Genomic DNA, 144,179 nt, shown 5'->3' with positions numbered 1-144,179 from the left:
GAAGGGGGCCCCTCAGCCTTGAGTAGGTGAAGGGGGCCCCTCCGCTCCTCGGTGGAGATCAGATCTGTGCGTGAGAGGCTCTGAAGCAGGTGCAGGCTGTCTGCAGCCTGCTCCGAGTCCCTCCGCTCTGACCCAGGACTGAAGAGAAACAATGTTTCAACTTACATTGTTCCTCTTCAGTCAGAGTCAGAGCCACGAGCTGGAAAGAGGTAGCGGTGGGGGCGCGGAGGGGTGGGGGGGGTGGGGGGGGGTGGCGGGGGGAGGGGCAGAGACAGCATTCTCCGGCAATGCTCAAGGGAGAAGGGGCGAGGCAGCAACATGGTGCCCTCAGGTAAGAGCACACTTGTTAGAAGCCACACTACTTTGTGTCTGCCCTCAGTCAGGCGTGTTTAGTAATTGAACTCAGTATGCCAAGTTGTGTTTGTGTTGCTCTGGTTGCAGAGGAGAGGCGGGGACATTATAGTGTGAAGGTGGCTGACTGTTCTGGATGCCTAGGGTCGGGCTGAAGACGTCTTGGGTCTTGATTGTCTTATTTGGACTTATTAAAAGTAATGTGCCATGGTAGAGCAATACACCTTGTTTGCTGTCCCAACAGACAGTGGAGAGAGAGAGAGTGGAGAGAGAGTGGACAGCTTGGAGAGAGAGAGTGGAGGAAGTGAATGGAAAGAGAGAGAGAGTGGAGACAGAGAGTGGTCAGAGAGTGGAAAGAGAGAGTGGAGAGAGTGAAGAAATTGGAGAGAGAGAGTGGAGAGAGAGTGGAGAGAGAGAGTGGAAAGAGTGGAGAGATTAGAGAGAGAGTGGAGAGAGAGAGTGAGTGGAGGGAGAGAGTGGAAAGAGAGAGTGGAGAGAGAGTGGCAAGAGAGTGGCAAGAGAGTGGAGGGAGAGTGGCAAGAGAGTGGAGAGAGAGTGGAGGGAGACAGTGGAGAGAGAGTGAAAAGAGTAGAGAGATTGGAAAGAGAGAGTGAGTGGAGAGCGAGAGTGGAGAGAGCGAGAGTGAAGAGAGCGAGAGTGAAGAGAGCGAGAGTGGAGAGAGCGAGAGTGGAGAGAGAGAGAGAGAGTGGAGCGAGAGAGTGGAAAGAGAGAGTGGCGAGAGAGTGGAGAGCAAAAGAGTGGAGAGCGAGAGAGTGGACAGCAAGAGAGTGGAGAGAGAGAGTGGAGACAGACAGTGGAGAGCGAGAGAGTGGGGAGAGAGAGTGGAGCCAGAGAGTGGAGAGAGAGTGGAGAGGTTGGAGAGAGAGGTGGAAAGAGGGAGAGACAGTGGAGAGAGAGTGGAGAGATTGGAGAGAGAGAGTGGATGGAGAGTGGAGACAGAGAGCGTGGCGACAGAGTGAAGAGAGAGAGTGGAGAGAGACAGTGGAGAGAGAAAGTGGAGAGAGAGAGAGGAGAGAGAGAGGGGAGAGAGAGTGGAGTGAGAGAATGGAGAGAGAGAGTGGAGAGAGAGAATGGAGGGAGACAGTAAAGACTTTGGAAAGAGAGAGTGGAGAGCGAGAGAGTGGAGAGCGAGACAATGGAGAGAGAGAGTGGAGAGAGAGAGAGTAGAGAGAGAGAGAGCGGAGACAGAGAGTGGAGAGAGAGTGGAGAGGTTGGAGAGAGAGAGAGTGGAAAGAGGGAGAGACAGTAGAGAGAGAGTGGAGAGGTTGGGGAGAGATTGGAAAGAGAGAGAGAGACAGTGGAGAGAGAGTGGAGAGGTTGGGGAGAGAGAGTGGAGAGAGAGAGTGAGTGGAGAGAGAGAGTGGAAAGAGAGAGTGGTTAGAGAGTGGAGAGAGAGTGGGGAGAGAGTGGAGAGAGAGTGGAGACAGAGAGTGGAGAGAAAGTAGAGGGAGACAGTGGAGAGAGAGAGAGTTAAAAGAGTAGAGAGATTGGAGATAGAGAGTGAGTGGAGAGAGCAAGTGGAGAGGGAGAGTGGAGAGAGGGAGAGTGGAGAGAAGGAGAGTGGAGAGAGGGAGAGTGGAGATAGATAGTGGAGAGAGAGAGTGGCGAGAGAGTGGAGAGCGAGAGAGTGGAGAGCGAGAGAGTGGAGAGCGAGAGAGTGGAGACAGAGAGTGGAGAGCAAGAGAGTGGGGAGAGAGAGTGGAGAGAGTGGAGACAGAGTGGCGGGAGAGTGGAGACAGAGTGGAGAGAGAGAGGGGATAGAGAGTGGAGGGAGAGAGTGGAGAGATTGGAGAGAGAGAGTGAAGGGAGAGAGAGTGGAGACAGAGAGAGTGGCGACAGAGTGGAGAGAGAGAGTGGAGAGAGAAAGTGGAGAGTGAGAGAGGAGAGAGAGTAGAGAGAGAGAATGGAGAGAGAGTGGGGAGACAGAATGGAGGGAGACAGTAGAGAGATTGGAAAGAGAGAGTGGAGAGCTTGAGAGTGGAGAGCGAGAGAGTGGAGAGAGAGAGAGAGTGGAGAGAGAGAGAGTGGAGAGAGAGAGAGTGGAGAGAGAGAGAGTCAAGAGAGAGAGTCGAGACAGAGAGTGGAGAGAGAGAGTGGAGGGAGTGAGTGGAGAGGTTGGAGAGAGAGAGTGGAAACAGAGAGAGACAGTGGAGAGAGAGTGGAGAGAGAGACAGTGGAGAGAGTAAGACAGTGGAGATAGAGAGGACAGAGTAGAGAGATAGAGAGTGGAGAGAGAGTGGAGAGAGAGTAGAGAGACTGACTGACTGACTCAGAGACTGAATACTGTCTGACTGAGAGACTGACTGGCTGGCTGAGAGACTGACAGAGAGAGAGAGAGAGAGAGAGAGAGAGACTGGCTGACTGAGAGAGAGAGACTGCCTTACTGACAGAGACTGACTGGCTGAGGTAGAGAGATACTGACTGAGAGAGAGAGACTGACTGACAGAGAGAGAGAGGCTGACAGAGAGAGGCAGAGGCTGACTGACTGAGATACAGAGAGACTGGGTGACTGACAGAGAAAGAGAGCCTGATCGACAGAGAGAGACTGACTGAGAGAGAGAGTCTGACTGAGAGAGACTGACGGAGAGAGACTGACGGAGAGAGACTGACTGACAGAGAGAGAGAGACTGACAGAGAGAGTCACTGACTGAGAGAGAGAGAGACTCACTGAGAGAGACTGGCTGACTGCGCGAGAGAGAGAATGACTGACTGAGAGAGACTGACAGAGGGAGAGAGAGAGACTGTCTTGAAGACTGACTGAGGGAGAGGGAATGACTGACTAAGAAAGACTGACTGACTCAGAGAGAGAGACTAGGAGAGAGAGAGACTGAGAGACTGACTGACTAGGAGACTGACTGACTAGGAGACTGACTGACTGAGAGAGAGACTGCCAGAGAGAGAGAGACTGACTGAGAGAGAGACTGACTGACAGAGAGACTGGGAGACTGACAGAGAAAGAGAGACTGACCGACAGAGAGAGAGAGAGACTTACCAACAGAGAGAGAGAGAGACTGACTGAGAGAAAGAGAGACTGACAGAGAGAGACTGACTGACAGAGAGAGTCACTGACTGGGAGAGAGAGAGAGAGACTCACTGAGAGAGACTGGATGACTGTGAGAGAGAGAGAATGACTGACTGAGAGAGACTGACCGAGGAGAGAGAGAGAGAGAGAGAGAGAGACTGTTTGGAAGACTGACAGAGAGAGTGACTGAGAGAGAGAGACTGACAGAGAGAGAGAGAGACTGACAGAGAGAGAGAGACTGACTGACTGAGAGAGAGATTGAAAGAGAGAGACTGAGAGAGACTGACAGAGAGAGGGACTGACAGAGAGAGACTTACTGACTGAGAGAGAGACTGACAGAGAGAGGGAGACTGACTGACAGGGAGAGGGAGACTGACTGACAGAGAGAGAGACAGACTGTGAGAGAGAGACTGGCTGACAGAGAGAGAGACTGACTGACTCGATAGACTGGCAGAGAGAAACTGTCTGAGAGACTGACTCACAGAAAGACAGAGACTGACAGAGATAGACTGACTGACTGAGAGAGACTGACTGACCGAGAGAGAGAGAGAGAGACTAAAAACAGAGAGACTGACAGAGAGAGACTGACTGACTGACAGAGAGAGGCTGACTGACAGAAAGAGAGAGAGATAGAGAGACTGACAGAGAGAGAGAGAGACTGACTGACTAAGAGAGACTGAATGACAGAGAGAGATAGACTGACTGACTGACTGACTGACAGAGAGAGAGATAGACTGAGAGACTGTGATGGAATTTGGGTCAAAGAGTGTATGAAGCTATGCAATGGCTCTTAAGATTGCTATTGTCTACTAATAAAAATGTATTATCAAAATGTGCTCTTTGTAGTTACATCTGGTTTTGAAATACTGCATTGTCGCTTTGTCTAATGTTTTAAAACAGAAACAAGAAGGAGCAGTGGATGCACTTTTGTCAAAACTGAACTATGAGTGGTCCAGATGTTGTATATCATGACAGGAGTCTGCATCAGGAAACCCACCTAACATTGAGCAAACTTCCCTGGCGTACTGATGGCAGGGGCCCTGTAATGAACGGACCGCCACCTATGATAGCCTGCCGGCAGACTACGCCCAACCTTTAACTCCACCATCCAGTGTTACTTATAACTGCTGGATTGGTGACAGTGGCATAACAATAGCCCGCATCCCCTGCAGTATGGCGGGTCGCTGACCTGAGAGCTCTAGACTGGCACGGAGGATGGGAGGGGGCCCCCTCCATGTAGTTTGCAGGGGGGCCCCCTCAAGTTTCGTTACGCCACTGAGTTACAAATGCGTGCTCCCACAATTATTCAGTTGGAAACTATTATCAGCATGACTGCTTTGTCCTAAAATAACCTAAGGCATTTAAAAAAGAATTTACAGTAGCTCCATTGGTTCTACCTTAACTGTGTGAACTATAATCATGTCTGTTCTAGAAAAGGCCTGCCAAATAAATGTCATTGTGTCTCCGAGTCCTGTTCACATACAGAATAGGACTACAGAGTGCTATTTTCTAATAGCCTTTCTGACCTACCGTACAATATACTCCTAATAAGCTTTCTCAAGTAGGCATGTATTAACTCCGTCATACATGGAGGAGTAAATTGCCCAAGTTACAAATGCTAAATTAATTATGCTATTTTACAGTGAAGAGAAAGCCGTCTTTATAATAGATTTCTTCGCTGGACTGTAAAGTGGTTGAGCGAGTACTTATTTTAAATTAAAACGCCTCAAAACCTTTGTAGTCATAAAAATTCATATTGACTTTTATCAGTTTCATTTTAGAAAGTATACTATATTTAAAACAAAATTTCTAAATGGTTGTTAATCATTTCGTTCCCAAGTCTTATTAGTATCAGTAACGTAATGGAGGTTTCTCCATTTGTATCACATAGGTATGAGAACTATCTTCAGTTTAAAAAAATAACCACTAACCAAAATGTGTATTTCTGAATTATTTTGATACATAATTCTGTATTACCATATTAAAAGAATATGTAGGTTTTGAGAATTGATCTCCGATTATCCATCCCATCATTATATCAGTTTCCCCAAACACTCTAGTTTGTAGGTTGATAGGTTATTGGTAATATTTGTAGATATTTGTACTTATATATACATTTTATGTTTATGTGCTTCTATTGCACAAAGTGCAGTGGAATAAAAATCCCCTTTTCCATAGGAAGCTGGGGAGAGAGGTGGCATAGTGGCTAAAGCTGCTTACTTTGGAACCTGGGAACCCAAATTTGAAGCCGGCCTCAGCATGTTTTAATCAACATTTTGAGATTCTGGACAAATCACTTAGGGTCGGATTATGATAGTGGTGCGACCGTCACCGACAGGCCATTGGTTGCTGTTCCATCGAAATCCAGCCCATTGGTCTGACTGCCGCATTAGGATGCAGGCGGTCGGAGCTTGGCTGTCAGGGGAAAGACTGCCACGTCCGACAGGATCAAGGATCCCATCGGGGTGGTCCTATCCCTACAAAGAGGGCGGTACCTGCACAGGCCGTGGGGATTAGGATGTCCCTTTCCGACAACCTGTTCATGGTGGTCTGACTGCCAAGGACAGTCTGTCAGAAAAGGACTTTGAGGCCCCCAAGCAGGGTGACCGTCACCCGTGGGCCCCTGTACAGAGGCCCATGGGTTACCTATGGTAGGCCCATGTACATCGATGTACCATGTGCCAGGTAAAACATGGTGCCTGGCACACTGTGCATGGATGTGCACAATCTTCCTTTTTGTCAACAACCCCTTTTCTGGGCCGCAACACAAGCTGATGTTGAAAAAGGCCTTTTCGGACCACCTGCATGGTCCTGCCGAAAACTATGAAAGTCGGATGCTCGTCCAACTGCCATTGTAATCAGGCCCTTAACCCAGGCCCTGGGTCTCTGTGTGTCTTTTGTTTGTGTGCCTTCCGTTTCAGCATGCTGAAGGAGACTGAGCACAACCTGAAAGCAAACAGGTGATATTATTTCAATTTATTGCAGTAGCGATTTATATCTAGGTCCTGACGAAAGCAGTGGCGTATCTATAGCCACTTATGCTGAAACATGTTGACCCTACTAGCTTGCGGATATTTTGTTAAATCTGCTAGTTCTTTCTCTTGGTTTTAATGTTGGGAGATCTGAGAGAGCCTATTAAAATTGTATTTTTTCTACTCATTTTCTACCCAATTTTATATACTTTATTTTTCACATCACATTTTATGCACTGCAATTCAGTTACTCTGATATACTTACTTGGTCCTACCTTTCACATATTTCACTACTCACTTTGGGTTGGTTGTCTATCATGAGAACAACCAGTGATATACTACACACTCTCTCCTGGAAAAAGGAGAGCCCAAATGATGAATAGGGCGGTACCATGTGGGAACTGATGGGCACCTTTTCCAAATTTAGGAATTGTGTGTTGTTGGGTACACTTCCTGCACCTTTTCGCTTAGTCACTTGCTGTTTTGGCTAGGCTACATGCAAGTTACCACAGTTGAACCTCTTTTTCTGTTTGACCTACAGACATTCTTTGTTGTTACATTGACACAGGGGACCCACGGGGACACGTGCAGGGTAAGAACACAGCCGCGAGCTCCGTACAATCCTACGGGAAAATCGCTGTTGGAATTTTAAAGAATAAGGACACTTAAGAGAGGACTTTGAGCAAACCCTTCCAAACTTAGAAGGTTCTAAGGCCAGCACCAGAGTACTAGTGTTACCTAACCCAGGGAAGCCGGGTGCATAGGTGTCAACTGGTGTCGGGAATCCTCGTTGTTTTTTAATGTCATAATGCTGCAAAGTGCTGCTGCTGTGAAGACGAATAGTGTTCGGTGTGATCCAAACCTGGATCAGATCTGTGAAAAACCTGAAAGCAGAGGGGACAGAGTCTGGGTCACTTGTCAGTGACCAGGGCCTCAGTAGACGAATGCCAATGATGTCGGCTGTTTCAGGTGCGAAGAGGTGAAGCTTGACTCTGCTGCCACGGGGATCAGGAGACGTCGATGACAACCGAAGTCCACAGGCAAGCTGTCCCACAAAGGATGTCGAGTGCTGGGGGGTCAGTGTCTGGATTGAAAACCAACAAGCCTTGGCAACTGCAACCCACGTTTGAGAGAAAAGATGCTTTGGTAAGGACCAGCAAGGTTCTGGGGACTCCCCAAGCTATGGAGAGTCAAGGCACGTCTGGAGCAACCATGAAAGCCCACGGAAAGTCAGAGTTACCTTCACAGGGACCCACAGGTCGATAGACCAGGGATCACGAAGGAACCTTGAGAGGAATCACAAAATACCAGCCCATGGAACACTCCTGTAGTGTAGGCCAGTAATCTTTGGTGCAAACACTGCTCGGGCGTGGACTACAAGTAGCCCAAAGCACAGCCTCAGGGATCGCCAAAACGCATATGCTGCTGCAAATGGGCACGGTGCCCAGGGGTTCGGGTTGCACAGTCCCCACAAGGGCTGCGGGTCTTAGGTTTGCTGAGAGCACTGGTCGGCCTTTGGGAAGCTTAGGAACCCACCTCCTGTGTTGCAAATCTTCAGAGTCCTTCAGGAGCTGTGTAGATGCAAACCGGTCAGATGCGTTGAGGTGCCTGCCTTGCAGAGGAGTAACTCCTTTACTCCAACTGAGATTCTTTAGTCGTCCAGCAAAACGTATATCATTAAAGGATACTAGGTTTCTGTAGCAGGGTTTAATCCAGGTAAAATCTAAAGTCTTGTAGTCAGGGGTTCCTACTTTAAACCCAAGGAAGGGGTGGGACAAACTTTGGGGACCCACCTATGAGAGGGTCAGGACAGAGGGGTGGCTACACCCATATCCTTTGTCCAGTTTCACGCCAGAGCAGGGGCTGATAGCTCCTGCAACCGGTTTGAGCTGGACCATCAGGGGCAACAAATGTGCCCCCAGTGCAGACATCAAAGCACTTTTGGAGTGCACCCACCCAGCCCCAATACACTAAAACCTGTCTGGGAGGTGGTTACACCTCCCTGTGACAAGAAACCTATTGTCAAGTCTTCCGCTGCCAAAGTTTTGTCAAGCAGCAGGAGGACAGACTTGTGTCTGTGGCTTGCAGCATCCATCTTGTGATGCCAGGGTTGGGAAAACTGGTACCAGGTGTACTGGTGTTGTCATATTTCTCCCTCTAGGAGGTTTTAATCATTAAGTATGGGCTGAAAATCGGATCACTGAAATAATATCGACTGACAAAATATCGACTTGCCAAAATATCGTGGACAAAATATCGACAGTCAAAATATCGAGTTTGTATCTACAAACAGGTAAGTACAAAAATATCGAGTACAAAATATCGTTAACAAAAATATAGATGTAAAAAATATCGACTTTATTAAAAACAGTGTTAAATTAAATTAATATTAAATTTTAATTACTAAAATATACTTAAAACGACTTAAATTAAATTATAATAATAAAATAATAAATGAAAATAATAAAAATATTTTTTTTAAATTTTATTTGTTGACCCTGAACCCTAAAAATACCCCTTTACCCAAAAACCCAAAACTGACCCTGAACCCTAAAAATACCCCTTTACCCAAAAACCCAAAACTGACCCTGAACCCTAAAAATACCCCTTTACCCATGACCTGAAAACTGACCCTGAACCCTAAAAATACCCCTTTACCCATGACCTGAAAACTGACCCTGAACCCTAAAAATACCCCTTTACCCATGACCTGAAAACTGACCTTGAACCCTAAAAATACCCCTTTACCCATGAACTGAAAACTGACCCTGAACCCTAAAAATACCCCTTTACCCATGACCTGAAAACTGACCCTGAACCCTAAAAATACCCCTTTACCCATGAACTGAAAACTGACCCTGAACCCTAAAAATACCCCTTTACCCATGAACTGAAAACTGACCCTGAACCCTAAAAATACCCCTTTACCCATGAACTGAAAACTGACCCTGAACCCTAAAAATGCTCCTTTACCCAAAATTTATCAATATTATTTAATTACCAATTAATTATTAAGTAACAATAACAATAAAGTAAATATATTAGAACATTAGGTGTAATTATTTTAATAATTAATATTATTTTTCCAAAATTAATTACTTAAAAATAACACAAAATTATATATATGAAAAATGTACTCTAATTAATGTAATTAACTAATTACAATTAATTAATTAACAATTATTTACTAATACAAAATATATTCAAAATTATAATAATTAATTAACTAATTAATATTAATTAATTATCAATTAATTATTAATTAAAAATATTAACAAACATATATTAATTAATTAATTATTATTAAATTACTTCCCACCCTATTCCCCTATAAACCCACAACCCGCTACAGAATTACATTACGCAATTATTATCAAAACAAAATTCATGTAATAAAATATTTTATAACATTAATACACACTATTCACACATATTATTACATAAAAATGCACTATAAAATATTATATATTATTAAAAAATCGATATTTTTGCTATCTATATTTTATACAGTCGATATTACTTCACTTACCTGAAAAACGATATTTTTGTAGTCGATATTATGTCCAGTCGATATTTTGTCCAGTCTATATTTAAAACTCGATATTATGTCCAGTCGATATTTTGGAGTCGATATTTTGTCTCTATACCCTGAAAATCCATTCCGCTCGTGGAATTTGTGAATTTTTGGCAATTTCGCAGTCCGCGAATCGCACAAAATTGTCAAAAAATTCGCGATTCGCAAGCTGGCGGATTTTTTTGCTTGGTCGCGCTTCAAAAATACAATCTTGCGCGCGCTCGTTGACTCACCGTGATTCTGAGTTCGCCGAGTTTTTTTTCCTCCCGGTTTGCGTGCACTGCACCATTTTGGATCTGGCTGCGTGAGACTTTTTGACCGCGAGTACGTCATAGCGGCCCGCCATCTTGCACTGCGAGAGTTTCGAACGCGAGTACGTCATAAGGGCCCACGATTACGCACCACGCGAGAAAACTATTGCGAACACGTAGATGCGCAGCGCAGCTGACAACTGGGGGGAGATTTGAACAGCTCGCTTTCCCGAACTTGCAAAAATTGCAATACTGCACAAGAAATCTACTGCAGGCAGCATAAACCTTCGGAAAAGGATGATTTGGATCAGAATAACTCATCAGATTGACACTTTTTTGTGCAAGGAGTCCATTTTTGGGGGAGTGGGAGGAAGGAATTGCCCCAGAGTCTCCAACTTCCTGTTCCTGTCCAGCAGGCTCCTCCCAGTGCTTTGTCCATGTCCTGGTCACTTTTCATTTGAATCTGGAGCTGGAAGGATTACTTTTTGTGGCTGCTGCTGGATATTTGTATTTGAGGACTTTTTGTTTGGATCAATTTTGGATTTCTTTTGGATTTGAGATTTTACAAGTAAGTTGGTGTTGTTTGTTTGGGGCATTGCTGTTGCTGCAACTACAATGTTTTAACTTTTTCACAACTTTAAAAACAGATATATGGTGGGTAGGCACAGTATCCAGTAGGCCCAGGGTTAGTCATGGGTGCATGATATAACTGTTTCTGTGAGTTTTGTTGAACTTAAATATCATTTATGTCATGGAATTGAATAGCTCACTGTTCTATGTGGATTTTTTTTTAAATTTTGGGGTTGCTTGTAAAGCCACACTAGCCAGTAGGCCCAGGGGGTAGTCAGTTGTGTGTGGACCTAGGCTTTCTGTACGGTGTCTTGAATTTAAACATAATTTAGGGCATGGTTAGCATTGGATTGTGGTTATTTTTGTGTGTTTTTCGATTTTTTGGGGTGTTGTTAAGGCCTGGCCATGTAGGTGGGGGCCATTTTGCGGCCTGGTCCAGGCAGGGCCTGGCCATGTGGGTGGGGGTCAAGGGGCCATTTTGAAGCCAGGTAGTGTGCTTTGTGCCATAGGGCTGTACCCAGTCTGCCTTGCTTTCATCCATTATGTCCAGGGGTACTCAGTGGTGCATGGACCAAGTCTTTCTGTTGGGTGTCTTGAATTTAAACATCATTTAGGGCATGGATGGCATTGGATTGGGGTGATTTTTGTGTGTTTTCGCTTTTTTGGGGTGTTGTGGGGGCCTGGCCATGTGGGTGGGGGCCATTTGTAGGCCTGGTCCAGGCAGGGCCTGGCCATGTGGATGGGGGTCAAGTGAACATTTTGAAGCCGGCAGTGTGCTTTGTGCCATAGGCCTGCATCCAGTCTGCCTTGCTTTCATCCATTATGCCCAGGGATACTCAGTGGTGCATAGAACAAGGCTTTCTGTGGGGTCTCTTGAATTGAAACATCATTTAGGGCATGGGTGGCATTGGATTGTGGTGATTTTTGTGTGTTTTTCGATTTTTTGGGGTGTTGTTGGGGCCTGGCCATGTGGGTGGAGGCCATTTTGAGGCCTGGTCCAGGCAGGGCCTGGCAATGTGGGTGGGGGTCAAGGGGCCATTTTGAAGCCAGGCAGTGTGCTTTGTGCCATAGGCCTGCACCCAGTCTGCCTTGCTTTCATCCATTATGCCCAGGGAAACTCAGTGGTGCACGGACCAAGGCTTTCTTTGGGGTCTCTTGAATTTAAACATCATTTAGGGCATGCACAGCATTGGATTGGGGTGATTATTGTGTGTTTTTTGCTTTTTTGGGATGTTGTTGGGGCCTGGCCATGTGGGTGGGGGGCCATTTTGTGGCCTGGGCCAGGCAGGGCCTGGCCATGTGGGTGGGGGTCAAGTGAACATTTTGAAGCCGGCAGTGTGCTTTGTGCCGTAGGCCTGCACCCAGTCTGCCTTGCTTTCATCCATTATGCCCAGGGAAACTCAGTGGTGCACGGACCAAGGCTTTCTTTGGGGTCTCTTGAATTTAAACATCATTTAGGGCATGCACAGCATTGGATTGGGGTGATTATTGTGTGTTTTTTGCTTTTTTGGGATGTTGTTGGGGCCTGGCCATGTGGGTGGGGGCCATTTTGTGGCCTGAGCCAGGCAGGGCCTGGCCATGTGGGTGGGGGTCAAGGGGCCATTTTGAAGCCAGGCAGTGTGCTCTGTACCATAGGGCTGCACCCAATCTGCCTTGCTTTCATCCGTTAGAACCACAAATCATCCTCATCCTTCATCATCATTGCCAGGAAGAAGTCCTGCTGCTGTGTGTGCAGCACAACGTCACGTGACGTCACTTGTGGCCACAGACAACTCTGAAACTCGTGCAACTGCGGCCTACTGTTCTGAAATCTGAAGAAGATGGGTCCAAAGAAAGTTGGCCGTAGCTTCTCTACAAAGCAATTTGCCAGTAAGAAGGAGCAGAAGAAGCAAGTGGTGCCACTTACCAAGGAGACTGGTGTGCCCACAGATACTTTTTTTGTGAAAAAAAACTACGCCTGCAGCAGCGGTGTCCGCCGGGGACCAAGCTGGGAGCAGCACCTCAGCTTCATTGGTCTAAGTGCCACTATGCCAAGTTAGGCCCAAGGCCATGAGTGCCGCAGAGACAGCCACTTTAATTGCTCAATCACCATCGACCAGTGATGTTGGCGTTGACTCATCGCAAGAAAGTAGCATCCAATCAACGCAGGGTGTAACTCATCTGACAACCCAGAGGACTGCACTCAGTGCCTAGAGCTATTGCTGAATAGGAGTTTTGTTTAACACCTTTTGCCAACTGTGCAAGCTTAGCTAGCTACACAGACAGATTAATAATAATCTAGTAGTAGCACAGACAGTCATAGTAGAGGCAGGATAAGAATTTAGAAACAGTCTAAAAGAAGATCAAAGACGATTTTGGAAAAAATAGAATTATGAGGAACGTTTTAAATAAATAGGTGCTGTAAAAGATAGTGAAGTATAAATAATAATATTAACAGCAAAAATTACTGGGGCCAGCAGAGGAGCCCTCGGCGGACCTATCCTGGCCTTGCAGTTCCTACTCCGCCGGCGCTGCTACCTCCTCCTCTGTCCTCTTGCCCGTGGGGCAGGACATCAAAGAAAGACACAAACATGGATGATTGTTGTCAGCCAAATCAAGCATTTAAAAAAAACAATGACAAAATATTTTGACCTATATGATGTGGTCTACTAGGATATTAGTATTGCTGGATTCGATGACCGTCTACTTGGAAAGTTATGTAACTCACTAAACCAACTACAAAAAGGTTCTACTAGGACTGGCAGGCAGCACTACGCAGCACAGGAAGTGACAGACACAGTCCATCATGATTGCGGACCACTAAAAAGTTTCCTACTATATAGTAAATAACCAGTCATAATATACTCAACCTATCAATCCACCACCACTATCTCTTCTTAGTGGCAGGAGTACAAAGGAAGGACTGGACTTGAGTCTCTAGTGTCTAGCATTACGCACTTCTGTAGAGTACACTCATACATAATCACTCAGGCCAACTGAGCACAAAATTGAAAACAAGTAAGCATAGTAACACCGCCAGTGAGCAGGCGAGCAGCCGAGCACCTGCAATCACAGAAGCTTTTGAAACATAATTTACCTGCAATGTAATCGGCAGCATTCTTGCTCTTTAGAAAAAACAAATATTTGCAATATCATAACACAGAGCAGAAGAAAACAAAGTAGTGATTAAATAGCTACTACTACTCACCAGGCCCCGGGATCTCCAAGCCAAGCAGGTCGAGCAGGTCGTGTTCCCGGTCCAGGATGTCAGCCCACCGGTGCGTCGCCTGGTTGTGGGTGCGCCGGACCCCAGACTCCCGATACATGGCCCGGCACACCTTTCCCCATAGCTGGCGACACTCCCGGAGCCCGTACCAGGCACCGGGCCTGCCGCGACGGTCTTGGGGAGGTGGCGCTGGACGAAGAAAACCAGTGCGGCCACCTCCACCGTGCTAAAGATCTCCTGGGCAATTACATCCTCCCCCCTTAAGTGCCCGCAAAGGAGCTGGCCACAGGGTGCGGGACCCTTTCCCTTAGACTTGCTGGCTCCCTTTGCCATGGTCCTGGGTGAAAGAAGAAAAGAATAGGGAAAAAAGTAAGTAAAAGAAAAGAGAGAGCTAAACAAAAAAAGTATTTATTAAAGTAACAAAAAGTTGAAAAAAACACAAAATATAGATGTAGAACCATGAGAGGGATAGATAATAGGTAAAAAAGATCAAAAAAAAGTTCAAACTAACAAAGGATTGCAAAAATTAAAGCAGGATAGAAAAAAGCATGCCCAGAACCATAGCAATGAATGAAAAACAAAATGGCTGCGCCCATTGCGACCACATGGGTAAGTTTGCATGATATTTTCCCCGCGAGCACGCAAAAACGGACGCGAACATGTAATTGCGCCCCGCACGTAGTAAATGCCCAACGCGAGCATGCAACTTGTGCCTGGAACCGAAAATACGCAACGCGAACACTGAAAACAAGATGGCCCATGTACAACCGCATGGGTAACTTTGCGGTAGCTGCGCTGAAAAAAAACACTGCGAACACGCAAAAATAACAAATACGCAAATTCACAAATTTTTCGGACTGAGAGTACGTATTCGCACAAATTAGTGTACCGTGAATTTGCAAATTTCGCCCATACTTAGGAATCATACCTCCTCCGCCAGTACTGGCAGGGAGGTATGATTCCAAGGTGTTTGATACCAAACACAACATGTTTCCTTGCAGCCATTTTAAAGTTCGCATTTACCGCAAGGTTATAATGCACTTAAGAGTATATGGTTGGCTACATCACTGAAGAACCCCAGAGAATAGATTCCGAAGGCTGCAGAGGTGCTCTGCTCATGCATGGGCACCCTCTCACACAAAACCCAGCACCCTGCCTCCAGGATTGATAAGGGCTTCCATAGGGGTGACTGATAGGTTTATATGTGCAGTGAAATAAGGTAGATATATTGAACCTATATCTAAGTAAGGGATGCATGCACCACCTTACAAAGGCTGCAGTAGCAGACCTGTTGTGTCATTTTCAATGGTCTCCCAGGGGTGGCATAATACCTGCTGCAGCCCCTGAGAGGTGTCTGGGGTACATATGCCCTGGGTATATAGTATACCATATACTAGGGACTTACAAGGGTACCCTAGAATCCAATCTGGAGTGTACCTAAAGTACATGCAATCAATTTATAGGAGAAAGCAGCTAGGCTGGGATCCTGGATAGCAGGAACCCAGCCAGGCTCAGTCGAAAATAGTGAAACATCAGCAAAAAGTGGGGATAACTAAAAGAGGCAGATCCTACTCTCCTACAATGATCACAACATTTTACTTTCTTAAGGCAATTTTGATTGAACATATATTACAAAAGAGACAAATGGAAAGATGAAAGTACAAATGAAGTCATTCAGATTTCCATAGAGTTATTTCACCATGTCACTCTGAGATTTCTGTGAACCCACTATCTCAACAGAAGCCTATACAGTCTTTAGTATTAGAGACCCTTTGACTGAGAGTGAGCACTGGCATAATGCAGTTTCACATTTATGTTGTGGAGATGCTGGATGTATGATGTAGGTCTTTCCTAAATTGGCTGTGAGGAATGCTGGAAGCTTGCAATAGTCCTCCTTGGAGAAGCTGGAAGTGCACTGGCTCCCTTATGTTGGATCCTATGTGAATAATGCTGATAATCTTTGGTTCCTCCTATAGACTGTAGTGAGAAGAGGAGGAAACAATTTTAATATATCTATTTGTTGGATAGTGATGCCTTTGGTATGTTTGTAATCAAGATAGACGACAAAGGCTAACATTTCTACAAAACTTAAGAAGAATCCTGAAATGATTACAACCACATTCTCACCATGAACTAGGTTATGTATATGATTTGTCTTCCCTATTGCAAGTCTGTTTTGGCAATCATTCAGAGATGTCGTCCTTTGTCCATTGCCCCTTCAAATGATGCTGTCATTTTTGGAAATCGTTGAGTAAAGAGGCATAATCCACATATCAATTCGAAAAACGTCTGTCATCACAGTTTTTCCATGGCGATTGTTATGCCTCTAAAATGTATTTGTCACTGACTGAGGAAAGGGGAAATGCCATAGCTAAATCAATAGTAGCTACCCTAACTTCAGTGCTATTGAAGTAGCATGCTTTTTCTCTGAGTGTACAGAACCTGACATTTGTTCACTTCCTCCTCACAGGGAATATGCTTGTGCAATTCCATTCAACCTTAATACCATTGTTCATTTTCAATGTATTTATTTCAAGACTGAGGAAATTCTAAAACCTTATTTCAGGGGAAATTTACAGAATGGGCTCATTGTGTTGTCTTCATCACCTGCTCTTGCACCTATGTTTTTTTGCACCAAAGAAGGAGTAAGATCTTTGATCTTCTATTGATTGTACAGGTTTACACAATATCACAATCACCAATAGTATTTGTATCTCATAAAGATATTTGGTGTTAGTCCGTGGAACACAAGATTGTATTACACTAGATTTATAAGGGCTCATAATATGTTGTGTACCAAAGAAAGCGATGAGCAAAAGAAGGTGTTTCAGAACGCTTCTGGGCATTTTGGAAAACATGTGCAGCTTTTCAGGTTGTGTAATGTTCCCACTCTTTTCTTTTTTTATATAAAGTAATTGTTTACTGATTTTCTCAAATTACATATCTTGCTTGTTAGATTTGGGGGTCCCAAGTTGGCAGAGGTCAATACCTTTGTCTAAATAGGGACCCTTGTGTCTAGTCAGGGTAAGGGGGTACAATCCTAAAATAAACCCTGCTCCCCCCCTTGGTAGCTTGGCACGAGCAAGACAGGCTTATCTCAGAGGCAGTGTGTAAAGCATTTGTGAACACATACAGTAACCCAGTGACAACACTACAGATGGACACAACACAAGTTGTATAAAAATAAGGGCCAGATGTAGGAGCCCTAATACCGGTCGGTAACAGCCGAATTCGGCCGTTACCGACCGGTATTAGGGTTTTTAGATGTAGGGGGCCTATATTTTACTGATTCTGTAAATTTACCGAATCCTAAGAGTGCCACAGGCCCTTAAAAATCGGTATTTTACCACCCAATCCTATTGGTAAAATACCGAATTCAGGTGTGCATGCACATCGGTGCATGCACACCTGTGCAATGTGACAAACAGATATGCCCCTAGGGCATGTCGGTGTGCCACATGGCACACAAGTCCGGAATTGGGGTGCTAGAGGGTGTCAAAGTGACACCCCCTGCAACCTTGCCTATTGATTCCTATGGGCTTCAAGGCCCATAGGAATCAATGGGCAATACCGATTCGGTAATTCTGAAATTTGAATTACCTACATCTGCCCTCTTCCTATTTACTGACTCTTAAATACCGAATCGGTAAAATTCGGTATCTAAGAGTCGGTAAATAGGAATTACCTACATCTGGCCCTATGTATTTTTATATAGACTTAACTCAAGACCACAAACGACAAAAATCCACAATACTGTACTTTAAAATGGTAGAAATAGCTTAGTTCTCTTTAGATGTATAATGCAACACTTTAAGTTCAATGTACCTTTGGATGTGCAACACTATACGAGGAAAGTGTTGCAGGGAAGGTGATGCATTAGTTTCTTACACGCAAGAATGGTGATGCGTCAGGTCCATACTGATGCGTAGGGGATGCATCAGTTCTTCCAAAACACAGGAGGAAGTAGAGAGGTGTTGATAGAATCACCCTCCAATCAGATATGCACAAACAAAAGGATTCTATCAATGTGTGTTCGCTAGAGATTTATTTTTATTTTTATATTGTGGTTCTGTGAATAGTAGGATGATTGACTCTCTCTTAGGGTGGTAAAGATGAGAGCACAATGTGCTTGTTAAAATACCCCTCACACACTAAAAAAATCCAATAGTGTCATGCTTCATCATTGGGGTCTTCCCGTCCCTCTACGGGGCGGGGCGTGCTACGACCTGACGAACTACGCGGGAGCACTAGTGATGTGACAAGGCTATGTGATAGTGCAGGGTGGTAAGTGTCAGTGAAGTGTAGGGACCTAATGATATGTGAGATAAAAGCAAAAGCTAAAAATCCTCTGGCTAGTGGAAAAAAACCAATTTATTCACTTCCCTAGCTGGGGACGTTAAAAAGGGGGTTTTGGGGTAGAGCGATTAGCTACTACCTGGTCAACATGTTTCGTAAGCAGTCCCCTACTGCTTACTCATCAGGACCTTCTAGTGGCCCCTACAAAGAATTAGCTCAGTTGCTAAGTATAGTAAGCCTGTTGTCCTAAAAACTAGCAGTAAAAATCAACTGTTAGTTTTATGCTTCAGGGCATGAGCTGGCCCAGGGGAAGCGTAAAAACTCAAAATTGATGACCTAAATAGGTCTCTGTAAGGAAAAAGGGGGAAAAAAAGAGAGCACAAATTTTACCATTGTAACTGTGATTCATCTATAGACACGACATATAAGTAGCGCCACAAGTCCCACGGGTCATTCACATTATGCCCATTTCATAAAGAATGTAATTAAAGCTTTATGGACAGAGTGATGGTTCAATCTGCCATCCCCTGCATGTTCGTTTGTGTTCCGAACATATTATTGCCCCATAAAATTAAGGGCGGATTCATAGTAAGACACATGCACATTCATAACTCGATGCACCCATCGGCACATGCAAGGAGCTTCAGCAACGCTGCAACAGCTGCAGGGGCGACAACGCCGGAGACACGCTTCTCCGATGATGCAGCGGCATCTGTTGCGACATCGATCCTCTTCACCGGTGATGCGAGGCGCTTTCATGTTGTGAAGCGACAGCTGTAGTTCAGCGACACGCTTCTTCTTCGTGCGTCACGTTTCCAGCTCCTTGCGAAACACAGTCTCTCAGAAAACCCAACACAACTGCAGACACTTCCAGATTACTCTTGGGGAGCTGGTGGGTAAAGTATGTTGTCCCTGAGTATTCAGCAGACGTCAAGCTCTATCTCAAGCTTCACAAGTTGAATGAAAGTAGCATAAAGTCCTTTCTCCTCTCTTTGGCAGTCAGGCAACCACTGCAGGCCAATCTCTCACACTTAGGGATAGTCTCTCCTCAGTCTCTCTGGTTCTTCTCCTCAGCAAAGGTTTTTTCTTGTTTCCCAGAAGTGATCTAAAGTTCTTGGGTCTAGGTCCCATTATTTATACTTATTTTCCCTTTGTTCTCCGAAGGCAGAGAGGCCTTTGCATAGTCTAAACCAGTTCTGGTTAGTCCTGAAGCACTTTATAGACAAGACTCCTTATTTACTTTCACAGTGTAGGCCAGGGACATCAGACGCACCACAGGAGGTGGAGCCAGCATTTTGGAGGGTCCAAGGAGAAACTCCTCCCTCCCATCTGCAGGCAGTCCTCTCTATTCAGCCTAGTGCTGACTCACCCTGTCTCCTGGAATGCCCCTGTCACTCAAACTCCAGACAAGGAATAGACAACCTAGAAGAGGTTTGCTTGGATAGTTAGACAAGAAAATACCTACTTTCTAAAAGTGGTATTTTCAAACACAGAAAGTTAAAACCAGCTTCACTAAAAGATGTATTTTATCACTCTGAGTTCAGGCATTGTAAACTCAAATTTCTACCTAGTTCCCTGAGTCAGTTAGGATTATAGATGTAATAATCAAACTGCCCATTCAGGCCTATGGGGAATAGGTAGCCTAGCAATAGTGAAAACGGCGGTATTTTACTATTAGGACTTGCCAAACACACCAGGGCATGTCCTACCTTTTACCTACAATGCCCCCTGCCCTTGGGCCTACCATAGGGGTGACTAGCATGCAGAAAACGGAAGGTTTAGGGACTGGCAAGTGGGTGCACTTGCCCAGTCAGCATGGCAGTACCAGACTGCACACTGGCTCTGCAATGGCAGACCTGAGACACACTTTTACAGGCTGCTTCTGTGAGTGGCAAAACCAGTGCTGCAAGCCCACAAGCAGCATTTGGTTTACAAGCCCCGGGCACACTAAGTGCACTGTACTAGGGTCTGACAAGTAAACCAAACCAACCAATCATGTAATCACTAATCCATACATCAATTTACTGTTGGGAGCACTTGCACTGTGGCACTAGACAGCAGTGGCACATTGCCCAAAGCATCTATAACCAGCAAAAGCATATGCGGCAACAGCAAAAATGGAAGGAGACCCACACCAAGGTGCCAGGTCTAACATTGTTCCATATATGAAACACAGAAATAGTAATGTTTGCAAACCTAGTTCACAGTTCCACGTTAAGAATAAGGAATTTTCCAGCAGTGAAAAAAGAGAAAAGGAATATCAGTTGAAATAAGAATGAACATAGGACCCCTATGAGGGCAATAATAGCGATTCCAATTAGAGTTAAGCAGTGGAGGTGAATAACGTCTTAGACCATATTATGCCTGATGACCTTTTGAATGAGTATCCCCTCTTCTTGCCGCTAACCCCTCGGCTAACACTGCCCACCCCATTGCAAGGTCATGGTCGTACTGTGGATCCTGTGATACACAACCCAAGGTTTTCATATGGTGGCAATGGCAGCTTTCATCTCAGAGACAAATATAATAATATTGATACCAAACCAGGAAGGAATTAATTATGTGGTACCCACAATACTGAAGCCTTATGACCGCAATGAACGGTCTCAACAGCCATGGTGGTATGTAAGCCGGGACTCCCTGTCATGTGATTGTAGTGTGTGTCAGCACCCAGCCAATCACAAGTGTTTATAGGTGTAAGAATGTACCCCATATATCCTCAAATTTCTGCCTTTTATCATTGAATTTATATATAATCTTTTCATAAGTGGTCATCTGTCTATATCTGAGAACCATGTTTTATATGAGGGTGGTGTTGCACTTCCCAGTACTGTAATATCGCCACTTTTGCTGCTGTCAACGCTAAGGAGAGCCATAGTTTAGCATAGTGGGGTAGGGATGGTATGGCAGAGGTGTCATGCAGTAAAGCCAGTTGACTTGGCAGTGGTGACAACACCCTAATTTTGCCATTTGCAAGGTCCCAGGCCAATCTTCATAATGCAAATGGTTTGTACATTCCCATAGGATGTGCACTAAATCGCAGTCTGAAATATAACATTTCCAATACCTTCAGTCTGATTGCATTTGTGCTTCCTGGATCTTGATGGGGGTCCAGTACCACTGATGAATGACCTTATACTATCAATGGAGGTTGTGTGTGTTTGACTGTGAAAGGAAATGTCTGTCAGTGTGGTGTAAAGCCCAGACGTGGCCCCTTAGTAATCTTTTTATGTTATATTATAGTGTAGTAATGGATAAGCCACAAATGCATATGGCAAAGGTTTCCGTAGACTGTTAGGAAGCTGAAGCTATTTCCATTATTGTGAGTGTGGGAACCCATACTTATATGTGAGGGGTTGTAGCGAGGTTAGTTCACCATTGTGTATCAAGTCTGCTAGGTACTTTATTCCTCTGCCTTTCTACAGGGACATCAAGCTCTACTGTTATGTTCCTATTTCTTTAGACGGGGTTTGTAGGTGGACAGTGTCTGAAGATGTATGGGCCTATCTCCAGATAAATTGTTAGGTTTGTAGTACAGAGTTACCATTAGACTCTGATAGTGCACAAACATGAAAAGGACTGTTAGGTCTGCTTTAATTTGAGTATGTGTTTTTCCATTTGTACCAAAGTAGGAATTTCTTTGTGAGTCTTCAACATGTATAGAGTATGTGCTGATTTGGAAGCCAACTAATAGGATTCTGTATGTGGGAAACATAGTCCCCTGCAATGATTTTGGCATAGAGTTTGGCAACATTAACTAGACCTGTTTTCAAATATACGCTGAGATATTTGATATAGCTGTATAGGACTGGAATCCTAGAGTCTAGACTTCTAGATACAAGGAACCGCCCTCTACATCTTTCATTCCTTCTGGAAGCTGAGTTTGGTGTCTTCGGGGTTCTTCGTGGGGGAGAGAGGATGAGCTGGGTGTCGTCGGTGTTGGATACTATGCTAAGCCCATGCTGTCTGATGATGGCGGCGAGGGGGGCCATGTAGATGTTGAAGAGTGTGGGGCTGAGCAAGGATCCTTGGGTACACCGCAGTTGATCTCTGTAGGTTCAGAGAGGAAGCGAGGGAGTCTGACCCTTTGGGTTCTGCCAGAGAGAAAGGAGCAGATCCAGTCGAGGGCAGTTCCTCGTATCTACACACACTCTCTGCGATGTTGTTTTGCCTGCGCTGCTCCGCCGCCGTTCCGCCGCCCCGCAGGTTGTACGGTGCAATCCCTTGCTGGCCTAGTCACTGCGTGGTGTACCAGGGTCTGGTGTAACAGAGTGTGCCTCTCTTCACCTCCAGTGGTGACAAGCTGTACCTCCGGTGTGCGTTGTTTCAACTCCCCAGTCGCTTCTAACACCTCCGCCCGTCCGGATTTTGGCACCACTGGAGTCCCGCGGTATACAGGATGTCACCCCACTCCTTTGTCGCTCAATATGTGGACAATGTGGCGGATTATTGTTGGATTATGCGTGTCGGTCAGTGGGAACCTCACACCATGGCGGCCATTCCACACGTGCGCCACCTAGCGCCCCCCAACAAGTAAGCTTGCATTACATATTAGCAACTATCAGGACTGCTCATTAGGTGCTCCTAACTGATATGTGTGAAATTCTAAAGGAATTCATTCACTTTTATGAGCCTTTCTATTCATCGAGAGCGCATGATGCTTCGTAGGTAGAAATGGAGTACATGGGAAAGCTCAATCTACCAATGCTTACAAATGATCTTACCACTACTATTGGGACGTCATTAATGATAAGGAAGCGGTGCAAACATTCAGCACTATGGCAAATGATAATGTGCTGTAGGATGACGGGCTCCCCAAAAAGTTTTATAAAATAACTAAACCTCTAATAATGCTTCTATTTGGCAACATCTTCCAAGAAATATCTACTGATGCTACTCCCTAACTTGAATTTAACAAGGCTAGGATCTCGCTGATACCCAACCCTGGCAGGGCTTATTCTACTGTGGCAGTTATTGGCTGATACCCCTCATAAACACAGACATGAAAATCCAGGCAAAGGATCCTATGTTCGGCCACACAGCTAAAGACTTAAATACCTTTCGTAATACATCCCTCGCAGGTAAGGTTTGTGCCCATTTGCTTCTTAGAAATTAACTTGAGAACAATTTCCCAATTTTTGAGACAAGTTAGACATGACAGGGATGAGAAGATTCTCATCTTCCATGATGGCAAAAAGGTATTTGCTCATGTGAAATGGCTGTACTTATTCGGTGGTGGCAGCCCTAAGTTTGGGAATTCATTCATTGATAAAGTCTGCTAGTTACACAGCTCATTCACCGCTTCTGTGACTTGCAGGAGCTTCTCTGGCCATTTCTTTGACATACTCCAGGAAAAAAGAGAAGTCTGCCTCCTCTTCCCCCCTGTTAATATGGGCAATAGGGAAGAAGTTGGCGCAAACACCTCATACTTACCTGGTGGGGAGTGAAGAGTGAAGGTGGGGGCGAGGCGTGCCACTACTCCTCTCGGCTGCTGTGCAGAGGTGGGACACAGTAGGGAGAGTGGTGAATCTTCCAACAACAGAGAAGCAGCATTGCAGTGGGGACTGGTTGTGGAGGTGCCGATACACTAGTGTCTTGCACCATAGTACTGTGCAGGTGGTGGGGACGGCCAGGGCTCAAGCTGACCCTGCAGACTTGCAGTGGAGCCGATACTCCAGACCACCCTGAGTGTTGCGGATGTGTCTTCAGGACTGGGTGTGTGGCTTATCTGCGGTGGGTGGCGGACAATCACCTGAGCGACAGACTGGTGCTGCAATGGGGAGACTCGACGCCCAGCAGCCGGGCCTGACATTTGAGGGACACAAAAAAACTGGCAAGCAACAAAATGCGGAGGAGGTCACTGGTGAGGGTACCCCACAAAAAGAGTCTCAGCAGAAGCCCGGAGAAGATCTTAAATTGCTTCTTAACGAAGTCAGACAGGGCTTCGCAACTATGGCAGATAAGATCGATTCGGTCTCAACATGGATGGACGCCATGTTCCGGACAATAGTAGGGCACGAAACACGGCTTAAAGAGGCAGAGCAAAGCGTATTTGATGTGGAGGCCACCACTGCCCACTTGAAAAAGGCGTCAGCACAAATGGACAAGCTCCTTAAGGTCATTGCGGCAAAGAGTGAGGACATCGAGGCACGAAGCAGAAGGAACAATGTAAGGATCTTAGGTATACCAGAGAGCACAAACACTGGAAAGATGGAGGAGTACGTAGAGCGTTTACTGGTGGGTACAGAACTATTATCCTCTCAGTTCGTGGTTGAGCAGGCACATCGGTCCTTGGGACCGCGACTAGCCCCTGGTAGCACCCCTTGGCCTATAATAGCTCGCCTATAAGCATGGGCAAAATTTGCGAATTCGCGTTCCGTGAATTCACGGATTTCCCCGCGAAATTGCAGATTTTTTTGCGATTTGCCCTGGAGTACTTTCTACTGGCTAATCCAGTAAGTGCTCCCTCATTGGGTAAATGTATAGTGCTTTTACTACACTGCAGCTGCGTAAAGGGCCAGAAGATGTGTTGCCAGTGACCATGTGTGCCTCTAACACAGGCACAGGCACACATGGTCACTGGAGACACATCTTCTGGCCCTTTCCGCAGCTACAGTGTAGTAAAAGCACTATGGGGCAGATTTGCAAGCCGCTTGCACCTCTTTTGCGCCGCAGTTACGTCACTTTTGTGACGCAGCGGCAGCACAAAAGATGCGCCATGGTGCTAGGTATTAACAAAGTGACGCATCTGAGAGATGCGTCACGTTGTAAAGCCCTGCGCCATCAGGAGGCGTTCCGGCGCAGGAGAGGGCGTTCCTGCACAGGAACTCCTCCTAAAAGTGACTGAGTGAAATCTACAACATTTCACTCAGTCACTTTAAGGCCAATGCTGCGTCAAAACCCTGCGCCTGCCTATAGCAGGCGCAAGGCTTGACGCAGCATTGAGGAGATAGGGCTCCTCAGAGCATTGCGGGAGCTGTGTCGCGCTTGCGACGCAGCTCCAGCAATGAGCTGCTTTTAAGGCACATATGCGTGACGCATCTGTGCCGTTTTTGCCACATGGTGCGCCGCATTGTAAATGTGGTGGGCCATGGGTGACGGAGCTGCGGCGCACAATAACTGGCGCATCTCTGGGGATGCACCAGTTATTGTAAATCTGCCCCTATACATTTAGACAACAAGGGGGCACTTACTGATTAGACATTAGAAAGTACTCCTGTTTAGTAGAGGTATTGCACAAAACGGTGGCATCTTCGTGGGCAAACACGCAGGGCGGGATTCATTCTGCCCCCTGTTAGACTCGGTTTTTGTTCTCTTCTGCCCTCTGTTAGACTCGTTTTTCCCTTGTTTTTCTGCCCTTCTGCCCTCTGTTAGACTTGTTTTTCCCTTGTTTTTCTGCCCTTCTGCCCCCTGTTAGACTCGTTTTATGTGCCCTTCTGCCCTCTGTTAGACTAATTTTTCCCTTGTTTTTCTGCCCTTCTGCCCTCTGTTAGACTCGATTTTTGTGCCCTTCTGCTGTTGAAAATGCAACCATATTCCTATCGATGCCCAGGCTGCTGGCGCAAACCGCCTCTTAGTTCCCATGTTGAGTAATTACCAAAATAAAGAGACGGGTGCTGGAAGCAGGAATCAAGAACAGAGTTTATTACTCATGAGGAGAGCCAGTCATTTCGGACACGAAACACAGTGTCTTTCGGGAGGTGCTCTAACAAGTGAGCTGAGACTCTGGCTTTTTATACTTTACAGAACACAGGATAACACAATCAGGACGGTGTGACGCAAAAGGAAAGACATCCCTATAATCCTCGTGGTGATCCTACCCATATACATTCACAATGGGGACCCTTGACCTGCTGATAAGAGGGGAGGGCAATCACGCAACTGAGTGTTTTGTAGGATGTGTACGCCTGATCATAGCCCAAGGGGTGGGGTGGCTAAGACCAATAGAGGATCCTTTGAAGAGGAGTGACTTCATACAATAAGGGCAGTAAATGGTATCTCCTGGCTCAGGCGATGGCCTCGGACATGTGTGGTCAGCTGGACTCGGGGGGGGGGAAGGGTCATCAGAGGAGTGGTATTAATGCCGCGTGGACAATTGAGTGCGGAGGGAAGGCTTGTCAACAGAGGGGCATTCATGAAAGGGAAGGAGGTGCTGGTCAGGCGCGGCCGTGACCCTCAAGGACAGGGCTTTGCGTAAGAAGAGGGTTTATGACTTGTTCATGTGAGGAGAAAGAGGGGGTCAGGGTGCGTGCAGGGCCGGGGTCGCGCAGAGAGAGAGAGAGGTCTTATGACCCGTACATGAGAGAACAGGGGCAGTCAGATACAGCTGGGGGGGGGCTATGTCAGCTGAGGCGAAGGATGCTTCTTCAAGAGGGAAATGGGGGGGGGGTGCCTGGGTCAAGCAGGAGGGTTGCCTTTCATAGCAGGGTCGCGCAGAGTGCTGGGTTTCATGGTCTATGCATGTGAGAGTGGGAGGGGGGGGTGCTCAAATGCACGCAGGAGGGAAGCCGGGGATTTTATAAAAACGGACAGAGAGGCCATGGCCTAAAATGGCTGTCATGTACATATGGGCACGGGCTTTCATTGGCAGAATGATGCGGTCAACATTTCAGGGTATACGTGGTGCCTACAGGGAGGGGGACGGGAGAGGGCAAATGAACGCCGCTTAGGTACATTAATTTTGCTAATTTCCACAGTCGCCGCTTTTAACATAAGCGAGTTCATTTTCCTATCCTTCCTAGTTACGGGGCGTACATATAAACATGTCGTTGATGAAATAGCATTTGTCAATACTAACATATTGCATAAAAATCATGAACAGTTGATGTGATGGGCAGAATGCAGCACATAGGAAATTGCATTTGTCGAATTCCTATCATTTCAAAAGCACTACATAGCATAAATGTTTCTGACTTAAAAAATGTGACCAATGAACATCTTGACCAAGTAGGTGAGGGCGGAATTCAGTTCAATATACAAGATTTCTTCGTCCCAGTGTCTTTTTGTCAGTGAGCCATCACTGGTAGGCTCTAGTCCGAGTACTTTCGTTGGCGCTGTTGAGCACCGGCGGTGGAGCTATAGGTCCGGCTCTGTTCTATCCTTTCGCGTTGCAGGGTGCGGTCAGTCCTCTGCTGTTAGACCACAGTCCTGTTTCCTAAACAATCCGGTTGGTGGCGCCTTATGCTCGGCACCCATAGTTCTATGGCAGCACCCTATTCCCAGTGGAATGCAGTTCGTTCCTTTGGCAAAAAGTCACGTGGAGAAGAGGGTGAGTGAAGTTCAAAATAGTCGATAGGGGAGAGGGAGGAGTTGGGTCAGAGTTCCTGGGACACGCAAAAGGGACCAAGGGAGCAAAGGATAACAAGCAGGCAGGCCCATCCATCGGGCTCAAGGAAGGGGGACGGAGACTCCAGGCACACGTGGGTTTAGCAGGCGAGTGGCTTCGAGGTGGCTCGCCCTTTTTCATTTTCCACGCTGAAGTTGCGGTCTCGTCCCGTATCCTCCTGTTGCTCTGCGGCTCCATCTTCGGTCGAGGTCACACGAGTCCCAAGATCCGCAGCCAGGCTGTACGCCACTTCTGACCCATCTCCTTCGGTGATCGCGAATCTTTGAATAGGTACAAGACAAAGTTTCAGTGAAATGGCAAAAGAAGATATCTATGCATGTGAATTCCTCCCTTAATTCTACGCATTTGGGAGATACGCTCATTGGTCACAGTCAGATGTTCATTGCCAAGTAGTGCACGTGTCAGCATTCCTACTGAGTTTATGGCAGGTACATTCATCGGCCCATTTATGATTCGAGTGATTACAAGATAATATTTCCATCAACTGTTCATTACATCATTTTCAACATTAGCGCAGCATTTCCCTCCAGAACTTGTTAACATTTTCAGACAGGGCGGGGGCGCTATCGTCGAGAGTCGGGCAAAACAAGATTTCCTCAAGGGTCAGCAGCTACCCATGATCATTACGTTTATACCTGGGATAACAGGAGTGGTTCTATCAAAAAAAAAAATGGGGTGGGGATTGCTTCGGGCGCTTGTGCTTGGGTGCAAAGGGGTGGGGCAATCTGGGTATTGGATGTCAGTCTAGACGTTGGCGTTCGTCTCTGAAGAACAGACATAGGATGCCATTGACATACAGTTCCCCTATAAATGGCCAGATTTGGGGGACTTTAGTCGTCTTACCTGTCCTTTCCTTCTCAGCCAATTCAAGTTCATTCATTTTACGGAAAGGAGAGGCAGTAACGTGGCGAGATACAGTCATTTTAGTTTCGGTCAATTTCGCTGAACACCTTCGCGTTCAAACGTGTATCAAATCAGACTGGTGCCGGTGAGGCACAATTTTGCCAATAAGAGGGAGAAAAAATAGGGAGACTCTCATAGAGAGTGAGAGTCGTCCGCAATCTAAACGAGCCATTCGGTACACGTATGACATGTAAGGAGAGAGAGTGAGAGTGAGAGAGAGAGAGAGAGAGAGAGAGAGAGGGAGAGGGAAAGAGAGAGAGAGAGACGTGTACAAAAATAGGTCATTTAGTGCGCTCACAACACAGAACAGCAAAGGTTAGATAACATGCAGATACGGACAGAGGGAAGACATAAATTCGTACATTTACACACACAAACTCAGACAGGGAAGACGGCGCATATATTATACGTATACAAGACATTCACGTCAAGACAGGAAACAATTGTTAGTTTACAAGATCTATTTATACATATATATCCTACGTATCTTTACTATCCTATTTATCTACGTGCTTAGCTCTTTCTACCCTTCCCCCCTTTCCCTTCTCGCTTGTCACGCCTGCGAACGTTCCCAATTACCAATACTCACACCTCGGCTGGTCGATCAGTAATTAACCTGGTCGTGCTAGTTACCCATGGTTGGATGTTAAGCCATTTTTCTGTTCCCTCCTGTGATGGGAAGTTCTCCAGGCTGAGGCAACGGCAAGTATTGATCGGGAGAACAGTCGGACAGCTTGGCTATATCTATAAGAGTGTGAGAAAGGTTGTAGTGCATTTTGAACATCACCAATATTTCTAACTTCCTAGACGGGTGGTGCCGTGGCAACCCTTACCTGTATAATTTTTCTTTGTCCTTTCCCTACCTAGTCAAACGTCCAGTTACATTATTTAATACGTCATTTCTAGTCAATTTTTTTTCGTCATTCAGTACCTGTCCAGTTTCTGTGTCAGTCTATCCTCTCAGTCGCTATGTCCTAAGGAGGAATAGTCATGTTAAGTCTACGTCTTTTCTTTTAAAAACCTATCGTTATAACGACCACACACATATTCCCTCTTTTCCTGTTTAGTCGGTGATCCGACCGTCGCTCTTCCACACTTCAGCCGACGTTCTGACGTGACCTGCAGAAGGGAGGAAAAGAAGGGGTGGGGGGGGCAGCATTCAAAGCACATCATCATGCAGTAGTTCGAAAATGTTTTTACCTACCATATACTCGCCCTATCTCCTCGTACCGCATTCCCTTGCCCTTTCGGCATTTCAGCCCAGAGGGACCAGTGGTGTCATATAGATAATCATTGACGATCTGAGTATCTACATGAGCTACTTGGTCGTAACCGTCTTTATCGGGTGCAAGGGTGACGGTCAGAAGGCATTTTCTGTGGTGTCATTTTTAAGGGTATCTGAAACACTTTTCCGGTTGCTTGTGGCACATAAGGTAGCTGCCAAATATCTGATCCCTCTTGATCTACATCCTTCATCATACTTACTCTTCGCTCGCAGTAGTAAGGCATTACAAAACTCATTAATGCAACTGCAACGACCATGCTTTCTTCTTCAAAATACTTTTAATAAACGGAATTGGTAGCAGTTCATTGCATAAAGTGCAGCAGTGCAAATAAAATCGCATTGAAATTACCTTACAGAGCAAACATGATGCATGTCAAAAATTCATTTTTAATCAATTCATAATTCATTATCCAATACTCATTCTTTATCTAATTTACACCAATTCATTTTCCAACTCCTAATCAGTACCCACCCTAAGTCAATTCATTGTCCAAGCACATGCTCAATATCCTTCATATCTACTTTCATTATCCAAAACGTTATATATATATATCTCGGGGTAAAAAGTTGCATGGTCATGGTACAATAAAGTTCATTCAAAAAGTCTCATTTTGTGTCGGCGCCATTTTGGGTGGGGTCAGGCGAGTTCCAGCACAGTCAGGATGTCTCTAGTCTTGCATGGTTGGCCCAGAGCCTTCCGTTGGGAATTCAAAAAGTTTCGTGCTATAAAGTTAACAGTCTAACAATATGGACCATGAGTCAAAGAGTGGGAAGGGCGGCAACAATTTTCCTACCGGGTCATCCTGGTGTTCCTCCGGAACTGAACAAGTCTGTGCCGTGGCTGCATTTTAGCCATTTCTAATCCGAGGCTGGTGCCGGCAGGAGTTGCACCGATGTCGTGGTTCCCGGTGAAGGGGGCGGGGGCACCCATGCAGGGGGTCGGGGGCCCCCCGGCTCTTATAGAATCTTCAAGGTCGAGGAGAGGCGATATGGAGCGAGTGCCCGTCCTGGGCAGAAGACCGCTTTATGATGTTGACCCTCTTTAAGTAAGAGCATTGGGGTGTCGCTGGAAGCCTCCACCTGGAGGGAGGTGGGGGAGGGTCGTTCGCGCCGCCTCCCCCTTCCAGCGACCCCGCGCCGTTCCTCGGCTCCGTCGTCTTCGATATCGGCCATGCCAGCCATTGATGATGGGGGGGGGGGGTGGTCGGCGGCTGAGGCAAGACAGCCCCCCCTTTCCCTTGACACGTGGCGGGACTACCTGTGCCTATACAGGCGGCGGCATGCGGTGAATTTGGCATCTGGCAGGACTACTTGATTTGCCGCCGTTTTCGCCTTGGCTTCGGCCTTTGGCAAGCAGGCGATGGCATGCGGCGAATTTGAAATGTGGCGGGACTACTTGATTCGCCGCCGTTCTCGCCTTCGGCTTCTGCCTTCTTCGTGGGTCGGACCAGGCGAGAGACAGAAGGGGGGGGGTGGTCGGTGGCTGAGGCAAGACAGCCCCCCCCCCCGTGGCCTGCAGGGCAGCGGAAGAGGAGAGAAGGAGAGGACTCTGCCATTCTTTGGACCGCCTGCCCAACATCATCTCCTCCCAACCGTGGTCAGGCGGGCCCCTCGTACCTCGAGGCCTCGCCTTCCGGATGGGCGTAACTGCGGACCTGTTGCACTTCGGGAGTTTCCGGAATGGGGGTAGGTACCTATTTGATTGTTTCTATTTCATGTGACCGTTATTTGGGCGTGGCGGGCAATGAGGCAGGCATGTTGGGAGCAGGAACAGGCAGTGAAACCTAGCTACCTCGTGGCTATTTTTGCTGTCAAACTTTTCGCCATTTTATATTTCTTGTTACGAACTATTTCTAATGTTTCTTATTTTTAGTGAAGTCAAAAGCTCATCAGGGGGTTACTGACTTAGCCTGATTTCCTTTTATTTTTCTTTCTCTTCCTTAGCGTGTTTCGAGCTAAAGCTTTCTGTTAGTAGGGAACGGTGATCACTTCATATTTTTATGTGTCCTTTTCACTGGGGGGGGGGGGTGGTACATCTGGACGGACCAGACGAGTCCCCTCCAATAAATGGTCCGGGGTGGAACGAGATTATCGATCAAAAGGGGAACATATATTCCTTCATTAGGGTATCATCCTGGACGGACCGAGCGATGTACTTCCATTTACCAGGGTAGCCTCCTGGGCGGACCAGTCGGTCTATTTCTACTAAATGGCCCATGAGTAGAGAGCATATGTCCTCCATAAGAGTAGTCTCCTGGGCGGACCATGCGAGCTACCCCACAATAACCAACCAGTGGGGAGTGGGTAGGACTGACGAATTCACAAAGGGGCATAACCTACCCTTTTCTGCTTGCAAAGACTAGATAGAATATCTCTATTCCACGTTGTTTGCAGGCGGAAAATACCTCAAACGAAACAATGCCTGGAACAACAATGTCCAGGTTTTCAATCAATCAGTGGGGAGAAAAACAGGCATGACGGATTACAACGGGGACAAAAGTCTGCATTACCTGCCCTTCGCTATCCAAAAAGGAAGACAGAATATTTCTACTCGTCTCAGTTTGTAGACAGGGAAGATCTCAAAAGAACAACCATCGACTATCAACCGACTTCAAACAATTCCCAAAGGACAACAATCGGTTATCAATCGACTTCAAACAATTCAGTGGGGAGAAAGGTAGGCATGACGGCTTAATACCGGGGACAAAAGTCTACATTACCTACCCTTCTCTATCTGCAAAGAGGGACGACGTTCCTATTCGCCGCTGTTTGCAAACAGAGAATGTCTCGTTCTCAAAAGAGAACCAATATGTCAAGTAGCCCTCAGAGCTAAATGAACCAATACCAACAATGCCAGTATACAAATACCGGTTTTCAATACAAACAATCAATCAATCAGGTGGACAGAGCCACCCTACCAATCAGGCGTAAAAACACCCTACTTAATCTTACCCGGACCGGACCATACGGATAGTTCTTCGACTTCCTCCTCCAGCGCCCGATCGTTCTCTTACTCCATGTAGCATTCCTGTGGGATTCCAGTCAGGACAATAGGTCACTGAAGAGAGGTCCGTTCAGAATTGGTGAAGTTCTGCTGATCGGCCGCCGGGCGAGGGCCCTCTCAAGGCAGGCATGCCCCGATCATTTAGACGTTCACTTCTTCGTCTGGATCTCTCTTACCGAACCCTATGTCACTGATGGGCCCCACATTGGGCGCCAATTGTTGAAAATGCAACCATATTCCTATCGATGCCCAGGCTGCTGGCGCAAACCGCCTCTTAGTTCCCATGTTGAGTAATTACCAAAATAAAGAGACGGGTGCTGGAAGCAGGAATCAAGAACAGAGTTTATTACTCATGAGGAGAGCCAGTCATTTCGGACACGAAACACAGTGTCTTTCGGGAGGTGCCTAAAATGGCTGTCATGTACATATGGGCACGGGCTTTCATTGGCAGAATGATGCGGTCAACATTTCAGGGTATACGTGGTGCCTACAGGGAGGGGGACGGGAGAGGGCAAATGAACGCCGCTTAGGTACATTAATTTTGCTAATTTCCACATCTGCCCCCTGTTATTCCCTTGTTTTTCTGCCCTTCTGCCCTCTGTTAGACTCGTTTTTTGTGCCCTTCTGCCCTCTGTTAGACTCGTTTTTGTGCCTTTCTGCCCCCTGTTAGACTCGTTTTTTGTGCCCTTCTGCCCTCTGTTAGACTCGTTTTTCCCTTGTTTTTCTGTACTTCTGTCCTCTGTTAGACTGATTTTTTTTGTGCCCTTCTGCCCTCTGTTAGACTCGTTTTTCCCTTGTTTTCCTGCCCTTCTGCCCTTTGTTAGACTGCTTTTTGTGCCTTTCTGCCCACTGCATCACTACATCATCACTCAGCGCTATCCCAGCATCACTCAGCACCACCACATTATTACTCAGCACCACCACAGCAGCACTCAGCACCACCACAGCATCACTCAGCGCCACCACATTATCACTCAACACCACCACAGCACCACTAAGCACCACCATAGCATCACTCAGCACCACCACAGTATCACTCAGCACCACCACAGCACCACTCAGCACTACCACAGCACCACTCAGCGTCACCACAGCATCACTCAGCACCACACCGCATCACTCGGCACCACAAGATTATCACTCAGCACCACCACAGCACCACTCAGCACCACCACAGCATCACTCAGCACCACCACAGCATCACTCAGCACCACTACAGCACCACTCAGCACCACTCTAGCATCACTCAGCACCATCACAGCACCACTTAGCATCACCACAGCACCACTCAGCACCACCACAGCACCACTCAGCGCAACCCCAGCATCAATCTGCGCAACCATTCAACAACAACTGGTTCAAATATGTTCTCTCAATGTTTCAAGCTTTATTACAAATGTCACACAAAGATGTTATTATTTCACTTATGTTCTTGGATTTTCGTCACAATAAAATACACTGAACATAATCTTCACAAAAGTTATTTACAAAAGTTAAAGCTATTGCCATTATAAATTAAAATCACTTTTATTTAAGTATTAATTATTTAAAAAAATTAAAAGCCATTGTAATTTGTAATATCAATACATCTAAGTCACGTAAATACAAAACATGGTGCATTACAAATGCTATAGGTGTCACATTTGCGAAAGTTATAACTATTGGCATTGTAAATAACAAAGCTATTAATTTAGCTATTTTCAAAACCAACACATGAATAAAAACAATTGTCCTTTACAAGACCAATAGCTCAAACTTTCCTAATACGAGACCTACTGCAATGCAAATGCTTGTTTTTATATCTGTCAGTGCTTCCTGTTGAGGTTTAATTTTCTTGACAGGCGCCTCATTGCCTACTTGTAACTATTCTCTGACCCTGCTTCAAGGGTCAGAGCAGGGTCAGAGAATAGTTGCAAGTATGCAACGAGGCGCCAGGAAGCACTTACAGGCTTACAGCAGCAGGTGCCCAAGTTGAAGTTAATTTCTTTATAACCCTTTTGTAAAAGGTTACAAAAAATTAGCTTCAACTTTTGAACTTGCTGCTGTAACCCTGTAAGTGCTTGGCTGAAAATTTGTCCCGCTGATTCGCGGATTTTACCGCGATTTTGCGAGATTCGCGGATCGCAAATTCCACGAGCAGAACGAATTTTCAGCCCATGCTTACTCACCTGCTGAACTATAGAGATAGGGATGTTGCCCTACGAGTTGCCAGGGAGAAAAAACAGCTGACGTACGATGGCATCCCGTTCACCATGTACCCGGATTTGACGCTTCAGGTGCAAGAAGAACCGGCGTAAGTTTCTGAGAGTAAAACAAAAAACTCAGACAAGCTCAAATAGATTATGCGCTGCTCTACCCTGCCCGCCTTTGGGTCACCCACCAGGGGTCACCAAATTTTTTCACTAATCCACAGCAGGTGGAAGATTATCTTAAGCAACTCAAGCGGCAGAATAGATCTCAACAGGACCCAGAGGCCTCTTCCAGATCGCAGTCACCAGAGGAAGTATGAGCACTAAGTTGCATGAATCTATTGACCTATAGATCTGCACCTCATGCTTCACAAATATGGTCAGTGCACGGACTTCATCAGGGGAGCGCGGGATAAGACACTGAGTGGGACTCCATTATGACCATTGTACTGTTGATAATCTAAGGGACGTGAGGTAACAATGTACTGTCGGTCACCCTCGAGTCGGTCAAGGCCCTGACATATACTTATGGTGGGTGTGCTGACGAGAGGCATTTCGTGTGCTACCTAAGCGCATTTCCCGAATGGGAGAACCCCACTTTTCTCTTTGCTACTGAGTTGTTGATGGTTTCCAAGCATCTCCATGTAGAGTTGCGAGGGGATGGGTTAGACCCAGTTGGTCTTCTTGCACAGATGGGAGTTGTTAGGGAGGGGGGCAGGGCAGCTTATTTATGGCATGATTGGGATGCTTCAGTTGGGGGGAGGAAGGGAAGGGAAGTTTGATTGTCACAGTGAGATAAGTACACAAATCTTCCTTATCAGTAATGTAAGGTTAACCACACAGATGTTGGATCGCTTGTCGGTCCAGCTCATGGGTCAGGTAGAAGATGCATGGTTAAATGGCACAGGAGGATAGTCACACCTTAAGAGTACTATCCTGGAACGTCCGGTTCTCGGAGACCCGAGGAAGCGGAGGTAGGTACTTGCCTATCTGGATAGGGAACAGGTCCAAGTGGCACTATTGCAAGAAATGCACATATCACCGAGCACCACCATCACCTTTGCAAGTCGCTGGGTGAATTGCTGTGTCTTTTCATCCTACTCCTCTTATGCCCGAGGAACGGCCATACTTTTCAATAAACATACAAGATTTGAGAAGATGGGAGGCCTAGAGGACTCACAGGGAAGGTATCTCATTTTATGGGGTCGTCTTGGCCGGGACACGGTCACAATTGCTAACTGTTATGGGCCCAATGTAGATTGTCCAGAATACTTCACAAATTTATGGGGTAAGATATTGGCGGTGGGTTCGACACACATTATCTGGGGGGGGAGGGATTTTAATGTTGCGCTTCATCCACATGTGGATAGGTCAAATGCAGGCACCCAACATTACACAAAAATACAGGAAGCATTGCTGGGCATCCTAGCGGAAGGTGGGCTGGTGGATAGTTGGAGACATATGCACCCCCTCCAACCAGAAGGCACACACTTAACATCCCATAGAGGGACCTGGGCGCTCATAGATTATTTCTTGCTAACAAGAGGATTATGCCCGACCATTGGAAATGTTGTACATCTGGCTCGGACCTTCTCTGACCATTGACCGGTTAAGATCTCCCTCTCACCTCCGGGGTACGATAAACCTAGTCCGACTTGGCACTTACAACCCATGGCACTGTTTGATATGGTCTTCCGCACAGAGTTAGGAGACGAAATAAAATACTTTTTGTGCGGAATAAACAATCGGTGGATAATATCAAAACGATATGGGAAGCATTCAAAGTCACAATTCGTGGGTACTGTATGTCTAAGAGCTTTGGGGTTCTGTGGGATTTAAAAAACACGATATGGAGGTTGTAACGTGACTTGAAAGAGATGGAGAGGCGCATGGAGTGAGGGGAGGTGGGACAAGTGCAGAAGGAGTTCCGTGCCTCTTTAACAGAATATGAGGATGCTGCGCATAGGGGGACGAAATTCCGGAGCAAATACTGGACAGCGCGGGCATATGTGGAGGGTAAGAGGCCGGGAAGGTGCTGGCTGCCATCACTAGGCAACCTCGCTGTAGTGCGCATGTTATAGAAATTCAGGAACCAGGTAGGCCGCCGTATCGAGATTCGCAGAGTATTCTGGAGGCATTCATTGCACATTACACTACGTTATACACTTCTCAGAGAAGGGGTGGCATAGATCTAGAGGAGTTCCTGGGGGATGTAGCCCTTGGGTGGCTTGGAGATACCCAGCAAAGATTTTTAAGTATCCCATTCGAACTTGACGAGATTAGAGAGGCTATTATGCAGCTCCAGAAAGGAAAGGCACCGGGGTCAGACGGCCTCCCGGCTGAATTCTACAAGACATACATTGATATCATGGCTCCGGTGCTGAAAGAGGTGTATGAAGAATCTCTAGAAGTGGACATATTACCATCCTCAATGAGAGAGGCGATAGTCACGTCCCTGTTGAAACCAGGGAAATCTCCTGAATTGTGCGATTCGTATAGACCGTTGTCTCTAATGAATTGTGACACAAAAATACTATTGAAGGTCGTGGCCAATCGCCTGTCCCTGTTGCTAGATAAGCTGGTGCTGCCTGACCAGTCAGGATTTGTGCCTTGTAGGGCCACATCTCACAATCTCAGGACTCTTTTCTCGCTTATTCAGAATGTGGCGCCTGACTTTCCGCTTGCCGCAGTCTTTTTAGATGCCACAAAGGCGTTTGACTCGGTAGAGTGGGCCTATTTGTTTGGTGTGCTGCGGCGATGGAGGCGGATGGGCTTCCCTGAGTTATATATATCCTGGCTTGAGTTGTATTGCCTCCCCATTGCCAAAGTGTTAATTAATGGATACTTGTCACATCCTCTTGTGATATCTAGAGGCACTAGACAGGGGTGCCCATTGTCCCCGCTTCTTTTTGCCCTGGGAGTCGAGCCTTTGGCTTGTAGGCTGCTTCAGTTGCACCAGGATAAAGCGTTTCACTGTTGCCTGCAACCACTATTGGTGTCCATGTATGCGGACGATATAACGCTTTAAGTAAGAAATCCACAACAAAATATTAATACTATTTTGCGTGACTTTGTGCGATTTGGTTATCTGTCCGGAATAGGCATTAATTGGGGGAAATCCCAGGTTTTCCCGCTTACGCCAGCGGTGTCTCGCTTCCCGCTGGATTTCCCAATAGAGTGGTGTGAGTCAGAGCTGTGGTACCTTGGGATTCAAGGCACGAGAGATAGAGAAACTATAAGTGCCAACTATGGTACAGCCATAACACGCCTAATTGCCAATGTCACACGCTGGATATCGCTGCCTCTCTCACTTGCTGGTAAAGCATCACTGATCAAGATGGTGGTGCTCCCTCAGTTCCTTTACTTGTTCCTTAATATACTCTATGCCCCGGGGCATTTTTTTCTTTAAGACATTGTGAACTGAGCTACTCAGACTGCTGTGGGGGGAAGACAAGCGAGGATTCAGTGGTCGATACTGACGAGGCTCTATGATCTGGGAGGCTTCGATATCCCAGATTTTGAGGCATACTTTCCGAGTGCGCAAGCGCACTATGCATACTATTGGGTGAACCCCCCTAGATATATGCCGCAAATAGCCATGGCAGATTGGTTGGCTGAACCAATACCGCTTACTGGAGTGATGCAAGGCCCTCTTAGCGCGCGGGTGGCATCTCCCATAGGAAACTTTTGTCGCAGCCAGAATCCGAACTGCTGAACGGAATTACACCAAATTTGGCAGAAAGGAAACTCTTGGTCCAGAGTGCACTCTTTGCTTTAAATGGTGTAAATCTGTTCCCTAGGTCCTGAGAGAAATGTTGTACCTGGTGACCGCTGTGGAGGCGCTGAGAGTGACTCAGATTGGTTGCCAACACTTCAAACCAGGAAGTGTTGGTAGCCATCTTGTGACTCGGTTCAACCGAGTCACAAAAAAAAACAGTAAAACTACAAGACAAGAGGGATGGGTAGACCCCTTAGGCCTGCTCAAAGGGTCTCACAGGGACCCCGAGGGACAAAAAAAAGCATTTTTTTCCAAAAGAATTCAGCGGGATTCGCGTAGGGTGTACAAATCCTGCTGAAAAAAAAAATTGCAAAAAACACAGTTGATGGACAGAATGCAGAACAATGTCTTACATTCACCCCAGTACAAAGATCTGGACCTAAACCAATCGTTTTTTTGCACTCCACATCACCCTAGGTCAGACACTGGCTATATGCAAATCAGCCTTGACCCTGTGTCTCACGGGAACAGTCCAGCCCGAACTACCAAGCCATGTCTTTCCTAGACCGGAATCAAGCATCCAAGGACCGGTTTCTGGCTATCAGCCTTCTTCAGCCTGGATAGCTTGACTCCAGTGATGTGGAGAGCCTGGGACTCACGTCTGAGCATACCCAGTCCTCTCGGGGTGAAAATTGCAAAGAACACAGTTGATGGACAGAATGCAGAACAATGTCTTACATTCACCCCAGTACAAAGATCTGGACCTAAATCCATTGTTTTTTGCACTCCACACCACCCTAGGTCAGACACTGGCTATATGCAAATCAGCCTTGACCCTGTGCCTCACGGGAACAGTCCAGCCCGAACTACCAAGCCATGTCCTTCCTAGACCGGAATCAAGCATCCAAGGACCGGTTTCTGGCTTGTAGTGTAGTTCCTATTTTCCCAATAGGCCCTGCGCATTGGAATAACATAAACAGTAGTATCGACGTAGAAGTGCGGATCTTCCAGGCCTCCACTGATTATGTTAAACTTAATTGGGGTTGTTACCAACTAGCTCAGAGGTCACTGGAAACTTTCTTGACTGAATAGGAAGTGATCAGCTTCCCTGGCACAGCCAAGAAGGGATTCAGTTTTCCAACAACCGTGCAACATGATAACTTTGCTCCTCAGATCAAGAGTCAATCTCTAGGGTCGTGTGAAACAATAGACAGTTATTTTACTCAGTTAGTGGTTGTGCAGTTTACTTTCACAATATGTAGAGAATAGAGAGACGGGCGTTTGTCAATAAAGGGTAACATTTATTGAACAGTCTTTCTTATCGTACAAGAGAAATGAATTGCCACAATTGCAAGACTTGTTATTAAAAAAAGTACGTACAGTAAGATGAGTATTGCGAAATAATACTGTAAAACCATTGATATGGTTTCTTAGCCATACAATGGTTTAAAATGAATAAAACATATATACATTCATATATACATTAGCTTAAAATACTCAACTGGTGCTTCTAACTACGCCTACCCCAGTGTACCTGACCTAAGCCTAATACTTGGGAGGGGAGTAAGTAAGTAGCTTTAGTTTAAGTTGGTTTTGCCAAGGTTTGCTTCAAGAATTCTCTCTAAGGGTTTAGTCAACACCATACCTCTGGAATAGAATGATGGAGGTCTGGTATCTCCTTCAGGGGGTCGATATCCCAGTCACCCGCAAGGGTAGACTAGAAACGCCGGAGCTGGATTTCTCTGCAGGAGAAAGACAGCGTCTCTTCTCAGCGCGTCGAGGAGGAGGAGGAGGGGCAGCGTCCGCGGGCAGCTTGCATCTGCTGGGCTCTTGCAGGGGGACGGCTTTTCAGCTCCTAAGTTCACCACACCATCGTTCGCTAGTTAGCAGCGATAGCAGTAGCGATAGCAGCTATGGTATCATCAGTATGACAGCTTCTTTAGCAGCAGCGAGATAGCTGGCAGCATCAGCTTCAGCGAAACAGCAACGAGACAGCAGCGTTTGCTTAAGGCAACGTTGGTAATATTTATACCTGAAAGGTGCCTTGTTTGACGTAAGTTTTTGGACATAAGACGTCAATAAAGATGTCACTAGGAAGTGATCGTCTATCAGTGCTCATTAGAGTTCTATTACTAATCAAAACACAGCAAGCGGGGATTTCCAGGTTTGCTGAGTTTTTATCTTGTTGAAGAACTCGGAGTGTTAATCTAGGAATCTCAGATAGTAACTTCTGCTATGTCATTGCACTAATTGGTTGCAAAGGAAGTGGCAGAGAAATCTATTCTGAAATGTGGCTCTGTTCTTGTGAGGCCAGAGACGAGTTTCTGAATATTGCACTTGAACGGTTATGCCAATATAGGGAATAAATGGATTTATAGCCGAATAGGGGCATAAGGTCACAGTATCGATCAGGGTCCTAGATTAGAACGCTACAGGCTATCAGCCTTCTTCAGCCTGGATAGCTTGACTCCAGTGATGTGGAGAGCCTGGGACTCACGTCTGAGCATACCCAGCCCTCTCGGGGTGAAAATTGCAAAAAACACAGTTGATGGACACACTTAACATGGAAACAAAAATGCCAGACGATGGAGAAGGAATGGATCAAGTTATTTGACTTATGCAAACGCAACAAACAGAAGGAATTTTTGGAGTATAGGAGAGCAAAAACAGACCCAAAAAACTATAGAATCATTGCCTTGTTGGTCACTGAAGCTAAAGCATATGCCAGTACTATGCTACATGAACTAACAGTCTGGATCGAGGCCAATGAAATACTTCCTTTTTACCAAACTGGATTCGGAAAAGGCTGATCTACTATAGATAACATAATGGCTCTCTCGTTCCTGGCACTACAGGCAAATTCCAGTAACAATCTGCCAGTATTTGTATGCTTTGTAGACTCTTTAGCAGTCTTTGAAGGGGTAAACTGAAGCAAGCTATGGCACAAACTGTCCAGCTGGAAGATCCCAGGTAAACTACTAAAGGCAATTATGTCATTGTGCACCAACACTTGGGTGAGAATCAAACTGACGGGGGACACGGTCACACACAAGCTGTCAACTGACTGAGCCGTAGCAGGGCTGCGTTTTAGCACCAACACTCTTCAATCTTTACACGGCAGACTTGGGGAAAGCCCTACAAGAAGCAAGCTTGCCAACCCCAAAAATCGGACAGCAGTGACTACACGTGCTCCAGTATGCCAATGATCTGGTGAGTCTAGATCACACCAGAGTAGATTTACAAAGAGGTATGAATGCATTAAACATCTACAACCAGGAAAATTAGCTTGTGTCTAACTCCGGCAAAACGAAAGTCATGGTGTTTGGTAAATACTTGAAGAAAACATGCTTAAAGTGGAGACTGGGCAGTAATAAAATAGTCACAGAAAGAGTATACCACTACCTAGGACCGTGGTTGAACGATAAAGGCAAGGCAACCTTACACCAGGCTAAGATGCAAGCCAAAATACAAGTTACCATGTACACACTGTGCAAACTACAAGGTAAATTACACAGCCCTACCACGAAACGTATTAAGAGAGTAACAAAATCTAAACTGCTTGCTGTTGCTGGGTATGCATGACACACCTTCATGGTAATTTGCGAAAAGTTTCAAAAATGCAAATAAATGCATTTTTGAAACTTACATTTTACACACACACACATGCCCTTGGGACATGTGTGTGAGTAAAATGTACTTACGTGACATTTCAGGGGTGCAGGGGAGGGTCCTTTGGACCCCCCCCTGCACCCTCGAAATTGCATTCTCATTTTGCGATTCCTTAATTGCGAATTCGCAAAATGAGAATGCCTTCCCATTGATGCCTCTAGGCCCATAGGAATCAATGTAAAGTGATTCCTTATTTGCGATTCGCAATTAAGGAATCGCAAATAAGGAAAATGAAGAAATCGCAAAAACTTTTGCGATTTCTTGATGCATAGGAATTTGCGATTCCTAAATTGCGATTCCTTAATTTTCGCAATTTAGGAATCGCAAATTCCTACAATGATGCATGTGGCTGTAAGTGACTTTTTTTCTCAAGGACTAAACGTAATTTTAAACCAATGTATTTTAGGGTAAAACCCACATTTTACAAATGGTCCGTGACCGGTGTTCAAATGATATCATTTTATTTTGATATACGATTTAATACATGTATTATAACGGTGTGAGATACAAATTTATACGATAATTTTGATATAATACTGCAACTTTGCAATGATTTTAAGTAACTATGCAAATGAAATAACAATTTATTCATTCATTTAATTCACAAGAGCTCAACTGTCATCCTAAACCAGCTGTAGATTCTACAGACAGAGGCACAGAATGGTTAAGCAAGAAAATGTCCACTTTCTAAAAGTGGCCTTTTCAAAAAAATAATTTAAGAAACAAATTCACCAAAAGATATATTTTAAAATTGAGAGTTCAGAGATCCCAAACTCCAAATCTCCAACTGCTCCCAATGGGAAATTACACTTAACATTTTTTCCAGGCAACCCCCATGTTACCTTATAAGGGAGATAGTCCTTGAAATAGTGAAAAACAAAATTTGCGGTATTTCACTATTAGGACATGTTAAACACACCAGTACATGTCTGACCTTTTAAACACACTGCACCCTGCCCATGGGGCTGCCTTGGGCCTACATTAGGGGTGACTTACATGTAGCAAAAGGAAAGGTTTGGGCCTGGTGAGTGGACGCACTTACCAAGTTGACATGGCAGTTTAAAACTGCAAACACGGACACTGCAGTGCAGGTCTGAGACTTGTTTGCATGGCTACTTCTGTAGGTGGCACAATCAGTGCTGCAGGCCGACAAGTCAAAGAACACCTATGGGTTTGGCTCTAATCTGTAGGGCTAACCCCTTTAACAACAAAAACACAGAAAATGCCAATACTGGTCTTTTTTTCAAGTAAATTCACACTGTACATGAACACTTATCAATACCAGCCGGAATTACCCAATAGTTTTTATTTTAGAAAAATAATTTGATTTGAATTGTTTCTTTTAGTATATATAAATCACATTTTTTTCGTACAACAATATGAAGACACAACCAAATCTCTTAAGAAAATATACAACAGTGACTGGCCGCCGTCTGGGCTGATCTAACTACTCTCATTCCCGAATATTCAAATATCCAACAGACATCACTCAAAAACTGATTGCACACCACACTGACTCCACTCACACACTACTTCCTTGGTTATGTACCACCATTTTCCTTTTTTCTTAAACCAAGGAACCAAGCCAAACAACATGCAACTCAACACAATAAAATTTTCTGTGCACTACAACAAATAATAACAACATTTCAGTGTCAGCACAAAATAATTTTCAACAGTGCACACATAGACGCTTTTTTTGAAAATGTTCGTTTGGCATTCATAAACACGAGGTCGACGCCTTTTGAACCCTCTTCATTATAGGGTTCTCTTCTGAACCAAACTGTACATTTCTTTGAGTGCAAGATCCACAAATCACAACTGAATTACAGATGTAAAATTTCTACAACAACAATATAACAACAAGGGGGGCTCAGTGAAGGTGTAACCCAAATTAAAAAACTATTTCTGTCTCTGCGCTGTCGATTGAGAAAAAAGTGAGTAGAACTCACTGGGTTGCTGTAATCAAAACAGTTGGTTGTGTCACAAAATACGGGTTTAACAAATCCGAGCAGCTGGTTCGCTCGGATTGCGTGGTCGAGGTGCCAATGCTCCTGCTCCTCTATACTGCCCTTTCTTTTTATTCGGAACAGCGTGTGGTAACTAAAAAAGTAAAGAGGTTTGATTTAGCATGCACACTAAAATGAGGATGGATAGTTCTCAAATTTAAACATTTGAAGTAGGCACCTCAATCATTAGGCATCGCTCCTTGTCCGTATCGGCACATGTCTTTTCTGGCTAACTCTTTGGCAATCTAGAAATTAACGACCAAAATCAATAGTTAAGGTAAAGGTCAGAGGGTTCCTTGACTAGTGGCATATGCCGCCCCTATACTCATTTGTCCAAAACCAGACACGTGCAGTTGTGAAACAAATGCATACCTGATAATTACTTCAATGGTACCTTTACGGGACCAGCCCAACAGTGTTTGTTGTAACACCAGAAGTGGTATTTACTGCAGATGTCAGCCTAGACCCCAAGGCATTGTGGGGCCATCCGCTAATAATTCTGGGAAAAGTAGTGTTTGACTAATGCACGGGTAGAAACTCACCTTGAGCGGATTTTATGAAAGAATTATTTGCTATTCTTGACGCAAAATACACAATTGTGCAAATACTAAAGTAAGACCTCACATACAAGTCCTGTATGAAATGGTATTTTAAATACTCTTTGAAGAGTTAAAAACATGGTAGTGACTGTTCCAAAAGTATGTGCAAGGAAACACTTATGGATAAGTGGACACTACATGTTGGTCCAAAAATTGTTCTTAATTGTAGCCAAAACAAACTGTGTTTGCATGGTCACAAGAGACTTGAAAAACAGAGATGAAAGAATTACAGTTTATACATTTCTGACAATTCATTTAATCCATTAATCACAGTATTAAATTTGACAATAAGCATTGCCTCACATTGGATTAATTTCAAATCAATGTTCCCTCCTCTTGGATCATGCTTAACTTTTTAGATTTTTGTCCAATGTAAGTCGTTTTACGTGTGGGCCTTATTTCTCCAATGGTACACCAATGGTGCTGTTTCTACATTTCTCCTTATTCTGGGCTTGTGTTGCAAAGTTTTCTGCCGTACCTCATGATTTGTTTTTCCAATGTACAGCATTGGACATGGACATAATATTCCATAGAATACAAATTTAGATTTGCAGTTCATAAAAGACTCATGTTTCCAGTGGATACCGTTATGAAAAAACAATAAACCTTCAATTGTCGACAAGGACAAGGCTAATAACATCCACATGTTTTGGCAATGTCCGGAAATTCAACTCTTTTGGCAAGAAGTGGGTAAGACACTGTCCACCCTATTGAAAAGAAGAATTAAGGTAAGCTTACCACTTATTGTCTTTGGGGCTCTAGAAGATAATGACCTTGAGGGGAGAGCCAGGAAACTCCAAGAGCAACTTTTACTTACACTGATAATTAAAGCACGTAGAGAAATCTATATTAAGTTTGGTCTCAAAACTACCTCCGACCTGTGCTGAATGGTTAGCAACTCCAGACCGCATCAATAATTTTGATCGGCTTAGTGGCTCATCAAATAGAACCAAAACCTGGGAGCCACAAGCTATATATATAAGCACACACATAGTTGTGATAAGATCTGGGTCCAATGATTAAGACACTCGCCTCTGGAGCGATCCTGGCCGAGTGACCCTTATATCTCTCGCAATGGAGTAGAAGGTACATAAGGAGTAAATTTGTCTGGCATCCTGCGGGCATGGGGCATTGGTACCACTTAACACCTGATCACATACCTTTTCAAAATGTCGCATATGAGGACCAAAAAAAAAGAATTAAACAACAAAAATCCAACATACACAAATCAAGATATCACTTTAATAAAGATGACTGTAAAAATATAGCTCTTAGAAAATATCACCATCCGAGGCTATCTCGATGTTGTGACAGGAATTATTCCAACAGATAGGTGCTGAATAAGGAGTGTGGGGCGGCATCGGATTCACACGGACCCCAAAGTAACAGTACCTCTAAAGCAATGCAAACAAAGACTTTGCACAGTGTCAGGGAGGTGGTGCGGTGCCTGTGCCACAGGGGAGGTGAAGCATGGGTTCCTTCATGCACAGGGGAGGTGAAGTAGCATTGGTGCATCAGTTCCTTACGACAGAGCGGTATTGATGAGTTCAGGATGTCACCCATGTAGGTTATTGACTCTACGATGATGGGGTTGAGGCACTGGCATCGACAGGCTTCAGGGTTGCAATGTAAGTCGGGCAGTGCGTCATGCTCTTCACAAAATGTACCCTCTGCTCTGGTGCAGCCAACGGCTTTAAAGATGGAGTCAATGTTGCTTTTCTTGGGTTGCAGCACCAGCCACACGATTCCTAGGCCCCAAAGGAATTGCCACTACTTTGCAATCAAGACCCCCAGCAGAGAAGTCCAGGTGCTGTTAGCAAGAAGTAGATGTAGTCTTTGTAGGGGGGAACTTTGTATTTCGGACACCTGAGCCTACCCGTGGGGAGCCGCAGCTGGGACGCTGCTCCCCCTGTATCCTGGACAGGAGTCACTTCGCCACATCTGCGCGGTGTGTAACGCCGCCCGGGGCCATCGCCTTGTTGAATTGCTGCACTGCTTGGGGAGAGAGAGGTGAGAGGGAATCAGGGGTGGAGCGCTGCAGGGACTCGCATTCCCAGGAGTCCCTGCTTGACCTTTGTCATCTGGTCTGCGCCCCCTGATGGCCCCGCCTCCCGGACGGCAAACTTTTCAAAAACCACTCGGCATCCCATGCACTGGGGGGAACTTTGTATTTCGGACACCTGAGCCTACCCGTGGGGAACCGCAGCTGGGACGCTGCTCCCCCTGTATCCTGGACAGGAGCCACTTCGCCACATCTGCGCGGTGTGTAACGCCGCCCGGGGCCATCGCCTTGTTGAATTGCTGCACTGCTTGGGGAGAGAGAGGTGAGAGGGAATCAGGGGTGGAGCGCTGCAGGGACTCGCATTCCCAGGAGTCCCTGCTTGACCTTTGTCATCTGGTCTGCGCCCCCTGACGGCCCCGCCTCCCGGACGGCAAACTTTTCAAAAACCACTCGGCATCCCATGCACTGGGGGGAACTTTGTATTTCGGACACCTGAGCCTACCCGTGGGGAACCGCAGCTGGGACGCTGCTCCCCCTGTATCCTGGACAGGAGCCACTTCGCCACATCTGCGCGGTGTGTAACGCCGCCCGGGGCCATCGCCTTGTTGAATTGCTGCACTGCTTGGGGAGAGAGAGGTGAGAGGGAATCAGGGGTGGAGCGCTGCAGGGACTCGCATTCCCAGGAGTCCCTGCTTGACCTTTGTCATCTGGTCTGCGCCCCCTGACGGCCCCGCCTCCCGGTCGCCATTTACCACCTATATTACAAGATCCTGGCCACGCAGCGCGGGAGCGCGCGGGAGCGCCGGGCTAAGCCCGGGCAAAGGGCGGGCCCTCTGTGGCCCTCAGAGGCACGTGGAGGCCGGGTCGGGCCACCCCTCTTGGCCTCCTATGAGGAGGTAAAATCACTTATTGTCCACTCCACTGTCTATTACAACTGGCCTGATACTGTTACCCATACCCATATGGGAGTTGGCCCCTGCTATATCCCCCTGGTTGAACTTAAACCCCAAGACACAAGACGGGCATATTATTGTCATGGTGGTTCGATTGAACAAATAGTTCAGTTGTTTGTCTTGTTATTCTAATATTGTTCACCTTACACTTTCCCCTATCAGCATGGATCCCCCTTCTGAAACGTCTAATACAGCGTCCAATCCTACCTGGTTAGAGGATCTAAACAGTATGTGCAACATCAGGTATACCTTAGTTACCCCACCCCATCTGGTAGCTAACGTCAGCTCGCTAGCCCACATTCGCAGCACACAGGGGCTACTTTCGACTCCCATAAAAGTAATTGTAAAAAGTACTACACCCGTTATGGTTACTTCTGGTAAAAGGATACATGACGGGGTTGGAGAAAGTGGGTCCCCAAACAAAACTACTAAACTTCAAAGGGCATCATCAGTTTTTAACCCGCCTGTTTTCATGGATCTGTTAACTCCTGAGCTGGGCAAAAAAGTAGATGATCCCGCATCCTCTCCCCAATTGGTCTTACTGACCATGATTGAACAGCTGATCAAAACCATCATTCACCCTTTGATCGACAAAATTAACACCTTGGGGGACAGACTGACGGGGATTGAGGAAATTGTCAAACTTAACCAGGCAAACACAGCAACCTCTAAGTGTTTATCACAGGGAGGTCTTCCTGAGTTGCCCAAACAAACTACGCAAAACCCAGTTCCCCTACCACCGGAAACTGTCTCCACCACTGTGTATCCATCTGTCCCTGTCCCTAAAGCTCCATCTATCCCTGCCTCAGAACGTATTGTTGAGCCTAGATTCAAAAGTATTAAGACTCCTCGTATCAATCTTCCCCCAGTGGCCGCTCCATTCGTGTCCATTCTTTCGGGGGTTCCTCCCCTGAAACATGGGAAATCTGAGAGATCGACTGATTTGCTTAATAAAGTCAAGTTCTGGCTATCAAAGAACAGACCCCTACCCCACAACCTCGATGGCAGGATAGTCAGTGTGAGGAGAGTGGGTTGGTTGGGTCCCCTACGTAAAGATATTGGTGGGGATCTGGTTTTAATCAGATTCAGAAGCAGGCTAGTTGTCCCATATCTTCAGTCTTGGCAGCCCCAGGAAGGTGACGGTCCTATAAAAACTTGGGACCTACATGACTTTTATCCAAGTGACTCATTTATCCCCTCCCGGAAACAAAATGTTGATCCCAACATTAAGCAGGGTTATAGATTCTGTCCATCAAATGAGCACATTTTCCCCTTTCTTAATTTTTATCCACAATGCATTTTGAAGCATAGCAAGCTACCTTTATCCAACCTTTACCCGCCATTTAACAACTGTCAATACTAGGCGGGTGCTTACCATGTAATCTTCTGAGTCATTAACTACTACTGGATCAGCTCATTTTACTGGACCTAATGAAATTTTGTTGCTTCTAAAAATGTATGTTGGTTGTTAAATTATGTGTATCTTTTTTATATTGTATGCTTTTATGGTTGAAACAAAACCGAATAAAGCTTAATGAAATGTAGTCTTTGTTGGCCCTGACACTTCTTAACAGGAGGCAAGCACTCACAAGCCCGTGGAGAAACTTGGAAATAGGATTCAGAGAGCAAAGTCCAGTCCATTCTCTCTCAGGCCAGAAGAAGCAAGCAGCAGGCCAGCCCAGCAAAATAACAGGCAGAGTGGCAGTCCCTCCTACTGTATTCAGTACTTCTTCCAGCAGAATGTCTTTAGCCCAGAAGTGTTCTGATTTGTGAGTGTCAGAGGTCCAATACCTATACCCCTTTCTGCCTTTGAAGTCCGCAGACTTCAAAGGGAAGTCTGTGTAGTGCACAAGACTCTGCCTTTGCTTGCCCTGGCTCCAGGCACACTACAGAGAGATGGAGACGGCATTGTGACACAGCAGGCACAGCTCTATTTGGGTGGCAGTGACAACTCCTCCTTCAATCCTAGCTCAGGAAGGCCCATCAGCCTGGTGATGGCCAATCAGGATATGCAAAACATAGTTCCCTTTGTGTGACTTTCTAGAGTGAATGCACAAGAGCCAAACTGCCATCTTAACCCAGGTGTGGATTCTACAGACAGGAGAGGCACAGAATGGTTAAGCAAGAAAATGTCCACTTTCTAAACGTGGCATTTTCAAACATGCACATTAAAAAACAACTTCACCAATGGATGCATTTTTAAATTGTGAGTTTAGAGACCCCCAAACTCTAAATCTCTATCTGCTTCCAATTGTAAATTACACTTAAAAGATATTTCAAAGCAACCCCATGTTACCAAATAGGAGATAGTACATGTAAAATGTTGTAATGTACATATGCTTGTTTCTCTTCCTCATGTTATGACATGGTCGTGTTCTTTTCCACCTCATTTGGTTCCACTGCTTGCCATTCCAAGAGCATTGGAGCTTTGGAGTCTGGAGCAGTTGGATGTGCCTTGAAGAGCTGTTGGTGATGTTTCTACTAATAAACCTGACCTACTATCAAACCAGTGTCAGACCGTCTTTTTAACACTGGCGACGTTTGGCTGCTTGGAAGGGACAAGCCACATCACCACTCAACCCTGAACCCACTCTTTTGGATTTTCCGTGGATCTTTGGTTCTGGCTTTGCCTTGTCCTGCTCACTGTTTGTGACTTTGTGGATTTTGGTTCTTAAAACTTTGGATTTTCTCAACCCTTGGATTTGGTCTTCCTGGATTTATCACCTTGGATTTTATATCGTGCACTTCGTAGATTATCACCCTGGATTTGTGCTCTCTGGACTTATTGCCTCACGATTTTGACTTTTTGGATTTATTTCTACATTTGGGAAGTCTCCTGCTTTCCCTTGTTTTCTTCGAGCGCTACTTTTCCCTGTTTTATTGCCTAAAAGTGATCTCCGTGTTACTTGTTTACCTTCAAGTTCAAACTGCCTTACCTGCCTTTGTCCGCGCTCCGGCCAATGCCTCGAGAGTTCCCTCGTTCTCTCTATTCGGCCATCATCGACGCTGGAGTGCTGCTGGCATTCGCGACTGCGCATCGTCTCACAACAGAGCTCCGTCATCGAGTTCTGCCTTTCCCTGCAATCCCGGCTTGCCTTGCGCGGCGTCCAAACGCGTTTGACGTCATCGCGCATACGTGACGTGCCGCCATCTTTGTTGACCTGTTGCTTTGTCTTTCGTTACTTAGCAACCAAGTAAAGGAAAATTGCGCTTTCACAGACGATCGACTCCTCCGCCTCTCTGTTTTCTTCAGCAGCGCTTCCACCTTCAGTCTTCCAGCGACTTTTGACTCTATTTATCTCCCTTTTCAGGTTTTTGGTCTTTTTACTTCGTTTTGACTGTGTACCTTCTGTGATACACACACACTGACTTTTACAGTTTTATTTTGTTCTTTTAATTGTTTTTCTTCACACAGCATGGCTTCTTCTTCCTCTATGACCCAACCCCCTGCTTTCTTATGTGAAAAAGGTGAACCTATTCTCCCATGGAAAAGATGGAAGAATCTTTTTGATTCCTACCTTCTGGCCATAGGTGGTGAAAAATTTTCTGCTGTTAGAAAACAAGCAATATTGCTACATAACCTTGGTGTAGAGGGTCGTAATATTTATGACAGTATTGATGAAATTCCCATCAATGATGGTTCTGGTGATTCTCCTACAGATGTTTTCCACATGTCTTTAAAAATGTTAGAGGACTATTTTGGTCCCAGAATTAATGTGGTTTTAGAACGTCATAAGTTCTTTGCTAGAGTACAGGAGCCTAAAGAAAAAGTTGGCTTGTATGTTGCTTCACTAAAGACCCTGGCTCGTACTTGTGAGTTTGGTGAACTCAACGATTCCTTGATTCGTGACCAGTTGGTAAGATGTAGAAATAATCCCAGAGTACAGGAGAAACTCCTGTCTAAAAATCCTTCTCTCAGAGAAGCCTTAGCTATTGTTGAGGGTATTGAGAATACTTCTGGTTGGGCCAAAGAGATGAAAGAACATAAAATTTCGCCAGATTGTTCTTCTGCTTCCAGTAGAATCCATCAAATTGCTCAACCACTCAATTCCGCTCAACCTACTGTTCCTGAAGATTCTATTTGTAAAGTTATGCAAAACACCAAACCTAAACCTGTTTTTGATCGTTCTAAAATCAAATGTTATAGATGTGGCAGCCCTAATCACTCTTCTTCCTTTCCTAATTGCTATGCTAAATCCTCCACTTGCATTAAATGTGGTATTAAGGGGCATTATGCCAGAGTATGTAAATCATCCACCAAAGTACACTCTGTTGAATGTTCCTTGCCTTCCTCAGATTCTCCTCGACTTGTTGTTTCCAGTGTTACAAGTGATGGAAGTATTGATGCTGATCCTATCGTCATGCCTGAGTGTAATGTGATTATTGGTGGCAAAGATTTTATCCTTTTAGCTGACTCTGGTTCTCCCTTTACGCTAATAGGAAATGACAATTGGAACAAAGTTTTTCCTAAAATTGACTTGTTCAAACCTGATATTAATGCAGTAAGTTATAATGGTTCTCATATTCAAGTCTCTGGTTACACTGTCATGAGGATCCATTTCAAATGTCGTGAAACTGTGGGAAAAATTTATGTTGCCTGTAGAGGTGACAATCTTTTAGGGTGGAGACATCAGAGAGATTTGGGAATCATCCTTAATCCCAATGCCCTTAAACCCACTGACCAAGTCATGTTGATTGACCAAATCTCTATCTCCAACGTCTTCTTTCATGATTTCCCACATGTTTTCTCTGACAAATTGGGTTTATTGAAGGGTTTTCAACACCGAATTATTTTAAAGAAAAATGGTGTTCCGTGTGTGTTTAAAGTTAGGAAAGTTCCTAACATGATGCTTGCTCCTCTTAAATTAGAACTCGCTAGACTCATGGATTTGAATATTATTGAGGAAATTGAATGTTCAGAGTGGTTGGCCCCAGTAGTTTTGGCCCCCAAGGATGGTGGGAAGAACATTCGCATGTGTGTGGACCTCAGAGGTTTGAACAAGTGCATTTGGGTAGACCGACAACCCCTGCCCAATATCCCTGAGTCCATAACTATGCTTGCTGGGGCTAAAATATTCTCTGTTCTTGATTTGTCCTCAGCATACCACCAAGTTCCACTTCATGAAGATTCCAAGCATTTCACCTCTTTTGTTACCCCCCTTGGTGCTTATCGTTTTGTTAGGATGCCTTTTGGGTTGGCGTCCGCTGCTGCGTGCTTTCAGAGAATTATGAAAATGGTTGTGGGGGATGTCTCCAATGTCATATTTTTCCAAGATGACATCTTGGTTTTTGGCAAGGATAATAAGGAACATGAAGAAGTTCTGAGAGCAGTTCTTGTCAGGTTGGCTGACAAAGGTTTAACGGTTAACAAGGCCAAATGTAGGATTGGGGTAACTTCTGTTACTTACCTTGGTCATGTAATCTCTGGCGAAGGTATACAACCCAAACTGGAATTAGCCAAAAGTATTGCTGAGGCTCCCACTCCCTCTGATAAAGACCAAGTTAGGTCATTTCTTGGTCTAGCTGAATTTTATTCCAATTTTGTCAAGAATTTTGCATGTATTGTTGAACCCATCAGGAACCTTCTAAAAAAGGGTGTCCATTTTGACTGGAGTGTCGATTGCAATAATGCTTTTGTGGTTGTGAAGAATACCATCAGTCAGTTACCTAGTTTAGGTCACTTTGATACCAGGAAGAAGACTATTCTTTCCACTGATGCCTGTCTTTCTGGATTGGGGGCTGTTCTTTCTCAGCTGGACAATGGCGATGAAAGAGTTGTGGCATTTGCCTCCAGGGCTCTAAAAAAGGCTGAACAACATTACTCTTGTATTGAAAGGGAAGCTCTTGCTGTGGTTTGGGCTATCAAACATTTTAAGTTTTATTTGTGGGGCATTCCTTTTATTGTGAAATCTGACCACAAACCCTTAATTCAAGTTTTCTCTTGTATGGAGAGTGAGAGACTAACTCCCAGGCTCAAACGTTGGAGCGAGGGGTTAGAAGAGTTCAACTTCATTGTACAATATGTTCCTGGTTCATTGAATAAGACTGCTGACTGCCTCTCACGTTTACCCTTGCAAAATCTGGATGAGGATTTGGATTTAGGTGCGGTCAAGGTGGCTTGGGTTTGCGAGAGTGCTGTTTCCCTGGATGATTGGGTCGTTGCTCAGTCCAATGACTCAGTTTTGCCTTTGGTCAAGGACCTGGTAGTTAAAGGTTGGCCTAGTAACAGCAGAGACATCTGTAGTGACCTTTTGCCTTTTTGGTCGGTTAAACATGAACTTACCATTGTTGATGACATTGTTATGCGTGGTGAAAGATTGATCCCTCCTGTCGTGATGCGTTCGAAACTCATCAATCTTGCCCATGATGGACACATGGGCAGGAGTTTTACTAAATCTCGCCTGAGAGAAAGGTATTGGTGGCCTAATATGGACAGTGATGTCGAACTTGTTGTCAAAGATTGTTATCAGTGTGCCACTAATGACAAGTCCAAGTTAGTTAGTAAAGCTCCTCTTTCTCCTGTGTCGGTCCCTGACCAACCTTGGTCCAAATTGGGTTTGGACATCATGGGACCTTTTGATCTACTTACTCCCTCTGAAAGATTTGTAATTTTGCTTGTTGACTACATGTCAAAATGGGTTTCCACCAGGTGTGTACCCACTGTCACTTCTAGGGTGGTTATTGATTTCTTACGTGATGAATTTGCCTCTGAAGGTGTTCCGAAGTGCATCATTACGGATAATGGTGTCCAGTTCATTTCCACTGATATGGAGTTTTTTTTAAATGACCACGGCATTTCCCATCTTAAAACTGCTCTCTATTCGCCTCAGGCTAATGGTCTTGCTGAACGAATGAATCGTGTGGTCAAGGGTTGTGTGCAAAGAGCTATTGAAATGAAATGTTCTCTCAAAGATGTTTTGCGTGATACTTGGTGGGCACATCGCACCACCATCAATTACATTTCTAAGTCTTCTCCTTTCTTTCTGCTACGTGGTAGACAAGCCTCTTCCAAATTGAATCCCACTTGGCTTCCCTTTCAATCTTCTCCTTCCTTGGATAGGGGAAGTGTGGGAAATAGGATTCTTTCTTACCAACAGAGATATAAAGAGCGCTATGATTTAAAGAATTCTACCAAACCCGTGTTGTGGAGTGTGGGAGATTGGGTCCTTGTTAAAAAACCTAGATTTTCTAAAAAAGGTTCTTCAGAGTTTATGGGTCCTTTTAAAATTACCAAGATTCACAACAATGTAGTTACCTTGCAAAATGGTTGTAAATGGAGCATGTCTAGACTTGTTAAGTTTTCCCCTGGAGTTTCTCCCTCATCTTCCCTGGTCGATCCTACCTGTCCCTGTACCCCTCCTAATGTCCATGATGCTGCTTCCTCTAGAAGGTTTCCACAGAGAACTCATCATGCTCCTGCTCGTTTCAGTGACTATGTTTAATTTGCCTTGCTCTTGTGTTTCCTTTTCAGGTCCCTTCTTCATGCTACTACAAGTTGTTTCATTTTTCACTTTTGTTTTTCCTTGTTTCTTTCTATAGTAATGGGGATGTGTTGTAATGTACATATGCTTGTTTCTCCTCCTCATGTTATGACATGGTCGTGTTCTTTTCCACCTCATTTGGTTCCACTGCTTGCCATTCCAAGAGCATTGGAGCTTTGGAGTCTGGAGCAGTTGGATGTGCCTTGAAGAGCTGTTGGTGATGTTTCTACTAATAAACCTGACCTACTATCAAACCAGTGTCAGACCGTCTTTTTAACATAAAACACACCAGCACATGTTTTACCTTTCAAAAACACCACACCCTGCCCACGGGGATGCCTTGTGCCCACCTCAGGGATTACTTACATGTAGCAAAAGGGAATGTTTGGGCCTGGCAAGTGAATGCAATTGCAAGGTCAAAATTACAATTTAAAACTGCAAACACACACACACTGCAGTGGCAGGTCTGAGACCTGTTTGTAGGGCCACTTGTGGATGACACAATCAGTGGGGCAGGTCCACTAGTAGCATTTAATTTATAGGCCCTGGGCACACCTGGTGCACTTTACTAAGGACTTACTTGTAAATCAGATATGCCATTCATGAATAAACCACTCACCAATACAATTTATTGGTTCTGTATCTTACTGCTGTGTGCTCATCACATTACCGGCATCTTGCCAACGAACTCCTGAGGCGAAAAGCCGGGAGCGCTGTGTTTTACCTGTTTTTTAATTCTGTATCTTACTGCTGTGTGCTCATCACATTACCGGCATCTTGCTAACACGCTTGCCTGCTTTGGAGGTCCCAGACTGCCGATTTGAGGGCTGCCGTGGGAAATCCTCCCTCGCTGCTGCCCCCACCGCGAGCGAGTAAGCTCCGCCCACCTCGCAGGCCACGCCCCCTTCTTGTGTTCAAAAGGGCGCGCTGAATTCTAGCGTGACCTGCTAACGAACTCCTGAGGCGAAAAGCCGGGAGCGCTGTGTTTTACCTGTTTTTTAATTCTGTATCTTACTGCTGTGTGCTCATCACATTACCGGCATCTTGCTAACGCGCTTGCCTGCTTTGGAGGTCCCAGACTGCCGATTTGAGGGCTGCCGTGGGAAATCCTCCCTCGCTGCTGCCCCCACCACGGGCGAGTAAGCTCCGCCCACCTCGCAGGCCACGCCCCCTTGTGTTCAAAAGGGCGCGCTGAATTCTAGCGCGACCTGCTAACGAACTCCTGAGGCGAAAAGCTGGGAGCGCTGTGTTTTACCTGTTTTTTAATTCTGTATCTTACTGCTGTGTGCTCATCACATTACCGGCATCTTGCTAACACGCTTGCCTGCTTTGGAGGTCCCAGACTGCCGATTTGAGGGCTGCCGTGGGAAATCCTCCCTCGCTGCTGCCCCCACCGCGAGCGAGTAAGCTCCGCCCACCTCGCAGGCCACGCCCCCCTTCTTCTCCTTTTCCCTCTGATTCCTGCATAAAAGGATGTGCATGGGCCGGAGGCGCAGCGGACGGGCGCAGTGGGCGCGACGATTGCGCGCCGAAGGCGCGCCTAAGGCAAGCCCGTCTGCGCCCGTCCGCGACTGCCCGGGGCTAGGGGCATGTCACTCTGCCCCTCTTATCACCTATACCCCCGACCAACTTAGCTGCCTCCAGGGACCCTGGCCCATCGTTGCTTCCGTCCACTCCCACATCACCTCTCTTGGTCTTTCCCTTGCTGCTCCCCCTCACATTCTCTCCTCTGCTGCTGGCCTCCCACTCTCGCCTGGAGACAACGTTTCCCCGACAAGCCCCAAAGCCCTCACGGCACTTTATCTCAACACCCGGTCTGCAGTCTCCCACGCGCATGAACTCTCAGTCTTACTGGACCTTCATGCCCCAGATCTTCTGTTTCTAACGGAGACCTGGTTCCGCGACGACTCCCTCCCCGCCCTCTTAGCCACCTTACCGGCTCAATATTATGCCCTTCGAGCAGATCGCTCTACAGGCAGACCGGGGGCGGTGTAGCGGTCATCGCACGAACTGACCTTCCCTTCCAAACCCTGTCCTTACCAGGCATCGCGACCACCGAGTACCTGGTCATCCGCACTACCTCTACTACTCCCCCTCTGACCTGCTTTCTTACTTACCGTCCTCCTCAATCTCCGTTACAGTTTCTCCCCGACTTCTTGGAAGTCCTGGCTACTACTACAGTCAACAATTCCTCTATTTTACTTCTCGGTGACTTTAATTTCTGGCCCTCTGATCCTGCCGAATGTTTATCTTCTAAGGAATTTTCTGAAACCCTGCAATCTCTCAGTTTCATTCCCCATGTCCACTCCCCCACCCATATTAAAGGTCACACACTTGACCAGATCTGGTCCCTGAACTGTCCTGTGGAATCCCTCTTAATTTCGCCTTGCACTTGGTTCGACCACCATATTATTTCATTCTCCCTACCTATCCACCCCCCAGTTAAACCCCCTCGCCCTAAAAACATCTGGGTTCGAGCCTGGGGCCGTGCAAACCTGGAAGATTTTTCTTCCTTTCTCACCACCTCCCTCCCCCTCCTTGCAGGGCCTTTCCACCCTCTCCCAGGTCATGGCCATGGAACAGTGGCTTTCCTCAGGCTGCAATTCTGTTGCCCCGCTTAAACGTATCACCTCTAAGCGTGAGAAGGACGCCAATCGGTGGTTTAACGAAGAGCTTAAGGCCACCAAATTGGCAGTACGTCGCCCAGAGCGGGTCTGGAGGAGAAACTATTGCCCCACTTCACGACTGGAGTATACCAACATTCTTACCCAGTATAAAAAAGACATCGTGGAGGCCAAAGCCACCTATTTCTCCTCCAAAATCCTGGCTGCAGAAAACCAATCGAAGGAAATATTTGCTATTGTTCATAACCTGGCGTTCTCTGACAGATCTACCCTTAAGCCCGCCCCGTCCGAAGAACTTTGTCACTCTCTCAACAACTATTTTTTTCACAAAATTGCGAACATCAAAGCTAATATTCCTCTCCCCTCTCCTTCCTTTGTTGATCCCCAATGTCCCCCTCCTAAGGGAGAACTCACTTCCCTCCCCCTAATATCTAAGGAATCCCTGACCGCCTTAGTACCTCTGGTCAAATCTGGCTCTCCTCTGGATCCCTGTCCCGCCCACATTCTCCGTCATATTTTTGTCACCTGCCCAGACCCTCCCCTTCATCTCCTCAATAGCTCACTCGCCCAAGGCGTGGTACTGAACCCTTTCAAATCTGCGGTTATCGTGCCTATCTTGAAAAAACCCGGTGCGGATCCTTCTATTCCTGCTAATTTCCGCCCCATCTCCCTCTTGCCATTTTTGGCAAAGGTGCTTGAGCGCCCCGTCACCTGCGCCCTCAGCTCCTTTGCGGAGATGCATGGAGCTCTTGCCCCCCGCCAGGCTGGCTTTCGCCCCGCACACTCTACGGAGTCCGTTGTCATCTCGGTCTTGGACAACCTCAGGGAGGGTATGGATACTGACCAACGCCAGGCCCTGGTGCTCCTCGATCTCTCAGCCGCTTTTGACACGGTGGATCATACCATCCTACTTTCCCGTGTCAGGGCGGCGGGGATCGGGGGGACCGCTTTGGTCTGGCTATCCTCCTTCCTGAGTGACCGCACCCAGGCTGTTCGCCTGGGTGATTTTACAGCGGATGTCCGGAAAGTTCAGTGCGGGGTTCCCCAAGGTTCTTCTCTCTTCCCCCTTTTATTTAATCTTTATATTGCCCCCCTCATCTTTTCCTTGCAACAAATGGAGGTCACCGTGTTTAATTACGCAGACGATCTCCAGCTTGTTTTTAACCTGTCTTCTTCTCCTTCTTCTGTTCTCAATTTTCAATCTATCATGCTACACATCCGGGACTGGATGAACCACAACCACTTAAAACTCAACCCCGATAAGACCGAGTTGGTGCTGATGGGTGGTTCATCCAGCCCCTGGTCCCCTCTCTTCTGGCCCCCCTCTCTCGGTCCTCCTCCTGTCCCCTCTACTTCAGTTAAAACTCTTGGCATAAAAATTAATTCTCAACTTTCCCTTCACTCCCAGGTTAGCTCTGTGGTTTCTTCTTCTTTCCTTTCACTGCGCACCATACGCAGGGTGTCCCGTTTTTTTACTTTTACTGCTCTTAAACTTATTATCCTGGCCATGGTGGTGTCCCGCCTGGATTATGGCAACGCCTTATATGCAGGTATTCCTGCATATAGCTTACGGCGTCTGCAACTGATACAAAACCAGGCGGCCCGCCTGGTCTTCAAACTTCCGAAATACCACCACTCTACTCCCCTCTTGAAGTCTCTACACTGGCTCCCTGTGCGAGCCCGGGTCCAATTCAAGATCGCCTCCATTACCTTCTTGGCTCGCCTTGGTCTAGCCCCAGCATTCATCTCTTCTGAGATTACCCCTTACGTCCCCACTAGAGAACTACGTTCGTCTTCCCAGTCCCTCCTTACCATTCCACGCTTCCGGAGGAAAAAGTGGGGAGGCTCGAAATTTGCCACCCTTGCCCCGTCCCTATGGAACTCTCTTCCCTTGGAACTCCGATCCCTTACTCTCTACTCACAATTTCGAAAACATCTCAAAGCCCACCTATTCATGAAGTCCTTTGATTAATTCCTTTGCAGTCTCCCCTGATTTTTGGCCTTGGATATTTGTTAGCTGTAGCGCCAAGAAACCGCTGGTGTATGCGCGCTTTTACAAATAATTTTAAACTCAAACTCAAACTCAAACTCGATTTACACAGGGAGCACTTTCACTTTAGCACTGATCATCAGTGGAAAGTGTCCAGAGTCCTAAAACCAGCAAAACCAGAGTCAGAAAAATATAGGAGGAAGGCAAGAAGCCTGGAGGTAACCCTACAAAAAGGGTCAGGTCCAACACCTATTGTACCACAGTGTGTGGTTCGCCTCTGCTTCTGAACACTCGCTACAATAACACACCAACTTGCATCACTGAATTGTACATCAGTGGTCTATCAGGCATTGAACTTGTTGCTCTCATCAAGAACAAGGTTGTAGCCTTATGACTAGTGTGCTCAACCTTGATGCTGGGGAACAGCATTTGAGTCTCGGCAACAACATTCAACATCCTGTGATTCTGGGAAAATCACTTACAGCCTGATTCATCATACTCCCGTTTTGCGAGCCCATAATAGCGATTCATAGCGAATCGCAATGAAGGACTCGCAAAACGGGATTCATGTAGGAATATGCAAAAAAAATGCGATTCCTAAAAATTTCTTATTTGCGATTAGCAAATTGCTAATCGCAAATAAGGAATAACTCCCCATTCATTCCTATAGCGATTGAAAGGGTGCCAGGGGTGTCCAAAGGACACCCTGTAGCACCCCTTAAATGCTAATATGAACAGGGGTTGCGCACACACATGTCCAAAGGACATGTGTGTGTGCAACATGCAACTCAGAAAAATGCTTTTAAAAGCATTTTTCTGAGTTATCGCTATTTACCACGAGGTTTGACTTCGCGGTAAATAGCGGCCCGAAATTGCGATTTCGCAATTTTTAATTGGATGATGAATTGCATTTAAGGAATCTCAAATAGAGATTCCTTAAATGTAATCCATCGCAAATTTGCGAAAACGCAATTACCGATTTTTGCATTTGGGATGATGAATCCCAAATGCAAAAATCTCACTCGCAAAGGGCCAGATTCTCAGAATCTGGCCCTTTGCGAGCCGAATCGGGCTTCATGAATTAGGCTGTTAATCTCCCGTGCCTAACAAGAATAAATGTGTCCATCTGTAACGAAACTGGTGCTCATGTAAAGCGCTCTGATACCCGATGTCTCAGTCTAGTTCGCACTACATAAAGCTCTATAAACAATTTTAAAACACCCTCACTTTTGCTCTGGTGCTCATAACCCACCGTTCCCATTAGGCACAGCACTGGTGCAACAGCAGTGCTTCATTTGAGCAGGTGGTTGCCACAGGGGGACACAGAAATTATTTATGGGGGCCGGCACCTTTTTTTTGGGGGCTCTCACTTATTTTTTTGCATCAGGCGTTTACTGCGAGCTAAAGACACATTTAAGACCGAAGAAGTGGAAGATGTAAAAGTGTCACAGAGGGAGAAAGCTGCACGAGTGAGCTGAAGGGGCAGGGGAGTGGTAGTAAATGGATTTAAGAGGCCCGAGATGATTTTTAGGATTACACTGCCCATGCATTCTGTTCTGCCTCATTTAATTGCAGTAGCTGCGTGTTTCAGAGGAGAGGAGAGCTTTGGGCACTGGAACGTTTTTTATTTGGAGATTAAGGACTATCTACTCTCATTCACTTAATTGTGTGCGTCTTTGATGCTCTTCACACTTCGAACCTGTGAGTGCTGCTGCAGCCCACTATGTCCACACTGCACATCATATTATGATATTGTGCTGTACGTAATCTTTTGCTCCGTTTGTACGCTTTGTTATGTGCCGCCAGCTGTAGGTCTACGAGGTGGATACTTTTCTGCTAGACTGTGTGAAAATGGGTGTCTGCGGGTGTGCTGATGTCTCATTTTGTCCCCAGAATATTGTCATTGCCAGTTCATGCGAAAAGAGGATAATGCAGCCAACAGACCAGTGGGGAGTATCTCCTGTGCTCCAACTACCACTAGTGCAGGGAGGGAGCCTTTTCTAATTTCATTTCTCAGAGATGTCCTGGCAAAAGATAATACTAGGTATTAGGAGCGTGAGCCCGTCCAATTTTAAAATAAAATCAGTCCCAGTTAGTACACCAGCAATACAAACAGGAATCATTTCAACTGTAGCCTTTCAAAGAGAATATAAAATATGCCTCGACTGACCCTCTATCGCTAATGACACTTATTTAGAAGGACATTTCGTTCTTGCCAGATGTCGTGTTTTTGAGAGTAGCATTTATAGAAATAACATTTTCAGGGAAAATGTCAAACTAGAGGATTTTTGCTTTGAATTAGTTCCTTGTGCTTAAAAACTAGTTTCTGAAGTAACTTGAAATGTATTTCTTAAATAAAGCCATTTGTTTTAGGATTTTTCATTTCGAGCTAAGGGTGTTGGTTTCTTTGACAAAAATGGTTCATGAAGCTACTTTGCCCTTCTCTTTCCTTCTCTGACTAACCTAAGTGTCAAACATATACTTCCGTCGAGGTGGGAACAACTACCAAACCTGACCCATCTCAGCTTCAAAACAAGTTTTACCGTACTAATATATTGACAAGCTCATGCATTCAAGAAAGCAACTATCAAATAAAAACATGCAGGGCTGTGGTAAGCAGAAAAGAAATGTCTCTAAGAGCTCCTTGTTACCAAGCCTCCCCCCCCCCCCCCCCGCCCCCCCCCCCCCCCCCGCTCCCGCCGCCGCATATACTCAAAACAAGCCTCGATAATTATCTGCATCACTGTAATTGAAGGTTGTAAAAATGAGAAATCCCAGGTGGAGCCTAATAAAAAAATGTCTGATCCTGTACGAACGAGAGGGGGCACCTCAGTGGCAGAATGGCCTTAAAACCGAGATCTCTTTCTTCTCTGGAATGACTCCCTCTTATGGTTCACATCCATCACATGTAATGAGAGCTGTCCGGAATATTTAGCTGAGAAATAGCTACTTGATATGCAAACGACGGACTCTTAGCGAATTCATTTTGGTCAGGTTGCCTTGCCTGGCATTAATGTTTTTGATAATATAATGAATGAAATATATTATGAAAGCGAAGCTAGAGCGAGTGACACTCCACCACAGCTTTAATTTATATGTTTCTAAATATGTCCCCTAAAATCATACTATGCCTGTTATGTATGGCTTACATTGCTGAGGAAGTAAACAATACAAAACAAGGTGACAGTACAAGCAGTTTGGTTTTCCAATCACTCCTTTATAAATAATGTAGTGCTGTGTATCACGGTAAAAGCGTCCATACTTAATGATAAGCCAATAAAGACTGGTGTTACTGGTGAAGTGGAATGTGATAGATAAATCAAAATAATGGCTAAAAATAGTTAAAAATAGCATTTAACTGGAAGGAAAGCGCAACTCTTTGACGAGAAGTTAGATTGTGAAAGCTTTGATGAATTCAAAAGTCACGATAAGAAAATAATGCATGACAGCTCGAATTCTGCTGCCGACGTGAAGAAATGTGCGAAAACAAAACATGCCCTGGAATACCATACATCAATTTCTAGTTTGATCTGTTTTGTTAAGACTGTTTCCTTGTACAGATTTTTCTTAGCGTTCTGACACATCTCATAGTGTGCAGTCGGTGCAGAAGTACATCTCACGATGATAAGAGTAAGCCGCCTGTCTGAAGGCAGATTTTGATACACTCTTGATTATGCAACAGATATGTGAGCATTTTACATTTGAAATTCTGCCAACGGAAAGTTACCTTTTATTTTATTGCGAAAGTTTGAAGCATATTTCATAACATGCTGTAGTGGCGATAAATGAATATACATTACGCACAGGACCGGGCCATCTTGTAAAAACAGACCAGAATTTTTAAAAAAATAACGTTGTTCTAGGGGGTGTGCGAAAGCTCGCATCATTCCTGGTCTGGCAAGAGGGGTATTTCCACTTTAAAATCGTGACTTTCGTTACACGAGTGTTATTTAGGTTGAGTCGCTCGTGAGAAAAAGCTAAACGATGTATGCTCTTGAATACAAAATGCTCCCTAGTTACCAGCGCAACCCAGTTTCAAATTATTGGCAAGAAAAAGCTAAGCAAGCTGTACACTTGCATACAACATTCTTGTAAATTACAGGCATGCTGTGATTCCAGAATACTCACAAGAAAAAGCTTAGTGAGGAATGCGCTGTTATAAAATACCTATGAGTTATCAGCACCAATGATGAAAGTATGCAAGTTGGAAGGACTTGGAAAAGCATTACTCCTCAGCATCTACAGATAGGCCAATAATCAATGTGAGGAAGTGTGTTCTGCCCCACTTAACACACCCAGGTTTGTTGATGTTGAAATCCCAAGATTTTGGTTCTCAACCATGAGTGGGACCCCTCCTCCTTTCTCCCCCCCCCCCATTCCCCACACACACACAATGGAGTCTCACTCAGTGTAAGCTTTTGTAAAAATAGTCTTGAGGGTTAACCACCAGTACTTACTTTTCATATTAAGTAGGGGTGTGCAACATTTGTGTAATTTCCTTTCATCAAAATTTTGACAAAACGGCACGTAATTACGCAAAGTGCAACTCTTTTATTTTGTACTATATTTTATCATGAAATGCGTCCTCGCTTAAATTTATGAGATGATGCATTTAAACAATAGCACTGTGAACAACTGCTCACATTCTACTGTTGCAGTGCATTGGTAGTCAATTTATAGTGAGAAATGTATGTTAACTGTAAATCTGTACAGTGAATAGCATGCAATTCTATGAAGTGATGGCGTAATTTCGGCAATTTTATATGACACGAATAATGCGAAATTCACAACATTTCACAGGAGCTTAATAATAAGAGCTGCTGCTATGCAGCCATGGTAAGAGTTCCTACACTATTGCACTGGTACACACGAGCAAGGAAGAAAGTTGTCTGACCCAGTTTGGTATCTGTGCACAGGTAACCTGTTGCAGATGGGACTTAGAATAAACTGGCTATGACCTGTGTAGGCCTTAATATTTAATCTTGAATCTAAAATGAAATATCACATTTATGTTTTACTTAAGTTTCCATCAATTGAGCTTTGCTGTAATTACAGTTTGGGCGATAAACTGTGCAAAATACAATTTCGTATTGTCTCAGCATAGAAAAGTGTCTGAATCGACTTTTCCTATGTTTAAAAGAGTACCAAGCAAATATAAACCATTAATCTGGCCACATGTGTGCTCCATGAGGTACCTTGGCATTTATGATGTTTCTCAGGGCCATCCCTAATGAGACTTGGCTTTTGCATTATCTGCGGGGCCAAGTTAATTACTTTGCTATCAAGCTGCCAGTTCAAGGTCTCTAAATAGACAATAGGCTCTTTTGGGTTTTTTAGTCTCTTCTTGGAAGAGGAATGGGCAGACATGATGAGAAATCTGTGTAGGATGATTAGCTGACAAAACCCACCTTCTATCCTGAAGAAAAAGAATATCAGCCATTACTCTTCTCCCTGCTGTAGCTATTAATCTTTAAAGTCTTTTGGCAGCCAATTGTCCTCTTATTTTGAAATGTATTCAGTACTTTGTCGTGTTTATATCTAGGACCCTAATTCGATATTCCCGATGTATGCCCTTGTGAGGTTATAATCAATAATATCCTGATAAAAGCATAAGAATCAGATCCATATTCAGTTATAGCCCATGCAGTCCAAAGCACAGCATGGCTACTCCCATCGACTTCTAGAAAGCACAACGCGTTCTTTAAACAAACCAAGCCTCCAGCAGCCCGGGAAATCCCCCCTGCTTTTGTTTTGATTTGAACAAGAACTCCTGAAGTCCAGAAAGAACTGTTAGTTCCTAGTGACGTCTTATGTCCAACCTTACGTTAAACCCGGCACCTTCCAGGTATAAAATACCAACAGTTGCCTTAAGCAAACACACAGTGGTTTGGAGCAGAGTGGCCATCTACTTGCCCGAGTGCCCAGCTAATGCGAAAGCCCACGGAAGCCGCCCCTCCTGTTTGACGCACTGAGAGAGACGCTGTCTTTTTCTCCAGCCGAGAAAATCCAGCTCCGGTGTTTCCAGCCTACCATTGCGGGTTGCTGGGATATCGAGTCCTGAGGAAAGAGATACCAGACCTCCCACATTCTATCACCAAGGTTCGGAGCTGACTAAACCCTTGAGAGAATTCTTGATGCAGATTCTTGGCAAAACAAATCTTAACCAACTTAACTTAAACTGCTACTTACGCATCCCTTCCCAAGTATTAGGCTTAGGTCAGGTACACAGGGGTAGGCTTAGTTAGAAGCACCAGTTGAGTTCGTTAGTCAATGTATTTATGTATGTATATATTTTATCTATTTTAAAGTGTCATATGGCTAAGAAACCATATCAATGCTTTTACAGTATTATTTCCTAATACTACTTTTACTGTACGCACTTTACTTTACTTTAAGAACTGCAATTGTGGCAATTCATTTCTCTTGCATGAGGAAGAAGACTGCTCAATAAATAACACCTTTTATTGAAAACGCCCGTCTCTCTATTTCTCTGCATTCTGGTGAAACTAAGTATGCTCTGCTGACTGAGTGAAATAGCTGTCTATTGTTTTCACACAACTCTAGAGATAAACTCTTATTCTGAGGGAGCAAAGATGTCACGTTTATGCGGTTGTCGGAAACTGAATCCCTTCTTGTCTGAGCCCGGGAAGTTCATCCCTCCCTATTCATTCAAGAAAGTTTCCAGTGACCTCTGAGCTAGCTGGCGCAAACCTAAATTAAGTTTAACATAGTCAGTAGAGACCTAGATGACCTCAGTCCTACATCTACACTGCTGTTTCTGTTAATCCAATGCCCAGAGCCTATTGGGAAAATAGGAACTACACTACATGGCGCCCAACATGGATATCGATAATCTAATGCAATACACTAGAGTAATTCAGTCGTGCTTTTTCACACAGACCCCTTTTTCCTGTAAAAACTCCAATAGACGTCTGGAGTGGGTGAAAGGTTAATATCCGCCGGAACTTAGTAGGATGAGAATCCTATGTATTCATTTTTGGTTTGATCAACGTTGAAGGATACAGTGTTCCAAAATATTGTGCACCTAATCTTTGTTTCCTTGAAACTCGATCTGCAACAGAAAACTTTCAGTCAGTAAAATGTCAGAAAGTGACGAAGAGAGAGAAAGAGAAGCCTTAGCAGTTCGACTCTTTGAGGAAGGCAGAACCCTCCAAGACAATGACCCGAGTGTTATAATCATTTCGGTCAATACAAGAAGAACTATAACTCTTAAACTTATAGAAAACGGACTGACACCACTAGGTGGTACAGTCATATTCGTGGTAGGGGCACATGAATATCGGCAGACAGAGGTATTCTATTCATGGATAAATTTTCCAGCAGCACACGCTACGACAAAAGACTTCCACTATTTTAAAATAGAGGAACCTCCGGATGAATACACTCCTTTCGAGGACGTTGTAATCCCACTAAATTACCAAGAGCACCTGCTCTGGTTTAATGGCGCCCTAAAACATAATAATCACATCACCAGGCTTGGTCCACTAGGTAGACCAGAAGCAATGGGGCCGGTCCTATGCAACTATGCAACACACCCAGACTACGAAATAAAGTCAAGCGAAGAACTCCTCGTTAAACTAAAATAATTAACAAAGGCATATAGAGAATTAGTTCAATTGGCAAGGGATGATATAGAGAACCTCCAAAAATTGAAGGAAACAGATATAGCAGACCAACCATTTGAACTCACCAGAATCATAGAAAAATCCTATCAAGAGCTAGGAAGAGATAGTTTGGGTGGGAAACCGGTAAACTCAAACTAACTGAAAATCCTGAAAAAACATTTATTAAAAATAATTTAAAAAGAGTTGGGATGGTAATAGACAGTCCACTCTCAGGGAAAAGCATTTCCAGTCCAGAGGAAGGTCTCCTTAGCGTAGAGAGAGATCTCCAGGCCGAGAAGACAAGTCTCCCCAAAGGGATCCCTTTGAAAAAAGATATAACCTTAGAGATAGGGATAAAATAAGAAAACCAGACAGATATCAAGATGTTGATAAACGTCCCTCTTGATCCTTCTCACTCAATCTTTCTCGATCTTCCTCACAGAAATCGGAAAGAAGAGGACGGTCAGAACACAGAGAAGAGCACGTCAAGTCCAAAGACAAGGAACCTGCTCATCAAAGTAAAAAATTACAATTTCCCAGAAAGAAGGTAGCAAGTATTAAGATTAAACATGCAGAGAATTCTGAGGACACAACTGAAAAACGGAGAGTGGGCACAGACAATGCTAGACAGCGCAGCAGAAGTGACCATAGCTCGTAAGATCTTGATGAATCTTCTGGAGACAGTGGACACGAATGAGTACATTCAGGTGGAAACTGCAGACACACGGGTTAGTGTGCCCCATAAACTATATGAAATAACATTACGTATAGAGGGAGATAAAACTAGGAAAATAAAAGGTCTCTTTTGGGAAAAACGTTCAAAAGGCTATGACATTCTGTTAGCTGAGAACGACTGGCCACCAGAGTTTGTCAGGGAGTGCCCACATGGCGAAGAAATGATTATGCCTGCCTTCTCGAATAATATCCGGATTCATAAAACATACACATTGGCAAGAAAATGGGCAGTGGCCCAAGTTCCTGCTTTATACAAAAATCATGCAGGATGGGATGAGGAATCACCTCACCACAAAATCCAGTTAAAACATCAGCCCACTGCACAAAGGCAGTACCCAGTTAAACAAGAAGCTAAAAAGCAAGTCAGGGAGATCTTAGATCAACTTGAATATCAAGGGGTGATCAAAACATGCACCTCTCAAATGAACAATCCTTTGTTTCCTGTCTCCAAGCCAGACAATTCATATCGTCTAGTTTTGGACTACAGACACCTTAACTCCTGTAGTAAAACATTTGCAGTACAAAACTCACATAGTGCAGCACTAATGAATAACATTGTGCGAAAAAAATATAAAACAACATTAGATATCTCTAATGGATTCTTCTGTCGAAATATTGCACCTGAAAGCAGGTATTTGACCGCTTTCTCAATAATTGGATCGCAAAAACAATTTTGCAGACTCCCACAGGGATTCAAGAATAGCCCAGGATTATTCTCAGCAAGGGTAACAGAGTTACTACAAATATATGATGATGAGGCATTATTCTATGTCGATGACATCTATCTCACAGATGATGACCTGGAGACTCACTTAAAAAGGGTGAACACCATAATACTTGGGTTCGCATCAGAGGGGTACAAATTCAACTTTAAAAAGTCACGAATTGCCCATCTAACTGTCCTATTTTTAGGATATGAATTATCAAGTGGAGGCAAAAGCCTGGCAGACAATTTCTTAGAGAAATGTGCTGTACTCCAAGCACCAAAAACGCTGAAGAATTTACAATCAATACTAGGTTTCCTGAATTTCGGAAGAACATACATTCTAAATTATGCAGAAAGGGTTAAACCTCTCTATGAATTGATAAGAACAGATTTCAAACAAACCAATTGGACTCAGAAACACACAGAAATTTTGAGATCTTTGCAAACAGACATGTTAGCTAAAACAAAATTACTGACTCGCGAAAACATACGCAATCTTGTAATCCGAGTCATCCCAGGAAGATGCAGATTCACATACCTGACCTCTAATGAGGGAGAAACAGTACCTATAGCTTACAAATCACATTTGTACACTGAAGCTGAAATGAAATTCAGCTCTACAGAAAAAATTGTGACTGCGGTACAAACTGCTGTAGCAAAAGAAAGAGCCCTAGCCCAAGGCAGAAGAATAGCTGTTTTCTCATCAGAACCAGTCCTTGAGGCGTTAACAAGTCCACGTAATCTGATTAAAGTGGCCTTAGATCCAAAATGGATAGAATGGGAAAATTCTTTTGCTACAGAAGACGTGAAATACTATTTTGACCCAAAACTGAAAAAACTAGATGATCTAGTATATGAACGAGAATATCCTCTGCCAGCTGAAATTCTGCCTCTAGAACAATATACCTGCATAATCTATATGGATAGATTCGCACAACACTACGATGTAGAAAAGAAATCCTATGATGCAGCGTGCACGATTGTTAAAGGTCGCTGGCGCTCTGGTAAATTCAAACCAATGATTACCAAAACTGAATCACTCAGGAAATGTTCATCTCAGCGAGCTGAAATTAGAACTTTAAAGATGGCGCTTGAAAATGCAGATCGCGAATTCCCCATACTAATATTGTGCGATTCGTATTTCTGCGTCAAATCATACAACAGTGACATGCAGACATGGATCAAAAATGGTTACAAAGATGACACAGGTGCCACAATAAAGCATAAAAAGCTTTGGGAACAAGTAGTTCCTGTAAAGAAAGAACCATGAAAGACTCACGTGATACACACACTGAGTCATCGACGTGATGGCGTTCACGTTGCAGGGAATTAATTGGCTAATACAGCCACAGCGGAAGCGGTTCAACCGGCTTCTGTAGCCACGGAAAAGCGTTCAGAAAAACAAATAGATGGAGAAACCATGCTGGCAGTAAAAGCCTCATTAAAAGGCGATTATGCAGCATTACCTCTCAACTATCCACTCAGTAATACATTCATAATTGATGCAAACTCCGTTCCGTTTGCTCGATTCCCTGGAGTGGGGGATAGGGTAATTCCAAACACGAACCGGAGAATCTTCTTACTACAAGAAGCACATATGGGGTTGGGTCTGAGGCACCAAGAGATCCTGAAATCTCTGATGGAACTACAATCGAGTACTGGTGGCCGGGAATGAGCGTAGATATCTACTATTTTGCAAAAAATTGCAAAGACTGCAACAGAGATCGCAGTTGTGAACCGGACCAGCCTGTAGCCCAGATACCACTATTAGATAGAATCAGGCTATCTATAGTGCAGAAATCCAGTCGGAGAAATGCGTCCCATAATTATTAAAGACTTAATTCACTTAAAAATGTGACCCCAGCACTCGGCTGACGCCAGAACTGTTATAAAAGATTTGCGAGTCTATATTGGCACATACGCAATTGGCATGCTACATTCTGATTAGGGTCCTGCGTTTAGCTCTCGAGCTTACAAAGAGCCCATGAACAGCATGGGCATCGCATTGCTGTACTCTTCTCCCTTCTATCCTGAGAGAAATGCTGTTGTGGAAAGAAAAAACCGGGACATAAAGCAATCTATAACCGCGAGGGTATTAGATCCGGGTGATGGGTGGGTCAAACATTTAACAAGTGTCCGACATAGTCTTAATAATCTGCCAAGAAATTCTCTAAAAGGTCTCACTCCATACGAACTATTTTTCGGAACTAGAATGCTTATTCAGGATCTTGATAGTGACACTTCAGTGGTAGAAGATAAATCCTTTGATATCAAAGATCGTTTGGCTGTTTTACAGGACTTAAATGAAACAAGAAAAAACCTGAGTAATATAAAGTTGAAACAACAGCCGACAACCACTGAAGAAAAACCACCTGTGCCAGCAAAACCTGTCTGGATTCCAAAGATTGGGGATCTGGTCAGAGAAAAGATTGCGGTAAAGAAGGAATTTGGGCCTTCTTACAGAAAAGCAGTACCTGTCTTAGCTGTCAGCGGAACAAGATCAGTTGTTCTACCGCCCCTTGCTGGTAAAAGGGAGAACAGAGTTGTATCCATCGACCTGGTAAAACCAAAATCATGTGGCCAATAATAAGTAGTCGGCCAAGTGGACTCCCAAGAAATAGCAGAATACCGACATTTGCTAAAATCCAAGAGGCTCATGCTGAGAGACTAATCAAATTTGATAAACCTGCAGTGAATAAAAAAGGACTATGCAGTAATGCCATGGAACTTGTGCCTCTTGAAACCCAAATAGTAACAGTTCGTCAAGAAACACCAGTCTACAATGATGTAGCTTCTGACAATGCTAATGAAACAAAGAAAAATGCAAAAGAAAATTAAAATCCGGAAAAAACTCCAACAATTGACAGAACTGCATCTGGCTACTTCATCAATTTCGACGACTTCTCTGAAGATCCAAGCGAGCATGAAGAAATGCCTCCAACAAAAACTCTCAAACACAAAGTAATTTAACTTTTTCACCAACTAAAAGAAACATATCTGATTTCACCATGGATTGAATTTTGGATTGTGTTAGGTGTACTTACTCTCCTGCTTTGGCTCATCATGGTTCTATGTTTGGGAAAATTCATTGATGGAAAATATAGTACAATGGACACAGCAAGTCAGAACATCAACTTGGTCCTAAAGCCTCACACATCCCCTCACATCGAGAAAAGAGAACTGACATCTGTAACCATCTCAGCCAACCTAATACGCGATGGGGTAGCATGGGACAGAACTGATTATGACATTTTTGGCCCGGTTGAGCCCTTGAAGTCTCCACACCAGTTCAAGGTTTCATTAATCGACTTTGTGACACCAAGAACCTTCTCTGATGACTGGGACTTTGAAAACATTAATAATATGATGTTAGATTTAGTAATGTCAGCCAAATTTACAGAACATGATTACTTACAGGGTTCATCGAATTATGAAGAGTTATACTGTTACAACCATTATGGTGATCACTATTTGCATAAAACGTCTCAGCCTAGAAATGTTTTATCTTATAACCAGTGGTTACACTGTCCAACTCCACCAAAAGGCAGTTCAAAAACATTTTATGAGAAATTCCAGTACTTCTCAGGGTTTAATAACAGTGATCCAGAAACATTTTATTTCAAAATGTTAAGTAGGACAGGAATGAAAACAATGTTGACAAATACTAAACTGATTTATTCTGAAAAATTTTATGACAAAATGTCTACATTTGGTTTCGAAATTTGGAAAAACATCATTGAAACAAAAACGATCTGGGGTTCCAAAGATTGGCAAGTACAAGGCCTAGAAGCATTATTTAGGGCCTGCATGATCCCAGAAAAAATGATATTCTTGAATGACACAATTCAACAAACTACTTGTCTTGGCCTAGCTAAGATAAAAGATTTAAATACACCGTCTATTCCAAAACCCATAACTGATAGTGACAGCACTACAGATGTGGAGATAGACTTATCCCATATTTTACACCAAAACAGAACACATCCTGATTGGAAAAAGTGGTTGATCTGGCCAACAGACACGAATAACTGTCAAGATAGATTCCTGAACAAAACACAGGGGTTCAAAATGACCAGACCAGACCCTAGATACTCCCAGAGACAACATCCAGGGATAGTTACAACATACAGTGTAGGGAAACTATGCCTAGAGTGGCTAGAGAAATCCACACTGGCTGAAATTAAGCAACACTTGACTTTACTTAAAGACGGTGCTGACTTGTGTGATTTCATAATGGGACCACGCAAACAGCGTCAAAAACATTTCATAGCGGCCGGTATATACGCTGCGTACAACGAAGCATGGAAAGTAATGCAAATTGAGAAAGCAGAAAAAATACGAGAAATTGATCGTATAAATTTGGAAAAATCACTTTCTGTTGTGGACAATGGGTTAACGACTCTGTCCTCCAGAATATATTCACTGGACAGCAATATATCATCTGCTTTGATATGATAGAGCAGGACTTACTAATGTTACAACATGGTCAGTCTCAATTACGTTCTATTGTACAGCTTGGTTGGACGTTGCAAAATCTGCGTTCAGGCTACGTACCATGGCGTATAATCAACACAACGTCATTATTCGGTATCTTTAACCTTACTGATAAACAAATCAGTTTGGCACAAAAAGGAGCAGACTATACGATTCTGAGCATTGAAAAACTCGAGAGATTACCATTGACAATGTCAGAGAGACCTGTCAATGAATGGATAATACATGGAACGATTACAATTCCGATAACAACTTTCCAGTTTAAATACTGTCAAGAGTATATACCTATAGGCCAGTATGAAAGGTTGGGTAAAGAATACATCAAATCAACCTGGGATTTACCCTATACACACAGATGTTATAGTGAAGGGAACAAGGAGGTATTTCTTAGTGGTAAAAATTGTAAAAAATCACTAAGCGGTACACTTCTGTGTCAAGGTATTAATTTGCATGGATCCTGCGAAGGGTCTTCAAATAACCTTTCATGTCACCTGCATGGCACGCCTGCAAAACGGATAGAGCCATTTTTTAGACCACTTTCTAACAGCAGGTACATTTTAATAAGTGACACAGCTGTTGTGGCATGCTGCCAGGAAAAGCCTATCTGACAACTGTAACTTCCAGGGCCATTTGTTGTATGCAAGTATTGTATCCACACAGCAATCCAGATATGGGGGCTGCATTATGGCCTCGGTTGAATATCTCTTCTATTTGAATTGATACTTTAAGCAGAATGAAGTCTATTCTTTTACAGACAACTGTGCCTTTAACGTCATCAAAAGAAATGTATGATCGGTAGAGATACATTCCCTTTTATCGACAAATTGCCCCGTACATTTCATAGAAATACTAAGCCAAATCTTAAACATGTCTGATACCAGTGGCATCGCACATGTATTTAAGACAATTTTTTCGGGACTGTTAGCACCCTTTGAAACAGTTCTGGGCATCTTCCTGAATTTTGTCCATTCTGTCTTTGGCGGCCTACCCTTAATCTTGGGACTCGTGGCAGGAATTTTATTTTTGCTCCTTCTGCACTGATATGGCAAGCCAATCCACAGACAAGACTCTAGCAACGATGGAAGAAACGATCCTAGCAATACGATACCGAGACCGTATCACTATGGTCCTCGGATTGGCCCGGCTAAGAGATCTGAGTACAACCTGGTTTCTTTCATTCAGACCGATCTGGCAAGATTGCATCATACCTGTGCTTCGATGTCTGCTATGCGGAGAAGAATGTGTGTTGGACGTCTGTCTTACACTACAATCAGATGTACCAATGGATATCGAGACTTTGCGAGAGTCCTGTAACGACTCATGCATCTTGTTGTCCCCAGCGGCTACCGATTATGATGACAGCATTCGTTGAGACTTCACCACTAGAATAGGTGGCAGTGAGGTACGAGAGGAAAGCAGCACCAAACAGGTACAGCCTTCAGTGAGCATTGCTGATCCAACCATCGATGATAGCAATCACGCAGTGAACTGCACAGTTGCAGTATTTTCGAACTTGGTCGAACTTTCACCTGATGTGGTAGACCAATTTTTTGTGGGTCTGTCTGAAATAATGTTCTCTCCAATCAACGAGAATAACTCTTAATAAAAACAATGAGCACCCAGCGCGCCCTGAACTCTGAATTCGGCCTTCGGTTTTGAAAACAAAGCTACAGAAAATATTTGGAACTATTTTTCCCCTGAAAGCGAAATTATTTTTTTCCCATTTTTCGAAAATATTTACCTTTATATTTTGGCACATGGTACTCTGCTTAAAGTAGAACTATTCTTAGAGAACAGAGCTTCTATTTTTAGGATATTAGAGACAATATTTTACCTCAGCCTCTAGCACATATACTGCATTTTTTTATAAATATGTGATGAAATGGTCTAGACCTTCTTTTCTGTATTCAGAGCCATTTCATATGTAATTTTCGCAATTCATTCAGCTGATACATATGCATTTATCTAAATGATGACACTGCTTGAAAAGCGTACAGTACCAACACTCATTTTCGTGTATTTACCTTATACCATTTCAAATGCGAAATTTGTATTTTGGGGTGGGTCGGAAAACACACATGCATCGTTGAATGTTAACTATTGCTTAGTTTTTTAGTAATGATGGACATCAATCCGTGGAGTGGGTGTTGTGTTTATATCTAGGACCCAAATTCGATATTCCCGATTTATGCCCTTGTGAGGTTATAATCAATAATATCCTGATAAAGGCATAAGAATAAGATCCATATTCAGTAATAGCCCATGCAGTCCAAAGCACAGCACGGCTACTCCCATCGACTCCTAGAAAGAACAACGCGTTCTTTAAACAAACCAAGCCTCTAGCAGCCCGGGAAATCCCCCCAGCTTTTGTTTTGATTTGAACAAGAACTCCTGAAGTCCAGAAAGAACTGTTAGTTCCTAGTGACGTCTTATGTCCAACCTTACGTCAAACCTGGCACCTTCCAGGTATAAAATACCAACAGTTGCCTTAAGCAAACACACAGTGGTTTGGAGCAGAGTGGCCATCTACTTGCCCGAGTGCCCAGCTGATGCGAAAGCCCACGGAAGCCGCCCCTCCTCTTTGACGCACTGAGAGAGACACTGTCTTTTTCTCCAGCCGAGAAAATCCAGCTCCGGTGTTTCCAGCCTACCCTTGCGGGTTGCTGGGATATTGAGTCCTGAGGAAAGAGATACCAGACCTCCCACATTCTATTACCAAGGTACGGAGCTGACTAAACCCTTGAGAGAATTCTTTATGCAGATTCTTGGCAAAACAAATCTTAACCAACTTAACTTAGACTGCTACTTACTCATCCCTTCCCAAGTATTAGGCTTCGGTCAGGTACACAGGGGTAGGCTTAGTTAGAAGCAGTAGTTGAGTATGTTAGTCAATGTATTTATGTCTGTATATATTTTATCTATTTTAAAGTGTCATATGGCTAAGAAACCATATCAATGCTTTTACAGTATTATTTCCTAATACTACTTTTACTGTACGCACTTTACTTTACTTTAAGTACTGCAATTGTGGCAATTCATTTCTCTTGCATGAGGAAGAAGACTGCTCAATAAATACCACCTTTTATTGAAAATGCCCGTCTCTCTATTTCTCTGCATTCTGGTGAAACTAAGTATGCACTGCTGACTGAGTGAAATAGCTGTCTATTTTTTCACACGACTCTAGAGATACACTCTTATTCTGAGGGAGCAAAGTTGTCATGTTGATGCGGTTGTCGGAAACTGAATCCCTTCTATCTGAGCCAGGGAAGTTCATCCCTCCCTATTCATTCAAGAAAGTTTCCAGTGACCTCTGAGCTAGCTGGTACAAACCTAAATTAAGTTTAACATAGTCAGTAGAGACCTAGATGACCTCAGTCCTACGTCTACACTGCTGTTTATGTTATTCCAATGCGCTGAGCCTATTGGGAACATAGGAACTACACTACAACTTGAGCATTCTCAAGTCAGAACACAACCTAACGGTATATTGAATCTGCTCTATCAGCAGTTTTAAAAATGTTATAATGGCTGTAGAGTGTAATTCTGTGAGTGCGTTAAGGGTTAACAGAGAGCTGGGCAGCAACATGGCTGTCACTGTCATTTGCTGAATCCGTGCCATTGGTCAACCGATGGGCTAAATTACTTGCTGAATATACTTCCTGTGGGACGAGCTTATCAATCAGCTGTTTACTGCCTGCTGAGACAGTGAACGGGAAGGCAGTGACAATTGCAGCCTATGTCTGGGGCTTGGCAGACGACCCTAGACCTGTGTGGTTTGCCTTGGAGGAGAATGGAAGACCCAGGCTGGGCAGCACTGGCCGACCAGGATACTTGTTTCTGCTCCAGGGAGGACCTGGCTTGGCATTTCAAGCAGGACTGTTCCCATGAGGAGCAGGTCAAGACTGATTTGCATGTGACTGGGTCCAAACTGGGGTGGCATAGTGAGCATTAGAATGATGGATTAAACCCAGATCTCTTGGCTTGGGATGAGTGGTTGAACATTTTCAGCACTTTGTCCATCATCTTGTTCTGTTTGCTTTATTTGATCTACCACTATTTTCAGCAAAATCCTTGAATGAGGCACACACCACCATGGGCAGCATAGACAGTCATTAAAGAAGCTACCTTGATCCCCCTGTTGCATGTCTTTTGGCTTTACCTACTCAAGGTACTTGGCAACCTGTGTTATTACAGAGCTAGGGTGACCACCTGTACTACTATTTTCTGAGTCTTTTAAGGAAAGGATATTTCTTCACTTGGTTGGGAGTTTTGAAATGAGATGGGCATTTGCTGTTTGTATGTATGTCCTAACCTTAAGCTGTGCAACATGTTTGGGGTCACTCTGTGCTACTCATAATTTTATGGTGCCGAGGCATGGGCCCTGCTCAGGCCCAAGCTTGTATATAATTCTTGGGATACTTTACCATGCAATGGGAGATGAGGAGGACAACACAGATACCTTGGAACATAAGGGGACTAATGACTCAAGATGGGTGAGACAGGCCTTTGCATATTTCTGGTGGCACAATGTTGACATTGGCCAGCAGTAAGAAGTTCACCTCATGGAACACACTAAGGGAAGACTACGGATGCAGTGGATCGGAGAGGTGCATATATCCACGTACTTGCATATGTAAACAAAGGTTGCAGTGCTGAACATTCAACTCCTTTAGTGATAAATATTGATCATTTCCTATTGTGCGACCCTTGACCTTACTGGTAGGTCGCTCCCCCTCCGCGGCAGCGCCACCCCTGCCAGTGCCATCCTTGCTGATTCTTGCTGACCCACGCTCCTGGTGCCCCTGCACCTGACTACTCTCCTGCGCCGTTGCTGCCGCTTCCCCGGAGCTGCTGTGTGCCTGTGCCCCTGCCCTGCTTTTTCCTTTCTCTATCCAGTGTGCCTGTGCCCCGCCAGTTTATATCCTTCTGTACCCTGTGCGCCTGTGCCCCTGCCCATTGCTGCTGCTGTGTGTCTGTGTGTTCTCTACCATGTTTAGGCTTTCTCTCCTTTCCGCCGTATAGTTTTTTCCCGCCGCTGCCCCCCCTGCGGCCCCACCCCATGCCCATTCAGTGCCCTCCAACCCGCCACCCAGATGATCCTCCCTCCCCACCTCACCTTAAATGACGGCCGCTGCGCGGTGAGAAGAGCGACCCTTGACCTTCCTCGTAGGTCGCTCCCCCTCCACTGCAGCGCCACCCCTGCCAGTGCCATCCTTGCTGATTCTTGCTGACTCACGCTCCTGGTGCCCCTGCACCTGACTACTCTCCTGCGCTGTTGCCGCCGCTTCCCCGGAGCTGCTGTGTGACTGTCCCTGCCCTGCTTTTTCCTTTCTGTATCCAGTGTGCCTGTGCCCCCGCCCGCTTCTATCCTTCTGTAACCTGAGCGCCTGTGCCCCTTACTGTTGCTGCTGCTGTGTGCCTGTTCGTTCTCTACGCTGTTTAGGGTTTCTCTCCTTTCCGCCGTATAGTTTTTTCATGCCACTGCCCCCCTCGTGGCCCTGCCCCGTGCCCATTCGGTGCCCTCCAACCCGCCTCCCGCCTCCCAGCTGATCCTCCCTCCCCACCTCACCTTAAATGGCGGCCGTTGTGCGATCGAGCAGCGGACGCGCACAGCGGGCGCGCCTAAGGCAAACCCATCTGCGCCCATCCGCGCCTGGACCGAGCCTAGCGCCAGAACCCCTGGCCCTCACGCCACCCGTGACGTCCGCTACCAATACAACGCCACCACCCTCAGTGCTATCAACCACGAACCGACCATCAAATGCTACAGGGACTCCCCCAAGCGCACCCACGGCCCCTTCACCTGCCAGAACTTCAACTTCTCCTGCAACAGCGACACCAAGGCAATCACAACAACGGAACCTAACCGACTGCTATGCATCCTGCTTAACACCCGCTCCGCACGCAAGCACTCCGTCAAGCTCTGAGACCTACTCACCACCACATCACCTGACGTCGCCTTCTAGACCGAGAGCTGGATGAACGAAGCCTCCGCCCCGGACATCGCAGTGGCCATCCCCACCGGATACATGATCTCCCGCAGAGACTGCACCAACGGAGTCGGAGGAGGCATCGCCATAATCCACAAGAACACCTTCAAGGTCTCCACAAACACCGACGACACCCTCACCACAGCCGAACACTTGCACTTCAAGATCCACATGGACCCCAAGACCACCCTCAGAGGCACCCTCGTCTACAGACCACCCGGCCCACGTTCTCAATTCTGCAACTCCATCACCGACTTCATCAGCACACACGCACTGACCTCCACCAACGGCATCCTGCTCGGCGACCTGAACTACCATCTGGAAAACAACGACAGCTACTCCTCCACCCTGATCGACAACCTCGCCACCTTCGGACTGAAACAGATCATCACAGCCCCGACCCACACCGCCCACCACACGCTCAATGCCATCTTCTCCCCAGCCCACACGTTGCCTTCAGCCACACCTCCGAGCTCACCTGGACTGACCACCACTGCGTCCACTTCACCTTCCAGAAACCCGTCACACTCCACCGCACCCCACAGATCCCCCACCGACGCTGGGGCAAAGTCACCAAGGAACTACTAGAAACACACCTCGCACTCGACCCACCGACCAGACCCACCGACCCCGAGGATGGGGCCCGCTCCCTCAGACTCTGGATGGAAGACTGCGCCAACACCGTAGCATCAGTGAGACAACCCACCACCAGAGACACCAGCCATAGAGCCAGCTGGTTCACCCCGTAGCTCCTAGCCTCCAAGTGCACCTGCCGGAAACTCAAAAACATCTGGCTCCACGATAAAACACCTGCAAACCGCGCAGCCCACAAAGACGCCATTCGCAACCATCATCACCTCATCAGGACTGCCTAAAGAGCCTCGTTTAAAGACCGCCTCGACAACAACGCCCACAACAGCAAAGAGCTCTTCAACATCGTGAAGGAACTCTCCAATACCATTTCCTGCACCAACAACATCCCGCCGTCGCAAGCCCTGTGCGACACACTCGCCGCCTTCTTCCACCACAAAATCACCGACATCCACAACAGCTTCAACCCCCGGATGAACCCGTTGGACCCCGCCGCGTCGAACACACCGAACCCCACTGACCTCGACCTTCTGACCACATGGATCAACGTGAGCACCGAGGACATAATCGAGACCATGAGCACCATCCACTCAGGCTCCCCGTCTGACCCTCTTCCCCACCACATCGCCAACAAAGCCGACAGCCTCATCGCACCCCACCTGCGGAACATCATCAACCTCTCCTTCAAAACCGCTACATTTCCTGACAGCTGGAAGCATGCCGAGATCAACCGCCCTACTACAGAAACCCAAGGTGGACCCGAGCATTCTCAAGAACTTCCGGCCCGAAAAGATCGTCAACACCCAGCTCACCCGATACCTAGAAGACAACAGCATCCTTGACCACTCCCAGTCCTTCTCCCCCCGTTCCAATCCGGAACCACCAAAACCATCTGCACGTCCCGCAGGGATCCTCCCTCAGTCTGACGCTGTTCAACGTCTAAATGGCTCCCCTCGCTCGCATCACCAGACTACATGACCTCAACATAATCTCCTACGCCGATGACACCCAGCTCATCCTTTCCCTCACCAAGGACCCCCTCACCGCCAAATCCAACCTACACCAGGGCATGAAGGCCGTCGCCGATTGGATGGAGGCAAGCCGGCTCAAGCTGAACACGGACAAGACAGAGATCCTCATCCTCGGGCCCAACCCCTTGTAGTGGGACGACTCCTGGTGTCCAGCATCTCTGGGAACCACCCCAGCACCAACCAACCACGCACGCAACCTAGGGGTCATCCTCGACTCCAAGCTCAGCATGACCAACCAAGTCAACACAGTCTCCTCCTCCTGCTTCCACACCCTCTGTATGCTCCGCAAGATCTACAGATGGATCCCGGCGGACACACGGAAAACCGCCGCCCACGCCCTCGTCAGCAGCCGACTCGACTATGGAAACGCCCTCTACGCCGGAGCCCCGTCCAAACTCATCAAAGGCTCCAAAGAATCCAGTACGCCTCCGCACGCCTGATCCTAAACGTCCCACACCGGGACCACATCGCCCCGCATCTGAGAGACCTACACTGGCTCCCAGTCGACAAAAGAATCACATTCAAACTCCTGATCCACGCACACAAAGCACTCCACAAGACCGGCCCAGCCTATCTGAACTACAGACTCTCCTTGTACGCACACAACAGGAAACTCAGCTCCACCAACCTGTCCCTGGCCGCCGTACCGCGCATCCACAGAACCACTTCCGGGGGAAGATCCTTCTCCCACCGCGCCGCCAAGACTTGGAACGCCCTCCCCCTCCTCCTACGATGGACCACAAATCTCCCTGCCTTCAGAAGACTGCTCAAGACCACTCGGAACCCTTGGTCAGCGACTCTCACTGCGGCAAAGGAATCCCTTAGCTTAGCCACGGAGAACTGGGGCTCTGAGCAAGTCAACTACTCTGCTATTAAAAATGCAATTAAAAAACAAGTCCGCCTCCGCTCTCGTGCACTGGACTTGGAGTCCCTGGCAAAAAGAGGTTTCCATGAGACCCAAATCCTGCCACACATGGCGTACAATGCTAAACAACATCTTACGCAGGCAGTGGGCCGCCCAACTCTATATAAAATTCTAGCCTACAGATGACACCCCCTGCCCCTCAAAGAATTATGTCCCACTGAACGAACAGGCTTGGGGAACAAGGAATGCAGGCTCTGTAACTACAAACGGGAGTCCCTGAGCCACCTCCAATTTTGTTGCCCAGCCCTGCGCACAGCCCGTTGCCTCTACCTCAGGCCCATCATCTTACAACTGGGGACGCGAACCACAAAGGAGGCGGTCTATCAATTGTACACACTGAACTCAGTTAAACAGATGGCCTCATTTGGCAAATTCATTCAACAGACTTGTTCCAAGTTGATGGCCATCACAAGCTAAACGTCCAGAGCCTTACCCGATGCATGTCATTCCGCAAGAAAATAGACTCTAACCCTCTTTGTTTACTAGCACCCAGATCTTGAGCATACAGCCTTGTTTTAAAGAAGATGATTTCTCTGATCCTTTTTTAACTTTTGTAGCTTTGTACTTTGGTTTTAATATAATGGTTTTGAGTAACCACACAATAAATATTCATTCATTCATTCACTAGCTGCAGCTCCTGCCCCCCACCCAGCGCCTTGAGACCCTAGCGGGTAAGTGGTGCGCTTTACAAATCCCTTGATTGATTGATTGATTGATTATTGTGCATGATGCTCTTGGGGGCAAAAAGGTCACTATAGCTTGCATGTATGGGCACAATACTGATACCTGACCGGTTTTCAACTATATAGGATAAAATCCTTAGCACATGGAACTCTACAATTATGTGATGAGAGGGTAACGGTGGGGATTTAAGGTGGTGTTATACCCAGACCTACACATATGCTACTCTGATTGGTGACCCCATCCCTACGTGGCTATGCAGTTGCACTCTTCTTTGACTGACCATAGTCTAATTGATATTTGTTGAGAACAACACCCGCTGCAGAAGGCATTTGTGCCACTACCTCATTAGCGCCTGGTTGTGTATTGATTACTGGCTGAATACTTGAGATATTGCTGCGAGGGCTGGAGATGTCGGTAACCTCATTCGGATGCTGTCTGATCATGTACCTATAGTGCTGACGCTATTGTTGCCTTAAGCAACAGAATATGCTTTCTCATGGAGGCTTCCTCCGAATGCACGCTATGGGAAGCTTTCAAAGCCTATATCCGCAGTACTTGCAATTCGAAACAACTGGGGGTCCTTTGAGCCTTAAGCACATGACTAAATGCTCCGTAGCACTAGCTGCACACACTTGAGCTTCAGTACTTTGACACTGGAGAGATGCAATATCTGACTCAGCTCCGCTGTACACTGTCAGAATACACGGAAACTACTGTAAGGGAAACCCATTGCCTAGATATAGAAGCCACTGCATGACAATTTGGCGAGTGAGACAGAACAGAAAATCCCATGTTCACTCCTTTAAAAACAAATTGGAGCACCTCTTTTATTACTGTGATGGTAGCAAGAAAGGCGAGACTTGCCCTTACACATCAGATGTGTGTAGACAATATTACAGTTCTATTCTAGCCCCTATCAATGCATCGTTGACATTCATCAGGACAGATTTGATGAGTATTTCTACTCCATTCAGTTTCTCTGGCTGGGGAATGCCCACCGACAATATTTAGATGTTCCATTTGAGGAAGACACCATATTCATGTCATACACAGTATACTAGGAGATAAGGGCACTGGCCTTGATGGACATACTACACAATTTTCTAAGGATGACCCTAAGGAACTGACCTCACATCTACTTGCTATATATGAGGAAGCTAGAAGTACTCCCTCCCTGGCCTTAAAAGCTGTGGGCCACAGTGGACAGGATCCATTCACGTAGTACCACTGACTGTGTCCCATTTGCATGACCCTTCCAAGAAAATAATGCATCTAGTAAGATACTTAATGCACCATTGAGAGTAGCTTATGCGCTTACCAGCAACAGACTAATTCCAAGGCCATAAGTTGGGGAATGGACAATCATGCGGGACTCAGTCATTTGAACAAAATATTTTATGCATGCAAATGATGCAACCAAATACAGCCCAGATCTTAGCATTAGCTTTTAACTTTAGCTTTTTAAGTATCTATTCCTTTTTATATACAAGAAATTGTTTCATTGTTGACTTTACTGTAATGATTTTTATTAATAATACAGTCAATAAAAAATTGAAAAGCGTGTACTCCCTCCCTATAATTATATGAGATGCCTTAATTGTCCCCATCCTCATGCCTAACAAGCCTTCAAATTTGTGTGATTCATTCCGGCCCTAATCTTTGGTCAACACTGATAATACAATCTTGGCCAGTCTCTTCCAATACTCCCTGACATTGTGGGACTGATTAATCAGGATTTGTGCCAGGACCAGCAGCAGCACGTGCAGGTAAGAGAAGTGGGCCTAGTTGGGGGGGAGGATTTTGACGGACGATGATGAGGGAAAATTAATTATTACCTTTTCCATCATCATAGTCCGTCTCCACCCCCCACCAGACCCCACCGCCTCACCTCTTTTTTCTGCACAGGCTGTGGCTGGCCAGGACGCTTAACCTCTCATCTCCAGACATTGTCTTTGCTTCAGACGATACTGCCAGAACTTCAGGTGGGGACACGTTTTTGTTAGATGTAAGGAAGGCCTTTGATTCACTGGACTGGCAATGCCTGTTTGCCCTATGTCAAACCTGGCATCCGTGGTGCGGTTATCCCCTAACCTTTTGCCTTCAACCCTCCTGTTTTTATGCCTTAGGTTTTGCTGCCTTTTGACTCTGCATACTTTACTACTGCTAACCAGTGAGAAGTGGTTGTGCTACCTCCTTATAACATGGTAGAACTGACTTACACCCATTTGGCCTATTTAATTAACTTATAAGTCCCTAGTAAAGTGGTACTACATGTTCCCAGGGCCTGTAAATTGAATGCTACTAGTGGGCCTGCAGCACGTATTGTGCCACCCACTTAAGTAGCCCTTTAAACATTTAAACCACTCATTGCAGCCTGTGTGGGCAGTTTTATATTGCCATTTTGACATGGCAAAATAAACCTTTTCCTGGGCCAAACAACCTTTTTATTGTATATGTCACCGTTATGATAGGCCCTGAACAGAGAAGAGGGCATGGTGAAGTGTATTTAAAAAGTAGGACATGTACTTCTGAGCTTTACATGTCCTGGAAGTGAAAAACTCCCACATTCTTTTTCACTACTGCAAGGCTACCTCTCTAATAGGATAACATTGACGTTACCTAAATACATTTAATAAACTGTAACCTCCAATTGGGGGAAGGTGGGCAGGTCGAGTTTGGTGTCTAAACATTTCCATTGGAAACCTTCTATAATACTAAAGTCAGATTTGTAATCAAACGGATCACTGAAATAATATCGACTACCAAAATATCGACTACCCAAAATATCGAGGAAAAAATATCTACAACCAAAATATCGAGTTTGTATGTACAAACAGGTAAGTACAAAAATATCGAGTACAAAATATCGTTTACAAAAATATCGTTGTAAAAAATATCGACTTTACTAAAAACAATGTTTAATTACATTAATATAAAACATTAATTACTAAAATATAATTAACAATACTTAAAATAACTTTTAATAATTAAATAATTAATGAAAGTAAAAAAATAATATTTTTTTAATCATATTTCTTAAAACATATATATATATATATATATATAGTAACAAAATTTAATTAAATAATAGGCAATATTGTATATGTACCCCAAAAACCCAAAAATGACCCTGAACCCTAAAAATACCCCTTTACCCAAAAACTAAAAACTGACCCTGAACCCTAAAAATACCCCTTTACCCAAAAACTGAAAACTGACCCTGAACCCTAAAAATAGCCCTTTACCCAAAAACTAAAAACTGACCCTGAACCCTAAAAATACCCCTTTACCCAAAAACTAAAAACTGACCCTGAACCCTAAAAATACCCCTTTACCCAAAAACTGAAAACTGACCCTGAACCCTAAAAATACCCCTTTACCCAAAAACTAAAAACTGACCCTGAACCCTAAAAATACCCCTTTAATTTAACATAATTAGCAATTAATCAATTAAATTAAATTAATTACCAATTACATTTTAATTAAATACCATATATTATTTAATTACCAATTAATTAATTATTACTACCAATTAATAAATTTACATATTTAATTAATTATAATTAAATTACTTCCCACCCTATTCCCCTATAAACCCACAACCCGCTACAGAAAATACATTATTTTAATTTACATATTTAGAAATTAATCAATTAAATTAAATTAATTACCAATTAAATTTTAAATAATTAACATATATTATTTAATTACCAATTAATTAATTATTACTACCAATTAATGAATTTACATATTTAATTAATTATAATTAAATTACTTCCCACCCTATTCCCCTATAAACCCACAACCCGCTACATAATAAAATTACACAATAATTAAAAAAATCATTAATTAAAAATAATTATAAAATAAAATGACCCTTTTCACACATATTATTACATAAAAACACTATAAATAATTAAATAATATTTAAAAAACTATATTTTTTACTATCTAGATTATATACTTGGATATTTTCACTGTCTATATTATTTACAGTCGATATTACTTCACTTACCTTAAAAACGATATTTTGGCTGTCGATATTCTGTCTAGTCGATATTTTGTCCAAACGATATTTAAAACTCGATATTCTGTCCAAACGATATTTTGGAGTCGATATTATGTCTGTGCACCTAATCAAACGTCTGATAATGCCACTTTTAGAAAGTTGCCAAAATATAGGGGGTTGCCCTTATGATCCCATCAGAACCTAGGCTCAAGGTATAGAAAACAGAAAAACTGGTAACCTGTGGGAACAAATTATTTCAAAACTATGCCTGTGAAAATATTAATTGATCACTGATCTGATATACAAGATTACACAATGTTGTTTATTCTAACCTTGTAACAAGCGAAAACCAAAACTCCTGATTAATAGAGAGTATAAGAGTGTGTATACATACAGCAATCAAATAAAAACACTGACATCACAATGAAAAACATATTGGTTTACACATAACACAAAAACACGTAATCGCTGTCCATCAAATCAATTAATATATCATCTCTCTTCCGAGTGTTTTATACCAGCATATGGCAGTGATTTCTGTTTATCAAGCACAGTCCATATAAGAGGTAGTCCATTAGGGAGACACACATGAGGGAAAGTCCAGCCCTCTGGAGCTTTGCTGTGTGTCCCATGAGGTTTGAATTCATTTATATTTTAGATCGGACTTCTCCATTCATAGAAGTTGCCGTGTTTCGGCCTGTATAGGTGAGCCCCTTCTGGACATAGGAAAACAAGAAAACAAAGAATCACCAAAATTATTCTTTGATACTAAGCATGATCCTGTCACGATTCTCCTGTCCCTTTCTATGGAAGCCTGCAAAATGCTCATCAGTCATGTACATCCAGTACATAACTTTATTTTTTCCCATCTGAAAAAACCCACCCCTGTCCCGTGCACCAGCACCTCTTTATGTATTTGTGTATTTGTGTTAGGATTTGAGATACGTTTTACAAGAGAAATGGCAATGGATGTTGTTGTCATACAATTCCTATGTTCTTTGACATTGTGACCTTGGTTTAGGCATTTTCATGATTTATCTTGGGTATTTCTCGTTGTTTAACTTAGCTGTCAGAAAGCCTTCTACACGCGGAAAGCCGAAGGCAAATAAACGCGTGTGCGTTTACTTTTGCCGTCTGGAAGCCTTCTGCACACGTTGCACGCGGAAGGCCGAAGGCTGTTAAAACGTGCAAGCGCACGTTGTCTCTGGGTGCGGTCGGTATTTAAACCGCACCCAGACCTCGGAAACTCGCTTTGCCTCTGGTTTTCAAGAAGGCAACAATGCGAGTTCCTGTCAGCGGATTCCCTGCTTCAGCGCTCCACCGGAGGACTTCGTTTGAGCATCGCCTAAACCCTTTTGAACAGCTTGTCAGCGCGAGGAAAGAAGAACTTTGCTAACAGCTCTACAATCATCACGATCAGCACAAGTAGACTTAAAAGCTAAGTTTTGTTACTTCCAAGGCGCCCAACGCAAGAAAGAAAGTTATTTTAGATTGGCTTTGACTAGACATTTTTTGATTGGTGTCTTTAGGGGGTTATGTGAATTTCTGTGAACTCTTTAAAGCCTGTTATTTCACAATAGGATTATTGTGAGTTACTGTGAGCACAAATCTGTTTTCTGTTTTAGGAGTATTCACAAGAAAGTCATTGTGAGTTACATTTTTTTTTTAGGAGTAATCACAAGAAGGTCATTGTGAGTTACATTTCTGTCTAGGAGTATTCACAAGAAGGTCATTGTGAATTACATATGCACGAGTTGTCGCTTTTCTTGGTGTATTTCATTTTCTTAGGGAAGATACACAAGAACTCATCTGAACCCACCGTTAACTCTTGAATGAAGTTGATTTTCAAGTAAGTTTAGGTAACAGGGGAGGGAGAACGAGGAGAAAGTGAACTTTAGGGAAAGACTTGTTTTTTAATAGTTATTTATTTATTCACAGACGTCACAGATCTCTAATCGGAAAAGTTCCAAGTCAACTATAAAAGACAACTCAAGACTCCATTCCTGACAAGACAAGAAATACTGGACGGTGAATAGAACCAGACTGTTCGCAGGTAGGACTCAGCTCAGGGGATTTTAGCTCTTTAAATAGGGAAGAGGGTGGACCAGCTTTAAGTAGGAAAACTGTAAAGCTAGAATTGGATAGTAAGTTTTATGTTCTTGTTAATCCACAGGTCGACAGTCAAACGCACAACACTCCAGTCAACGTACAGTACCGGCCCTCCTCCCGAAAGTTCTAGTTAATGCTTAGCTGTAAATCTAGTCAGCGAGTTTTAGTTAGAGTTTTTGGGAAGTTGGTCCCTTGCGTCTCTGCGAAAACCGCTACGCTGTCTACAGGATTTCCTGTCATCTCTAAGGTAAGAGACAGCGTACTTAGGTCTTGACAGATCCAGAACTAATCGCACCACTTGTGGCAAGTCAATGCCCATCAAGCGTTGAAGAAGAATGGTTGTGGTGATTACCATATGGATATCGGTGTCGATGACCGTTGTATTCAGTCACTCGTGAGGAATGCAAAATGCTTATCTTACTTCCCTTCAGTCGTCCTTACTCAGACATGGTACTGTCCCTGTTGGGAAACACGTTTTGATTGTGCTCTAGGGGTTTGTTAAGTTACTCCTTGCTACAGGTCATCAGTTTGGCTAAATCGGCTAAAAATCATTCAATTAGAAAGTTGGCATTTTCTTGCCTAAACCATTTGATGCCTTCAGCATGATCCTGGGTCATGTGACTAGGTGTCGCTGGCAGTTGTTTTTTTGTATATTGTTCCCAGTGAGAAACAGAAGATTGGTGTTGCAGGATGGGATATTCTGAGTTCACAAGGGGGGGGGAGCTGTTACCTACCACACTTGCATATTACAAAGGTCCAGCCTGACCACTCTCACAAAGGACTTGTCTCCAGTCTTTTGTGACAACAGTCACCCTAGGGCCAGAACCTGAAGCAAGGGGGTACCTTGGTGCTGAAAACAGATGTTGATTTGTTCCCAACTCAAAGGCACTCATTTTATCGACCTCAGAAACATGAAAGGCTGAGTGGACCCACCAGGGATTCAAACCTGTGATGATGAGGTCAAACAAAGGCCCTTACAGTAGATTAATAAGCCACTGAGCCACCAGACCCCCTGAGGCAGTATCCCAATTTCTTACACACAACTTCACTGGATCAGGCTTCATCCTTCTTTTCATCAGTGGATCTGATTGCTGTATGTACTACCCATTGTCACACTCTGTGTGAATGGTGTAGTCTTTACCTCCTTTATAATCAGTAGAGGCACCCAGCACGGGTGCATACTATCCTCAATTTTGTACTCTCTAAGGAGCCACTCACAACCTAAATCTGACAACATTGTGGTGAGCGCTGTCTAAACTAGATATCTCAGATTCCTGTAATATTGATTTGCACAGATAATGTGACTATATACCTGAAGGAGCCAAACACAGCCTGGTGCAAATTCCTTAAATTCACAAAGTCAGTGATCTTTCCTCTGATTTCTACCACAACCCTCTTTGAAACCAAGTTTCCCTTGAGATATGCTAGCTTGTCTGTTTAGTGCTTGAGAATATTGGTCAGCAAATATCATGCAAATATGCAGGACAATTATGGCAGAGGAATTGTTTGGCTGGAGGAGCAGTTACCAGCCTGGTTAAGATTGCCTCTATCTCTCACTAGAAGGATTGCTATCACAAAAATGATGCTATTCCCAAAATTCCATTACCTTAGATCCCTTCTGGTTGCTTTAAATGTTGACCGGTAAACATCCACAACTTTCTTGGGAGGTGCAAACTCTACTGCTTGCACATGGTGGACTCTGCTCCACATACATGAAATTATACTATTATTGTGCACAGGTCTACTGCATACACCATTGGATGCACTCTATGTCATTCCAGTCATATATTGCAGTGGAGGTGTACAACTCTGCCCTCTGAGGAATGGCTGCACTGGTATGTACCCCCTTTTGTGCCCTAGGGGTGAGATCAACACTATCAAATGTGTAGTGTGTGCCTGAGACTGGCTACACCAGAAAGCCCAATTGGATTGCCTCACTCTGCTGAGGCAGGATAAGAATCTGACATTGGACCCCTCAATGGAGATAGGATGGGCCAGCAACAACTAGGGCAAATACAGTAAGATATAATGGGTTACCCTGCTGACAATTTCATTACTCTAGAGGACATCCAGGACTGCGTAGTTTGCACACTGGTGGACATTTCTTTTTATTATTGACTATGCACCACTTGTAGAATGATACTTAGGGGCTGATTAGGATGACTTGGAAACCACAGTCTCCCTGTCATCCTAAGCAGCTTTTCCGCCCGCCAGATTTTTATGGTGGGCGGTAAGTCCAACCGCCACCCATCCGACCGGCTCCTTGAGCCCACCAATGAGGTGGAGGTCCTCCCAATCTCTAAAAGGGATTAGGATGCTCCATCCCCACCAGCCTTTCCATGCGAGTTAACCCACCATGAAAAAGCTGGCTGGGATGGATATTGGGGGCTTGTAGCGCATCCCCCTTCAACCCCGGCCATTTTCTTTTGGTCTGGTGGGGCACCTACGGTGCCCCCCACATATCCCTGTACAAAGTGACAGCCACGTAGTACATATATATATAAAACATCCCTTTTTTTTAAATTGTGGCAAGTGCTGCAGCCTGCAGCGCTCACTGCAATGTTAAGGGTGAGTGATGCGACCGCCACAGTGGCGGTCGCATCCTAATTCCTATTGTGGGATTGCCGCCTTGTTGGTGGGTGGTCCCAAATAGGAGATGGTGGCAGATGGTCTGGCGTCTGTCCACCATCGTAATCAGGGCCTTAATGCCTTTCCTGCTGGCACAAGACAACATAATAAACTTGCCTTCCCCAAAGAGACTAATCAAGGGATTATACACATGCAAGATAGATTCCCAGCAGTTAAAATTAGAATGAAGGCAGAGTGGCTAACAGATGTGGAAGATGAACTTAGAGATGAAGACTGGTGATACTGCTGCACTCAGAAATGTATGTTATCACCTATCTACAGACATGCACATAGTACAAATCAGATTTCTGTACAGGCTTCATAATACACCTTCCAAGCTGCACAAAATATTGTTAACCACAGATTTACAATGTCTATGGTACGCATGATGATGATTTTTTTCACCTGGCTCAATGGTGCAAAAGCATGGCAATATGCTAGACCTCAATTTACGTTTGTTTAGGTGGCGTGGCCTGTGACACTGTGCCGAGATTACCCTTGGTGGGTTTATTGGGATATCTCAAGGACATTCTGGCAGATTTTTGCAGACTTACTACCGCAATGTTACTACGGGCCAAGAGAAGAATAGCAATACACCAGGATCAAAGAGCCACCTCGAAAGTAAATTGCTGGCTGAAAGGCATGACTTACTGCCAGGAACAACTTGAAGAATACTGATCACTATTGCCAGCTGTCTGTCCCCGAAAATACATCTGGGGCCCAATTGACATATATCTGGCAATGGAGGATGGGGACAATGGACAGACCACCTTGCTTGGATATGACTGGTTATGCAATGTATATTTGTAAAGAATAATACCACCAACAAGGTTATCCTGTTGCTGAGTAGCCAGCATTGCCAATGGAAGGTTGAATAATTGAAAATCTAGGTATTCAGTTACTTGTAGAATTCAAGGAGAGAGGAGGATGCTCTGATATGGAGTTAGAGGACATTCCATGCTTTAGGTGAAACATAAGAGAACACCTCTTCTCCTGATCTGATTCTGTGTATAAGTGGTATGTTTGACTAGGAGTTCTGCAGAGAGGAGGTGCCTGGGTGGTTGGTGGAAGGAGATACAACTGTTCAGGTAGGTGGGGCCTAATTTGTGTAGTACCTTTAATGTGCATGTGAGGAGTTTGAAATTAGCAAGTTTTTGTATCGGGAGCCAGTGGAGCTCCCTAAGGTGCAGTGTGAGTTCTGTGTGGGAGGTTGAGGATGAGTCTGGCTGCTGAGTTCTGGATGGTTTGTAGTCTTCTAATGAGTGGCGTTGAGATCACGGCATAGAGGGTGTTCCCTTAGTCCAACAACAGTTTTTCTAGTGTTGCTTGGGAGCCATTTGAAATTCTTCCTCAGCATCTTTAGGCTGTGGAAGCTGGATGTGGTGTTGACGTCGACTTGTACTGTCATGTCCAGTTTACTTTTGCTGATTATACAGAGGTTCCTTGCATGGTTGCTGGGTGTATGTACTCGTTTGGTCGGCCACCTGTTGGAGTTCCATGGCAGGGAGTTCTTTCCCAAGATCACTGCTTTTGTCGTGTCAGTGTTGAGCTTGAGACGATCATAAAGAGTAACCACTGACATAGATTTTATTATAAATAGGAATACTGTCTGTCTTACTGGCATTCAATTTTAGGAAACTGATCTGCACCCACGCCTGAGTGGTTCTTTAAACAAGAGGTAAATGATCATGATTGATGATCCTACCTAATCACTGCTAATCATTTCACAAGGATGGAATGGTCAATGAGGTCAAAAGCAGCAGCAGTGAAGTTGAGAAGTAGCAGACCTCCACCATCTTTCTCAAATCATACACAACTGAAATTACTGCCAGTTCTAAGCCTCATTTGAACCTAATCCCCAATTCAGCATTCTGAAGACAGTAATATCCTTCTGCAAAATCCTGGAGTTGTAATAATGTGGCATATTTTCCTATAAATGTAATAATAAAATGGAAATAGGGATATTGGCCTGAAAACTTTGAACATATTAGGGTCCAATGAGGTTTTTTTTTAAGAGGGGACAATTACTTGCTTGATTGGGAAAGGAACCTGTGATATGCAATGTATTTTTAATTTCAGTGAGGGTAAGGGTCAGTTTACTGATATTGTTTTCAAATGGAGCAGGGAATAGGGTTCAAAGGTGACCCAGATGGTCTACTATTTTCAAAATGTAAAATGCACTCTTCTAATAAAATGGGATTGAAAAAACTCAGGAACATATTTACAAGAACTTAACGCTGCCATAGCGTACATTTTTTGATGATACAGCAGATTTTGATCACCGTATTTACAAGCTGCTGCTAACTCCACTTAGTGGCAATTTTCCAGCATAAACGTGAATTTTCAAGATCGCCACTTTTGTTAGCGGGACTTACGAAAATGAGTTGCAAGGTAGGCTTTCCTGTGAAAATAACTGGCGCTAAACACACAACACAACGTTTACAAAGAAATCTAGAAACATCGATAAGCCCCAAAATCTGCAGCTAAATCCAATTGGAGGAAGATTTTTAGGCCACAAAATAACTGGTTTTAATTTGGTGCAATTACTTGGGCCCACATATAAGATGTCTGGGTGCTGGACAGCTCTGCAAGGAATATTACTGTGCTGCCCTGCGTCAAAAGAAAAGGACAGGAATGCACCCTATCAATAAGATAGGATGCATTCCTGGGCCCCATTCATGACACTTTTCACTGTGCCATCCTTGCGACACCATGTCTGCGCCGTATTTACTGTATGGTGCTACATGTCGCAATCAATGACAGATATGTCTGGAATCCTGATATATCTGTTGGAGCTAAAGTCATGCATTGCTGCAGTTGTGTGGCAAGCTTGATGCAACTCCAGCAATGCATGGGGCCAGCCTATCGCTATGGCACTGCCATGAGGCAGGCGTAAGGTTTTGACGCAGTGGTGTCCTAGAATTGTCGCAGTGAAATCTGATAGATTTTACTGTACCACTCCTGTGAGGCTTTGTTGTGTGGAAACGCCCACCCTGCATACATCATACCTGACACAGGTATAATTTGGCACAGGGCCTTACAAGGTCAGGCATATGCCTAGATGCGTCACTTTAAAAATACGGTGCATTGTGGTGTGAAATTGACACTGCAAGTAAGTCTCCCTGACTTTTCCCCTATGTTTACGCATAATGGCTGCCATGTGCTTACGCAGGCACCCTTACGCCATGGTGCAAGGAAGACTTTGTTGCAGAGTTGGTTGATGTTGTGCAGGGTATTTCCTCTTTCTCTCTGTGCTGCAGAATGCTGCACACATAGAAAAAAATGAAGCAAAGATGAGAAATTAAAACATTTATCCTCGTAGCTACTCTCAAATGCCACCTATGCGGTGGTATTAGATTCTGACGCATTCTGAAGGTTTATGCTTTGTCGTAAACCTGGGAATGCTTCAGATGCAATTGATTTGGCATGGGAATGCACACAGCAAAACCCATTGAGCACTCCTTTCACACTGTTTAATGTATGAAAGGGGTACATATTTACAAGTCTATGAAAAGCCATGTGAAGTTTCTCTGTGTGGCCTTGTAAACATGCTGTGGCACATTGCGCAAACTGAACATCAAGCACGTGATGTCACGTTGCAAGAGTGCCACTAGGGCTTCACAAGGCCTTTGGATAATAGAAGAACTACCAAAACTCATACTTGGCAAGGTCAACAACTCCATGAACCTCCTGCCATTGCAGTTCAGAGCATCAAGGAGACCACTACCTCTGACATGCATCGCTCACCTGAACAACTGCTTGGTTCCCTTTGGGTGACAACTGGACCTGATCACCTCTAAGTGCTGACCTACGTACACCAGAACTTCAGCAACAGGAAGCTGAAGACCAGGAACCGCAGAAAATCAGAGAGCTGTCTGTAACCAGGAAAGAAGGAAAGGCGCACGACCAGTCAACATTATATGAGGTTATCTGCCATCTGAGGAGTCTCATCCGGGTGCTGCACGGACTCCGCACCAGATGACCACGTCGCAGTGGAGCCCACATCACTGGGGGAGCCTTCAGTGGAAGTGTTTGGAACCTGTCTCTGAGTGCCATTGCACAGCATCGCCGACGCATGTAGCGCCTTCCGCCTGTCTTGTATACCCTGCTGCAGATTGGGGGTGGCTTGTAGTTGTGGCGGGGAAACATAATCCTCCTGCACCACCCAGTATGACTGGCTCCACGAATGATAGCTTTTCGCAGGCCTCTCACTCCCTGTCTCCAGAACCTGGCGACACGTAGATTGCAGCCAAGTCCAGACCTGTGCAGTGGTGTCAATGATTTGCATGTCAACATTTGAGATCACTTGTAGCTTTTATGGGTAGATGAGGGAGAATTTGATGCCCAACTCTCAGAGGCATTGCTTAACCATTAGAGACAAGCCCCTCTGCACCCCGGTGGCGTAGTCAGGTAAGAAAATAACAGTGGCGTTATCTACTTGCACCTCCCCCAGCTTGCGTAGCTTCCTCAGGACAGAATCACAATCCCTGTAGGAGGAGGAAGAGAAAGGGTCTAGAACCTGTCCCCGGCAGTGGCCAGCTCACCAGCACTCAATGCACCTACTCCACAACAAAGAATGGGGAGAGTGCACCTGCTGGCAGTAAGTCACGCAACCATGTATCAGTATATGGGAAAAGAGAAGACAACCCGAACGGGGTAACAAATTGCCACCTGCCAATGACTTATGTAAAAACGGAATTAACTCACTGCAACGGATTCAACCAAGACTGGCATGAATTGGAATTCAAAAACATATACATGTGTTCATATTATTAGTGCTTTTTCCAATTTATTAGATCATTGAAATATCATATCAAAAATAAAATATATAATATATATATAATAAAAAGTTAATATAATTGTAAGTGTGCCAAAAAATATATATCACAATCCTTCTTTTTTCTTTTCTTTTTCTTTTTTCTCTTTCACCCTTTAATATTCCCTCTTTCACCCCACAACATTCATGCTCAATCACTCAAACTTCAATCAACACATTCATTCATCCCACATCTATATTCAAATCACTTAAGGGGAAAGTTTATACGTACATCAGTATAGACAACAAGAATAAGGGCAGAAATGACACATATGGCTGTAGCACATTCACATTAAGGAATATATTTCCATCAGTCCATAAAGACAGAACTCATATATACTTTGTCTCGAGGCAGTTAGCTATAGTAAGAAAAACACTGTTTTATGTATTTGTTTATATGTTAATGAGGCATCTTCTTCATGCTTGATTCCTTAGGAAAGTTACAAATATTCCTGTTGCACCATGACCTAGTGTCGACAAAACTTTCTTCAGGACACAATGATGTCTTTTGATTATGTATGTACGGAGGTAAGCAGACAACCAATGAAGGCACACTAAATAGTTTTCCTTGGGTAGTCCTACAAGCACAAAAATACAGACAATAAAAATGTCTTGATCCGTTGCCAAACAAAAGGTACTCCTATACATTACCTAAATAAAGGAACATGCTCAAAAGAGCATCCAGAGAGAGATGAGAAAATAGTAAAAGTGTGTCAGCCTCGAAAGGGGAATTTACACACTCACACCACCTGTGGTAGATTTTCAAGAACACAAATTCAAGGACCCAGTGTTAATGTGCGGGTGGTAAGAAAATGAGAATTAGAGAATGGAAGAAATAAATGTATCACGAGGGAATAGATGGAACCAATCTTCTAGACCCCAAGTTAGAAAGAAATCAAGGAAGATCCAAACAACCAGCAAATTTACTCACAGGTCTCCTCAAGTTATTGAATTTTAGGAACCCATTAGCTCAAGTTTTAAAGCCCATTGTACGGTTCTGAATCTAAACAACTGTGGAGGTACCATGTGTTGATAAATATTCAGAAACAATGGGATTCTCTCTCTTTGTATAAACTACTTTACGGTGTTTTTCATAGCATTATTTTTGCCCCCTGATGGGCCTCCTGGTGTCCCAGAATTTCCGATATCACACCTTCGGCTCCTTTTTCCTGAAATTCACTTGAGGAGAGCTGTGAGTAAATTCACCGGTTGTTTGGATATCCTTGACTAATAATATGGCCAAATATATATTTGGGGGAATTCACAATCCATGCAAGTGTTGGTTGAATCCATCAAATTGTAGTGAGATAATTACATTTTTACATAAGTCATTGGCAGGTGACAATTTGTTTCCCCTTTTGGGTTGTCTTCTCTTTTCCCTGATATTCCCGGCCATCCTGCTGTTATCCACTCTTTTCTTTATTAAATGTATCAGTATATGTCACAACCCCCTTCTGCTCCATCATGCAGACCCAACACCCTCACATTGTTACGCTAGGAGCAGCCCTCCGCATTCTTCGCTGTTCTTGTCAATGACTTCACATGTGCCAGTAGCTGCTAAACCACCAACGCTGCACTCAGGATACTTGAGGAGACTTTGGCTAGTTCTTGTTGAATGTTGTGCACCTTGTAAATCAGCTTGTGATGATCTGCGTGCTCCTGGATGAAGTCGACTGTGATTTTGTTTATGGGGCCCTCAAAGGAAGTGCCCGTTTGTTCAAGGAAGGTATCCACTGTGAGTACAGAGTTTAGTTTGGACTCGAGGCTGGCCACTCTCACTGTCCACGGAGGCCAGTGATCACCAGCTGCTCGGTTCACCGATATGGAGGAGCAGCCAAATGTCGACGCCGCCACGTCTGCAGGCGGGCCATCATTGTGCAGCTCACTGCTCGGAGGCTTGTTTCGTGGATGTTATTGAGTGACCATGACCACTCACGCTGCCGCTAAACCTACCAAGGAGATGCCACATGGTGAAAGCAGCGGCAGTGTTGGAAGAGATTTGGTTGGGAATTACTTCCCGTCCAATCGTTCTAAAGACAGAAGCATTTAGACTGAGTAAGTGGAACATCAAGGATTTTGCTGTGACATGTGATCAATGACTGTTGCCATTTAAATTAAAAGTGCACCAAGGAACTAAGCTGTCTATGAACATTTGCAAGTATCAGAGGAAATTTTCTCAATAACAATATTCATCCGTAATGAATGGTGCACTGTGGGGAATGTAGGCAAGCAGGGATCACGTGACCTACATGCTATAAAGCGGCAGCACAGGAGCATTGTGCGAATACTTTCCTGTCCGTGGTCAAGGCCGAAGCAGTGCCGAGACTAGTTGGACATAAGGAAGCGCTGTGCTGTTCTCAGAATAAAAGTCTTCTGTCTTCCGAAGTGGTCCTCTCGTGTTGCTTTGTGGATGTTAATGTGGCGGGCGTCTCCGTTCCCGTCTTGAGAGAGGCCGCCCTGCAGGGTTGGAGGCTCACCACTCGGAGGCTTGTTTCGTTGATATATATATATCCACACAAGTTCTCCCGAACAACGCCGTAGTCTTGATCTCACCGCAGCGCCGTCAAAGAACAGGTGACCCAATTTTCCGTGAGTAAAAGTTATTTTATTCTGCAACAAACGGACAGCATAACGTTTCGGCCTCCCAGAGGCCTTGGTCACATGTATATATACATGCCAGAATATTCTGTCGCGAGACACTTTAAAAGTACACACGACAACGATCTTAAGTGTCTCACTTATTTTGTACTCACCTCTGTACCTAAACCTCGAAGAGGTGGAGATAGGGACAAAATACTCCGCCAACTTGAATCCAAAATGATATTGGAACTAGATAGTAAGGTCCCTAATGGACTCAACACGACAGAGGATCTTTACCATTTTTTATAGGGCTCTATGAAAAATGAGGGGATGCTTAGCCTGGTTTATTTTGGGTAAATGCTGAAACTTTATTATTCCTTGGTTCGGTACCTCCTGTACCCAATCACTTACTATGCTGTAACAATACTAATTGAAATGATCCATGACATTTTTCTTATTCTTGGAACATCACTTTTCATTTACACTTTTTCAAATCACATGGGGTTATACAGCTCTGGTTTATTAAACCCAGCTGTATGGGCACATTTCACTTCTATAGGGTCAATGATGTTTGGTTTTTCCCTATACCATTTCCCGGTTCCATTCGGTGGATTTATCCTCTTCAGTTTAGACCCCCTCTTTTTTTTTGTGGGCCCTACAATATTATGGGGTTGCCATCTATTTAAGATGTGCCCATTGTCCATTATTATTATTAAATATATTATTATTGCATTTATTGAGCGCACAGCTACCCGGAGGTTTCCCGGCGCTTGCCTTGGGAACCCGTCCTGGCTTTTCCCTGTGAGATAGCCCCTACAGGGCATCCCCAAGGTGAAAGCCAGGCATCCCGCCGCAGGGGGCCGTTGTGGAGATTAAGCAAGCTTAATGCCCAGAGTTGCAGAGTGAGAACCCATGATTAGAGTAGGCACCGAAGCGAGAATTATCGAGTCCGTGGACATTTGAGCTCAAGACCCTGCTTTGTAGGAAATTGAACCCTGGTCCCGGGTCTGACCTCAGCTTCCAGGTCTGCCTGCTCTACACCGTGAGCCACACTTATGCAGATGGATTTAGTTATTCATGATAGTACTCAGATCAAATATGAGACATTGTATTTAATAATTGGTTTACATTGCAACATTTTGCACATTCCAAAAATGGAAAGAATGGTTTTTAGAAATTTTTGATATTTCAATGTGGTTTTTAAGTATTTATAATATTACTTTTAACACATGCCATTCTATTTATTCATGGATTTATTCATTTCACGGAAGGTGGTTGCTTCCATCGCGAATCCACTCCCTTCAAGATAGTCCATCAACATCAAGCAGTTCTTCTTCGTTTTTGTGAAAAACAAAATGTGGTTGACGGACCCTGCCTGCAGTGACACACCCACATTCACTTTTGCTGCGCTGCATACAACGCTCAGAGTCTTGCCAGAAAGCAGTACAGGACCGGAGAGCAGTCGATAGCGCAGCGGCAAGTTAGTGGAGTGTTTGTCTGTTCTCGCATTTCAGGCGGTGGGGAGAACTTGAGGCATAAACAAGGGGCTAATAAGGACAACATATATATCCCCTTGTGAAACATACATCGCACCATCAGTTGCATTTTCTTAAAGCGGCAGCGGCAGCATGTCGGAAGAAATAGTACGAGGGCGGGAGGCCGCTTCCAAGGAACTATTAAGCAATTTGCCCAAGGTAACCAACTAGGGTATTGCCACAGCATCAGGCGTACAGGCCGCTGCCTCAACAAATGAAGCTCAAATGAAAAATCTGTTAAAGCGCTTGGAAAAGTGTATGTGTAGCGAGTGTACCAAATGGTGGGAACATAAATATCTGTCGATGTACATAGCGGAGGGCCGAGTCCCTCGAGGCTTACGAATTCTTCTGGCACCAAGCTATAAAAAACCTCACCCGAAACGTTAAAAAGATGGGGCCAAAGCAATTTGGATGCATCAGCCAATTTCTTAAAGTTACTCATAGAATACGCGGAGATTGATCGATTGGAATTGCTTAAGGAACTGGAAGAAATCAACACAGATTTGCAAAAACTTCAACCTAATGATATGATAGCGTCTTCCAAAAAAGCAATACAGGAACGGTTAGTCCAACATGAAGAGAAAATCAAAGCACGTAAGGCCTACAAGTTTGCTCGCGATAAGAATGATTACGAGCAAGGAAGAATCTACACATTCGCGTGCAAATTTGAAAGTGCCAAACAAATGAAAATGAGTCAAAAACATGCTCCCGCCAATGTACCATCAACCTCAGCGGGCAATCACCAAAAATGCTCAGGCAGAAGCTGCCCCTGGAGTTAGTAATACTGACTCAGTCAAAAGCAGTATATATTCTGATGGCAGCAGTTCGACTAACACAACTACTGGAGGTCCACAAATGGTGCTCGACCTGGGCGAAGAAGTTGATTTTTTAGTAAGTGCGCGCCTTCAAACTCTGCGCCCTCTCAATCGGCGTCAATAATAGCAACAAAAAGGGCCAGAATTAACAGAAGACGCAAAAAGCGCCGGAAAAAACACAAATGCAAACAGCAACAAAAAACCCCAAAAAAGGAAGCAATATTGGCGCAAAAAGAACTAAAAGACAAAACTATTTTTAATCTTTCAACTACAATACTAACTGCAGCTGAAAAACAACTACTCAGCCTAGGATTATCGATTTGTCCTTTGACAGACTTCAATTATGCTTCCACCAGAATAGACATTTTTAGATACATACGCAAATTGAAACTACGCACATTTTTCAATATAAAAGATGGTCTTAATAACAACATGGAAACAACTACAGAACCATCTACGAATGCACTTCAAGCCCGGGATGCAAGAGCTTTACTCACTCTGCAACAAATGGGTAATGACAACAACCAAGTGGATTGCAAACTGACCACACAACAAGAACTTGTGGAAGCAGATATTACGCAATCTGGCGCAGGCATGAGCCCGTTCAAACCTACTTTATGTTTCATGCCAATCATGCCTAAGGACTCCATCGATTCCTTTCATGAGGTAATAACATCTGATTTAAAAAAGCTTTATCACCAAGTCAAACATCGGAAAAGAATAAAAAGTTACAAAGAAAAGCAATACTGGGCCCTTATCTCAAAACTTAAGAATGACCATCAGAATTTTGTGTGTAGCTCTGACAAAGGGGGAAACATAGTGATTTGGCCACAAGCACAATATATTGCAGAGGCCAATAGACAGTTGTCAGTTATTGCTTGTTACCAAATCTCTAATATAAAACAATATGAACATGCTAGAGATTCCCTGAAAAAGATGCTCCATAAGTATAAAAGAGAAGGACTGATATCAATGCAGGAATTCAAATTTCTAAATGTCGACCAACCCATCATGCCCAGGTTTGATTTATTACCTAAAGTACATAAGGGTACACTACCAACTCTGGGCAGACCAATCATTTCTGCAATTGGCAGTATGGCAGAACATTTGGCGCAGTTTATTGACTACTTTCTACAAGAACTGGTGACTAAATTACCTATCTTCATCAAAGACACTGGCGATTTTTTGATAAAAATCAAAGACATTCCATGGTCAACAAATTTGCTTTTTATAACTCTCGATATAGAAGCTCTATATACGAGCATAGAACATCAAGCAGGTCTAAGAGCACTAGAATATTTTTTGGGTACAAGACCTCTCCATTGTTATGACCATAACAAAATGATTTTGTTTTGTAACATTGTAACATGGTGTCTTTCTCACAATTATTTTGTTTTTGGGAAAGATGTATACCCGCAGAAGAGGGGTGTTGCCATGGGGGCCTGCTTTTCCCCCAGCTATGTGTGCTTGCACGTAGGCTGGTGGGAGAGGTGGGTCCTCATGGGAGAGCACTTACAAACATTTTTAGAACATGTTGTTTTATGGGTTCGTTATATAGACAATGTGTTTTTAATTTGGAAGGGCGATGAGGAGAGTGCTAGATCTTTTATCTCAGGCCTTAACATCAATTCTATAAATTTAAAGTTTACATCTAATATCAGCAAAGATTATGTAGACTTTTTAGATGTTAGGGTATCCTCCAAGAACAACAAATTTTCAACTACCCTCCATAGAAAAGACACAGCCGGGAACTCGACGCTTCATGCGAGTAGCTCCCATCCACGTCATGTCATAGATGACATACCCTATGGTGAATTACTCCGCCTGAAACGTATCTGTAATGATGAGGAGGAATTTGACAAATGCACCTCTGATGCAGTGATCAGATTCAAGGCCAGAGGTTATAATGAAAAAATCCTCAATATGGCAATAAACAAAACCAAACAAAAATCTAGAGAATCGCTGTTCCTGCCAAAATCCTCCATCCCTAACAGTAATACAGATTCAGCTAACTGCAACATCAGGTTCATTACATCTTTCAGTTGTCAGGAAAGAAAAATTAGAGCTATCCTGACCAAGAGTTGGCCTATTCTTAAGACAGATGGAGTTCTGTCATCCCAACTCCCCAGCAATCCTGTTATTACATTCCGCAGAGGTCCTTCCAAGCGGACTTTAGTGTCTAACCCTTTCCCTGAACTCCCCAAAAGTACATCTTGGTTTAAACCCCGGCCGGGGTTTTACAAATGTTCGAGTTGCAGAGCATGCAAATTTGGCATAAATACGACCCATTACTGCACCCCTTTCAGTGCTGTTCCATTGTACATTAGGGAAATTTCAGTTGCAAGACGGAGTATGCTGTATATGTTCTGGTGTGCACCTGTGGCCTGAGATATGTTGGCAGCACCAGGCTACAGGTGCATGCCAGAATATTGCAGCATCTCCGGGCAATTGTCAACAATGACAGTTCCTACCCTGTCGCGAGACACTTTAAAAGTACACACGACAACAATCTTAAGTGTCTCACTTATTTTGTACTCACCTCTGTACCTAAACCTTGAAAAGGTGGAGATAGAAACAAAATGCTCCGCCAACTTGAATCCAAAATGATATTGGAACTAGATAGTAAGGTCCCTAATGGACTCAACACGACAGAGGATCTTTGCGATTTTTTATAGGGCTCTATGAAAAATGGGGGGATGCTTAGCCTGGTTTATTTTGGGTAAATGCTGAAACTTTATTATTCCTTGGCTCGGTACCTCCTGTACCCAATCACGTACTATGCTGTAACTATACTAATTGAAATGATCCATGACATTTTTCTTATTCTTGGAAAATCACTTTTCATTTACACATTTTCAAATCACATGGGGTTATACAGATCTGGTTTATTAAACCCAGCTGTATGGGCACATTTCACTTTTATAGGGTCAATGATGTTTGGTTTTTCCCTATACCATTTCCGGTTCCATTCGGTGGATTTATCCTCTTCAGTTTAGACCCCCTCTTTTTTTTTGAGGGCCCTACAATATTATGGGGTTGCCATCTATTTAAGATGTCCCCATTGTCCATTATGCAGATGGATTTAGTTATTCATGATAGTACTCAAATCAAATATGAGACATTGTATTTAATAATTGGTTTACATTGCGACATTTTGCACATTCCAACAATGGAAAGAATGGTTTTTAGAAATTTTTGATATTTCAATGTGGTTTTTAAGTATTTATAATATTACTTTTAACACATGCCATTCTATTTTGCACTTTGCACAATTGTTTACGTAATGCGATATTTTGCACATATCATTCATGCTGCTTTTATACAATGTCTTTTGACTAATATGTACTGTACCTATCGGGTCTGTTATATTCAACATTCGTATTGCATTCATGCAGTTATACATTGTTTTACTGAATTTATTCAGCTATATGTTAACATACAATGACCAAAGTGGAACCGATACTGAGTAATCGCCATTTACAAATGACCTTTCCAATGTCCATTGGGGGAATCAGGTTTACTCAATAGTATGTTGTCCATTTTCACTAGTCACATGGTGTATTCCACAGCATATAAGAACAAGGCTTTTAAATTTGCATTTCACTGTGATCAAGGGCATCCGCCCAAAACGCGTCAGTCCGCTGCGTGCTTTTTCGAAAATTGGTGCAATAAAATAATCATCTTACCTTACTTTGGGATTCGCTGGTCTTTGTTCGCCACTTGTTGGAGGTTCGAGATCATTTATTTGGATTTATAGTGCAAAAAGAGGAGGATGTTATCAGAAAACGCAAGGCATTTAAGTTCCAGCGTGATAAAACGGACTATAATGAAGGCAGAATTTTTACATTTACCCGCAAGTACGATGCAATTAAAGCTTCTAAAGTACAAAACTCACGAGCGGGACAAAACGCGGCTCGTGCCACAGCTCAGGTACGCTCCAACTCGCCTGAGGTCTCAAGCCTCACAGATCTGAGCTCCAACATGGATAGCGGGTCTGAAACAAAAGCGGGCAGAATCCCAGACCAATTGGGGTTTACACGATTAACCCTGGAACAGGAGCTGGAATGTATCCGACAGGACAGGCGCGAAACTCTGCGCCCAAGAATCCCAGCGCCAGCAAAACCCCAAACGCAAAGTGACGAGAACGCAGAAAGAGCCATGCAAGGCGTAAAGCCCAAGAAAAGAAATTACAGGCGGTGGAACTCCAACAAAAAGAAGTAACACATACGAAACAAGTAAGCAATTTGTCTCAAACACTGGACAATGGTTTATCTGTTATAAACTTGACAAGCACAACTTTCACTGACTCAGAAATAGGCATCTTGTCCAAAGGTTTGTCGTACAGTCCCCCCAGCAGTTTTAATTACATGAATACAAGAATAAATCTTTTTAAATTTACATGTAAATTAAAGCTTAAAAAACATTTCGCCAATAGCAAATCTCGCAATGTTGGCAGAAAGTCAGTGGCTGAGTCAGCTACTCCGGGGCTGGTGGTGAATGATATCCCTCTGATGCAGGATCTGGCAATGTTACGAGCAGAGGCTCCAAATTCTCAGAACACTCAGGGGGAGCTGAATACTCAAACTGGTGGCTTAAGCAATCTCAAGCCACGATCTACATTTACTCCTGTTACACCACACGACAATATAGACATTTTTCAGGATGCCGTTGTGAAACATGTGAAGGCATTACATGTGAAAACTTTGAAATCCAATTATGGCAAACATCATGGCAGCAATGAATACCAGAAGCTAGTCAAAAAAATAAAAATGGATGGCAACATGATAGTCAGGCAATCTGACAAGGGTGGCAACATCGTTCTCTGGCCCAGAACACTATACTTGGAGGAGGCTTACCTCCAGTTGAATGGCCCAAACTGCTACAGACACTGTGATGTAAATTCACTCAGGAAAGCACAAACAGACTTTCATTCACTCCTGATGGGATGGCGATCCAGTGGACTCATTAGTATGGATGAGTTAAAATGTCTAAAGAATGATCATCCCATAACCCCTGTGTTGTACTTAATTCCAAAAGTACACAAGAATGCGATTAAGCCGCCAGGAAGACCCATCATTTCAGCGTGCGGGGGACTGTTGGAGAAAGCCACTACTTACATTGATCTGTTCCTCCAAGAACATGTGCTGGCACTTCCGTCATACATTCAAGACTCTAGTGACCTGATGATGAAACTGAATGAATTGCAATGGAGTAATGATTATTGGTTGATCACTTTGGATGTTTCATCACTATACACCAGCATAGTGCATGCAGATGGGTTAAGGGCTGTTGAGTTTTTCTTGGGCAAGCGGCCAATAGAACTAGCTGAGCACAATAAGATGTTGCTTACCATGATTAGTTTCTGTCTACATCACAACTATTTCATGTTCCTAAACCAGTATTTTCAGCAGGTCAGAGGTGTCGCCATGGGGGCCTGTTTCTCTCCCAGTTACGCCTGTCTGCACATGGGGTACTGGGAGAGACAGGTCCTCAATGGTATTCACCGTGAAATCTGTACCCGCCATATCATACGATGGTACAGATACATTGATGATATTTTAATGATCTGGCGCGGGACATATGAAGAGGTGGTCAAATTCATTGATGATTTGAATGTGAATTCATTTAACTTGTCCTTCACATCACATATCAGTCAGAAGGAAGCTCACTTTCTTGACGTAACCTTGGAGATCAGTCAGGACAGATTAGAAACCAAGCTCTATAGGAAGCCTACTGCAGGCAATACTATATTGCATGCTGATAGTCACCATCCCCCGCACTTAATTCAAAGCATTCCCTACGGGGAAATGCTTAGAATTCGGCCGGTCTGCAGCACAGACTCCCATTGCAAAGCTGCAGAGGCTGCCAGCAAACAAAGGTTTCTGGCAAGGGGCTACCAAGAAAATCTGATTGACACAGCCATCAGAAAAGCCAATGCCCTGTCCCGCAGTGATGCGCTGACCCACAAGAAAGCACAGAGAACCACAGTTGCCAGTAGTGATCAGCCAGTTAGACTCATTTGGACCTATAACAGTCAACACGGGGCACTGAGAAAGATTATTAACCAACACTGGAATCTGATCAAATTAGATCCAGTTATTGGAGAACACATGCCAAACAGACCAGCAATCACCTTTAGAAAAGCATACTCATTACAGGATGCATTAGTAAAATCTAGCCCTGAGGTGATCCTACCCAAAATCTGGTTGGCAGCTAGTCGAGGGTTTAGGAAGTGCTCAAGCTGCAAAGCATGTTCCCAAGGGCTCAACAAGACCGAGTTCCTAACAGCATTCTCGACAGTGCCTCGTAAAATCAACAAGCAGTTAACTTGCAAATCTGAGTATGTGGTTTATGTGCTGGAGTGCCCGTGTGGCCTGCAATATATTGCTAGTACCAAATTGCGGGTCCACAAAAGGGTACTCCAGCACATTAGGGCCATCAACACAAATGATGCCGCATACCCGGTTGCAAGGCATTTCAAGGAGTATCACAACAACAACAGTGGACTCCTTAGATATTATGCCATTGACTCTGTAGGTCCCCTTAGGAGAGGTGGTAATCGAGATGGGATCTTAAGGGCCCTTGAGACCAGGTACATCTTGGAGATAGACAGTAAAAGTTCCAATGGTCTCAACTCTACGGAGGATTTTTACACATGCTTATAGGGTCATCTAGACAATAAGGATTAAACACACCGTCTCTCCACTTGTCCTATCTCTGGCTGTTACTTTTGCTTACTGTCAATTAAACATTGCTGTTGATCAAATATAACTATATAGGAAATAAGACACTAGGTTGTATAATTCAACTACAATGTAATTACCTGCTATAGACCCTCAGTAGGTGCGTTCAACTGCATGTATATAACAATATCTGTAATAATTGTTTTTAATCACACTTGTTTCAGACTGCATTTATAAACAACAGTACTAGTAAGTTAATAGGAGCTATGGTAAGCAGGCAGAATGGAAGAATATGAGGAAAACGTTAGATGTAGCCTATTCTATCCGATCAATTTACTACTATAGAATTGCATTATGTAATTATTAGTAGTAGTGCACAAGATTTCGCTTGTATATAGTTGTATATATATGAAATGCTGTGTATATATTTTAGATTGCTTGAGGATTTCCTGGTTGGGTATTATGAACTATCGGATATAATTGTATTTACACAGTTATCAAAAAAGTCCATTCTATCCGATTAAGTTGCGGTTACAGAATTGCACATGTAAATATTCCTATTGATCATATGGTTTTATTCATTGATTAATAGTTGTAAATATATGAAATTTGTAAAATATCTTAGGAATATCCAGGATTTCCTTGGTAGAATACTTTTGAATTATCGGATATAAATGTATTTAAACAGGTATTGAGATAATAGGCACATCTATGGAATGTCCTGTCTTACCTATTGCAATTGCAATTTGCTCCTTAACCACCACTTTGGACACACCCGCACTATATTTTTTCTAACCAATCAAATAGTACTGTTGTCAATGCACGAGCATTTTAAATTCACGCAACCCTCTCGGTGCGTCATGTGACCAAGGCCTCTGCGAAGGCCGAAACGTTATGCTGGCGTGGTGTACTGGGAAATAAAGAAACTCACCTGCACTCTGGGTCTTCCGTTTTCTTTCTGGTTGATGGCTCTGGATTGAGGGCACGTCGCTGAGAGGGTACAAGTGCGAATATATATATATATATATATATATATATATATATATATATATATATATATATATATATATATATATATATATTACCTACTGGCGGTTGCCAGTAGGTAGTTATAGTTAGGATTTTTTTCAATGTTAAATCTCAAAATTCTATTTGGAATAACTTTGGCGCCGGTTGACGAATCTGCCTGAAAATTTCCTGAAAATGGCCTCGCGGCGTCCCGGTCCTTCCCTGAAAGTTTGGGGGGGATACGTGAAGCGGGGGGCGAGATAAAAGGGGGTCCCAAAACGCGTTTTCCCCATGTTAATTTCCATAGGGCGGTCGATTTCACTTTTAGCCCGAACGGCTGAATGGATTTCCACCAAACTTGGCAAAATTGTAGGGACTGGTAGCCCGATGTGCCTTTGCTATGTCTCAAGATATGTGCTTCAGTGGATTTTGAGAAATTAACGTTCAAAAAAATATATATATCTATAGGCGCTCTCCGGTGCGCGCACCGGTGAGCGCTCCCGGCGCGACACGCGACTTGCGCGCAGAAAGCTGATTGGCTCTCAGTTGTCTGTAAACATTCTAAACAGTCCGGAGCGGCCGCCATCTTGTCTATCGGTAAAATCTAGTCATAAGAGGTGGCAAAAACAAAGGGGGGAATTGACCATAAGGGGGTAGGGTAGACCCCCCCTGACCCCCTAGGTTTGATATGGGGGCCATTAAAGGGCCCCGCGGGGCCTTCAAAATTTTTTTTGCGTTTTTCGCGGGGGAAGCGCCTGGTACGCGCACCGGGGAGCGTATCGTGGAGGGTACTTTGGAAAAATAATCACTTAAAAAAATTGTATGTTTATTAATTGTTTTTTTTATTTTTTGTAAGTACCTACATGTAGGTACCAATGCAGAGACTTTAATTTAATGTACACCATCTCCTCTGTAGATATCTTGCATGTTGTTATTGTATTTCTTGTGGTATATGGAAGTTATAACATAGTCTGTCTGGAAAGCAGAAACAGATCTTTTAAGCACTCCCTGAGAATTTCTAGGGGATCATGAGTAGTCTATCCTGCTCCCTTATGAAAAAGAGGTGTAAAACATACATAGGAGATAATATAGTGTGAGAAAGGTAGTAACTATGAGTAAACTTACTATGTAACAGAAAAATAGTTGAACAGTATACTATAAGTCTCACTTTATATTTTAAACATTTTTGGTAATACTTTATGAATTATATATAAAAATGAATATTGTCTCAAACAATTTGAAATTATTAAATATAAATTTATTCCTCTGATTCTTTTTCATAATTTAATAAAATTTCTAACATAATATTGTCCGGAATTTCCTCATAATTATTAGTACATGATTCCATTTGTTCCAAACATTCTATAAACTGTTCATCCAAAGAGTCATCCATGAAATCAACTTCTTTTTTTTGATCTTCTGGTTTTTCCACCTTTACTTTGATAGAAGTATCATTTGCCTGATTTTCTCCTTCCATTTTCTTCCTGAAAATTGCATACAAATTAACTATATTAGTAGAGTTAGGGTACTGTATACCAGAGAAGCCTAACTCAATCCATAACTATTACAGAGAAGTCTATCTCTATCTCTAACTATTAAAGAGGGATAGCATATAACTAACAGAATATTTTTTGTTATCACCTTTTGTTTTATTTTCACTATTTTTCTGTCACCCTACCGCACACCTATTTCCTTACTTTGCTTCCCTCACTTATTCTTTTCTTCCATGTTTACTTCCTACCACATTCAATTTCTTTCAGTACTTCTGCCTATGCACACTCCTTCACTTACCTTTTTTACTGGTTCACTTAGTCCCTTTGTGACAGTCCTTCTTTTACTCTCTCTCTTCTTTCTCTCTATTACTCCCCATGTGTTACCCTTATTCACTTACATGTACCCTCTTTCACCCCTCTTTACTTATATTCACTGCTATTTACTTTCCCTCCATCACTGCTATTCTTTTCCTCTGATTCCGTCACTACCTGTTATTCCCATACTTAACTGTCCTTCTTTTTACTTTCAACATCCATTTACATTCTCCCTTAACCTCTGCTTTAGTCTTCTTCCTATTTCTTCTTTCTTTTGCTCCCTTATTCATTTTTCTTTTTCTCAGTTACTTCCTCTTACATTTTTTCTCTGTCTTACTATCTATTACTCAGTCTCTCTGTGTTCCTCCCTTTAGCTCTCTTTCTCTTAACACCACTCTTTCTGTTACCATTCCTTATGGTTACTCCTTCATTATTTTTTTTCTTTTTTTTGTTAGTGCGCTGACGGTACGCGCACCGGTGCGCGTACCGAAAGCGCACCAGGGTGAAATATAAAAAAAAAACTATTTTAAATTAAAAATATTATCTCAATATACATTATAGTGTTCATTTTTAGAAAAACATACTTTAGCAATTCACTAAAAAACACATAGGTATGAGTCTGTATAAAAAGTTAGGAATTAGCATTAAAAAAACCTATGAAATTCACTGAAAAAACCAAAGGTTTCACACCAGTTATAGTTAGGAATTAGCATTTAAAAAACCTATGAAATTCACTGAAAAAACCATAGGTTTCACACCAGTTATAGTTAGGAATTAGCATTTAAAAAACCTATTAAATTCACTGAAAAAACCATAGGTTTCACACCAGTTATAGTTAGCTGGAAATTTTACTGATATAAAACCATTGAAATTCCCACGTTATAGTTAGTCGGACTCACTATAACTTGCGCGCCTGCAATGCACTGCTGATGACGTCACATATTACATCACTCATGACATGGTCAGTGACATCACTCATGACATCACTGATGACACCATCCTTGTGACAGAGTGACAGCCCTAATTTCAGTGTAATGTAACGCTTGAAACACATATTCAAAAATAGAAACAAACATTTTCAAAAAAATGGAGATACCCAAACCAGTAACAACAACCAATTCAGTAATTCCACCATCTATATACACATCCACTCATTCACCCACAGTTCTATATAGTCACTCATATATATACTCACTCATCATATGTAGTGATACACCTATACATCCTGGTACACATCAGCAGTCATCCAAAAGTTACTCACACACATACTCACACATGCAAATAAACTATTGAACAGCCATTTATTTGCATATACATTTATACACACACTACCACCTTACTTCTAAGGAAACTTACACATACTTACTCTCTTAAACAATCACTTATAGAAACACATACTTATTTAAACAGGAACTCCTACAATCTCTCACTATATATACTATACTCACTTATATACATCAATACTCACATATACTAGATTAAAAGATATGTCGTTACTAATGAAGACACTAGTGAGACAGTCATTCACTCACTAACACACACATATACACACTCATCCACCCATACAGTCCTGCACATATGCTGTCTTCAAAACACATACAAACAGTGAGTCAGTCACCAACCCCTGCAGCCACTTATACACAAAGAGAAACACTGATACAAACATTTAAATATTTAAACAATACTCGCTAATATATGTATTCACTAGGATACACTTAATAAGCCAGTTAACCAACCAATTTCTTTTTTTTAAAACATCCATTTACACACTTATTTAAACATGTATTCTTCCATCGACCTTTACAAATACATATATAAAACAAATTTCTTTTTCAGAAAGACACACATTCACTGGATGGTGTCATCAGTGATGTCATGAGTGATGTCACTGACCATGTCATGAGTGATGTAATATGTGACGTCATCAGCAGTGCATTGCAGGCGCGCAAGTTATAGTGAGTCCGACTAACTATAACGTGGGAATTTCAATGGTTTTATATCAGTAAAATTTCCAGCTAACTATAACTGGTGTGAAACCTATGGTTTTTTCAGTGAATATATATATATATATGTAGTTATAGTTAGGTTTTTTTTCAATGTTAAATCTCAAAATTCTATTTGGAATAACTTTGGCGCCGGTTGACGAATCTGACTGAACATTTCCTCAAAATGGTCTTGCGGCGTTCCGGTCCTTCCCTGAAAGTTATGGGGGGATTCGTCAAGCGGGGGCCAAGATAAAAGGGGGGTCCCAAAACGCGTTTTCCCCATGTTAATTTCCATAGGGCGGTTGATTTCACTTTTAGCCCGAACGGCTGAATGGATTTTCACCAAACTTGGCAAAATTGTATGGACTGGTAGCCCGATGTGCCTTTGCTATGTCTCAAGATATGTGCTCCAGTGGATTTTGAGTAATTTAGGTTCACAAAAATATATATATCTATAGGCGCGCTCCGGTGCGCACACCGGGAGCGCACCAGCGCGACACGCGACTTGCGCGTAGAAAGCTGATTGGCTCACGGGTGTCTGTAAACATTCGAAACAGTCCGGAGCAGCCACCATCTTGTGTCTCGGTAGGAACGAGACACAAGAAGTGACATAAAAAAAAAGGGAGAAATGACTGTAAGGGGGCAGGGTAGACCCCCTAGGTTTGATGTGGGGGCTAAAATAGGGTCCCGCGGGGCATTTTAAAAAAATATTTTTTTTTGGTTTGCGCGGGGGAGCGCACCGGGAAGCGCACCGGGGAGCGAAGCACGGGGAAAATCCACGGCCTTATTTATGAAGGCCTTGCGACAGTTTTGCGCCGTCTGTGCATCACTTTTTGTGACGCACCAGGGGTGTAAAAAAATGCGCCTCGTTGCGCTATATTTAATATGGCTGAGATACCCGCCACCCCCTCTCAACACAATCCCCAAAGGAGGGAAACCGGAAACAGTTCTTGAAGTTTTTGGAAGAGGGAGGGAGTAACCCTCCCGGCCGTATTTATTAAAACAAAATTAAAACATTAAATCAACATTTTATATTATGTACAATTTCATTACCACATTGCGATGTTTGGCTAACCTTAACAGATTCTCTAATACAGAGGTTCTCCTAGCCGAACTAACATCCTACACACATTTACTTGAAATTATGAAATTGTACATCCTAACGTTTAAGGGCCAACGGCAAGGTCGTAACCGGTGTCAAGATCCCTAACCAGAAATACCCCCCCCACTTGTGAGGGGCGACAGCACTGAGGCGTACCTCAAGTGCAACTACCAATTTCCCTTTGACTTGACGGGGGCACCAATAAAACTCGACGCCACTTAAAGGTCGTTCGAGGACTCGTGTGAGGTATCTAGAAGGTAGCGTAGACCCCCCCCCAAACCCTGCACAACTTACCACATCTGCCGTCGCAGACGTCACTGGCCCCGGGAAATTCCCCAGGAGGGGGCTGTAACCCCTCCTACACAGGAAGGGGCCTTGACCGCCTTTCCTTTTCTTTCGGCGACCCATCCTTAGAAGGGACCGCCTCCCCGTTGAGGGGCCAATGGCCACCTCTCCCGAGCGCTCCCATCCGTGTTGGGTGACGCCCACTCATAGGGATCTTCCAATTAGTGCTCACCGATCATGACCTTACCGCCCGACCAAAATAAATACGACAATGCTAACTAAATGACTAAACTAAAATTACAGTAGCAACTATAATTTCAATAAAAGCATGCTTACCAATGAACACTAAAGCAGAATTTCTTTATTTGCAAAACGTAACACAAATCGACATTCTTTATTACATACTCAAATTCATCACGATAATACCACAACCTGTAAACGAAAATCAGAGTTATCCATCAACTTTATTCAAAACCACTTGCTATCATCAGGGGCTGGTGGGTGGGTCAAAATTGGCTCTTCGTTCCGTCTCGAGCTCACGTGCAGCGAGGAGGTGCAGCTTCAGAGCACAGGAACAAGAGGATGCCTTCTGGTCTTGCGTCCCCTTTTATCCGTCTTCAGGGCGGGCGTAAACCCGCCCCTGCCTGCCCCGAGGGCGTGGCCAGCCGCGTCAGTGTCTAGGCCAGCCCACTCTAGGGCGGGAAAAAGCGCGCCCCGGCTACGCCGCTTCGGGCATACCAGCCGAGACACGCCTCCCGCCCAAGATGGCTTCCCGGGGGGATCGTGGTACTCTGCCATACGTGCGGGGGGACCGAGTGGTCGCCCCTTTCCATATGGCTGAGATACCCGCCACCCCCTCTCAACACAATCCCCAAAGGAGGGAAACCGGAAACAGTTCTTGAAGTTTTTGGAAGAGGGAGGGAGTAACCCTCCCGGCCGTATTTATTAAAACAAAATTAAAACATTAAATCAACATTTTATATTATGTTCAATTTCATTACCACATTGCGATGTTTGGCTAACCTTAACAGATTCTCTAATACAGAGGTTCTCCTAGCCGAACTAACATCCTACACACATTTACTTGAAATTATGAAATTGTACATCCTAACGTTTAAGGGCCAACGGCAAGGTCGTAACCGGTGTCAAGATCCCTAACCAGAAATACCCCCCCCCACTTGTGAGGGGCGACAGCACTGAGGCGTACCTCAAGTGCAACTACCAATTTCCCTTTGACTTGACGGGGGCACCAATAAAACTCGACGCCACTTAAAGGTCGTTCGAGGACTCGTGTGAGGTATCTAGAAGGTAGCGTAGACCCCCCCCCAAACCCCGCACAACTTACCACATCTGCCGTCGCAGACGTCACTGGCCCCGGGAAATTCCCCAGGAGGGGGCTGTAACCCCTCCTACACAGGAAGGGGCCTTGACCGCCTTTCCTTTTCTTTCGGCGACCCATCCTTAGAAGGGACCGCCTCCCCGTTGAGGGGCCAATGGCCACCTCTCCCGAGCGCTCCCATCCGTGTTGGGTGACGCCCACTCATAGGGATCTTCCAATTAGTGCTCACCGATCATGACCTTACCGCCACAGGCCGGATAGTTGACCGGCTATCCGGACCCCCCACAAAGCTCCTACCTAAAGGTCATGTTTTAACGTTTTTAACCATGCTAAGAAGTCTCCTATGAGTAACTCATTCCCCACCCGAGACAAATGCACACCATCCCCCAAATACATACTGTCATCATTAATACAGCCATGCGAAATAGAATGCAATGTCCTGGAACGGAACAACCTACTCACTTTGTTATTAAGCTTCCTCACAGAGTGATTCAAAGCAGGAACAGAAATAGCCCCTCGCCACACCTTTCGTGGGATCATATGGGACCACGCAATTGTGCACCCCGGAACTCTCCTCGCCAACCAACTTACAGTGGAAAGCATTGCCTCCAGGAGAAGTCGTCTACCGGTGGTGACCAAATCGTTGCCCCCTAGATGCACTATGATTATAGACGGCGGTGACCTCGTCCGCCCTAACAAACCCTCGAAAAATGCTTGAAACTGGTCAATACAGAGCCCGCCTCTTCCGTAGAAGGACACCCTGTACCCGTATTCCCCAGCTACGTGAATCATGTCACCTGCTTTGAATACGTCCGCGGCACGCCTCACGTATGAGTGGCCCACGACCCACACCTCCTTCTTCACAGCCGGTGATGTCTGACCGCTGGCCCGGTGTTGGGTCGACTGCATCGTCCGCCCCGCCTCGTAGGCTTGCGCAACTGAAAACCAAACAAAGACAAGAAGCGTGAGTACATCATTACAGCTTCACAACATGTGCAACCGCACATACCTCTTATAACACTTGGAGGACCAACGCCCCACTCGTTTCACTTGTTCAACATTAAGACCCCTGGCTGTAGCTTCCGTAGCAGCCCCTATCCGAAAGGAGTGGGTCCCAAACTCGCCCGGGTTCAAGCCCGCAGCGGCAATTGACATCGCAAGCACCCACTGAAACTGAAATTTCGTCAGTGGGGTGGCGTCCGCGTGTCTCAACAAGGTCCCCCCCCATGATGCCACCCTTCGTGCTAGGTAGTTTTCTGAACACTTTACTGGACACATGGAGGACCCGGGAATCCTGGGTATGATTATGCAGTCACCCATCCCATCTTGATCGGTCTTGGACCTGACAAAGGAGACAGTCATTGTCCCTCCTCTGACCTGAACATGTTCCCGGCACAAACCCCCTGTCACATCCCGTTTGTTCCTCGCCACCAGTTCGCTTACCCGCATCGCTCCATGAAATGCCAGCGTAAAAGCGGCTCGGAACAACACCGTCTCAAACTGAGATGAACATGTGGCAGGGAGTGTGGCCAACAACTGGGCCAACCTATCCAAACCTATCGGCAGCCTCTCATCTACTCTGCGACCCTCAAGGCGTTGCCACCCACGCAGCGCTTTCTGTACAACGAAAGACGCTGTCGGGTCCTGGATACCATGAGCCCTGGCAACAAAGGAAATGGCAGCACGATGCCTCTGGGCCGTAGCCACCGATTTCCCAGCCCTACGTAAGGACATCAGAAAATTCACTACCCATTCCTCGTGGCCCCAAAGCCCCTCTCCATCAGTCCCCAAAAAGGCTAAATAGGACCGAAACGCCCCTTCATATGCCTTCCTTGTCCTTGGTGCTAGGCTCTCTCCCACGAGGTGACGAAGTTCGGGGCACCGAGAGACCAGAGAGCTTCGGGAAAGGGTGCCGGCTCTGGGTCCGCTGTGGGAAGGAAACCCGAGAAAGCCTGCATATGAAAACGAGACAGTGCATCAGCTGCCTGATTCAGTACCCCCGGGACATGTTTAGCTCTGAATAGCACATTCAGTTGCATACACAGTAAAACAATTTCTTTGAGCAGTCTTAAAATCAGTTTACATCGTGCTGCCTGGCTATTGATGCACTCGACCACGGTCATATTGTCAGACCAAAATACCACCGAGTGATCTTTGAACCCTTCGGGCCAGGTTCTTAGGGCCACCAAAATGGGGAAAAGTTCCAAGAAAGCAATATTACTTGTCAGTCCACTGTCATGCCACCATGCCGGCCATCTTTGTGCCGACCATTTTGTGCCGAAGATGGCACCAAAACCTATGCTACCTGCCGAATCTGTCCATAGCCCCAGCTCTTCAGAGGACACGGCCGGTTTGTTCCAGACGACTCGACCATTAAAATCCGCCAGGAATGCTAACCAAATGCGCATGTCCTGGCGGACCTCAGCCGATAGTCTCGTGCGATGATGACCCTCCTTTAGGCCGACCATAGCTTGGGCAATTGAACGGGAAAAGGGGCGGGCCATCGGTATAACCCTCAGGGCAAAATTCAACTGTCCCACCAACTGCTGTAACTGATGCAGCGTAACTTTAGATCCATTTATACACATTTGCAGGGCTGCCCTGAACTTCCCCACTTTGTCAGCTGGTAAACGAAAACAACCCTCACTGGAGTCTAACTCGATCCCCAGAAACTCGAGGCAAGTCGCAGGACCCACCGTCTTACCCGGTGCCAATGGCACACCAAACTGCTTCATTAATACACAAAATTCGGCCAAGGCCTGGCCACATTCGAGATCCCCGGCTGCCCCAAGGAACAGAAAGTCATCAAGGTAATGCATTACATGTTGGAAACCCGTCTTCTTTGTGAAGACCCATTGTAGAAAACTACTGAATTTCTCGAAATAGGCACAAGATATAGAGCACCCCATCGGCATACACCTATCCATGTAATAATGACCCTGAAACGTGAAACCTAGGAGACGCTGGTCGTCTGGGTGTACCGGGAGCAACCGGAACGCTGACTCGATATCCGACTTCGCCATCAGCACCCCGGGCCCCAGGCGATTCAAAATGGCTACGGCCTCATCGAAAGATGCGTACCGCACCGAACACACTTCTGGGTCTATTGCATCGTTTACAGAAAGACCACGTGGAGCTGATAAATTATGAATCAGTCGGAACTCACCCGGGTCCTTCTTGGGGACCACCCCTAAAGGAGAACAAACAAAACCCTGCACCGGGGGTACACTAAACGGGCCGGCAACCCGACCTCGAGTAACCTCTTTCCGGATCTTCTCCTGTACCACGGTCGTATGCTGTAGGACCGAAAGTTGATTTTTACACTTCTCCACACCCTGAAAGTCCCCTACTGGGATGCGGAAACCATACGAAAACCCGTTCCGCAGCACCCCAGCAGAAGTACGATCCGGGTATTCACTGAGCCAGGGAATCATCGCCAAGGTATCAATCGGGGTAGGTAAAGGCGCCCCTCGGACTATGTTAGACCTGTTTGGCGCCTCCTCTACCCCCGTTATCACCCGTTTTGGCTCTGCACGTGGACTCAGGATGGGACGACCCGCACCCACTACATTCATGTCTAAATTTACACGATCCCTGGGGCCTAGTACATTTACCTCTGTTGAAATTCCAGCAGAACCCCCTTTTCCCTGTATTGCTGGCAGGTCTCGAGTGATCGTCGGTACCCGTACCTGATCGAAAGGGCGTCCCCGCATATTAGCGGGAGGATTCGCCAACATTACCCCCTACCAATGGCATTTTCAACATACCTGTCTCCTTTATTTTATCCCATGTCAAAGAATCGTAACAATCCCAGGTTAAGTTTTTATTATGCTCTTTAGCCTTTCTAAAAAGATTATCGTAGCGGAACCAGTGGTTACCCTGGTGTGATGTCGAGTACCCCATGATTCGCGACTGATAGGTCGGCAACTCGGAAAGTAACTCGGGCCTACGTTCCCCTAAGATCGACGTAAAAATCCCCCATGCTTTGCCCCAATTGCCAATATTCTCATTCACTTTAAAGGCGGCCATTTTTGCGCGCCAAACACTCGGATGCATGAGGTCTTTCTGGCCCTTAACATGCTCCACCTCATAATGATCAACAAGCAACAAGAAGATGTTCACATATTCCCCTGCCCAAATCTTCTCTTTAATTGCCAAAGGCACATGTTGACCCAACCTTTCTCTACGAGAGGGTGCTGACTCATCCCTCGCAATCGGCAATGGCCGCTTACCTGCACCGGACGCTGCCTCTGCGGTCGTAATCGTCCCCTGTGGCTTGTCAACTACTGCAGCCGGCGCGGACACCTTGGCTGCCTCCCGTTTCTCACGCAGTTGCTTCATCAGCGCCTGCGCGTCGACAGCCGTGGCGCCCTCACTACCTTCGCCCAACCACGCTGCAAGTTGTGCTGCCAGCTCGGGCGGCATATCCTCATTGGACACCGGGGTGACCACCACGGGAATCGGATTCCCCTCCACGGGTACTGGGGTTGGCGCTTCAAGCGGGGTACGGGGAACCGGGACGTCTCCCCCAGCCGGTCCCCTCCTTGGCCTCTTGGCTCTCCCTCCTGGGGCTGCTCCAGCCGAAGGACGTTCCGGTCCCCCTTCCCCCTCTCTCTCCGCCACCCGCTTCTTCAGCTCGGTCATCTCCTTCATGAGGACCCGAAGCATCTGTTCAGTCGTCATTCTCTTTCCGCCTTTCTTGGGCATTTCTCCGACAGAGTATCTGTAAGACAAAAAGAAGGATTACAACGCTCAAAATTGGCTCTTCGTTCCGTCTCGAGCTCACGTGCAGCGAGGAGGTGCAGCTTCAGAGCACAGGAACAAGAGGATGCCTTCTGGTCTTGCGTCCCCTTTTATCCGTCTTCAGGGCGGGCGTAAACCTGCCCCTGCCTGCCCCGAGGGCGTGGCCAGCCGCGTCAGTGTCTAGGCCAGCCCACTCTAGGGCGGGAAAAAGCGCGCCCCGGCTACGCCGCTTCGGGCATACCAGCAGAGACACGCCTCCCGCCCAAGATGGCTTCCCGGGGGGATCGTGGTACTCTGCCATACGTGCGGGGGGACCGAGTGGTCGCCCCTTTCCAAAAGTGACGCATCTAGGTAGATGGGTCACTTTATATAACCCTGCGCCACATTATACCTGCGTCAGGTATAATGTATGCAGAGGGGGCGTTCCCCCACAAAAAGCTTCGTAATAGTGACGCAGTGAAATCTATGAGATTTCACTGCGTCACTTTTAGGATGCTGTTGCGTCAAAATCTTGCGCCTGCCTCACAGCAGGTGTAAGACTGACGCAAGACCTTTCACATGGTGCTTTCCCCATGTGAAAGGACGCATTACTGGAGTTGCGTCACTTTTGTGACGCACTCCAGCAATGCGTCACTTTTGTGTTTACAGATACGTCAGAAATACTGACGTATCTGTAACTCCTTGCGACATGATTCGTCATACATTAAATATGACACATCTGGAATGTCGTAAGGAGTGCGCACAGAAAAGTGACGCATCGCTGTTTTCACGCAGCGATGCGTCACTTTTCAGAAATGAGGCCTCCAGTTTATTCACTGTGTCACCTCTACGACCCTTTTTTGCATCAATACGTCCCTTTTGCATACATTACACCTGACGTAGGAATAATGTGGCGCAGGGGCTTACAAAGTGACGCATCTACCTAGATGCGCCACTTTGTAAATATGAATAAATAAGGTGCATTTTTTACTGGACTGATGCGTCACAAAAAGTGACGCTCTGGTGGTGTTAAGGTGACGCATGGCTTCATAAATGAGGCCTTCAGCCTTCAACTCCAGCAATGTATCTTTTCTTACCCTTCCACACCCCCGTTCCTTTTCAACATTTTCATTGAATATCAACATTCCCTATATTCTCTCTTCTTCTCCTTACTTTTCTTCCCAACTTTCACCTTCTTTCAGTCCCCCTACTTCACTTCCTTTCTCCTCTCATACCTTTTTGTTCTTTCTTACTCATTTTCCTTTCCATTATCAATGCACTCCATTTCACTTACTCTTTTTCATTTTTTAAAGAATATAGCTCTTTGATGAGAATTGGAGGTAGTTCTGAAAAGAACTTTTTGTTTTCTTCTTTTTTCAAAACAGGAACAAAAACAGGGAATGGAAACTGCTCAACAGGAGCAAAAAGAACAAAAAAAATTAGGGGTGGAAAGGGCAGCGATGGTTTTCCAATGCTAGAACCATGAGCTGTACACTTTGTTCCCCAAAGGTAAGGAGTTGATTGCAGTATCTGCATCTGAGGGCACCATGGTTAAAAGCAGGTTGAATATTTGGCACGAGCTCCTGCGATTGCCCTCTCCCAGAAGTAGTTGCTCCTCCGGTGGATGTAGAGGCCCCATCACTGGGAACCTCTTGTGCCAGAGCCCTGACACTTTCCCGGGAAAAATTCTGGGGGTGCTTCCTCTCCACATGCCGGATCATCATGAAGTTTCCAAATGAGTTTTTTTTAAGGGGTTACCCCGTGACAGGACTTCTTTGCAGATCCTGCACTCCACTTTTGGAGCATTCACCTTTTTTTGGTTAGGTGGTATTTTAAAAAAATTCCAAATAAAATGTTCCTTCACCTTTCGTTGAGGAGGCTCTTCATTGATAAATTCAGGTTCTTCATCACTGCTGGATGGTCTGGCAGCCATGATTAACCCAAGAAAGATCCAGGAGCAAAAAGGCAGGTCTTGCAGTCACAAAAGTGAAAGAAGAAGTGAAGGAAATGGGTGGGGATTTCATTCTTTGTAAAAAAAACTGTTAGCAACCAATGAAAAGTGTTATTTTAAGTACACATGACTTGACCCGCTGACGCTGCGCGCACCGGAGCGCTTCCGGGGCACATACGCGGCGCGAACGTAGGCGCTTCCGGGGGCGCGTACGTGGCGCGAACGTAGGCGCTTCCGGGGGCGCATACGCGACGCACACGTAGGCGCTTCCGGATGCGCTTACGTTGTGCGCCGAAGTGACGTCATCATAGTTTTACGGAAATGCAAAATCATTTTCATTTCCTTATAAAAAAAACTGCTTTTATTTGTATGGTACGAAATGTTTTGCGTTTTTATTAACTTTTCTTTCATATTTTTTTCACGAACGAAAGTAGCGCTCTGGGTGCGCTTTCCGGAGAGCTTACCGGAGAGCTTACCAGAGAGCTTACCAGAGTGTGCACCCAGAGCGCCCCAGGAAAAAATGATAAAAGAAAAAAAAAAAACATTAATACTTACACAAAACAGCAAATTGTAAAAAAAACATAGGTTAGAAACTCAATATAGAAAGGAATTAGCATTTAAAAAACCTATGAACTTCACTGAAAAAACCATAGGTTTCTTTACTGACATAAAACCATTGAAATTCCCACGTTGTAGTTAGTTGGACTCACTATAACTTGCGCGCCTGCAATGCACTGCTGATGACGTCACATATTTCATCACTCATGACATGGTCAGTGACATCACTCATGACATCACTGATGACACCATCCAGTGAATGTGTGTCTTTCTGAGAAATAAATATGTTTTGTATATGTATTTGTAAAGTACGATGGAAGAATAAATGGTTAAATAAGTGTGTAAATGGATGTTTGTTTTTAAAAGAATTGATTGGTTAACTGCCTTATTAAGTGTATCTTAGTGAATACATATATTAGCAAGTAACTTTTAAATATTGAAATGTATGTATCAGTGTTTCACTTTGTGTATAAGTGGCTGTATGGGTTGGTGACTGACTCACTGTTTGTATGTGTTTTGAAGACAGCATATGTACAGGACTGTATGGATGGATGAGTGTGTACATGTGTATGTTAGTAAGTAAACGACTGTCTCACTATTGTCTTTTTCAGTAACAACATATGTTTTAATCTAGTATATGTGAGTATTGATTTATAAAAGTGAGTATATGTGAGAGTGAGAGATTATGAGAGTTCCTGTTTAAATAAGTATGTGTTTCTATAAGTGATTGTTTAAGAGAGTAAGTATGTGTAAGTATTCTTAGAAGTAAAGTGGTAGTGTGTGTATTGCTGTATATGCAAATAAACGGATGTTCAATAGTTTTTTGCATGTGTGAATATGTGTGTGAGTAACTTTTGGATGACTGTCAAAGTGCAACAGGATGTATAGGTGTATCACTACATATAATGAGTGAGTATATTTATGAGTGACTATATAGAACTGTTGGTGAACGAGTGGATGTGTATATAGATGATGGAATTACTGAATTGTTTGTTGTAACTGGTATGGGTATCTCCATTTTTTTGAAAATGTTAAATACTATTTTTGAATATGTGTTTCAAGGCTTACATTACACTGAAAGGAGGTCTCTCACGATGTCACAAGGATGGTGTCATCAGTGATGTCATGAGTGATGTCACTGACCATGTCATGAGTGATGTAATATGTGACATCATCAGCAGTTTATTGCAGGCGCGCAAGTTATAGTGAGTCCAACTAACTATAACGTGGGAATTTCAATGGTTTTATGTCAGTAAAATTTCCAGCTAACTATAACTGGTGTGAAACCTATGGTTTTTTCAGTGAATTTAATAGTTTTTGAAATGCTAATTCCTAACTATAACTGGTGTGAAACCTATGGTTTTTTCAATGAATATATATATATATACATATAGTGAGATATCTGAAAACATATAAACAATAAATTACAAACTGTAATAATTAAACTGGAAAAAATTCTAAAAAACATACCAATTTAATTACACAAACAAAAGTAAACTTACATTTTACTAAAAATATATTACATATTACAAACATTATTTAATATAAAATATAGGGGCAGATGTACGACCCTTTCATTTAGCGCCTTGCAATTTGTGATTCATTGCAAGTCGCAAATTGCGAGGCGCTAAATGAAATGTACAACAGTGTTATTACACTGTTTTGAGATTCCCAATGGGATTGCAAATTGCGAAGCTCAATAATATTAACGCCTAAACTGCTTCGAACGTTCAGCGGCAGTGCTGAACGTTCGAAGAAACGGGTGGGGCCGCGTCGGCCGTTGGACGTGCGCAGCACAAGGGAGGTAGCTTGCGCGACGTCCATCGGACAACAGAAGCACTAAACGGGTTAATGAGCCTCTCGCTATTTACAAGCCCATTGGGAATGCCAGCACTCCCAAGTATGGTGGCCTGCTGGGGTCAACAGACCACCAAGTCTGGGACTGCTTTTTTAATGAAGCAGTTTTTTTTATTTAAATGCAGCCCGTTTTCCTTAAAAGGAAAACGGGATGCATTTAAAAAAAAAATAATTAAACTGAAAAGGTTCATTTTTTTAAGGGCTGGCAGTGGTCTCTGGCACCACTGCCTGCTCTTAAAAAGTATTTTCAACATGCTCACAAAGGGAAAGGGGTCCCTTTGTTAGTGATTTACCACCTACTTGAAGTAGGTGATAAACTGCGCGAGGTTTGCGGCCGCAAAATATTAGTACATAGCATGTTAACTTGCAATTAGGAAGGGACGCCCCTTCCTAATTGCCTGAATCGCAAATGTTATTTTGCAAGTCAGTGACTAGCAAAATAGCATTTGTACATGGTGTTACCCTTCTTTGCGGCTGCAAACAGGAGGATCTCCCATTTGCGGCCGAAAAAAAGGGTCGTACATTTGGCCCATAATGTTAAATACAGAGAAACATTATAATATTATGAATCTAAACAATTTAAACAAAAATATAACTATTTAGAAATAAAACATATACTATTTCCACTCCGATCTCTTCAACAGTATAAAAATTGTTGGACTCAGGAGGGGTAAAATGTACCATTTCCACTCCAGTCTGTGCAGTAGTAGTGAAAGCGTTGGACTCAGGAGGGGTACAAATTACAAGTAAAATTTAGTATTCCTACTCCAGTAAGTGCAACAGTAGGGAAAGCTTTAGTCTGAGGAGGGGTAAAATGTACTAGTCCCACTCCAGTATAACCTACGAAAGTCCCTTTTGAACCTCTTTCATGACTATGCCAAAACTGGACACCTTGAGAGGTCTACTGCAGAAGTATCCATAGCTCCAATGCCCAAAGAAGGCAGATATCATACCTGTCCTAAAAATTATAGCCAATATCGCTCATCAATTTAAACTGCAAACTCTACACTAAAATCCTGGCTATACAGATCAAAGCAATACTACTGCTCCTGATCGGCCCATATCAAGCCAGCCTCCTCAACGGCACGCTTTATAATGATAACATCAGACTGTTAGGCCATGTTTTACAGATCTACATAACCAAAAACTCACCAGTAGTTGCTGTAACACTGGATACTGAAAAAAACATTCAACAAAGTTGCATGGCCTTTCTTGAAGGCCACGATGTCCTGTTTTAATCTGGGTGACTAATGTATAAAGATGGTTGTGACTGGTCTTCTCTGATTCATTTTCTCTCAAAGAAGAAACAAGAAATGGTTCCCCCGTGTCCCACTCCCTTTTCCTCATAGCCGTTGAACGACTGTTGCTGTTGTTCAACAAACATAACAATTTCATCAGTTTTAACAGTAGCAGTAGATCTTTCAAAATGGCGGTCTATGCGGATGTCATCCTAATAACAAATGAAAACACAGACGTTGCTATCCCTGAAATAATGGCCCAAATCAAGAGATGCTCTGTGGTTTCGGGCTATACTCTTCATAAGAATAAATCTGAGGTCCAACCGCTGAATGTTATCTGTACCAAAGAGGTTCTGGGTTACTCGAGCTTAGCGAGGCAACCCAAATTTCTTAAATATGTAGGTCTTGAATTCAGTGACAATCTCACTGAATCTATCCAACACAACAAATCTCTAGTGCTCCACAATACTCAAAAACTCCTTGGAGGATGGTTTATAAATGTTCTGATTTGGTGGGATAAACCTGAATCCATAAACATGGTTAACAATTGTTAACTACTTATTAAACATGTCCTCCAGCTTCTGATCCAATGAATGTTTCCACAACATAGCCTGCCTTCTTCACAAATTTATTTGGAGCTCCAAAAACCCTTGTGTCTCCATAAAGAAACTTTGCTTATCTAAACACCTAGGGGGGGCTAACCTTGCAGACTTTGAAAATGCCAATGTGCCCTTCTGAATGCCCAAGGTGCCAAAAAGCTTCACCATGCCCCTGATTTTATACCTCAGTGTCTCTCCTTTAAATGATTGCTAGTAGACAATCTCCTGTTGGTTTCTCTCCTCACGATCTTAATCATCCCCTTTCAGATGTGAAAATAAAACACTCTCTACAAATCTCAATTAGATTCAATAAGGATGAACTCTGACCCCAGCTTCTCCATAAGAAACTTGTGGAAGTTGAAGGAAACTCTTTGGTGGGTGATCTTGGCTCCAAACAAAGCCCCTCAATGTTCTACAATGTTAAACAAACATACATCATTGCTTCATCTGACTTTAATGACTTACTTAAAATTTAAGTAACCATCTCCAAGCACAAAGCCTTTCCCTTTAGAGTTGCCTCGCTCCCAATCTCCCTACTACTACTTAAAAGAGGTGGACATTTAGACTCTAAGATATATGCCAATCTTGAAGTGCCATGACTATCTCACTGTGACACCACTCAACATAAGTGGTGCAAGGATTGGTCTCAAGACAAATTACCCAATATACCTAACATTGACTAGCCAAAAATACAGTCTTCCCCATTCACCAAGAAAATAACACAAATCTTGGCCAGACCAATTACATATTCTACATTGTTGTACGGGTTGTACCTTACTGGTAAAACTGTGAATTGGCTGAACAACAAGTTTGTGCCAGACTAATCCCTGCCCAACCTCAGGATCTGTTGGCCTGTATCCCCGCTAGCTCACAGTGCACCATCTGGACTCCTAAGCTTACAGGGTAACAATTGTACGTGCATCCTTTGATCGTGATAACCCATATCCCCCAAGGAAATTGTGGTAAAAGATTTAGAATCCTTTCGCTTGGCCTCTCATGCATACCTCAAAAACTATACAAGAAATACTAACCAAGATGTTTCAACATTTATTGAAGCATTGTGATTCTTGTGTACCATTCATGTGCTGTGATAATCAATAGAACGAAACAGATTAGCGTAATTGCCATTACAAGAATAGTAAAAAAGATTAACATTTTCACCATTGTGCTAAAACAGTAAGTATATGCCGGCATATAAGTACTGTGTATACTACTGCTACCTGTTAGTCCCTAACCTAGTCTTGCCTAGGGAGGGAGGGGGGGAGATCTGCCAAATCTCTGCCCAGGTGGTCTAACTCCCGATTAGCTGTGGGTAAGTGTCATCAGGCCGTCCATCTTGGTGTAGAGCTGGACATCCCTTGTGTTGGTAAGCAGAAATCAGCTGAGCTCTAATTCAAGCATGCAGTGACCTTGCAGTGTCAGCTCAGTGCTCTCCTCCCTAAATAAGAAAGTGGTCCCATATATATATATATATATATATATATATATATTACCTACTGGCATCTCGCCAGTAGGTATATATAGTTAGGATTTTTTGTCTACGGGACTTTTGAAAATTCTATGTCTAATAACTTTGGCGTTTGTGGACGGAATCGGCTGAAATTTTCAGGAAAATGGCACATTTTGTTTCTGAGCAGCCCCTGAAAATTTGGGGGGTTTCGTCAAGGGGGGGCCGAGAAAAAAGGGGGGTCCCAAAACGCGTTTTTCCCATGTTAATTTCCATAGGGCCTTTGGCCTCACTTTTAGCTCGAACGGCTGAATGGATTTGCACAAAACTTGGCAAAATTGTAGGGACTGTTAGCCCGATGTGCCTTTGCTAGGTCTCAATATATGTGCTCCAGTGGATTTTGAGAAATTAATGTTCAAAACAAGATATATATCTGTAACAGCGCTCCGGGCTGCGCTCCGGTCCGCTTACTTTTCGCGAAACGGAACTTTGCGATGCGAAGCTGATTGGCTCCCCGGTGTCTGTCAACATTCTAAACAGTCAGGAGCGGCCGCCATCTTATCTCTCGGTAGGATCGAGAGAGAAGAAGAGGTGAAAAACGAAGGGGGAATTTAATGAAAGGGGGCAAGGTATACCCCTCTTGACCCCCTAGGAATGTTGTTGGGGTTATTAAAGGGTCCCGTGGGGAAAATAAAAAAAAATATATTTTTCACGGTAGAAGTGCTTCACGGGCCGCGAACTGGGCCGCAAACTGGTAGCGAAACGGGAATTCGCCCTTTTGTGCTTCGTTTTAATTAAATTACTAGGTATAAGGGGGTGCGGGAGACGTATCCTAATCCCTTATGTTTTCTGAGGGTGGCTGAGGAGGCTCATATATGTTGATACATGTCTTCCAGCGGCTGTGCGTGAGCTTTTTTTTTTTTTGCTGCGTGACGTCTGTTAACGTTCGATTCGATGGAAATCAGGAAGTGTTGACCGCCAATTTGTCAGTGCGATAAAATGTTTTGTTATTAATGAATCCTTATTGATAAACATTGTCTGCGCCATCTTGCCTTTTTTCCAATGCCACAATTTTGTCGTGCACGGCAGCCATTTTAGATGCCAGGCCGGTCCCAGGCTATCACCTAGCCCTGCGGATGTAGTTTATGGCCCCAGCTGTAGAGAATCCAGACATGCCAACCCTCCCGATTCAGGCGTGAGACTACTGATTTCAGTGCTAGTCTCCCGCCTCCCGATTTCTGCAAGCAAAAACCCGGGGGCATATTACCAACAACTAGCGATAATTTTTGTCTCTAACTTGTTTAGAGACAAAAATTATCGCCGCACATCGGCGATTTTTATCGCAGATAAACCTTGCTATTAGCAAGGTTTATCGCAAATGCGATAAAAAACGGCCGCAATGCATGAATATCGCTGAAAAGTCAGCGATATTCATGCATTATCGAGCAAATGCTCTTAGCCATGTTATCCACCACCCATTGGATAACATGGCTAAGAACTGCTTAGGGCAGGTGTTAGCTTTTTGAGATATTCGCGCTTAGCGCGAATATCTCCAAAAGTTGGTAATAGGAGATAGCGATGTTAGGGACTGTTTCCAGTCGCTAACATCTTGGCACACCCACTTTGCATGTCATTAGTGATAAATATCACTGACATGCAAAGCGGGGCCCAAGATGGTCGCTATCTCCTTTTAGCTGTCACTAACTGGTGTTAGCGACAGCTTGGTAATAGGGAGATAATTTTATCTCCGCTTTCTTGGCTTTTAAAGCCAAAAAAGCGGAGATAAACCCCCTTGATAATATGCCCCACGATTCCTCGGGGGTTTCAGCTGACAAGGCTTGATATTGTGTTACGTGGTAATTCGTCCAGGAAACGTCAGAGGGTCGATGCAGGGGTTCTAGAAGGGGTGATAAACCATTTAAGCCTCATGAACAAGCGCATGGTCTTTTAAAGATCTGTGAAGTACTCGGGGCGGCGGTGTGTGTGTGTCCTCTTTCAGGAGCGGGCGGGGGGGGGGGGCACTGCCAGCAACTTGCCAGGCCAGGCAGTGTTCAACACTTGCATCACCCTTTCTCTGCCTGCTATTGCGCTCCATGCTTCGGAAAGGTATGAAAAAGAACGTGCATTTGAGTTTGAAATGTCCGATCCTGTAGCAGTACACTTGCAAAGCCCACACATGACAATAACCCGATTCAAGGCCCCATTCACCCGATTTTTTTAAAATATATAGCACTCCAACAAAGTAGGATTATAAAACTTTATTAACTTTTAAATATAACGAACGGAACAAAAACTGTAACAAACATTTAAACATTTTTGACAAAAAAAAGCAACAATGGTCAGAAGCTGTGTTTTGTGCGAATAGTCCCAAGGCAGCACAACGTGCTGAGTTCTGGACGGCACCCAGGTGATGTCACCTGGGTGCCGCACTGGTTTTTGGGATCCTACAATGCAGCTCAGAAAAACAGCGTGGGGTGTCCCGGGTGGTGCGGGGGGAGGCCTCGTCAGTAGCGGTCTGTTGTGCGAATAGTCCCAAGGCAGCAGAACGCGCTGAGATGTGGATGGCACCCAGGTGATGTCCAGTAAACTGCTGCACTGGTTTTGGTATCCTACAATGCTGCTCCGAAAATTGGCGTGGGGCGGCCCGGGGGGGGGGGGGCGTGGGCGAGGCGGCGTGAGCGGGCCTCCCCAGGTGGCGGCCATCCAGCTGAGTTGCGCCCGCTCTTGCGGCTACAGCGTCTCGCTCACCATGTAGTTGAGTTGCTCCCACTCTTGCAGTGCAGCAATAGGCGGCTGCCACAGGACTCTTAAAATGGCGGCCGGCTCTTCGGTTTTGGGCCTGGTCCACTAAAATGGCCCTGGGACACCTTGGAACTCGGACGCTTGCCTGCTAGGGCTTGGGCTCCATTCTCGAAAGCGTCCCCTCAGCCGTGAAGATTCTACAAAAGTCTTGGGGGCCCTCGACTCCTGCAGGCTTCCGGTGGGGAGCGGCTGCCATGATTGCTCGCCGAATGACCACGACGGAGCCACGAGATGGTGGTGCTCTCATGGTGACGCCAGCTTCAGTCTGAATCATCCAGAAACAAGGTGGGGCTTTCATCGTTTGGGAAAATTTTTTTTTCTAAACCAATGAAAAGTGTTATTTTTAGGTCATATGACCAAGCCTTCCATCTTTAGGAAACCAAAAGTAAAATGAACCAATGAAAAGTTTTATAAACAAGTCACATGACCTGTTATGTGGCATAGGGCTACAAAAAGCGTAGAAAATCCGTTGGCACGTGAGGCGTCGTCAGTAGCGGACCGGTGTGCGAATAGGCCGAAGGCAGCACAACGCGCCGAGATCCGGATGGCACCGAGTTAGTGTCCAGCAAGTTGCTGCACTGGTGTGGCTATCCTACAATGCTGTGCCGAAAGACGGCGTGTCCAGCTGAGTTCCGGTCACTTTTGCGGTACAGTGACTCGAACGCGCCGAGATCCGGATGGCACCGAGGTGGTGTCCAGCAAGTTGCCGCACTGGTGTGGCCATCCTACAATGCTGCGCCGAAAGTCAGTGTGGGGTGCCCCGTTGGCTTATGAGGTGATGTCAGTAGTGGACCGATGTGTGAATAGGTCGGAACCAGCACAAGGCGCCCTGCACTGTTGAGCCTTTTTCAATGCCTGTTTTTTGTTGTTTCCCCTCCATCAAAAACACAAAAAAATATAAAACTGTGCAAAAATACAAAAAAATCAAAAAATGTTTAGAAAAGCAGTGCTTGTAAGACTGTCTGAAGCTCTTTTGCACCTGCTGCAGCTTCACTATTGCCCTGGTGTGGCCAAAGATCGCCCATGACATAGGCGGCCGGCTCCCGAGGTCCGGCGGAACTTTTTTCCTTTTCCTTTCTGCTTCTTGTCCCACAATCCGTTTCACCTGAAGACACGACCAGGTTCCTGAATGTGTGCAGGGGGACGCTATTGATTGAATGAAAATGGCGGCTTGACACAAAGCTGACTCAAGCGTTGCTGTTGATGCTATACAGACACAAATTGGTTTTCAGTTTGTACATTCTTCAGGATTTTTTTTTCCATCCAAGGCTGATTGAGAGTTTGTAGAAAAATGGCTTCAGATTTTCCACATATTACTCTTCAACATTCTTCCTAAATGTAACAATGTGAGACTCACTAGGAAAACGGCTGTTTATCTTTCCTTTCAAAATGCTGCCAACAATATTTTCTGAATGGAAGACACCATCTTGTAGCATAAAGGGCCGAAAGGGGTTCTTGTCTGGCCGATTGTTGGTGGAGACATTTTGACTATATCTTGGACCTGCCCGGCCTCGCCCAAAATGGCGCCGGTATAAATGGGACTCGTAACTCCTTGTTGTGTACTGGTTGAACAACCTTGATATCACGAGATATGAATGCAGTTTTGATGCTCATGGCGGGCGGGGACGAGAATTGATTGAATATTTCTACATCCCTATTGATATTAAGTTCTGATGTGTTATTTATTACTGTACTATTGAAAGTTCGAATTAACGTCACCCATGGTACTTGCACGCAAATGTATATCTAGATAACTTTTTTGTAAGTGGCCCTGTCGTATTTTAATTACAAAATGTACGTCCACCGATTCCGCAACTGTTAGACATCTTAGTTCTTGCAACCTAATGGCTCGCTCGTTACGTTCCTCTATAATGTAAATGTCTCCTCATCATATACGATTTCATTTTGCTCCTTGGCCGGCCCATGTGGTTATAGGCCCGTATTTGTGTACTGACATTTTCACAATAAAGGTTTTTAAAACAAAACATGGTAGTAGTATTTACATTGGTAAAGTTTTTACTTTTAGTCACTGTTTTCGAATCAGTAAAAGGCAAGTGAAATAAAGCAGTCCAATTACATGACGGATAAAAGGTATAATATGTAGGAACGCAGTAAAGATAAATGGTCAAGGGCAGTTGTGTTTTCCACTCCTGCAACATAAAGTGATCGATAAGAATCTGATAATCAGGCGTATCGGCGACTAAGACAGCAGGCCGAGTCTCTTTTACTCAACGGCTCCGTCATGGAACGAAGAAACGCCCTTTTTCTCGAAAAAGGAATATATTTTACTTGCAGGACAGTTGTAAATTTTCCGGGAAAGTACATTAGCCTGGAATATTATAACATATATGTTTAAAAAAAAATAATGTTCGAAACCAATAAAAAGCGTAATTTTTAGGTCATATGACCAAGCTTTTCATCATTAAAATAACAAAAGTAAAATGAACCAATGAAAAGTTTTATTAACAAGTCACATGACCTGTTATGCTTACGTTACGCGCTGCGCGCCGCGCCCCGGATCACTTCCGGGTGCGCTAACGCGGCGTGTCATATAACGCATTACGCGACAACGTAGGTCAAGTATATAGTCAAAATGTCTCCACCAACCAGCGTTCGGAACACAACCCCTTTCAGCAGTCCAAAAAGTTCTGTTAAATGACAACAGAGGGGACAGGCAACAAGAACCATCAGTCAAAGAGGGGAGGGCAAGTTCTTCTCTACCGGGTCATGTTGGGGCGCTACCGGAACTGATCGAATTGGTAGTCTACAGTGTTTCTGGATGTTTCAGACTAAAGCTGGCGTCAGCATGAGAGCACTACCATCTCGTAGCTCCGTCGTGGCCATTCCACGAGCAGACATGGCAGCCGCTCCCCACCAGAAGCCTGCGGGAGTCGGGGGCCCCCAAGACTTTTGTAGAATCTTCACGGCTGAGGGGACACTTTCGAGAATGGGACCCAAGCCCTATCAGGGAAGCGTCCGAGTTCCAAGGTGTCCCAGGGCCATTTCAGTGGACCAGGCCCAAAACCGAAGAGCCGGCCGCCATTTTGAGAGTCCTGTGGCAGTCGCCTATCGCTGCACCGCAAGAGCGGGAGCAACTTAACTACATGGTGAGCGAGACGCTGTAGTCGCAAGAGCGGGCGGTAAACAGCTGAATGGCGGAAGAGGCACAGTGTAGCAAAAGCGGGCGGAATGGCAACTAAAACGGTAAAGGGGCGCCCCACTACAGCGTGTCTTCAGGTCAAACGGATTGTGGGACAAAGTCCAGAATGGAAGAGTCATCAAAAGGCATAAAGTTCCGCCGGACCCCGGGAGCCGGCCGCCTATGTCGGGGCGATCTCAGGCTACACCAGTGCTATAAGACTTGGGGAGGGGGTCGGAGCCAAGCGTCTTCTCCGAGTCCGTGCCATCACACCGCCCCTCGGGGTCCCCCGTCAAGCGGTTTAGGGAGGTACCATATAACATTGTTTTCAAATGCAGTCAGGTCCACAAACGACCCTCACTTACTTTGAGAATAGTGAAGCTGCAGTAGGTGGAAATAAGCTTCAGACAGTCTTACAAGCACTGCTTTTGTAAACATTTTTTGATTTTTTTGTATTTTTGCACAGTTTTATATATTTTTTTTGTTTTTGATGGAGGGGAAACAACAAAGCACAGGCATTGAAAAAAGCTCAAACTCAGAACTCTGAACTATGGCACCCAACATCCAGGACTTGCCATCCGGATCTTGGCGCCTTGTGCTGCTTCCGACCTATTCACACATCGGTCCACTACTGACATCATCTCATAAACCAACGTAATGTAAATAGTTATTTAATAAAATGTTTTACCCTGTTACTTTGCTGGTGTGTTGTCTATATTTTTAATATTTGCATAGGGTTTGCCGTTATTTTGGGCGGGGTGGGTGACGGAGCCGAGCTGTCTTGCAGCCCTCATGGTGTGGCGCTCAGTTCATCTCACTATTTTCGTATTTCTCATGAAGGGTTGTTCCTAATGTTTCTATTTTAGCGAGGTCAAAAAGAGATCCAATTAGTGGCCTACTGATTTTGCTCGGTTACTTTTATTTTTTTACACGATTTTTCACGATTTTTCACTATCTGCAAAGACTAAACAGAGTATTGCGACTTTGTGCTTGTTTGTAAATAGAGAATGAACCAAAGAGAATCAATTGTAAAACAGTAAATGCTTGGATAACAATCAATCAAATGGAGAGACAAGCAGGCACGACGGATTACAACGGGGGTAAAGGCCTGCGTTAACTACTCTTCACTATCTGCAAAGAGAGAGTACTACTAAGAGAAAAGAGGGGAGGGGGGCAGCGTTCAAAGCACATCAGCGTGCATAAACACGAAAAAGTTTTTACCTATCACGTACTTGACATTTTACAGCTTTTGATATTTGCTATTAAAAAACCAATGAAATTCACTGAAAAAACCATAGGTTATAGGCCATATATAGTTAGGAATTTGCATTTACAAAACCTTGAAAATTCACTGAAAAAACCATTGGTTATAGACCATATATAGTTAGGAATTAGCCTTTTCAAAACCTTATTTTACTCACACAAAACCATTGAAATTTCATATATAGTTAGTTCCACTAACTATATATCGCGCACCCGCAATCCACTGCTGATGATGTCACATATTACATCATTCATGACATGGTTAGTGACATCACTGATGACATCACTGATGACATCTCAAATGACATCACTGATGACATCTCAAATGACATCACTGATGACATCTCAAATGACATCACTGACGACATCTCAAATGACATCACTGATAAAATCACTGATAACATCTCATTTGACATGACTGATCACATCACTGATGATATCATTCATGTGATAATACCATGAACCTCTTCAGACTCTAATATAACCTTAGATACAATCAGTGTAAACAGATAGTCACAGACTGTCACTCATCCATGGAGTTACTCACACACCTAGTCAGTTATGCAAAAAATCAATCACACCTCCATTTTCTCAACTATACAGTTATACACACCTTACTTATTCAAACATATACTAACACATATTTACTTTACTCTCTTATACAATCCCTGATACATGTTCACAATGATCCATACAGCCACTCACACATTCACTGGCTCTTATGCACAGTTATTTATATATGTCAACTCTCACATGTACTGTGTTTTACATATGTACTTACTTTGACATGTAGCACTGAGATATCCATTCACTCACTAATACACTCATGCACAGTCAACCGCCCATACAGCTGTTTCCACATGCACTTTTGAACCCATACATATAGTGAATCAACTACTCACACATCTATGTACAGAGTCACACACCTCCCAGCCACCCATACACACACACTCAGTTTCCCATACAAATACTTGGACAACCAATGAATAACCCATACAGTTACTCATATAGCTACTGATCAACATATGCAGCAGTTTGTAGAACAACAGATATAATGATGCACAAATTAAAACAGTTTAGTCACTAACCCATGCACTCAGTGAGACACATTTAATCACTCACTCATACAGTCAGTCATGCACCTACTAAATCCTTCATCCAGACACTTATACATCCACTCATTCTTCAATATGTAAGACATATTTTAACTTTACAGAAACATACAGTCACTGGATGTTGTCATCAGTGATGTCATCAGTGATGTCATTTGAGATGTCATCAGTGATGTCATCAGTGATGTCATCAGTGATGTCACTAACCATGTCATGAATGATGTAATATGTGACATCACCAGCAGTGGATTGCGGGTGCGCGATATATAGTTAGTGGAACTAACTATATATGAAATTTCAATGGTTTTGTGTGAGTAAAATAAGGTTTTGAAAAGGCTAATTCCTAACTATATATGGTCTATAACCAATGGTTTTTTCAGTGAATATATATATATATATATATATTCACTGAAAAAACCATAGGTTATAGGCCATATATAGTTAGGAATTTGCATTTACAAAACCTTGAAAATTCACTGAAAAAAACTATTTACATAACTATTTTATACTTTTTATTGCCCGATCCGGCTAGCTCAATCGATCGAGCATGAAACTCATGCACTCTGATAGCAAGCGTTGCTACTGATGCTATGCAGACCAAAACTGGTTTTCAGTTTGTACATTTTTCTAGATTTTTCCATCCAAGGTTGGTTGACTTTGTAGAACGATGGCTTCAGATTTTCAACATACGGTGTGGTGGCGCGGACTGGGAGGGGGCTCTTCGCTCCTGCCCCCTCCCCAAGTAAGATTTTCATACGTGAAATTACGTTAATGGTTTTGGTCCCTGAGTTGCTTCAATGTCACTGCCATTCTCAAATGGCATAAGTTCTGGATGTTGGGTGCCATAGTTCAGAGTTCTGAGCAGCGCTTGTAACACTGTCTGAAGCTTATTTCCACCTACTGCAGCTTCACTATTCTCAAAGTAAGTGAGTGTCGTTTGTGGACCTCACTGCATTTGAAAACAATGTTATATGGTACCTCCCTAAACCGCTTGACGGAGGCCCCCGAGGGGCGATGTGATGGCACGGACTCGGAGAAGACGCTTGGCTCCGACCCCCTCCCCAATTCTTATAGCACTGGTGTAGCCTGAGATCGCCCCCGACATAGGCGGCCGGCTCCCGGGGTCCGGCGGAACTTTTTGCCTTTTGATGACTCTTCTATTCTGGACTTTGTCCCACAATCCGTTTGACCTGAAGACACGCTGTAGTGGGGCGCCCTTTTACCGTTTTAGTTGCCATTCCGCCCGCTTTTGCTACACTGTGCCTCTTCCGCCATTCAGCTGTTTACCGCCCGCTCTTGCGACTACAGCGTCTCGCTCACCATGTTGTTGAGTTGCTCCTGCTCTTGCGGTGCAGCGATAGGCGGCTGCCACAGGACTCTCAAAATGGCGGCCGGCTCTTCGGTTTTGGGCCTGGTCCACTAAAATGGCCCTGGGACACCTTGGAACTCGGACGCTTCCCTGATAGGGCTTGGGTCCCATTCTCGAAAGCGTCCCCTCAGCCGTGAAGATTCTACAAAAGTCTTGGGGGCCCCCGACTCCCGCAGGCTTCTGGTGGGGAGCGGCTGCCATGTCTGCTCGTGGAATGGCCACGACGGAGCTACGAGATGGTAGTGCTCTCATGCTGATGCCAGCTTTAGTCTGAAACATCCAGAAACACTGTAGACTACCAATTCGATCAGTTCCGGTAGCGCCCCAACATGACCCGGAAGAGAAGAACTTGCCCTCCCCTCTTTGACTGATGGTTCTTGTTGCCTGTCCCCTCTGTTGTCATTTAACAGAACTTTTTGGACTGCTGAAAGGGGTTGTGTTCCGAACGCTGGTTGGTGGAGACATTTTGACTATATTCTTGACCTACGTTGTCGCGTAATGCGTTATATGACACGCCGCGTTAGCGCACCCGGAAGTGATCCGGGGCGCGGCGCGCAGCGCGTAACGTAAGCATAACAGGTCATGTGACTTGTTAATAAAACTTTTCATTGGTTCATTTTACTTTTGTTATTTTAATGATGAAAAGCTTGGTCATATGACCTAAAAATTACGCTTTTTATTGTTTTCGAACATTATTTTTTTTTAAACATATATGTTATAATATTCCAGGCTAATGTACTTTCCCGGAAAATTTACAACTGTCCTGCAAGTACAATATATTCCTTTTTCGAGAAAAAGGGCGATTCTTCGTTCCATGACGGAGCCGTTAAGTAAAAGAGACTCGGCCTGCTGTCTTAGTCGCCGATACGCCTGATTATCAGATTCTTATCGATCACTTTATGTTGCAGGAGTGGAAAACACAACTGCCCTTGACCATTTATCTTTACTGCGTTCCTACATATTATACCTTTTATCCGTCATGTAATTGGACTGCTTTATTTCACTTGCCTTTTACTGATTCGAAAACAGTGACTAAAAGTAAAAACTTTACCAATGTAAATACTACTACCGTGTTTTGTTTTAAAAACCTTTATTGTGAAAATGTCAGTATACAAATACGGGCCTATAACCACGTGGGCCGGCCACGGAGCAAACTGAAATCGTATATGATGAGGAGACATTTACACTGTAGAGGAACGTAACGAGCGGGCCATTAGGTTGCAAGAACTAAGGTGTCTAACAGTTGCGGAATCGGTGGACGTACATTTTGTAATTAAAATAAGACAGGGCCACTTACAATAAAATTTTCTAGATATACATTTGCGGGCAAGGAGTTACGAGTCCCATTTATACCGGCGCCATTTTGGGCGAGGCCGGGCAGGTCCAAGATATAGTCAAAATGTCTCCACCAACAATCGGCCAGACCAGAACCCCTTTCGGCCCTTTATGCTACAAGATGGTGTCTTCCATTCAGAAAATATTGTTGGCAGCATTTTGAAAGGAAAGATAAACAGCCGTTCTCCTAGTGAGTCTCACATTGTTACATTTAGGAAGAATGTTGAAGAGTAATATGTGGAAAATCTGAAGCCATTTTTCTACAAACTCTCAATCAGCCTTGGATGGAAAAAAAAATCCTGAAGAATGTACAAACTGAAAACCAATTTTTGTCTGTATAGCATCAACAGCAACGCTTGAGTCAGCTTTGTGTCAAGCCGCCATTTTCATTCAATCAATAGCGTCCCCCTGCACACATTCAGGAACCTGGTCGTGTCTTCAGGTGAAACGGATTGTGGGACAAGAAGAAGAAAGGAAAAGGAAAAAAGTTCCGCCGGACCTCGGGAGCCGGCCGCCTATGTCATGGGCGATCTTTGGGCACACCAGGGCAATAGTGAAGCTGCAGCAGGTGCAAAAGAGCTTCAGACAGTCTTACAAGCACTGCTTTTCTAAACATTTTTTTGTATTTTTGCACAGTTTTATATTTTTTTTTTGTTTTTGATGGAGGGGAAACAACAAAAAACAGGCATTGAAAAAAGCTCAACAGTGCAGGGCGCCTTGTGCTGGTTCCGACCTATTCACACATCGGTCCACTACTGACATCACCTCATAAGCCAACGGGGCACCCCACACTGACTTTCGGCACAGCATTGTAGGATGGCCACACCAGTGCGGCAACTTGCTGGACACCACCTCGGTGCCATCCGGATCTTGGCGCGTTCCAGTCACTGTACCGCAAAAGTGACCGGAACTCAGCTGGACACGCCGTCTTTCGGCACAGCATTGTAGGATAGCCACACCAGTGCAGCAACTTGCTGGACACTAACTCGGTGCCATCCGGATCTCGGCGCGTTGTGCTGCCTTCGGCCTATTCGCACACCGGTCCGCTACTGACGCCGCCTCATGTGCCAACGGATTTTCTACGCTTTTTGTAGCCCTATGCCGCATAACAGGTCATGTGACTTGTTTATAAAACTTTTCATTGGTTCATTTTACTTTTGGTTTCCTAAAGATGGAAGGCTTGGTCATATGACCTAAAAATAACACTTTTCATTGGTTTAGAACATTTTTTTTCCCAAACGATGAAAGCCCCACCTTGTTTCTGGATGATTCAGACTGAAGCTGGCGTCACCATGAGAGCACCACCATCTCGTGGCTCCGTCGTGGTCATTCCGCGAGCAATCATGGCAGCCGCTCCCCACCGGAAGCCTGCAGGAGTCGAGGGCCCCCAAGACTTTTGTAGAATCTTCACGGCTGAGGGGACGCTTTCGAGAATGGAGCCCAAGCCCTAGCAGGCAAGCGTCCGAGTTCCAAGGTGTCCCAGGGCCATTTTAGTGGACCAGGCCCAAAACCGAAGAGCCGGCCGCCATTTTAAGAGTCCTGTGGCAGCCGCCTATTGCTGCACTGCAAGAGTGGGAGCAACTCAACTACATGGTGAGCGAGACGCTGTAGCCGCAAGAGCGGGCGCAACTCAGCTGGATGGCTGCCACCTGGGGAGGCCCGTTCACGCCGCCTCCCCCAGGCCCCCCCCCGGGCCGCCCCACGCCAATTTTCGGAGCAGCATTGTAGGATACCAAAACCAGTGCGGCAGTTTACTGGACATCACCTGGGTGCCATCCACATCTCAGCGCGTTCTGCTGCCTTGGGACTATTCGCACAACAGACCGCTACTGACGAGGCCTCCACCCGCACCACCCGGGACGCCCCACGCTGTTTTTCTGAGCTGCATTGTAGGAAACCAAAAACCAGTTTACTGGACATCACCTGGGTGCCGTCCAGAACTCAGCACGTTGTGCTGCCTTGGGACTATTCGCACAAAAGACAGCTTCTGACCATTGTTGCTTTTTTTTGTCAAAAATGTTTAAATGTTTGTTACAGTTTTTGTTCCGTTCGTTATATTTAAAAGTTATTAAAGTTTTATAATCCTACTTTGTTGGAGTGCTATATATTTTTAAAAAATCGGGTGAATGGGGCCTTGAATCGGGTTATTGTCATGTGTGGGCTTTGCAAGTGTACTGCTACAGGATCGGACATTTCAAACTCAAATGCACGTTCTTTTTCTTACCTTTCCGAAGCATGGAGCGCAATAGCAGGCAGAGAAAGGGTGATGCAACTGTTGAACACTGCCTGGCCTGGCAAGTTGCTGGCAGTGCCCCCCCCCCCCGCCCGCTCCTGAAAGAGGACACACACACACCGCCGTCCCGAGTACTTCACAGATCTTCAAAAGACCATGCGCTTGTTCATGAGGCTTAAATGGTTTATCACCCCTTCTAGAACCCCTGCATCGACCCTCTGACGTTTCCTGGAAGAATTACCACGTAACACAATACCAAGCCTTGTCAGCTGAAACCCCCGAGGAATCGTGGGGCATATTATCAAGGGGGTTTATCTCCGCTTTTTTGGCTTTAAAAGCCAAGAAAGCGGAGATAAAATTATCTCCCTATTACCAAGCTGTCGCTAACACCAGTTAGTGACAGCTAAAAGGAGATAGCGACCATCTTGGGCCCCGCTTTGCATGTCAGTGATATTTATCACTAATGACATGCAAAGTGGGCGTGCCAAGATGTTAGCGACTGGAAACAGTCCCTAACATCGCTATCTCCTATTAACAACTTTTGGAGACATTCGCGCTAAGCGCGAATATCTCCAAAAGCTAACACCTGACCTGAGCAGTTCTTAGCCATGTTATCCAATGGGAGGTGGATAACATGGCTAAGAGCATTTGCTCGATAATGCATGAATATCGCTGACTTTTCAGCGATATTCATGCATTGTGGCCGTTTTTTTTCGCATTCGCGATAAACCTTGCTAATAGCAAGGTTTATCTGCGATAAAAATCGCCGATGTGCGGCGATAATTTTTGTCTCTAAACAAGTTAGAGACAAAAATTATCGCTAGTTGTTGGTAATATGCCCCCGGGTTTTTGCTTGCAGAAATCGGGAGGCGGGAGAATAGCACTGAAATCAGAAGTCTCACGCCTGAATCGGGAGGGTTGGCATGTCTGGATTCTCTACAGCTGGGGCCATAAACTACATCCGCAGGGCTAGGTGATAGCCTGGGACCAGCCTGGCATCTAAAATGGCTGCCGTGCACGACAAAATTGTGGCATTGGAAAAAAGGCAAGATGGCGCAGACAATGTTTATCAATAAGGATTCATTTATAACAAAATATTTTATCGCACTGACAAATTGGCGGTCAACACTTCCTGATTTCCATCGAATCGAACGTTAACAGACATCACGCAGCAAAAAAAAAAACAAGCTCACGCACAGCCGCTGGAAGAGATGTATCAACATATATGAGCCTCCTCAGCCACCCTCAGAAAACATAGGGGATTAGGATACGTCTCCCGCACCCCCTTATACCTAGTAATTTAATTAAAACGAAGCACAAAATAGCGAATTCCCGTTTCGCTACCAGTTTGCGGCCCAGTTCGCGGCCCGTGAAGCGCTTCTACCGTGAAAAATCATTTTTTTTTATTTTCCCCACGGGACCCTTTAATAACCCCAACAACATTCCTAGGGGGTCAAGAGGGGTATACCTTGCCCCCTTTCATTAAATTCCCCCTTCGTTTTTAACCTCTTCTTCTCTCTTGATCCTACCGAGAGATAAGATGGCGGCTGCTCCGGACTGTTTAGAATGTTGACAGACACCGGGGAGCCAATCAGCTTCGCATCGCAAAGTTCCGTTTCGCGAAAAGTAAGCGGACCGGAGCGCAGCCCGGAGCGCTGTTACAGATATATATCTTGTTTTGAACGTTAATTTCTCAAAATCCACTGGAGCACATATATTGAGACCTAGCAAAGGCACATCGGGCTAACAGTCCCTATAATTTTGCCAAGTTTCGTGCAAATCCATTCAGCCGTTCGAGCTAAAAGTGAGGCCAACCGCCCTATAGAAATTAACATGGGAAAAACGTGTTTTGGGACCCCCCTTTTTTCTCGGCCCCCCGTTGACGAAACCCCCCCAAATTTTCAGGGGCTGCTCAGAAACATAATGTGGCATTTTCCTGAAAATTTCAGCCGATTCCATGCACAAACGCCAAAGTTATTAGACATAGAATTTTCAAAAGTTCCATAGACAAATAATCCTAACTATATATACCTACTGGCTATCGCCAGTAGGTAATATATATATATATATATATATATATATATATATATATATATATATATATATATATATATATATATATATATATATATATCTATTCAATGAAAAAACCATAGGTTATACTCCATATATAGTTAGGAATTAGCATTTACAAAACCTTATTTTACTCGCATAAAACCATTGAAATTCCATATATAGTTAGATGCGCTAACTATATATCGCGCACCCGCAATCCACTGCTGATGATGTCACATATTACATCATTCATGACATGGTCAGTGACATCACTGATGACATCACTGATGACAACATCCAGTGACTGTATGTTTCTGTAAAGTTAAAATATGTCTTACATATTGAAGAATGAGTGGATGTATAAGTGTCTGGATGAAGGATTTAGTAGGTGCATGACTGACTGTATGAGTGAGTGATTAAATGTGTCTCACTGAGTGCATGGGTTAGTGACTAAACTGTTTTAATTTGCGCATCATTATATCTGTTGTTCTACAAACTGCTGCATATGTTGATCAGTAGCTATATGAGTAACTATATGGTTTATTGATTGGTTGCCCAAGTATTTGTATGGGAGACTGAGTGTGTGTGTGGGTGGCTGGGAGGTGTATGACTCTGTGCATAGATGTGTGAGCAGTTGATTCACTAGATGTATGGTTTCAAAAGTGCATGTGGAAAAAGCTGTATGGGCGGTTGACTGTGTGCATGAGTGTATTGGTGAGGGAATGGATATCTCAGTGCTACATGTCAAAGTAAGTACATATGTAAAACACAGTACATGTGAGAGTTGACATATATAAATAACTGTGCATAAGAGCCAGTGAATGTGTGAGTGGCTGTATGGATCATTGTGAACTTGTATCAGGGATTGTATAAGAGAGTAAATATGTGTTAGTATATGTTTGAATAAGTAAAGTTTGTATAACTGTATAGTTGAGGAAATGGAGGTGTGATTGATTCTTTGCATAACTGACTAGGTGTGTGA

This window comes from Lissotriton vulgaris, chromosome 2_1 (assembly GCF_964263255.1).
Source record: "Lissotriton vulgaris chromosome 2_1, aLisVul1.2, whole genome shotgun sequence".
Lineage (NCBI taxonomy): Eukaryota > Metazoa > Chordata > Amphibia > Caudata > Salamandridae > Lissotriton > Lissotriton vulgaris.
This window is presented reverse-complemented; position numbering follows the sequence as displayed.